Genomic DNA, 144,179 nt, shown 5'->3' with positions numbered 1-144,179 from the left:
ATATGGAGACTAGAGCTGAAACAACGAATCGATAAAATCGATAATAATCGATAACGGAAATCGTCGACAACGATTTCCGTTATCGATTAATCGAGTGATCGATTCGTCGTTGGAGCACTAGGCTCCTTTTACTTACCTTTTACTTATTGCTTTTTTTTTAATCGGATTAATCGATTAATCGACAAAATAATCGGCCGATTAATCGATTATTAATATAATCGTTAGTTGCAGCCCTAATGGAGACCTTGTTAGTGGGACGAGAATCAGCCAACCCTGGTCCTCTGGATAGTCCACCCCAGAGACCCAAAATACACAGAATAAAGGAATTAAGGATATAAAATACCATACTATACTCTCCCTGGGATGTATGTATATGTGTTTGTATATATGTATGTATGTGAGCATGGATGTGTAATTGTGTGTGAGCATGGATATATAATTGTGTGTGAGCATAGATGTGTAATTGTGTGTGAGCATGGATGTATAATTGTGTGTTTGCGTTTGAACATGGATGCGTAATTGTGTGTTTGTGTGAGCATGAATGTGTAAGTGGGGTGAGATGCAGTGTGTGTTAGAATGAATGTGTACATGTGTGTTAGTGAGTATGAGTGTGAGTAATTGTGTTTACATATGTGGGCCAGAGTATATTCTGGAAGGGGACAAGGGGCAAGGAAAACACACACAAATTCTGTTTCTTGTTGTTAACTAAGCATAGTACTCTAATTATAGGGCCAGTCCTAGACCTAATAACACCCTAAGGAAGAAGTCTTTTTAACCCTACCCCAACCTGGGAGCAGGATGGGGAAAGGGAATAGCCCAAAGCAAAGTAAAATTTATCATGTGTTAAAATGACCAAAAAAACATACTGAACCTCTGCAGGCAACAAACTAATTAAATATGTGCTAAAACTATTCAACCAGCTATGTAAGGGTATGAAAGCGGAGCTCAATATCAAAGTAATTATGTATTTAAATAAAAATAAACAGTGTTATTAATAGGTTAACATAAAATCCACTTGTCAAAAAGCATAATGGCCAGGCTATCACTAGCCAAATCCTCCAGTCCTCCATTAATTAAAAAACACACAAATGTCCCTTGATGACCTGAAGGTGTAATACATGCCTCGTTGATCACCTGTCTATTGGTCCTTTGTTTCCTGGGAATCATTATTATTATTATTGTTATTATTATTATTATTAAAACTTTATTGAGAAGGGGTACAAATTAAGTCTGGATAGATAGCAACCTTAGGCTTGGTGCCCCCTGGCTCATTAACACTGGTCCTGCCAAGTTTTGCTTGGACTGCACTTTTAGTGATAACATATTTTATAATATTCTCAAACAGTGCCTGGAGTTGGATAAAAGCTGTATCGCTGCAATTTAATGGGGTCATTTACTAAAGGGAGAGTTTGCAGGAGAGTTATGTCTTATTAGTCATTATGAAGGACCAGCCCTAAGAAGTTCCTCCAGCTTGAAGGGCTGAATGGTCCTGTATAATGTATTATTCAGTGGATGAGAAGATGAGAAAAAAGATCATACTGCATTAAATATGGCCAGCCAAGCTCCTCATGTACCTTTATTGGACCTTTATAATGACATCAAGGAGGTAAAACAACTCTCCCATTAGAGAATAAACCTGAACATCTAATTCATTTCTGCTGGTCTATAGTAAAGCATAGACTATATGTGGCATACCAATGGAAATTGACATGTTTTTCTTATCGGGAAATTACTACCCCTATGATGTTCAGTAAGCATATGGCTGGCAAAGCATCATGGAACTGTTCAAAACAACAAAACAAATTGTAAGGTATCTGTGTTACAGCTTTATATGAACCTTTAATGCCCCCTTGACTAATGTGAGTAATTGTTCTAAATTGCATAATATTTCAATCTAGCCACAAGAGATTAAGCATCTTGTACAAGTAAAACGTGTTGTTGTAGCTGGAACTCAGTCAACAGGTATTTCCTGTAAATGTTTTCATACTTTGTTTTTCCAAAATGAAAATTGATCACTATTATATTTTTTTTCCCCAGCAAAAGGGTCCTATGATCTTTTTGCTTTGAACAAGGCAGCCTGGCAGAGCTCCCAGAGTCAGCTGGTTCCATGTGATATTTGTGGGCGTACCTTCTTGCCAGACAGACTGCTTGTGCACCAAAGGTCCTGTAAACCGAAAATACCAAAGTAACCAGTCCTCTATAACAATGTTGTAAAAGCGCCCAGGGAATCATAAAGTTCTTGCACAGTAAGTGTGGCTCCAGGATAATGCATTGTGAGATTAGAAACGCAGCTTCTTACACTGGCCATTGTTCAGACCGTCCAAATATGTATATGGTGAACTTGTATGTGTGTTAAAATCATTATTCATATAATAAAGTTATAAGTTATAATACATTTCCATGTCTGATGTCTGTTTGTGATAATGTGCAGCCTATGAGCACCTCAATTGAATATTGCAATGCAATGTACTATTTATTCATCAATGACAAGGAGCTTTAACCTAAGACATCCAACTCACAACTGCTCACAAAAGCTGCATTCTTACGGAGATAAGTTAATGCTTCATACACATTGTGACAGAGACCCGTTCTCAGGATGAGTAGCTCCGCCATGTAGGTCTTCCTTGCCGAGAATTCACTAAGCAGCCAAGTCACAGTGTAGGGTGAGAAACAGACTTAGGTTTATTGAACAGGACATGGGTATTATTTATACACATTGAACAAGGTGAAATACCATATTCTCCCCCCGTCCCACTCAGGGTAAACATTCCAGCTGTCTGCCTGGAGCCCTTCGCACCCTGCTGTGAAATGCCCAGTTGTACAAAAAACTGGGTCCCCTAAATGGGGCAACCTCAAACCCTGTATATCCCTGGACACCTCCCACAATTGCCTCCCTCATCCCGAAACAGAACTCTGATGAGAGGCTTTACGGGGAGCAACAGCGGCTTGAAGTTTTAGCAGACCACAGTGGAGTTGTAGTCTGCTTGAGAGTTCCAGGGGGATCATGCTGTCCTCTGGTCGGTTATAAGTTGTGGCATCTTGCGATTCCTGATGCCCCCAGCAGAGGGAGGGAGAGTTACAGGGAACGAGGAATAAGGATAATTTAGATACAATTAACAAGTTTTCTTAAGTGTCCTGTGGTAAGAAGCTATTGACATGTTTTATTGTCAAGCTGTTTCTGTATGGTGTTTGGCATGCCCCATGCATAGTGCTTGGTTAAAAGTGTCATCTAAGTACCTGGGGTGTATTCACTAAAGTTTATGCTGGTTTATAATCCCATTAATTCACTATGCATTTTAAAGTGCCAGTCCCAGCATCATTATCTGCCAGAAGAATTGATCTGGCCCTGCATAATGCATAGTATAGTCAGTGAGGTGATACCGAAAAACACTCACTGATTTAAATATGCTTCATATAGGGCCACGCAATCGCACGTGGGGCTGGCTCTTTATAATGTAAATTAATGTAAAGATGTAACTGCAACTCTCACAAAAATCTCCTGCCAACATCTGCTTTACTAAATAAACCACGAGTTGAGCCCACAGGCCAGAATGTGTATATATATATATACACTACTGTTCAAAAGTTTGTTTTTGAGAAAAGAGCAAATCTTGTTTATTAAAAAAAACCATAAAATTTATCAAAAACACAATGCAGACATTGTTATTGTTGTAAATTATTATTATTTTACAACAATATCAGCAACCATCACTCCTGTGTTCCAATGACACATTCTGTTTTGATCATTAGGAATCCCTTTTGCAATTATGTTAGAACAAATTTCCTTGTTTGCCATGAAAACACCTAAGCGACTCCAAACCTTTGAATGGTAGTATATATATTATAGTATAATGTATATAGTTATGTACTATTTAGACATTCAATTTATGTTAAAATAGGATTTGAGGAAGAAAACTAAGACATGTTTAATTGCCTATAACTGAACATCTGTGGACGTCCTTTATTCCGGCAAATCAATATAAATGTTTTTCTAGATGAGACCAGCAGAGGGCAGTATAGAAACACATTTGTTAGGATTTTAAACATTATTTTAAAAATCTATTAATTTAACCAATTTCAGTTAGTATTGTTTCCAATTTTAATAAAAGGATTACTTTATTCATTTTATAACATAGCATTAAAATAACCTGTATATAATCTTAAATTCACAGTCTTGAAATGATAAATGTTGGAATAATGTAATACATTTTAAAAAAATTAACTGAAATACTCAAATGACATTTATATAATAAAAATATTTTATTACTGTCATAAACAGTGTGGTGCTGAATAAACATTCTACATTTACTTATATATCAGTACTGAATCATTTTTTTGCCATGTTTTGCCAACCTGCCGGTATTTTACCGGCCCAGCCAGAAACCAGCACATTGAAGGTGGTGCTGGCATAAGTAAAATATAGGGCAAAGCAAATGCAAAGCAAGTATATATTTTTTTCGAAAGGGTACGACGCTTCCTCTTCAGCTGCCAACACCAATAGAGACACAGGTGAGCGACTATATAGCTGTTTACTACCTCTCTTGCGTGACCAACCCGCCCCCGAGTGTCTTTCACATGCCCCTTCCTTTCCATTCCTGTAACCTGCTTTTGCATCTTAGCTCTGTATAAGGTAAGAGAGATAAGGGAGTGTTTGTGCGTGATAGCTGGATGTGATGGGTGCGGAATGTGAGTTAGGATGGCTGAATTTGATGGGAGTGAGGTGTAATGTGTGATATAAAAAGAAATGATAATGGGACATGGAAGTTATGCTTTACCACCATCAATGTCTGGCTCCATATATAGTGATGGGAATTATGGTGTAGCACCATCAGTTCCTGGATCAGTATATAATGATGGGAATAATGCTGTACCACTGGATCACTATATAATAATATGAGTCATGCTTTACCACTGTCTGTGTCTGGATCAGTGTATAATAATTGGAGTTATAGTGTATTCCCTTTTGTATCTAGATCATTATATAATGATAGGAGTTATATTGTACCACCCATGGTATCTGGATTACTATATACCGTATTGGCTCGGATATAGGCCGCACCCGAATATAGGCCGCACCCTTAAAGTTAGGTGCTTTTTTAAGGAAAACATTTTCTTAGTTAAAAAAAAAACGTAGAATAGATATGCTGCCACTCTGCCCCCCTGAGATATGCTGCCACTCTGCCCTCCACCCGATATATACAGCCACTCTGCCCTCCACCCGATATATACTGCCACTCTGCCCTCCACCCGATATATACTGCCACTCTGCCCCTCCCGAGATACGCTGCCACTCTCCCCCCAAGATGTGCCCCCCTCCCCCACACGACTTACCAAAGCAGACTCCCATGTGTCTTGCGGGGCTGGCAGGGGACACCTACGCAATACGCGTAGACAACTTCCGGTGCCGGCACTTCCGCCGGCATTGGGGGATTGTCTAAGCGCATCGTGCAGACGTTCACCGGCTGCGGCGATGCGCGTAAACGACCTCCGCTGCCGGCATGTCTGCACTATGTGCGTTAACAATCTACCTTGCCGGGACTCCCCTTGTGGGAATTCCCGGCAAGGGAGATTGTTAAAGCACATCGAGCAGACGTGCCGGCAGCGGAGGTCGTTCACGCTTATCGCTGCTGCCGGTGAACGTCTGCACGATGCGCTTAGACAACCTCCCGTACCGGCACTCCCCCCCCCGTGGAAAGTGCCGACAGGGGAGGCTGTCAGAGCGCATCGGAGAGTAGAATGCAGGTCCCCTGCACCGCTTCGGGGGATCTGTATCCTAACCCTTATCGCTGCTGCCGGTGAACGTCTGCACGATGCGCTTAGACAACCTCCCGTACCGGCACTCCCCCCCCGTGGAAAGTGCCGACAGGGGAGGCTGTCAGAGCGCATCGGAGAGTAGAATGCAGGTCCCCTGCACCGCTTCGGGGGATCTGTATCCTAACCCTGCTGCCTGCCCGGCAACATTAAGTGACCCCACCCCTTTTGTGGCTCCACCCTCTTGGCATGTCCTCTTTAGCATAGTGAGACATTTTGGACAATGCTATGCTTCAAATTTTGCGGAAACAGTTTGGTCAAGGCCCTTTTCTATTCCACCATGACTGTCCCCTAGTGCACAAAGCAAGGTCCAGACAAGGTTGGAAGAGTTTGGTGTGGAAGAACTTGACTGGCTCACACAGAGCCCTGCCCTTAACCCCATCAAACTCCTTTGGGATAAACTGGAACGGAGATTGCAAGCAAGACCTTCTCTTCCAACATCAGTGCCTGACCTCACAAATACTGTATGAATGGGTAAAAATTCCGACAGAAACACTGCAAAATCTTGTGGAAGGCCTTCCCAGATGAGTGAGAGCTATTATAGCTGCAAACTATTGCAACTATATTAATATCTATGTATGTATAAAAGTCCCTGTAGGTAATGGTCAGGTGTCCCAATACCTTTGTCCATATAGTGTGTATAAATAGATATATATACACACAGACATTGGCTGTGATGAGCTTCTGCAGTAGCAATAACATGCTCTCTCTTCAATACCTGTTTTTCTTTAGTCATACCCAGTGGTTAGGACAACTGAGGATGAATGAGTGACATATATTGGTGGAATGTAAATTGTTAAGCAGATATAACAGTAATGGTTTCATTTGGAGCTGCTGCCGCTTGAGATTCACAAAATGTAAACTGCAAATTTAAAGTCATTTATGCAAACAGCTCTGTTCTATTCACATCATATTTAGATTTGAGGTTTTTAATTTTGGTGAGAGTGAACATTGAAATATAAAGTGATGATGAAAAATAAGTTGCTTTCTTTTGGTTACATTACAGTATTTGGTTTTATGAGTAATTTCTGGGCATTGTCTTCTTAGGACTGCTTGGCTTCATAATACAATATTTGCTGTGTTTTATGTGTTCATTTGAATATTAGCTGTTAAGAAACATATGAGTTTGTTTTTGCCATTTTGGGTAGACCTTTGACTACACAGGATGTAACAATCGTCTAATATTTCAAATATATCCCTAGATTACCCGGGATAGTGTAATAGGAACCTGCCTGGACCAAATGATACATTGATCCAGGAACATGATTTGTGTATATTATCATAGTACTTCCCCTGGTAGGTATTCAATATCGTTTTTGTCATTTTGCTATATAAATAACATTGACTTGGCACATTTTCTGGATCCACCAAAATCTAGTTAAAGGATGTATAGCTGAGATATGCTGTTATGTATGCAGGGCCGGTCCGACAATGGAGCCGAGTGGGGCAACCGCTCCAGGCGGCACTTTTGAAGGGGCGGCACTTTGCCGCCCCAAGCCCTTTTTTTTTTTTTTAAAGCGAAAGAAAGAGAAAGGGGCGCCCCTCTCTCTCTCTCTCCTCTGCGGCGAGTCTCCCTGTTCGGTCTCGGTGCCGGCTTGTAATGCTGACTGCCGGAAGATTTCCGGCGCTCAGCATTACAAGCCGGCACTGAGACCGAACAGGGAAACTCGCCGCAGGACTGCTGAAAGGTAAGTACAGGGGGGGGTAGATAATAGGGGGGGCGGAGGGAGAGGAAGGGTAGATAACGGGGGGCGGCATTTTAAAATTCAACAAGCAAAATGGACAAATGCTGTTGGTTTTTATGATAATACTGTTTTGAATAACTTTTATATGTCTTACTAAATACCATTATAGTGATTAATTTATTGCAATACATATGTCAATCTCTTATCTGTTCTAACATAGATACTTTAAGCCTGTCTTTGAGAACTTGTCTCAGTCAGGATTCTATTTAAGAATCTGCAAATTAACATAGCTTTAATCTAGACTAGCTAATACGCTAAATCCCTATACGTGGAATATGATTTTTATTCTCAGAATATGTATTATACAAAGTAAAAACTCCCAATGAAAAATATTTGTTCAATATTTTTATGTTCTTTGTTCTTAAGGGTGATGGGTTTCCTCGACCTACTCAGTATTGACCTTTTAATTCCTGAAGGACTGTATGGTTGTATAAGTCTTTTGTGCAGAGTTTAGGTCTTTGGCATTTAGATTAATAATTTTATGTTGATATTAGCTGCCATGGTGCAGAAGTCAATGTTTTGGTGCCAGAAACGATATATCATTTTTTTCAATGATCTGTTTAGAGAGCAATCCATCATAACTTCAAAAAGAAACACAGGACACTAGAAAAGTTTAAAATACATAAACATAACCTGAATTAAATAATGCACCATTCTTTCAAGTCATTTAGGCTAAAGTGGGGAGGTATATATATATATATATATATATATATATATATATATATATATATATGATAACTAAGTACGAATTGTGAATATTTAGCCTTAATTTTTCTGCATAAAATTATCAGAATTGATTTATCCAGAAAAGGCACAATTGCTATCATACTATCATTAATTCTCATTGAATAATTATATATACACACACACAAATATAGATATTAATCTATATATACTATATGGGCAAAAATATTAGGACACATGTCTTAATTATTGAATTCAATCAGACCCATTGCCACAGGTGTATAAAATCAAGCACCTAGCCATGCAGTCTGCATTAACAAACATTTATGAAAAAAATGGGTCGCTCTGAAGAGTTCATTGAAGTCAAGGACCTTTTTTATTCCAGCACAACTGTGCCCCAGTGCACAAAGCAAGGTCCATAAAGACATGGTTGACACTTCAAAATCTTGTGGAAAGCCTTCCCAGTTGGAGTTGAAGCTATTATAGCTGCAAAGGGGGGGACCAACTACATATAAATGTCTATGTATTTAGAATGCAATGTCATAATAGTCCCTGTTGGTGTAATGGTCAGGTGCCCCAAAATGTTTGTCCATATAGTATATATAGAAAAAAATTAGGTACTGCAATATATATATATTTTTTTTTGTTTAAACATTTTATTGTGTTTTCCAAACAAGAGTCACAAAGTCCTGTTCTCACCACCAACTGAAGCTAGGAGCAATTTTCTATGGACCAGTTTTTGTTTTAGGTTGGGTGGTTATCTGAAAGCCAGGATAGGTGGCTCAGGCAATGCTTCTTTTAACACTGTATGCTCTGTTAGTAGTGGTTGCAGCATGGCACTCTTCTGGACAGAGTGTTCGGATGTTCCTGGAATTTGTTGGAGCTACTCTCCTAGCTTAGGAGTCACAGACCTGGGTGCTCTTATTATCACTGGGACCACCGTGGCCTTCACTCTTCGCATCTTCTCTAGTTCTTCTTTGGGGCCCTGGTAATTCTCCAGCTTCTCATACTCCTTATTCCTAATGTTGCTGTCACTTGGCACCGCTGTCTTCTGGTTTTTGTCTACCACACTACCATGTCGGGTTGATTGGCTGGTACCTGCTTGTCCGTCTGGATTTGGAAGTCCCACAAGATCTTAGCCCGTCTCTTCTCCACCCATTATTAGTGCTAAAATCTCTTATTGAGCAGTTTAGTGCAGTACCTAATTCTATATATATATTTTATAGACTAGAAAACCTGCTATTAATCCTATAATGGCTCGCTCTCAATATGCTTCACTTAAAATACCTTAGAGCCTGGCGATAAAGCATGTGTGAAATGTGGTAACGCTGAAAATCATCAATACTTTATCTGGCTGCATATTTTATGTTGCTCAATAGCAATCTTCTGGCTTCTTGTGATTTTGGCAGCCAAGACCTGAGAGAGAATAGAGACAAATGCATGTTTGTACCTTGTAACATTCTATAGCTAAGCAGTGGTAAAAGCTTATTCACTATAGCAAACATTGTCCATATACTTCGTTAGATAATTTAAAATGTTTTAATTCAACTTCAATTTCTGTTTACATATTATGTTACCTTGTTTAGGACAACAATTATTTGGTCGATGTAGTGGGCATCTTTATGTTAATTACCGTATTTGCTCGATTATAAGACGGCCCTGATTATAAGACGACCCCCCAAAATCAAAATATTAATTTAGGAAAAAAACAAAAAGCCTGAATATAAGACTACCCTATAGGAAAAAAGTTTTACTAGTAAATATTAATTCATGTAAACTAATTTTCATATTTAATAAAAGCTATGATTGAGAAAAATATATTTTTTATTTCCTTTTATTTGCCAACCTGCCCCCCCCAGTTATGCACATCTGCCCCCAGGCTTGCCACTCTGCCCCCAGAAATGCCTTATACCCCACTATTTGCCACTCTGCCCCATGATGTGCCTTTTAACCCTCTATATGCCACTCTGCCTCCAGAAATGTCTTATACCCTCCTATATGCCACTGTGCCCCATGATATGCCTTTTAACCCCCTATATGCCCCTCTGCCCCATGATATGCCTTATACCTCTATATGCCACTCTGGCATATAGGGGGTTAAAAGGCATATCATGGGGCTGAGTGGCATATAGGGGGTTAAAATGCATTTCTGGATATATATATATATATATATATATATATATATATATATATACATACTGCTAACAGCAATCACACTCCTATCAAGCCAAGGCAGCCAGTACATGCTGGAACTTGGGGATGTTAGAAGTGTGATTACAGCCTCCCTATGCCATGCTACCACCCCCACCCCCCTTACACATCCATGCTATCACACACACACACTCATTCACAAACATTTAAATACTCATTCATTCCATTAATCATACATACACACACACACGCTCAAACCCCCCACCCCTCCACCCCCTTACCTGAACTGCAGATCTCCCACTCGGAGACTTCTGCAGGGGCCTGGCTGTGTGAGCAACTTCTCTGGCCCCGCCCCCAGAGGAAGGAGGGGGGAGGTAGAGTTATGTGAGGACTGTGCTAGCTTCCTGTTCTCCGGCTGTTCTCCCGCTGCTCGCGATCAAAGCCCGGTAAGCAGCACGGCCGAAGCAGAATGAGGTCTGATTAGAAGATGACCTCGATTATAAGACGAGGGGTATTTTTCAGAGCATTTGCTCTGGAAAAAAACCTCGTCTTATAATCGAGCAAATACGGTATTCCTAATTAAAATATAAATGGTTGTAAAAGAATGTTTGTTTTTATTTGAAATAAAAAATAAATTCTATATAAAATGACAAAGAAAAATTGTGGAATACCATTCCCCCTCTAGATTGTAAGCTCGTTTGAGCAGGGCCCTCCTTACCTATTGTTTCTGTAAGTCAAATTGTTATGTTATATACTGCTTGTTATGTCCTGTCTACCCAATGTACGGCACTACGGGATATGATGACGCTATACTGTATAAAACAATAATGATAGTAATGCTAATAGGTTTTAGTGAGTGCTAGAAATCTTCATTTATTTATTTATGAGATTTCTGTATAGCTCATTTATGTAGCTACTTTGTAAGAATAAAAATGTCTATTGTGAATTTTGCATTATATAGCATTTGGAATAGATTCCACAACAAGAACTTAATGATTAAATGGTTTGGAAGTGCTTCCGAAAAAGATGGTAAATATCTTGACAGAGGGTACAAAATGTGAAAACCAAGGAAAGGGCCATTAATGAAGCTGAGACCTAAAAAGGGAACATGGGGTTCCTTGTATTCTACAGTACAATAATTCTAATTACAACAGTAGCCAGTAACCAAAATAGAATGGAAATAAAAGATGGTGTTGGATGCCACTCTTCCAAAGACCAGAAAGAGGAGACCCTGGTTTGCACAAGAAGGTGCAGTTTCAAAGGCAGGTTGCTTTAATTAACAATAGGACAGATATAAATTAATTGAGGGAAATAACATTAATCCTGAGAAATTATATTAATATACCTTTTCTCACAGTATCCTATTAGATAGGATTTAATAGGTATATTTTGTTTATTTTAATAGTCATTCATCATTACGGAGGTTTATTTAGAAATACAGAGCTGTAAACTATAGGATTTTAAAATATATTTGGTGATACTTGTGCAATAATACTGTGCAAAATGTTTGTGGGCTCTCTTAATGCCAGAAAATATTCCGTATTTCTCTTTGTTTTCAGTAAGATATGCTAGGATTTCTAAGATGTTTTGTTGAACTTATACCACTTGCAAAATGTTAATGTTAAATGACACTAAGACAAGTAAGACAGAGATAGAGATAAGAGTGGACTCACTACAAATTTTCTATTTATGCAAGACTTTGAAGTTAACCAGCAAGTCTTCCAAGACTGCATACCAATTCATCCCCATGATAGCAGCTGAAACATGGGATATGATAAACTCACGTTAAGTTGATGGTGTTGACATTGGCCTTCATGCTAACAGATAAAAGGAATAGAATTCCTAGATCAAAAGTGTGGAGCTAAAATTAAAAACCTAAGAATGAGCAATTAATCTAGCATGTGGATGGTATGTGGATGGCATGATCTGATAATGTTTTTAGAACCTCAGGAACATCCATGGAACTTCAGTTGATGCACAGAATGGACTTTTAAACACAATTTGTTTAGTCTGAAGAAAAGTAATAGGCAAATATGGCCCATAACTACTAATTAACTTTCTGGACCCGGGACAATAAGTTGAGTGTCTTACACACTATAACACACTCTTTCTAACACACACACATACCTTGTCTTCTACCATGAGTCAGGTAACATCACGTTGCGCAATGAAAAGATTTCAATGTGGTTGGTTTACATGATACCTGTATAACACATTGCTGTTAAACATACAGAATTAAATTAAGGGGAAAAAAATAAAGAAAAGGTTCTAAAAGGGTTCTAGAAATGTTAAAATTTAGCTTTATCATAGAACTACTGAGGCGAGTTTATTTTCATTGCCCTCTAAGTAGCCTTTTTTAATGCTCCTGCTTCTCAATTTAAGTGCTAACTTGAATTTAGACGGATCATTTTTCTTTTTTTTAACTGTTTATTGTTGAAAACCAGTTAACATATAGGGTTCACTGCCCATTTTTACTTGAAGAATAGTGCATTTATTTTCTTTTGTTTTAAAATCCACACGTAACTTGACTTCAGCTTGTCTCTTCTATCCATAGCGCAACATCTTCAGTACAACATACGAGTGGTTTTAGTAATGTTCTCGGATCTGAGTGAAGTCTCAGTATCTCCATTCTTTGCAGGCAATGTAAAGAAAGAAACACCGCCACAAGTAATGCTTTTTTTTTAATGCTGAGCTGTCACGCATCTATTTCTTTCCTCACACTGTGTCCTAAAAGAAAGCTTTGATGTGGAGATGTATGACTTGTTGGATACATAGCAGGGTTCTGGCTCATACAAAAAGCGGTCTCGGTGGAATCAGATGCTGGTCTTATTCCAGTATATGGTGAAGTTTCTATTTCCTTTACATTTCTAAATTGAAGTATTTATGAATGTAACATCTTCCTGCTAATTTCAATGTGATCCCTATCTATATAAGTAATGTTGAAAAACTACGCTAAACCGTTGTATCTGTGACAAACTCTTTGATGACGTTACTGCATTTTGAGCACTTTGCAAAAAGATACTACTGTACTTTCCAAAAAGTGACAAGGACAGCTTTATTGCTGTATGGTATCGAGAAACAAAAAAAAATATAAAACAGGACAAAATAAAAAGGTTCAATAACATACCTTGGGCACAAGAATACATTTTGGGTTTAACCTTAGAAGTTAATTTCTTAAGCAGTAACTGCTAGGATGCAGTCAGGTAATGCCACCTTATCCTGTAATAAAGTGCCAAAAACATCTGGATAACTCATTTGGAGTCCAAGTCAATGTCTACCCTCTAGTAAATAAAGTAAAGATCTGAAAAAAAGAGGTCTATAATTTGCCCAACAAGAATAGCCCTTAAAATGGAACTTCATCATACAAACATAGGAGCAGCACTAGCGAGCATTACATAAACAAGCCTAGCCTACCATGTTTTCATCTTTCGTCTATTAGGTTACCCAAAGCCACCAGAGACTTGTAAAAAGAAAAGTGTTTATACCTTCGTAGAAAGGAAAAGTATACAATATACTTTACAAAATAAATACAGTGTCATACAGATCTTATAGAACTATATATTTTATAAAAGTCTAAATGTTTGTCTCTCATACAAAACTAAGTGTTCAAAATGTGACTACTCCTGGCTGTTTTTGCTTTGTATAACATTGTATTTGCTTCATATTGCTCCTCATACAACTTTAAGGGTTTCCTGATAAGCAAAAAAAAGAAGTTTAGCTTTCCTATTGGCCTTGTGCTAAAATCCACATAATCCATTCTATTTGACATTAGTATTATTCTTTCATTATCTTAGAAACACATAAACCTTTGAATGTCTAACTGCTGGGCAAAACAGCAAGAAAAGTCAATAGAAAAACCAAATCATCATGGGTATAGATTCACACCATTTCGTTAGATAGATCAAATTACCAGAATTCGGGTACTGCTGTTCTCCAACTGTGTACGAAACCTCAAAAACAATGGATGAAATATGAGATCAGAAAAGTATTACATTTTTGACCTTGGTTCTATTTTGTTATGACCTAATGGGACACAACCACATCAAATCTCCTTGTACTTACTAGGAAACCTTTTAAGATGTAGCCCTATTTAATTTCAATAAAAATAAGGTACAATTTAAGTAAAAATGTACCAGCATAGCATAAGAGCATGAAGGAAATGCTTGAATCAAACGGTCATGTAAACTTAAAGAATAATAAATATTCTAAGTACAAATGTATGGATTTCTTTTTCAAGTTGCGTTTCACTTTTTTTTACAGAATAGATAGAAGCCTTAATTCAACCTCAACCATTTTTCAAGATGTTTATTCTGAAAGATCTTAAAAGAGTACTCTCTGTATACTTCTCTTTGTAACTTGAAATCTATGTTTATGAGTCACAAAATTCTAAATAAAGGATTGCCACAGAATCCACAAAGATATACAAAAATAACATTAGTGCTTTTAAAAGATGTGTGCAGACAGAACGGGGGGGAAAATCCCTTTTTTTAAATAAAAAAATCTATCCTAGAGGAAATAAGGAAGGAAGAGATGTATTATTATAAAAAATCCACAATATGGGACTGCTTGTATAAAATAAGGTTACTGGATGCAATAAAAAGATAAAAGGCTTTTACAGGGAAGCTGGCATATAAAATGCCATATTGAAAGAATTCTCTGCGGTGTGATGTGATATGCATGTGACTGTATGCTTATTTTACCATGCACAATTTTACTCATTCAAATATAGCTAAAACTAGTTTGCTGAAAAATAGTACTATATTGAAGTTATTATATTACAGTACATTTATCTCTATAGCGTCAGCAGAGTTCTAGGGGGTTATGATAGGGAGTAGTGAAAATAAATGACAATTTAAAATGACATAACACACATTAACATACTGATGCAGAAAGAGGGCCCTGCTCTTGAGAGCTTACAATTTATTTTTGATACTTTATATGCATAGTACCATATTGCAAAATCAGCTGGTCCAATGGCATTTTAACAACTTGAGTACTAGTTCAAGGATAGGCAACTGCAGACAGGGCCGAGAGTAGGCATCTTCTTCCACAATTCTCCTTAATTGTTGTCCTGAAGCTGGAATAAAGCAGTAGAGAAACATCCAAATGCAGATTGAGTATTCCGGGGTTAAATAAAAACAGTTAGGTTTTATAAATATGGAGTACTGGCATGATTGCATGAGTAACTCAAGTCTTGTCATACCACTTGAATATATGTATTGTAAGAAGTGCTGCGTAAATTGTTGGCGCTATATAAATAAGATAAGATAATAATAATAATAATAATAATAATGAAATCATAGTGGTAATAACGAAAACTAATAATGAGAGGAAAGATTTATTGCTTTTATTTTTGCTTTGTCCTCCTGAAAAAAATAAATTGTGTGGGTGCCCAAAGCCCACCAATAAACAGGACTGACATTAATCAGTGAAAAAAATGTATTCCTACTTTTCACGTTTGCATAGTTTTCTGATGTTTACAGCCTTTCTCTGGAAATGGGTCAAAATATCCAGCCACTCTAGTAAAAGATGGAATTGCCTTATGCTAGAACAGGTTAAGGTTCAAACAACAGAATTTGGGTCCGCAAGGCCAAAGAAAATAATATTCAGACAAAGTAATATATCTATGACTAAGCGCCATCTTTGGGCGGGAAATGCATAAGGCGTCCACATATGTGGGGCTGACCCCTCACCGAGAAGCCAAATGAGGGAAATAAACTTACATATTCACAAACATTACTTTGTCTGAATTGGAATTGTGTACCAAAATTCTGTTGTTTGATTCTGAAGTGTGTTATGAGGTTGAATTGCCGAGTGTTCGAGCATCGATGAGGCTGTGGATTACATGTGTTATGAGCCGTGGAGCAACGGTTTGCGGTTTTGAATTTTTCAGGTTACCACAAAGTTTTCTCAAATAAATGGGTGTTATAACGTCCCACCAGCACATTCATACTAATCTAATTTCAAGCCCGGCAAAATGGAGGGTGATAGCAGCTGTGTCTGTACTAAATAGATGTGGTATATTTTATAGTATGTAAACCATCTTTAGTGTGATCAGTGAAAATGTCATGCCTGCAATCTATGTCACCAGTGTGAACCCGTATGATACGATCTGCATGCCTTAAAACAAAGAAAGAACCATGCACACACCAATAAAAACAAATGTAACAATAATTTATCACGCCATATGCCAACATCTCTCCCATGTATGGTCTTCGTCAAAGGTAGAAAGATAATTACAGGACTGTAATTATTTTTCTCTGCCCTGATGAAGACCATATGTGGTAGAAACATTGGTATGTGGCATGCCAAAATTATGTAACATTTGTTTTTATCAGGGTACTCATGGTTCTTTATTTGACTATATGTTTTCTTTGGGATCAATCCCTATATCTGATGCATCTGTGTGAATAAGTTCCGCTTTGACTAATTTTTTGGCATTGTTGTCCATGCAAAATAAGACTCTAATATGTGTTTAAAACATTGATGAGAGGTACTAGAGAGTTGTAAAGTTGTGATTTTACTTAAACATTACTTAATAGTCATTGGATTTTAATATTAACCATGTTAGGACAGGCAATCTCCCCTTTTCACTAGGCGGCTTTAACACCAGACGTTCTACCAAGATAAATTCCCTTTGACTTCAGAAACCCAGACCTCCAAAGGTTTATTGTTCTTTAGTTCATTAATATCAACAGTGTCATTTGTGTGAAGGGCCCTGGCTAAGTTTAGATCTTAAACTGGCCTCATGTTTGTCACAACACTTTTTCATAGTATCCAAAGGTTTATTTTTATTTGTGCATTTATATGTAAAATTATATTTGTAATAAAGAATTCTCGACTGCACTGGGAATCACAAAGGGGTTTGCAGTTAGGGATAATTTGCAACGGTTGAAATCATGGATATAAAAAGTGCTCAGGAATCATTTGTCCAAACAATTATATTGAAGAAAGTTAGATCTGATGTAATGCAATCTAATTGTGCAGTATATGGAACGAGGAAGGAGGCCTTATATCGGAAACTTCATCAACATATCATAATATGAAAGTTATTTGAAAGCTTTTGCGCTCTTTCGTGGATTTTGACCAGAGATCAAAAGGAAGATTGACACCGTATATACCATTAGCTCATAGCAGTGCATGTGAAATCATGTCTTACCATAGAAACCAAATAAACACTCTTTAATACAAATCAGATAAAAAAATAAACAAACTAGATTAGGAAAAAATCAGTCTAATGAAAAATAGAACACTCAGCTGCCACATGAAAATGGTACGCAACAACCAATAGAGATGATACAGTCAAAGGTATAACTAGATAGTATCTAACAGGAATAGCAGGGTACTCGACGATACTAATCATGTTTAAACATATTTAGCTTCAGTACATACCTGTAAGCCAAATCTTTATTTTTTAAATGCCAAAAATGTTGTGTTTTCAAGTTTCCATTTTATATGGACCAATCAGATCCTTCATGCTAGATAAATTCATATTTTTGAAAGGAATAAACTATGCAACCAAATGCTTTATGTCCAAGGATGGCATGGCGCTACCATGTATTTGAAGGTATAAAATCATTGTTGTTTTTGTTTCTTATATTGTGTCCCACTTCAAAGAAACTTCAAGAACAGAGTTCACTTTGAGCTGAATTACATCTCATTTACCTACACCTGGTTTGCATCATTAGCTTTTGGTCACCAGAAGCTGATTTACTAGCCCTCGGGGCACTAGTGAAAGTCATCATGATAATTTATCACATGTATCCCCCTTGTCTTCTCTTAATAAACATGAAAACAATCTACATTACTCAAGAAATCATATAGAATGCATAATAAAAATTTTCTCACACTCCCTCATCCACATGGAAAGTAGAAAGATATTATTTATTTAAAAAGCTTCTACACAAATGTGCATAGAGGATGTGATGATGTAATAAAAATAATCATTGAAGTCATTCCTTTAAACAAAATAAAAGTTTCCTGTTCTTTATTGCACCACAATAATGAACCTAAACATCTTAAAATAAATAAAGGATCAACCATAAATTAAAAACCTGCATCAGTTTTACGCATGAACACTCATGCTATCAGAGCAATGTATAATTCATTACTATGCCCTCTATATCGCTCTACAGAAAATAGGTTTTAATAAACAAAAAAATATATAAAACAACACAGTAATGGATTCTTGAATCAAAATTTTTAGCCAAAGGATTAACTTGAGACGAAACTTGCCTTTTTCACATTTGAGGAGAAGTTCTACAAACACTGCTCTTTACCCCTATCAAGTATTCTGATGTATGAGCTCCTCACAGGCATTTGTGATTAAAGGGGAACTGTCACATTCCAGAGTATCCCTTTTCCTTATTCCAACACTCATATAAAACACTACATCAGTTTTTCTTTTCACATATAATTAAGTGCTGCGTAAATTATTGGCGCTATATAAATAAAAGTTAATAATAACAATAATAATAATATAAAATAAAAATTATGTATACACTCACGCACATACACACAAACTGTAACACATGTTGACACATACATATGCTAACACACACTTACACATACTGAAACACTAACACACACATTCATGCTAATGCATACACTCATGCTAATACACCTACTTACACATTCATGCTAACACTTACACATAGACATTCCTGCTGATATGTACACTCTTATACATATATATTCATCCACAAACACTTACACATACACAGTTATGCTAACAGACACTTACACAATCATGCTCACATTTACACACTTACACATTCATGCTAACGCACATATTTACACAAATGATCCCCTGTCTTCCAAGAAGATCAAGCCCTCCTGCAGGCCTTCAGGCTGAGGAAGAAGAAAGGGGTTCCATATCCCCTTTGTGAAGTGCAACCCCTTTCTTCTTCCTCAGCCTGGAGGCCTGCAGGAGGGCTGCAGTCATCTGAGGGGGCATCCACAAAGGCCCCTTCCCCCTCAGCAAAAATGCTGAATCTTTGGGATTCTGGCTCCAACGTGGACATTTCTTGCCATAAAATAAATAAATACAATTTTAAAAAAGAAACATGCACAGTGCAAAAAAAGAGCAGGTGCAGCATCAGGACATATAAAACCACAAAGGTACACTATTACGACCCCAGTCTACATCAGAACCAGTTACCTAACTGCAGCCAGGGACTGACTAAAGATTATAGAAATCAGAGTCCCCAATTGACTAAAAGGTGACAAAACTACCCTGTGGCTTTAGACCTATGCACCATTTCTTGGCTGTTTATCACTGTCCTGGATTTAACCAGCATTCATTTTAACACCATTTAATCACATACAGCTGACCAGCATTCCTCTACAAACTATATTTCGCATACCAGCAACAGACCTTTAATCCCCATTCATGTGTGAGTGTGAAATTGTAATGTCAAAATCTACCACTAATTCTTCAGGCAGGCGTATAAAACAAAACAGTTCTTGAAGTTATGCCTTAAAATCTATTTCCCTGGGTAATAAACAAACACATTTCCAGACTTAGCAGACAAATACACATACACTTATGCAAGCGCTTTCTTCTGGTGTCCAAAATTCTATAGACTGACGGTTTTTCATATATTTTTAACACTTCTATATTCCAAAATGGATTTAATTATAATTTTACAATAAACTTTAGGCACATGTGCAATTATTGCCATTCTAACTATATGTTTGTCCGCCAGAAATTCCAAGGAATTCATTTGCAATGCTTTTCTGTTCTGGCACACCCATAACCTTTTTAACGGTACAATAAATATAACAGCCTGGATATTTTAACACTCTTTTACCCTTTTTTGTTATAAAAACAAAAATGGCTCACATAGGATAAATAAGCAATAGAAATCTTGCTATATTACTTCCTTTACTTTCCTATAAAGTAGTGATATGTAGATAGAAACAACTGCTTTTTGTTTAAATCCCCGCCTAGTACACCATTTGCAAACAATACCAGCATTAGACCTGTGCAAATGGACTTGTGCACCATTTGGAGCTTCTTGGTGTCACCGTTGACTCCAACCTCTCGTTCACTCTGAACATTCAGTCTGTCTCCTAAATGCCGTCTCCATCTCAAAAACATTGCCCGCATTCATCCCTTCCTAACACAAGATGCCACCAAGGCTCTTGTCCGTACCCTCATTATCTCCCACCTTGACTATTATAACCCTGTCTTAGCTAGTCATTACTTGTCAGTCTCTTCACTGGCAGCCTGTGAGCTTCAGGAATAATTTCAAAATCCTGACTCATACTTTTAAAGCCCTTCATAGTGACTCCCATATTTACATCTCCTCACTCACCTCAACAATTTGACAAAAAGAGGTTCCTCATTAAAAATTTTGGGTTAACACATAGTAATTGAATGATGAGATGAAATGTGCATGGTGGATTAGATTGAGTTAAGACTATATCGATTTCAATATTATTTCAACTCACAAGACAAAAATATTGGAATCTGGCAGAATAGATATTGCACACACTTTGGTCAATATCATACCAATATCTTTTATCTTGGGTGAAATATGCCCTTGTAAATATTCCCCTTTGTCCGTTTATATTCTAGTCATCTAGGTATGCTGGATGTGCCCTGGGTTCCTATGTTGGCAAATCTGGTCACTGTAAAAGCTTACCATCTCACACTCACCTTCTTCTCACCCTACTCACTTCCTCTCCCCTTGTCCCCGCCCTTGCAACATTTTATGCTGCATTCATACAGTATGTCCCCCCTCCTCCATCTTTCTCTACTCTTTCCTTTCACATGCTTCTGATTTTACTATATTTCTATTTAACTGTATTACATCAGGTTGAATTGGATTTGGTTGTCCAACATAATATGTATGTACAAGTATAAGTGTAAGAAAGATCAAAAGGCAGAACAACTGGCCAATCTACCTTTTCTACACGAGGTCCTATTGCTTGGGCCTAAAATGCTGAACTTAGTCCCAGTAAGTTACACCAGCTCCTCAGCTATTCCTTCCACAGAATATAATGAGCATTGGCATCATAATCTTGCTCACTGCAAATCGTTGCCCCTTTCTTCTCCGGGGCCACTACATTTAATCTGTGGTCACATACATTCTTCAGCAACATTGTTTAAAATAGAACCCTTGTCTTTGTGACACAATATAATGAACACTGGCATCCTATTCTTGCTTACTGCAAATTGTTGCCCCTTTTCTCCTCCGGGGCCACTACATTTAATCTGTGGTCACATACATTCCTTAGCAATATTGTTTAAAATAGAACCCTTGTCTTTGTGAAGAGACACAGCATCTGTGAAATGTCTCTTTCATCATAACTAATGAAGCAAAATGTAAAAGCTTTTATCACTGTGTTGACTTAATGATTCCAAGCACAAGAGTCTATCACCACTGGCTTACTTTAGCCCTGCAATGTCTCTTCAGGAACAGCTAAGGGGTAAGAATCTAAGCACAAAAATATACAATGGAATCTCACTTTGTTCTCTTGCTTGTACTGTAGTTGTAAGATAACTTTACAGGAATGGAATGGAAATTTACCAAGTTATTTTGGAATTTACCATTCCAAAGCTATTTTATACCATATTTCAAACCTCTGTTAAATCAGAAAACGAAGATTTTATCTATTATTATCTTTTATTTATACAGCGCCTACAATTAACACGGTGCTTGTTTTAATACATACATACATACAAGAGGTACGACAATACTAGAATTGACGGACTAAGACAAACCAATACATTAGGTGGAGAGAGCCCTTTTTGCAAGCTTACAATCTTGAGCAAATGGGGCAAGGACAAACATAAGGAACAGAGAAAGGTTGGTAATGTGGTGGTTGTATCAGTGACACGGAAGTTCTAGCAACTAAGATGGTCTGCCCTAGACTGGGAAAAGTAATGAAAACCCCCCTTTTATACCACCCACTCTTTATTATAATGATATAACTAATATCATAATGCTGCCACCACCAAGACAATTTAGAAATGGGGTGCCTTGATCCCCCAAGAAAATCAGACTAAAAACCTACAAAATAGGACGAAGGCAGAATTTAATAAAGGAATATTTATTATGAACAAAAGAAAGTCACAGTACATACAAAAAATAAATGATAAACAGATTATTTACATCAAACAGATAAAAATAAAAAGGAGAAATTAACAGAAAACCAGAAAAGTCTGTAGGGCTCCGGAAAGGAAAGATGGTGACTTACTCAATATTAGATCTTGGTCCCTAGTTAGCACACTGACCAATTTCCTATCATGAATTTTATACTTTTTCAGTTCATCTCGAGTTTCCAAGCCGGCCCAGAGATGGTATAAGCAGAGGGAAGGTGTACCTCTAGGGACCATAAGTGACCTCCCCCCTTGGTTTGAATATGACCATGACCATTCCCACTATCTATAAAGGGAATCCAGGCTGGACTTAGAGGCCACTCATCTGTAACATTTTACACCTTGGAGAGAGCCCTGGTTAAACTCTTCAAAAGATAAATTCCTACCACATACCTATACAATCAAATTAAGCGTCATGCTGACTTTGGCCATACCATCTCTACCAGGTACTACACAAAATGGAGTGACAGTGATAAGTGAGGAGGTAATCCTTAGCCCATAGGAAGAACGTAAAGATCGAGTAAGGAAGTTTTCTATGATGGTAGAAATGTATGGGGAAGAGTTATTATGGATGGCCTTATATGTTAGAACAAGGATTTTAAATTTCTTTTTAAGGTACTAGAGAGCCAGTGGAGGATTTACCAGAGTGGGGCAGCAGAAGAAGTGCGGTGTGCCTAGCAATAGCATTTAGGACAGACTGCAGAGAAGAGAGCCGACACAGTAGAATGCCAACCAGAAGAGTGATGCAATAGTCAAGATGGGAAATGATAAGGGAATGAACCAGAGTTTTTGTGGACTCTTGGCTGAGGAATGGGTGGAATGCGAGAGATGATTTTTAGATGCAACCGGCAGGGTCTGGTAAGGGACTGAATGTGAGGGATGAAGGAGAGGTTTGAGTCAAGGAAGACCTCAAGTTGTTAATGGTAATAGAGAATTCAGGTAGCGATGGGATCAAAGAAGTTAGGCAACACATTTAAGTGCTTTATTTATATGATTCCAACAAGTTACAGTCCAAGGAGAAGGAAATATACACTGCTTTTGGTGGAATTAAAAATGTATTTGTAATAAAGTAAATGTAACAGATATAAACCTGATTTGTTTTAAACTTAAATATTTTTTTACCTCATTCAATATTACTATATTTCCATAGTATTATGGAATAGTATTCCATAAAATATATACTCAGTCTTTATAATGCTAAAGACTACGGAAAATATCTTTATTGACATTTTAAATAAAAAAAGTAAGTTGTAATGTAAGGTTTTTTTCATTTACTATGCTTATAAACAAACATTTCTGGTCATTTCAAAGCTGATTACAGCTAAAATCTTTTTGTATATTGTACAAAAGCCAAATTGCTGACTTTATTCAATATTGTGGGTAGAATGTAATCCATCACATAGATAAATACAATTATTTAGAAATTAAGACTGTGACTTGTAATTAAAACATGATGACAGATGATATTTCTCTAACGTAATTCAAGTGAACATATCTGTTTTTTGTCCCTTAACTGAATATGAACAGACTACAGAGATTATTTATGAATTCTACTGTTAAAATGCGGGTCTTTATTATTGACCACCAGCATTCTTATGAATATTTCTTTACCCAATACCAATTATAGACTGTTTTCTGAGGTTCTGTCAAACTGACAAATTGTCTTTCTTGCTGAGCTGTGAAATTATTAACACCTGACTTACCGATTAGCAGTCAGCTTTTGACGGATCCATTTGCAGAATATGATGTAGCTGAACTGAAAGAGTATCACATAATAGTAATGGATTATAAGATCTGAAGAACAGGGCCTTGTTCTCTTTCTATACCAGCATATTTTATACTGTTTTGTATATGGTCACTTTTAATGTCACTTCTAATTTTCACTTTCCCTCCTTATAACCTTCTAGACCATTGGAACCCTAAAAAATCCAACCGATGCATAGCAGTAAACCCAGCTCATGCAGTAGTAGGGCCAGCTGTCCGTTTAAGCTTTTGGTTGACATTTATCACTGCTACAGAAACTGTGGTTGTTTTGTACAAACAGTATTTAGCATTATTTTTTATTATTGTTTGTTACTAATGGATTTGTCATCCTTGATCTGCTTTTTATGGAATATATTTTTATGACTCTTCTTGGAACATTTATGTTCTTGGATAGTAAGGTGTATTACCCAAGGTAATATTGGTAATACGTTCTAGTGCAATAGAACAGCTAAGTATACACCCTCTGACTGCAGTTTTTTGTTAGATAACAATACAAGATTGCAAAAATGTGGTGATGTTGTCCAATCAATATGCCAGCATTTCATATGATTATAACACAGCAAAGAGAAGCCAGCGGTCAGACGTTTCCATGTTATCAATGCAGAGCCAGCGATACATATTTTTTTCCTTTGGCTTGTTTTAACGGAATGCAGATTGCTTACAAAAGCAAACAACATAATTGAAAACTTTTTTAACATAGAAAATGTATTTCGTCATTGTACTGATTATTGCAGATGCTGATGTCTATATCCATCAGTTATTAATCAAACTTGCTGTTTGGCCTTTAATGGTTTGAAAATAAACCCTTACAAATACTAACACAGTTAAGAGGGAAATTCTTCTATGAATGCATATTACGATTCACAATGAATAAATTCAAACACTACTCAGCATTAATGGAAGTCTGTGATCCTCATGGATACTCACGGTGTAAAGAATGTTCATTCAACATTATACAGCAAACATTTAATAGTACACTTTCCCTCTATCCTGAATAAAATTTAAGTTAATCTTAAATAGTATATGGTATGAGAGTAATCCATGATAAATGTCACTAGTTCCTTAACATTGCCCATGTGCAAATAGTCTGGAAGAACTGATGAGAGGTAAAGCTGTAGAAACGTCAAGACATATACTATGTTCAAAGGTCTGTGATCACTTAGCTGTTTTCATGGAAAACAAGGAAATTTGTAGCTGTGCTAAAATTATTGCAAAAGGGGTTTTCTAATTATCAATTAGTCTTTTAAATGTAAACTTGGATTAGCGAACACAACGTGCCACTGGAACACAGGAGTGATGGTTGCTAAAAAGGACCTTTGTACATCTAAGAAGACATTCCATTAAAGTCAGCTGTTTCCCGCTACAATAGTCAATTACAACACTAACAACACCTGCGCTGTATTTCTGATGTTATTTTGCTTTTTCTTTGAAAAACAAGGGCATTTCTAAATAACCCCAAACTGAAATAGGAGATTAGTCCATAATTAATCCATCCAAGGAGACGTGAAAGCTGCTGCTGAATGAAGAGGGATATTTAATGATTCCTTAATGGAACATGCCACCTGTGACGACAGGACCTTCATTGAGAGAACACATCCTTAAGGAAGTACTAAATCACTTTTCCATAATTGACCATCATGTACAGGGATCACTCAGAATAGTGTTGACCTAGCTCTGTCTTTTTCAGGATCCTTGTTCAACCCTGGATGTTTATACGTTTTAAAACAGTGTTTTGTTTTTTTATTTATTTCTTCAAGATTTATTGGGTGAATAGTGTATGTTCCTCTAAAACTGGGACTGCAACTACAGTTGGAACCTATTCTGGACTTCAATCTTCATTTGAGTCATTTCAATATGTTATCCTTGTACTCTTCCTACCCTTTTGTTCTCCAGTAGTTTCATGGTTTGTTCTGATAATTATAAAATCAAATTTAAGTTAACATCCAAAAGTAATTTACTTAGGTCACGGTTGAGGATGATTTATTAGAGATATAAAATACAGCCTGGGGTTCCATATAATTTTGAAAGATGCTTCATGCTCCAAAACATAATGAGTCATTTTCTTTAGGTAATAAACATGCCATTTTTTAAAATAATTGTTTGCTTGGCAGGTAATTCACTTTGTTTCCACTTCATGCTAAAGCATTTTGGCTGACACTGGTATATGATTTGCTTGTTCTTTTTTTAGTATTCATGACATTCTTTAGATTTTTTACCTAACACTAATGTGCATAGGTCATTATTAGTTATGTTTTCTATTACAGAATATGTAAATGCACTTTTCTTTAGCCGAAAACATAAGAGGCAGACTATATGTATGTAGTAGGTTAAGTTTTAATTTATCAAGATTAATGACGTTTTGGTCAAGGTTAACATTTAACCATTTATTATTTTGGATGCTTAGTTGTATTCTTCGATTAAAGGGACATTGCAGTGTTCCAGGTAGCCTTTTCAGCAAAGAATGCACATTAAAGTATGCTGAAAGTACTTTAATAGGTATTCTACAGACTTGCCAAAAAAGTTATAGGAAAGAGCTTCCATGGAATGGCGGTAAGGATATCACATGGCAGGAGATGTGTTTGGTCCCCCATTGGATCCTCCATTCATCAGACTTCCATCCCATGCATTTCCAAGAGGGACCCCGAGAAAACTTAAAGGGACCACTCGGTTATCATATGCATTAAAGCTCTTATGATGTCTGAAGTGTTCTTTGAAATCAATCATAAAATTCAATCCAAGTGTCAATATAGAAAGGCATTATTTGAACTACTAACTGAACTATAAGTCTGGTGGTTGCTCTGTAACCATGGTTCAAGGTGAAAAAGAAAATCCCTGAGCCAAGTATGACGTTTCCTGCCTAGACCTGTGAGTTTTGTCTGGGGAAGTTTGCCAGAGCTTGGCTTAGCTAGTTATGGCAGGGTGATTTAAGTTAGTAGTTTAGGCTGATAAGCCTGGGCCTGCAAGAATTTAGGCTTTTATAGCTGCAAAAGGTGGACCAACTCCCTATTAATGCCCATGGTTTTGAAATGGGGCATCCAACAAGCTCATATAAGTGTGAATTAGGTATGCTGTCAAAAATAGACATGTGAATAGCTTATTTTTTATAATTTAACAAAACACAAATCAATATTTGATGTGACCACCCTTTTCCTGTTCTGGAGACAAATTGTGATCACACCAAATATTGATTTGAGCTAAATCTATGAAAAAAATACAAAAAATAAATAAAGACTATAATTAAGGCCAGTCATAGACTAAACAAACCTACAAAAAAGCATCTATGCGAGGTTATCTCTCTAGTGGGACCTCAGTATGGTTACATGATATCTTCTTGGCTCAATTTAGCCATTCGCTCACATTAAGGATTTCATTCACTTGGGATACCTGATGCAAAAAACAGACCTGAATACAATGGCCATATAGATTCAGGTTATTGTCTGAGTTCTCCATATGGGCGAGAGAACATATTATCCTTGCTCAAATTATCTAAATGTGCTATTTCATTGTGCACTGTCACCCACTATGTTCATGGTCCTAATAGCTGTACAAAAAGCATTATTGTCTTGTTCAGGGGTGAATTATCTCCTAAATGACAGCACATCTGGAAAAGCAGGGTCAAGGCTTCATTGAAGTGGAACAGAAAGCCATATATCATCAAGTACCATGTACTAAGAGGTACCATTTAACATGCTGAATAAACTCTGACTTACTCCCACAGAGACGTTTGGTGTTAATGGCCCTTCAATTTCCAGCTTGATTTCAACACTTCTATGGTTCTCTTAGCTTGGCCATGTTTACAGAGGTTAGTGTGGAGCAGACCCTTCCTGGACACTCATCGCTAGGAAATAACACTAGCCCGCTGCGTACATGCTACTAAATATGCATGTTACAAATGTTTGTGTTGCGTGCAGTGTTCCAGCCATACCTCGATGCTGAATTCTATTTTTATTCTCTGCCTCTGCTTTCCTCAACTTTCATTTAGTTCAGTTAAAAGAGGAAAATGGCAAATTCACTTTGTTTTAACAGATGTTTCTCGTTCATAATAACTTGATCCAGATATGGTCTCTCTTCTAATGTTCATTTCTTGAGCTTCAGCTAAAATACTTTTGTATTCTAAAGTACTTATGTCTCTTTCCTGAATATATATATATATATATATATATATATATATATATATATATATTTATACATACTGTATACTGTTCAAAAGTTTGGGGTCCCTTAGAAATGTCCTTGTTGTTCTTTTTCTACCATTAAAATAACATCCAAAGGATCAGCTATACAGCATAGACATTGTTGATGTTGTAAATGACTATTGTAGCTGGAAACTGCTGATTTTTAATGGTATATCTTCATAGGTGTACAGCAGCCCCTAATCACTCCCATCACTTCTGTGTTCCAATGGCACGTTGTGTTTGCTAATCCACGTTTCAGTCTAAAAGGCTTACTAATGATTAGAAAACCAATTTCAGCTAGAAATGTCCTTGTTTCTAATGGAAACAGCTTAATGACCCAAAACTTTTGAACGGTAGTGTATATATATATATATGCCATATTATTTTTATTCTTATTATTGTTTTATATAGCATATACATATAGCCTATATACAGATATATATTTGTATATATCTACTTGCCTTAGAATGCAACATACAATTAAGGGCTTTATAGATTTCAATTCTGGTGCAAAAATGCCCTTATTACCACAGTAACCAATGCATGGTGCAGGGATCAGGAATATTCTACTGGTTGCTATGGTGATGCCACTTTGCTCCAGAATTAGTGCGGGAAATCAAGTTAGTTGATAGGTCCTTTTTATTTCACCCAGCTCAGTTATACATTTTATTCTGCATTAAAACATTTTGCTTTATTTTTCCACCACAACCAGCAATGCATATCTCTGGTATTGCTTGGTGAACCAACACCGTTTAAAACATTTCTATCCATTGTAAACCAAATCATATTTTTAGTGGGATACTGCCTGTTATGTCCTGCCTCCACATTGCGCAGCGCTAAGGAATACTATGGTATTATATATATGTCAGTAGAAAGTAAAATAAACTGAAATTCCTATTCAATTTTTAATTTGGAATAATTAAAATATTTCCCCACAAGTCTGTCACTGTGCAATGTTTGAAACACTTGACTCAATGGATTTATCACCCAATAAAGGAATGAGAGCCATTGTGGCAGGATGCCATCTTGAACCCTGTTGCCATGGAAAATGCGCCACCACCTGAATTTGAGGGGGGCAACGGAACAGAAGTACAGTATATCTGCTGGTGCTGCCTGCCAGGAAGGGGTACAGTGAACTAGCCGTGTCTTTAAATGTAAACCCTCTAGATTGTAAGCTCCTTTGAGCAGGGCCCTCTTCACCTGTTGTTTCTGTATGTCATCTTGTTATGTTATATACTAATTATTACATTCTGTCTACCCTTTGTACAGCGCTTCAGAGTATGATAGTGCTATATAAACCAATAAATAATTATAATTATAATAATAATGTCTTGAAAGTATTTCATTGGCGAAGCCAGAACTGAAAAAAATATTACTGTTTCTTAATTAATAAATGACAATTTATGTTGGAACACAATGCATTTTAAATAGTCTTTGAGGGCTTCTATTATTGGTGGTTTCTCCTTTACCGAGGTTGTCTCCAGAGCTTATGTTACCATATGAACTATGTCTAATGTGACCTTTCTGGTTTTCTAAAACCATGGCAAATTCGTTGATGAGGTACTATGGTCTCATAGAACCGTTTTTCTTCTCATATTGGCTGGTCTAGTAACGGAGCATGATTATGCTGTAACGGTTATCATTATGACAACCAGCATTTATGGTACTGAAATCAAACACACGATGCGTATGAATGTATACATTATTAAATATAGGGTTTGGCATACATTCTACTGAGGGGAAAAGTAACAGAAACAAAAGAAATGCTTTGAAAATTGCTACCATATGAGAAAAAAAAAAAGAAACACAATTATTGTGAAAAAGAGGTTGTAATAATCTATAAAATATCAGATGTATGCAAAGGCTTTACAGTCAAAGCAAGGGAAAGTGTTTGTTGGGAATGAAAAGAATTGTGATACCAAAAAAATCTTCTACTTTCTCCCCAGTTTGTCTCCAGTCCATTCATTTCTTTACAGGATTTTATAATAAAGGTCTCAATGAATAAATTGTAAATGCTTATTGAATGATACACAGCATTTCAATGTATCCAGGGATGATTTCCATCATACGCAATCTCCTCTCCTATCCTTAATGCATGATCTTAAACCCCCTGCATTACATGTCGTTACATGTATATTATTATTTATTGTTTTATATAGCGCCATCAAATTCCATAGCGATGTACAAATGTAACTAAGTTACACAGGCCAGAGCAACACAACAGGTGCTAACAAAAAAAGCTCATTACATTAATAGATTCACATCTTCCAGAAAATGTAATATTGGGAAAAAATGTATTCATACCTTTTTTCATACACATACGAAACTGCACTTATTCCAGAAGGAACTAGTAAAATAAACTGAAATGTCATGGTTCGTATGAGCATTGTCTATTCTGTTGAAATATTCCAGTTATTCAGTCATTGCTTCCCATTATTAAGTGGCATTTAATATAATACATTTCAGGAACTCGCAATGAGTATCTGTTTCAGACAGCAGGGGGCTAATAGAAATAGAAGAGATCTGCCTAATCCCTAAAGTTAGACACTAACTTACATCTTCCCTTCTCTCTGCTCATTTTTCAGATGCAGTCAAAGGTTAAGTAGTGACAGCTATCTACCCCGAGTTCAATCTACTTCAATGGGAACAGGAATAGTTGATGGTTCATCAAGCGACACCCTGTCCACTTTTATTGGTTCGACATGCTTTACTCATTCATTTTGATACATGTGAAGATCAAGCTCTAGGCACTGTTTATCTCTCATGTGCCATATGATATCTGCTACGACATTTTACAAAGATAAATCCTATATTTGATGATTGTAAGATAAAAAATGCTCCCATGGATTGCATTAGTAAATTGTCTTAATTTAAGTAATGGCAGTATATCCTGGCTTCCTGGTGGTTGTTCATTTATGTGAGTGTGATGTTTACCTGTGTTCGCCTTAGGAGATCATGGTTAGCCAACCACCAGGTAGAACTTCATCCCATGAGGTTTATTACATTTGCACACATTTCTGTTTTAAATAATAACATTATGTAGCAGGGTCACCACATTATGTAGCAGGGTCACCTGGGATGTTCGAGGCATGGACCCTTAAATTCTGGCTAGAGATTGCCCTGCCAGTAATATATTTTAGGAGACCAAATAGGCTCAGCTAGGGATCCAATAATTTCCCAGGTATGGTCATCAGCTATGATGTCCACAGCCTATGGGGCAGATGCAAGGAGTTCCCGATATCACAGCAGGTGAAAGCTCTCAAGTATGGTTATAAAAGAAGATCCCATGAAATCCATCCCATCTCTTTCGCACCGTACAAATCCTGCGTATGCACTAAGATCCCACCAAAATATGAGGATATAAAGTGGTGTTGAAAGTTTGTTGTTAGATTGCATTGGTCTCTCTTATAAAACAAAGTCACAATGTTCTACTATTGACTTCTTTCCCTTAAAATGTCCTAGAAAAATAATAACATTTTAACACTCAAGTATGTTTAACACACTGAGCTGTATAAAAGGGTCTTACACTTGGTATTGCATTCAGGATAATGAAAGCTTCAGTTTACATTAAAAGCTTAAAATACTCTAAAGCTTATATAGGCACATGGCCCTTGATTTAAAGCTGTGCATAGAAGAGCAAAGATTTATAACACCTCTCCAGAGGTGGATCAAGATAACTGTTTCACTTTAACAACTAATACATATTTCACTCCACTGTTACTGGCCCAATAGGAAATAACCGAGCAATCAGAACCTTCACCCTTCCGTAACCAACAAGATTTGGATATCCCCCTTGGGTTACTTATACCCTAATATTCACTAGGATGTTCCGACATAGTTCAGAAACACGCCTGGTTAAAAGTGAAAGTGAGAGACGTTTCATCCACTACACTGCTTGCTATACCATATATATTATACTACATATATTTATACTATATATTACTATGCTGGCCACACCAGACAGGGCGTATTGGTTAAATATACCAGCAAAGTTTGCCATCTGTTGGACCCCGGCTCGGTCTGGCCATTGGGTACACTGGGAAAAACTGCCTCCCACCTACCCTTAACTAAGTGTAAAAGTGCAGCATTGAGCCACAAGTTTATGGTTTATCAGCCACCGGCCTTAAAGTGCCAGATCCGATATAACTCGGTCCGGGATTATTAGGACCATTTGTTCCGGGACGCATGACACATTTCACATGCTGACTGGCATATGTAAAGTGCTGCCCTGCCGTATGTGAAATGTTCTAGGAAATTTCTCTGCGCGTATATAAATGTTCTGATCAGCAACGTGTGAAAAGCGCATGTGTCCTGGAAAAAAAGACTGATGTGGTCATACAGTTAGCATATAGGCAGATCCTGCAATGGAGCGACTCTGTCCAGTTTAATCAGGGATACAGCATAGAATGAACAATTATGTCTTTACTAAGGTTTGCATTTGTAATTAGCTTTGAGTATTATTGTTTATTGATTTGTATAGCGCCATCATACGCTGCAGCGCTGCAAAATGGGATGCAGGAGAATCCTAGACTCCCAGCGACACAAATATCCTCATATAGAAGCTGCTGGCTTTGAAGTCGGCTTTCTTTGTACTATTTTCAGAGGCAAGAGCACCTGTGAGCGGCGAAATACATTAAAAATATTTTGGTGCAAGGATTAGGAGCATCCACTCATCTTTACCCACAAAGTACTGCGCCAAAGGACCTTTAAAATCTTGAATATTCTATTCCTTTGTGCAGCGCTGTGGTATATAATGGCGCTACATAAAACAATAATAATAACAACAGATTTGTACCTTAATTTGAAAATTAATTCCTAAAACATTTCGGTCCTCGCACCCACCATCCTCGCACATCTGTATACTGGCTGCGGATGATGGGAGTTGTAGTACACTATTATCATGATTTCACAGTCACAGCTGTGCTCTTCAGCCCCTGGATTGTTAAGATGGTGAGCACTTCTGTATCGCTCATTTCTTTAATATTCACATTTTTGGTACATTTGCTTAACAATATGTTTTGTTTTGTAAAAAATAAATTGGATTGTTTGCCATATTTAACGTGAGACCGAATGGAAAGTGCTTAAAAAAACGGCATACAAAGGAAATCAGTCTCACATAAACAGAGTGAAAAAGGATAGAGAGCCGTTCTCTGCTCTGTCCCGGTCCCTCCCTCGGTCACCCCGAGCCGCGGTAGCAGAAGACTCTCCGCCGAGCGAGGGCAGCAGGGCTGCTGTTCTAGGAAGGCGTTCCTTGGGAGCTCTCCGGTTTCTTCCACACAGCTGGGACCAATCAGATTCCGGGGGTGTGTCTTGCTGCCAAATTAACCCTATGTGCCGGTGAGGCAGGCCTTATGTGTGTGCAGGGCAGCTGCTGGCTGGGAGGCCCTTTCATTGCTTCTTTCTTGCTCTGGCAGTGCGCTGGGTCTGACTCCTGAGCAGCATCTCTTGTGTTTCAAAGCAGAGGGAAGGAAGCCAGGAGGATACAGAGGACTAAGGTGAGATGCAGAGCTTCTTCATTCTGTGCTGCTGGGAATATAAGTGCTGTGTTCTCCATTCTGTGCTGCTGGGAATATAAGTGCTGTGTTCTCCATTCTGTGCTGCTGGGAATATAAGTGCTGTGTTCTCCATTCTGTGCTGCTGGGAATATAAGTGCTGTGTTCTTCATTCTGTGCTGCTGGGAATATAAATGCTGTGTTCTCCATCCTTTACTGGAGTGTGCAGGGCTCAGGAGGGGATGCTGATTGTATCTATAGTAACACTGCCTCTAATAGCCTTTGTGCCTCTTGGAGTAGGCTGCTGAATGAACCTTGTTGTATGAGATCACTGTAAGCATCCCCTGCTTTATAATAGGTGGTGCTGTGGGAGCTCTGTACTATATAGAAAGGGGGCCATTTAAAACTGAGCTGCCATACAGACCCTACCCTCCAGCACCCTTTATCTGCTGTTAAGTGAATTGATATAGTAAGATGTCTTTGTAGATGCAAGTACTTGCTCCATGTGACTACTGCGCTATATTCACTGCTGATGCTTATGGTACCTGTATAATTGTAATATGTATTCATAATAAAAGTGGGTTTGTTCATCGTGAGTTTTGTGCTGTCCATAATGCTCGATTTGTACATTACTGTATGGACATATAATGGTTTTTGTTCATTTGGGTTTATGCAATAGCAGGTGATAACTGAAAGCTTGCCCAATGTATGGGTTTGCCTTTTGTCTTTTAGTTCTAGCTTTGGCATACCCTTTGAATATATGTTTTGTAAGAAGCACTGTGTAAATGTGCTATATAAATAATAATAATAATACCTGCTTACCCCTGTGATGCCTTCTACAATGAATGGCTTACACAAACAAAACCATTGCTAATGCGTCGGTGTCACACTATGATCTATGATGGTGATGCTTATATTGTGGTTATGGGTTGATTGATAACCAGTAATAGCCTAAAATGCCAAACTGGTTAAAAAAGGTCATGCATGTCTTTAAATCTTAGGATTGGCAAAAGCTGGTCTGTTCCCAAATGGTGGGCCTGCCCTTTATTCTGTTTTTTGTCTCAGCCCTCATGCCCCATACTGCTCCTGACTTGAGTTGGCATGGCTGCCCCGTGCCGTTAGTCATGCTATTGTGAGATAGTGGCTTGCAGGTATGCAGTTTCCACAGGATATCCATGAATTTCTATACTCGGTTTCCCATTCACATCTCCTCGCAGAGACCTGATACAGCTTCTAAACAATATTGGTCCCAAGTCACAGTTCAGAAATGCTGAGCTGCTTTTTCCCCTTGCATGTTTTTCATCAAAGGATTCTGTGGTTTGCAGCCTCCCCCGTAATGTATAGGGAATGCAGAATTTCCATTTTCTAGACTAAATCTGGGGTTATTTGCCCTGTAGTGCTTGCCACTATAATTAGGCAATAAGGCATTCATTAAGTTTAATCCTCCCAGGTATTGCCAGGACCCTGAGGGTAAAAATAACTTTCTCTCAACAATAAACTCATATTAAAGTCATTTTGGGAGAACTATATAGAGTTCCTTCTCATGTTGCGGCAGCTAAGAACCAAACATTTCATGCTAGCTTTCTGGGAACAAATGGGTTAACCCTAAGCTTCTCATTTGAGAATTTCAGTCCTATGGCTTTGTTGAATGCTTGCTGAGCTAAAGGAAATCTAGAGTAAGAGGGGGTTTAAAATAAGCTATTTATATGGCCATTTTTCATTTGTTGTCTGACTGTCCAAAGATTAGCATTACAGAGAGAGATGTCTAAGAGCGACCTTAGAACAACCTCTTGGTGAGAGGGTCTGAAGGATGGGTGTGCTTTTTATGACTAGTATTCAATAACGTGTAATGAAACGTTGAATAAGGATTTATCAACACTTGTTTGGAAACATATATGAGGTGGTGCTGGAGACCATTCTTTCATTTGGCTTTATGCCTGACATAGAAGATACAAAGGAATTATAAGGAGACATTTGGAAAACTTAAACTTAAAGGTCTACTTTGTAGACCACTGAGCCAAAACGAGTGAGAAAATTGATCATTAGTAATCTTAAGTAAAGGTAAGTGGAGTCATTAAGATGTATCCTTATTTGCTGGATATGAAAGTACCCCTGTAATAGTGTGGAAAAACATAGTTAATGAGGACTTTCCACCTTCATAGCTTTAAGCCAAACGGTATTACGTTATCGAAGCTAGTTATGTTGTTTACTTTTTAATTTTCAGTCAATGTAATTGTTTTGGAGATATTTTATTGTAAAGTTGACCTCAATAAAACTGACATCATGACGTTAGGTTTTTTTATCAGCCTACATAGTAACATAGTTCATAAGGTTGAAAAAAGACCAAAGTCCATCAAGTTCAACCTATATACATATTGTGTCCCTACCGTGTTGATCCAGAGGAAGGCAAAAAACCCTTTTGAAGCAGATGCCAATTGCCCCATACCAGGGGGAAAATTCCTTCCCGACTCCAAATATGGCAATCAGAATAAATCCCTGGATCAACATTCTGTCCCTAATATCCATAACTTGTAATATTATTGCTTTCAAGAAACACGTCCAGGCTCCTTTTAAACTCTTTTATTGAGTTTACCATTACCACTTCCTCTGGCAGAGAGTTCCATAATCTCACCGCTCTTACTGTAAAGAACCCCCGTCTGTGCTGGTGTAGAAACCTTCTTTCCTCCAGCCGTAGAGGATGTCCCCTTGTTATAGATACAGTCCTGGGTATAAATAGGTCCTGGGAGTGATCTCTGTACTGCCCCCTGATATATTTATACATAGTTATTAAGTCCCCCCTAAGCCGTCTTTTTTCCAAACTAAATAACCCTAATTCTGATAATCTTTCTGGGTACTGTAGTCCTTCCATTCCCCTTATTACTCTGGTTGCCCGTCTTTGAACCCTCTCCAGTTCCACTATATCTTTCTTGTACACTGGTGCCCAGTACTGTACACAGTATTCCATGTGAGGTCTGACTAGTGACTTGTACAATGGTAGAATTATTTCCTTTTCGTGGGCATCTATGCCCCTTTTGATGCACCCCATGATTTTATTTGCCTTAGCAGCAGCTGCCTGACACTGGTCGCGACAGGTAAATTTACTGTCTAGTGCCTAGTGTCATCAGTTTCTGCTCTGATGTTATCTCCCACCTCCTCTCCCCACCCTTAGTAGGGTGCCTACAGCAATCACCAATAATAAGCAACTTAACAATAGGGGAAACATAACTCCAGTCTAATACATAGAAGAATGTATATTAAAGTACTCTATGACTACTTTAGTTATAAGAAAATTTTAAATAAAACACTTACCTGATACAAAATTTGTAGTCATACTGAAAAATATTCTTTCTTGCTCTATGATCTGAAATTTCATGTCACCGATTGAGTGCTTGACCTATCAATCAGAGACAGTAAAGTACTTCCAATGAAATCATTCTACCCTGGCCCACCAGTGTATGTCCTAATAGGTTGTGTACTCTTATGCTCTACATTGCCCCCTAAGTGTATTCTTGTTATTCTTCTGCATCTCTAAGCTTTTCTTATAACTTCCTTCAGTGCTATGCGCAAAGCTATGAATAAAACCTACATATCAGTGGGTGAAGGAATCAAAAACGATGTACATTGTGTCTTCATGTTTCCGCCTACAATTTAGTAGTCAGTTTTATTTGAGATAATGGCTCTTTTCTAATTCCTCCAATACGCTTTCACTGTACAAACAATCTACATTTTAATAAAGGATGTCTGAGGGGGTGAAAATCTGTGGGCTTCATATATTTGAATGTTTAGACTGAGCATACATGGTTGTAAACAGTGGAATATTAGGAGCAGGGTTAATTGTTTTTCTTCCAAGAGCTTACAAGAAGAAGAGCTTGTAAGAATTCACAATGAGTTGGCATCGGACCAGTGACATAACCATCAAGGCGGTGCGTTTTCTTTCTTTGTTTCTGTTATCTGCCTTCCATACTGACCGAACATGTAAGATTGTAGTTCACTCCAATGAACTAGGGTGACCAGGTGTCCCTGTTTTCAGGAGACAGGTCCTTTGTTTATAAATCCCTGGCATTGTCCCACGAAAAACCCCTAAATCTAATTAAAAGCAACTTTTTTAGCATTAAAGTTCATTAATGGCGGTATGTAGCATTAGTCATTGATGTTCTAAGCTGAAGTTCCCAGTACCTCATTCCTTCGCTGTTATTTGTAACTAAATAATGATTATTTGTTATTTCTCTCTGAAAAGTTTCTTTGCTAGGTTTCTGCTGACCATATTTGGTAGCAAACAGCTTTTCAGTTCTCAGATTCCCCATGTTTAGATGACTGTATTTATAATGTAAAGCTTCCAAATTTTTCATGAAATAATAAAGAATATGCTGGTATTTTTTAAATATCATATAACTGTACTAATATTGGTGGAGAGAAAGATGTGGGACTTACAGAATGCCTCATGGATACCCAATATATACCACAATAAGTTTTCACTCCAGCCTTTAGATTTGACCCCTTATGCTGTTTCTGAGCATGAAGGATTAGGGGCAACTTTTTGAATACATTTTCTACTGATCTCTGTATATATATATATATACATATATATATATAATGTCCTGATGAAAATCAGCAATGACGTTGACTTGACTAACTTAAAGACCTGGAGTGCTGACCATCCTTTGAGAGTGCTATATATATATATATATATATATATATATATATATAAATACACAGTTTGCCACTTGTTTTAACCTTATGGTCTCAAAACAATATCCTTCATTAGGTCACCTGTGTTCAAGCAGATGTTTCCTCTGTAGCCTCTAAATAGGAAAACACCAGCTGAGAGACTCTGGAAACATCAAATCTGTGCAGAATGTATATGAAGTAACGTTAACGACTGCCCTCTAAAATCAGTACACCAAGAGGGTGTCTACTGTGTCTCAAAAGCAAGGGCTTCTTTTGAACACCATTACAATATGTAACAAAGTAATTATTAATTGTTAAATAGTATCTAGTATTAGCTCCGTTTAATTACCTAGGTAACCATTTATTAGTGAGCTGTTCATCATGCAGATTATGTAAGGGAACACCCTTCATCCCATGAGCCACTTTAGAGAAAAAAATCATTTTGAATTTGTTTGGCAATCATATGTCTGTAAACGACACACGTACACATCTGCACACCAAAATAAAAGAGTAACCGCAACGTCGCTTGAAACAAGATGTGGGACTAAGGTGTAGGTAAATGGCCCCACTGCTTTAGGGCATACACATGTAAAATATGTGAGACCTGACTCAAACTTTATTTCACAAGCTTGAGTTTTAGGTAGTTTGCTCACAATCGAATCAAACGATATCAAACCGTATCAAACTTGGTGAAAAGCCAAATGTTTCAAAATGATTGATTTGGTAAAAAAAAATGTAGCTGCCCTTTAGCTGATTGTATGTGAGAAAAACATTAATGTAACGCTGTCTACAGAGGAGAAAAAATGGCCAATTGTTGTTCTGATATCACTGGGAACAAATTTGATATGTGTATTCCAGCGAAAAAGAATTATATGAATCATCTAAATGTATTATTACATCTAAACACCATTACTTGTGTCTACATGTCTACAGGTGATACTGCCTGTATAAAAATAAGAAGGTTCCGTGTGCAAAGTTAAGTCTATGTGGTAGACACACAATGTGCAGGGCACCATATTATTCCTAGTAAATAATTATCAGCATTTATGGGTTCTATGAAGTCAGGGAATCCTCATCAAAATCTTTCCTTGTAGACCATTCTACAGGTTTTTTTTATAGAACCATGTGAATGGACTGACCTTGAACTATTGCAGGTAATGTTAAAAGGCGCAAAAGCATTGTCTTTTATTTATTTGCATGAGGTCAATCTATTTCTTTCTAAAGGCCGTCCATATTCAGTTCTCCAGTGTCACACAGTAGTCCTCTTGTATTGCTTTCAAATGTAGAGTGAATGATGGTGCGCACACGCACATACACAAATACACATATACACCAGACATCAGTGCATGCTGCTGATAATGCAAATCTGTGGTTATCTAGTGTTAGAAAGTATGGACTCATATATGACACACATGGCAGTTAGGCAAAATACATCTGGTAACCGATGATAATACTGTCTAAGATACATCACCAAAAAAGTTTTCTGATATATGCTGCTGATATATGTATATATGTGTGTGAAAATATTACGCAATTGATAATGGAAGTTGTACCCTTAGCGCTGTCCTTCTGCTTACCTCCGCCATCCTTATATAAAGCCCAAGAACATTATTCTTGGTCTTATTGTTACTTGATATTGGAATATCTTTTGGTGGTTAGAACAGTTTAATAGCCCATTGGTCTGACAGTTGCTTCTGCCAAAATAATAGAAAACTCTTCATTGTGATTTATGCATGGAAATCCACCTAAAGCTTTTTGACCCGAAGCAAAAAGTTCACGGTTTATAAAAAGTTTTTCTTATAGCAAAAAAATGTGGATGCTTTTCAATTTGTAGAACTAATTTAAGGTATGTGCCTTATTTATAGTTCATGGAAAAATGCTTAATAACACACATGCTAAGGATAATAGAGTCTGTGGGTTGTGTATTAAAGTACCCGTTGACCTTGCTTTGCAGGTGCTCATCTAAAAATACTGAAAATGCATAATGAAAATGATATGATCCTGCATCTTATACAGTTTATAACATAGTTACATTCATTTACGTTGAAAAAGGACACACATTCATCAAGTTCGACCTTGCTGTTATCATCAAGTAAAAGAAAATGAATATGTATAGAGTCCATCTTCCATTTAGATATGATTTCTATCAACAGCTTTTAAGTAGACTTAAAAAGTCAACCATAATAAGGCCATTTTGAAACTCCTTGGTTTGTCTTTGGACAGTGTGTCATATAACTAGACTAAATTCTTATTCCCACCAAACCAAGCTGAATTTACCTTTGGGTTCATGTCCATTAAATACTATTTGGGGTTTATTAAGCAAGAAGTCTATTAAATTCCAGTGTTGCCCATTTGTTGAGTATGTGCTTTTCTGGAAACACTAAGGTATTTAATTACTACCTCTATAGTTTATACTTTTATTGCTGGAATCCTATCGGGATTAAGAGGAAGTAGATCTGGTTCCTCTTGAGACATGGCTAAAAGCTTTTCGGCTCAGTACTCTATCAGATACAGCTTAGCCACAAACACCCCTGTGCCTGCTGGAGACAGGCATTCACTGCTGTTGAGATTTGGGATTAGCATAACCCTTTTGATCCCAATGAGCCAGTGGTCTGTTAAATTCCTTCTTGCTGGCAACATGAGCTCACAGAAAATGATGTTCAAATTAGATATCTGCATTTACTGTATAGCTACTTTAGACATCTGGTTTGTCATACCTACTACCATTTATAAAAGGCCACTGTAAAGCAGGTAGTGCCATCAGTATGTAGACCCTTGTATTCTATTGAATTGTAGAAAATACCATCTACACTTATTGCAGTCATGGAAGGCTTATGAAAAATATGGAGTATTGAATATACAGTATATTAGTATGTTTTAAGAAATTTGATGGTGTAGGACAAGAGGAAACTGATGGAAGCAGAATTCTACTGTCCTGAGGAGTATAGAAATGGTGAACCAGGCGTAAACAAAGAAGGAGAACAAAGATAGATTACTCCAGACTCCACAGTGATGACTTCAGCTGAAGATACTGAAACAAATTATGTAAAATAAATATATGCCGGTATATAGAGTTGTGTAAAAGTTATAGGCAGGTCTGTAAAATGCTGTAAAATGTAAGAATACTTTAAAAAATATACATGTTAATAGTTTATTTTTATCATTTAACAAAAATAATTGAGTGAACGGAAGAAAAACCTAGAAAATCAAATCAATATTTGGTGTGACCACTCTGCCTTGAAAACAGCATATGTTTACACTTGCACAAACTCAGGGATTTTGTAGGTGTATAGTTAGGTGTATGATTAAACAATTATACCAAACAGGTGCCAATGATCATCAATTTAATATGTAGATTGAAACTCAATCATTACCTGAAACAGAAACAGCTGTGTATGAGGAATAAAACTTGGTAAAAAAAACTATTGCTGAATACAGTTTAATGTCAGTGGTCACACACCATGGCAAGATTGAGCATAACAACAAGACACAAGGTAGTAATATTGGCAGAAAAGAGTGGGACCCTGGTGCACCCAGGTAGATCCATCAGGCAATACCCTCATGGAGGCTTCTAAGTGGCCCCAAAATTGATATGCACCATGACAATGACCTCATACATAAAGCCAAAGTCATTAAGAACTATCTTCAGAGCCCTGATCTCAACATCATCGAGTCTGTCTGGGATTAGCAACTGAGGCTGCCTAAATCCACAGAAGAACTGTGGTTAGTTATCCAAGATGTTTGGAACAACCCACCTGCCAAGTTTTTTCAAAGCTGTGTATTACTGTACATATATTTATTTATTGGCTGACTGCTTAAGAGTGGATGAATATGAGCCCGAGCCAAGACGACACAAACTCTTCCTCTCATTTTTTATTTGGACACTGAAACTTGCGATGACTGTTTATGCCAGCCCTAATATGTTACTTATTAGCATATATACAGGTAACATAATGTATCAACCTTTTAAAATTGTAACAAACATGTAAACATATTTAGAGAAATACCCAATTTTTATTAAGTATCATCCCAGTAGGTTTTCTTTATTTGTCAAATATGCTTGGCTAAATTTTTATCCCAGAATATAAAATCTATTTTACAGTTGTCCTATGAGAGGGTGATCTGTAGGGCAGTAACGGCATCATTCCTAGTTAATCCTTATTTTCTAATCTCTGCTTCTTCTGGAGGAGTGTTAAGCAAATTGAACACGGAGCTGCCACTTGGTTATGTGTATCACTGACAAGGAGGTTAAATTACTTTCTTGTGGGCATTATTTAAAGTTTGCGGGGGAAGGGTACGGACATGTGAAACTCATTTTTAGAATTAATGATCAAGCATCCTTTTCAAGACCCACTAGAGGAATTTGTTTAGAATTTTCCTCCACCATGATCAGGTTCTTTTTGTGTAGGGGTCAAAGCTAAATGCTCTTTTATTATGGGCTACATTTCACTGTGATCAAGCTTCAGACAACCAGGCGATAGTTTGTTTGTTATTTTGTGTCAATTAATATTGTAGTCTTTTGTATGTGGTTTAATCATCAACATTGTATTTGCATCATCTATTCATTAAATATTATATGTTGGGGTGCCTGTTTTGATTGATGGTGGTGTTAGTATTTTTGGGGGTCAGCAAGCAGGAAATAATGTGATATGCAGTTAATACATAAGCCTTAATATTTTATCCTAAAACTTTTCTCTGATAACTTTTTATTTTATTAGTGCATTAGCAGCAATTTTCTGATCCGTGCTATCATGCAGGGATCAGATATAGTGATGTCTTTGGTAACCTCATAAATCAAAATTAAAAGATAAGCCCACGTACATTAAAATAAAAGCATTTAATTTTAAAATAAAAAGGTCAGATGGATTCTAGTAGTCTTCACTTTCCATCACCTTCTATTGTATGTCTACCCTACAATAGGTTGTATACTGTCATTTTATGCAGTCTAAATTGTATATACTACTATATACATAGAAATAAATATGTGTTTACTGTTTTCTTTCACAGTTTGCCTTAACCTTAACCCCTTAATGACAAAGCCCGTACATGTACAGGCTCAAAAGGCATTGTTTTCAATGGGTTTAGGGACCGCCCATTGTCCTTAAGGGGTTAAACATGTCCTGAACAAAAATATAAAAGATTCTGTAGGTAAATTGTAATCTAATTACGTGATTGTAACCTAAATATATATAAATATAAAAATCTGAAAATTGGTTTAGTAAATAATCCGAAAATGGAAACGAACAATCCGTGTCTATCCATGATGAGTGGGTCTGGACCTGTTTAGATGTCTGCTTAATTTATTTATCTAATGTTGTAAATGTGGATGCTGTGGTTTCAGTAAAGGAAGTTTCTGTTTCTGTTAATATTCCAGAGTCCTTTGTGTTATAGCCATAATAATGAACACATGATTGTTTCCTATTTATTTGCGAACGCGCATTCGCTAAACACAGGACTGACCAGGTGCCTGTCAAAGTGAATCCTAACCAGACCATTATCTGCTTCCGTTACTCCGTCATGTGTTTTCTTTTATTTATTCTGGAATGAATCAGACGCCGAATGGGGTGATTCATTAAATGGGTAAGGAGGCAGTAGTGGGAAATAGCATTCTTTTCTTGATTGCATTGTTAAGGAGAAATAACAGGCAGGTAAATCAACAATAATGGGAAAAGAGGCAAAAATATTTAAAAATATGATTTTGTCTTATAAACCTTAGAATTTTGTCTAAATTTGTTGTTTTGTTTTTTCTTACTGTGTAAATTTACAGTTTATGTTCACCCTCCATGTTTAGATCTTGGGAATATGGAATGAATGTAGGAGACACAGATCTATACCTTGTTACCTATTTGTCAACTAGGGATATAGATGTCTTCAGAATCAATTTTCCTCTCAGTGTATTCACTAAAGTATGTGAAGGGCCGGTTCTGTCTCTCTTGAGTCCCTCTATGGCCCAGGTTCTGATGAGTCCCAAGTATTAGTGTTTATATGATTTTCACAGTATGAGGTATGCTTTTTGCAGGTCGGTACTAAATGTTGTGTTTGTAAGTTCATTTTTCAATTTACATCAGTGTGGCCAGAACATGCTGCTAATCAAAAAAGCCTCCACGTTTTGGGGAAATATTGTTTGGTTATGATAAATGCGCCTACCCTACTTCTCTGCCGCCTCACTATTTTGAGACGACATAAGATTTTGTGAAACTAAATGAATTCAGCCCAATGCCTGGCCACAACCAGTAGGAATCCCCTTGTTTCACTGAGAGAATATAAAAATAAATAAATACATTAAGGGCGAACAGAAGGGCGACTTGACATGTTTCTCCTTGTGGAACTTTGTCTACATGTTGTGAATACATATTTTTTTATTCCGTTTTTTAGATCAGCATTACACATATCTACTATTTTGCAATGTATGTGTTATTTCTTCATGCTCGGCCAGAAGTGGTTCTCTTGTTGTGGCTGATATTAAGTAGTAAAGTAGCTTTCCGGGGAAGTGTGCCCCCTTTAATTCCCCAGATATATCTCACTAAGTAGAGATAATGGAAAGCACACAGCTTGTATTATGTCTAGCGAGCTGCTCGCAGACATAGCACAGTTGGTCATTGTAACGAAGCTGATATCGTCCACATAGATATGCTGTATTGGAAACTAAACTCTAAAATTCCTAAAAAGTCTAAAGCACATCTAAAGTTGAATTATGTGAAAAACTAGCCAAAATAAAAAAAAAAATATTTTACATAATGTGTATGTTTTCGTGTGTCTGTGTATGCGCATTGCAGTGAATATATATGGAATGGAGTCCTATCTTTCACCAAGAACACGCCACATAAAAAGCCCTAACTGTAAAGACACCTCAACCCCCCAACACATTTACCCTCTGGGGTCAAACACTGATACTGTTAACTTTTGTTTTGAACCTCCTTGCAATTTCCTTTAGGGGTAGTCTACCTCTGGCACTAATCTCTATGACTTGCTCACCCTTGTGGTTGCTTTGTGTGGAGCAAACCATGGATCTCCGACACAAGGCAATCATGGGCAGCACCTTGTGGATGACCTGGCCCTCTTGTTATATGGCTGCCTAGCACTCCACTTATATCTGAGATTATATGTGTCCGTGTGTTTGTTTATATACATTTGCTCTGGTTAGAAACAATTATATGTATGTTCCTATTTTAAAAAAGAAATTCATATCAGACTCTAATCTTAATTATCAGACTTTAGTAATAATCTTATTACAATATGCAATAGGATAACATTCTCTCATTTTAAGTTCTGTACATATTTTAGGCTTAGTATGTAAATTTAATTGTCTCAGCTGTTTTCCATTTTAAGTTTGGTCTCAAATTTGTCTTTAGTGACTAAACATCTCTGATCTAAACAATATAATGCTGTTGGAAGAACAATAACACAAAAGCTTGTTGAATGTCCCCGAAGACTCTTCTGTGTTTCCTACACATCTGATATATGAAGACTTAAGTCAGTGACATATGAACAGTAGAGCGCACTCTAAGAGCAAAGCTTTTTGGTTGCTGTCACCTGAACCAGTTTGTCTAAACCTACACTCCATCACCCCCTTATGCTGAGGTTCCCATGACCTTCCTATAGTATTGTGAAGATAACTCAATTATTTGGCAACAAATGGTTCTTGCTATCAGGTTCTGTGTGTCTCTGCGAGTCATTTTCAAAACAAACATATTTTCATCAAAGCTACTTAAATCGAATGAATACCGCGAACAACAGACAGATACGTGTCCTCAAAACAAGTACAACTAAATGAAGATGGAATTGGACTTTGAAATACATTGATGTGCCAAGAGAACCTGCAATTCATTATCTGGAACTGGATGTTTCATGCTCCTTCATGCAGGAAACATACAAGATGAAATTAAAAAACAGTCCTGCTCATGTGGTTTCACTTGAAAAGTACATTCTGTCATTTTAATAAGACAAGCAGCGTGTTGAAGAAGAGCACGGCTAATACATTAGTAGCACCAATGTCCAAAGGGGGCAAAGTATTATTCCTCCCTTGACTGATCTGTGGCATATATCTGGTAGAAGATATGGTTTCAAAGGGTTAATATGTGTAGATCGTATTGATCATGTTGTAAAAAGAGAAACAGACCAAGGAAAATAGCCAGAAAAAGTAAATCTTTAATAGTGCACTTTGCCTTAAAAGACTACTTAAACAACGAACATTTCTTATAATTAATAAATGATTAAATCACGGAATCTAAATCATTTAATTTATTGTTGTATAACAGTTTGTGGATGTTCAACAATTCAGTGTCAGGGCTGGATTAATATAGAGGTTGATAGAGTGGACTCTCCAAGTATTTTTAATAGCCCCATCGGCCCAACAGCAGCCACGCAAACGTTTTTGTGCTAAGCTGTCACCTTATAGTGTTCCTCCTGGCAATTGTGTTTTGTGTACAAGCATGTCTGCCTCTTGCCAAGTGTTGAATAAGTTATTCGACAGAAATAAACAATAGATTTCCCTTACGGTGATCATCTAATTATATTTATTTTACCCTAATTAGGGTTTAGAGGGTAAGCTGTAGAATAGACGTATATGACCTTAAGGTGAAAACTATAGACCAGATATTCTACTGTTTTGACACTCTTTAAACTTTTTGTAAGGAAAGGTAGCCAGGTGTTTCTGGCCCCATAAAAAAAACTTTGTTAAACTTCTCTAAACACCCTCAAGGGATTTTTTGAGAGCAGCCAACAACGCCACGTTTAGGTGTTAAAGCAAGATGTACTGAATCTCCAATTGCAATGCCTTCTGTTGCCAAGTCTCGTGACATCATACCCCCTTCTTCTTTCACATTCTAAAAAAAAACCCATAGCTAAATATGTTTATTCTTTGTGTGTGTGTTAAGCATACTTGTATGAACCAGAGGAAACTAATGGCCCTTTTTTTTCTTCATTTGGTTTTGGCCTGAAATTATTTAAACTAAATTAAGCTGGACATTTCTAAACAGTGCTAAGTGAAAAATTATCTCCTCCAAGCCACAAGATGCAGGTAGGGTGATTAGTTAAACATGTCAAGCGGTTTGAGTGCAAATGAAGCATTTTGTTATTTGTACGCTGATTGCACCAGCTGAAATCGAATATGATAATGATTTCATTAAACTCCATTTTGCCAATGAGCTGCTTATACAAAACACATCCCCTACCAAATTAAAATCCCATGTTATAACAAACACACATTCTGGAAATAAGTATATAAGACACAGCCATATACTATTTTGAATTGAAAGCAAAACATTAGTTAGTCACTATACTTACGGCACTGTGGCTATAGACCACATCTGCACATGTATTAGCTTCATCATTGCATTGTTTTAAATTCCGTTTTATTGTGTTGGAGATACTTTGTTGAAAAATAAGAAAGATGCCAAGGAAGTTGAGCTCAGTGGCACAAAGTGGGAAAACATTTTAAGTTTTGCCAACCTCTAGATTGTAAACTGGTTTGAGCAGGGCCCTAATTACCTGTTCTTTCTATAAGTCAAGTTAAGTTATATACTACATATGTCCTGTTTACTCATTGTACAGCTCTGTGGAATATGATGCCGCTAAATAAAACAATAACTAATAATAATATTAATAATCTTGTACTGTCTTTGTAGACTTATAGGTTGGTACCCCTTGTTGCACTTTACAGCAATGAGCAGTTAATCTATGTTTGTTATCTTGGGAAATATAGTTCTATTACTGGAATAAGTACATATATATTTACATTTATTTCCTACTAGCTGATGTGCCAAGTAATTAAACCGTGAGATCCAGGTCTCAAATCCATCACTGCACTACCACTCTGTCAGTAAAGATGTCACTGTAAAGATATGTATTTGCTATATTGGAATGCTGGCACCTTCTGCCCACTGTTACATACACATTCACTCTCTCCAATCCTAATTATATGTACTCATTCATTCATTCATTCATTCCCCGAAAACCAGAAACACACGCTCAGCTGCTTGCTTGCAGTGCCAACTGCCTTGCTACTACTGCAGGGTCATGCAATGTCATGTGACCCCACTGAGCTTGCTTGCTTCCCAGAGAATGCTGACCCAATTCACGCCAATAATGTTGGAGGAATTAGAACAGGCAAAATTGCCCCTCTGAGCCACCCAGCCTGTCCCTCATGGTTGTTCACTCACAGACGAGGCATTTGATCTTCTTCTTCTTCTTTCTTCCCTAAATTAATGTCATAATGAGCATTGTCCCTTAGAAAATGAAATATAGGCATTCCCTGACTAAATGATTAACTAGAAAAAAAAATCAACTCAAGATTATTACCAGTGGACATTACATGCAGCCAATATATTATGTGCGCTTTTCATATTTAAATGTTAATTATGAAAAAGATTAACGTGCCTCCCCTCAGTGACATTACATGCAGTATAATTTATGTTCTGTTGTTAGGAGACTATTATCCTTGAAAGACTTTTATTATAAGCTTTTCAGTGCTACAGAATAACTAGCGCTTTCCCAGGGTAATTTACAATAAATCCTTTTGTGTCTGAGCTTTAAAAAGTGAAACTTGTTCAAGGTCATAGATATCGTTGATCATTTATCATAGTCTAAGACTTGTTCAGTAAAGCCCAAAAAATTATATATATATATATATATATATATATATATATATACATTCTGTGCTTTTCTGCATCAAACAAAAAAAGTGATTTAAACAGTTGTTAATTTGTTAAATGCTCAGCCAATCAGGAAGGAGGAGTCCATTATATGTAGGGATACATCATCTCACCATAAAGGTGCAAACAAATCACATGTTTCATTAAAAATAATGAAATAATATATATTTTTTCCATTGTATTGATTACTTTAAAGTTTTTTTTAGGTTTAAGGTAAATATTTACAGTCCAAAAAATTGTAATCCATATCTAGAATGAAAGGTGTAATCCATAAATAAATCCATAATTTCCAGTCTAGTGTTTAACAATGTGTAACACCTCATAAAAAAATGAATTCCAGCGCACATTTACTGTATCTGAAGTAGGTTATCCTGCTTTTACCCTTGCAGTTTGACAACTCATTTTCCAAGATGCCAAAAAATAATAATTGCAGTTTCCACCAAAACAATAGAATGTATATTAACCGATAATGGGTACTGTTATTAAAGGTTTTATTTTACCAATGTAAACACAAGAAAGCTAATGAAATATCCAATAAGCTCCTTTTGAAGAATAATATTTTGGCTGCAAACTGAATTTTGGAATCTCGCTTGTTACCATGGATGTTCTTTTGTAGGCTAAACAAATGGACATTTTAATTAAAAGGGGATTTATGCTAAGGGTTTCACTCTGTATCTTTGCATCGGCTGATTTCTGAGGTCAGCGTTAAATGTAGATATGGAATTCATAGTATAAGTATGCTGTCCTGTTTAAAGTTTGCGAAATTGGCCTTTTCCATTGAAGCTTTGTATCAGTTTTGTAGATAGGCCATGGGTGGGAGTAGGCCTTACACAGCCCCAGAACCGATATTTTATTACTCAAAAGTTTGAAGACAATTTTCACATTTTAATTATAAATACTGAAAGAAGCAACGGTTGAAAATGTTTGTGGCACCAGATTCACTTGGCATGATGAGCCAACGCAAGGATGTGTTTTTGTCCTTTGAGTTTTTAGTTTGGACACTTTATGGCATTTTAATGTAAATAGGATAACCAGAAGTAACTAGTTACTAATTGCTTTACAAATGTCTTCAGTAGAACATAAAACTTAAGGACTCATATTGTGAGGACGGGAAGAGGAGTGAAATATACATAGCCCCATTACAAGTATCATATTTTTAGCTTAATTGAAAAATATATCCTTCAACTGTTATCAGTAGATTGGATGCTTTCTCTTAGACCTTGACCTGCCCTGTGTTTTCCATTCATTATAACCATTACTTCCTTATTTCTTTCAGACAACATTTTTTAGACTTTCTTTTTTTTTATCATTAAAATGCCTCCGCCTGTCTTAAACACAATGGCTTTCTGTTTCCCATTTGAAATCATAAAATATATTTCTGGTTTAGGTTAATTATCTTTATAACACTGAGTGAACTTGTGGCTTCCATCACTTCCCGCATATCTGTAACGCAAGGATATTTTCCATGACATATATTTTTATACCAGGCTTAAACAACCTTCAACATTCCAAAGGGTTTTATACTTTAATCCCCATCAAATGTAGGCCGATTATGATGAAGAGAGGTTTAGTTGACCAGTGCTGTGTCGTGGTGTAAAAACTCACTACAGAAAAGGAGCCCACTTACCCTGCCAAGACACGGTGCATTTAACAATCTACTGGTGTTGGGGGCAACTCTATTGTTATTCTACACGTCCAGGTGTGTATATACAAGTTATTTCATTTCTCAATTTAGAGTCCCATCGGTTAAATACTGTGTCTATGTACTCAAGGGGTTAAAAGGAACTATTTTGTTATTCAGTATCCTTTTTTAAAATATTGTATATATAAGATATAGTATGAGCCATGCACTGTATGGTTTCTCAGCACTAAGCTGGTATATATGTTTCTGTATAGGACTTTCAGTATAGATTCTTAATAACAAATGTAATTAGTTTTCATCACATTATTTCAATCCCACCTAAGAGCATGTGGTATTGATTGATTTATACCTTTCAGCTTCTATTTAAATAGATTGTCTCCGAAATACTCTTAGCATGTGTTTAATTTAATCAATTCCTGTCTCTTTGGCCTGAGAGATCCTTCATGAATCGTGTATTCCTTCCAATCCCAATGCCAGAACCTGATTTCATTGAATTACGCTTCCAGATACATCGTACTCTTTCAGATTTGTAACACGAATATCTAACATTTCATTACAATGATGATTTGTACTTGTAAGCAATGGTGATAATGGCACTATAACATGAGCTTCATGAGATTGATTGCTTTAACTGTGTACACATTTTAAGGGGCATCCCTGTTTGAGCACAGGTCTATTAACCCCTTAAGAACAATGGACAGTCTGTAAGCCCATTAAAAACAATGCTTTTGAGCCCGTACATGTATGGCTTTGTCATTAAGGGTTAATGACGTGACGTTCTGAATTCTTTTGTGCTCATTCAAGGGTATCATCCAAACTGGATATTCAATTGTAAATCGTTATAAGACATTGCATGCTGAATTAATGGTTCTTAGAATAACAGTAACTAAGCAGGTCTCACAAGCCTCTGTTCAAGTCACTCTCTTGCTTCATCAGCTAAGATACAGGAAGTCGATGTGGTGTTTCCAAAAGAATATTTTTTTGCATGAAAAATATGGTCACCAATCACCATACCACCCATCTTGGTGGTAAAAAGTACGCAAAGAGAGGAGCTTTTGTTGGGTATAGCTATAAGCGTCTCTAGGTGTCAGTGCTTTATCAAGGCATGTCATCCAATAACTGTGATTATTTGAATAACAACATACTGCTTTTACAATAAGAATAATATATTTTATTTATGGTAACACATTTCTGCTGTTCTTATTCACATTATTGTGACTTTTAGGGTCGTGGGGCACTGTGATCTACTCAGACCCAGCAGACATTCTGAACTCCCAGAAAAGAGTTAAAGAGGACAAGTGGATTTGGGGTCCAAAGAGGAACTGTCCCTCCCAAAGAAAGACCCTTGTGAGGTACGTAGTCACATCTTAACCTGAGTTCTGCAAAACACAAGAATTTATTATTTAAGTACATCCAGTAGAATATTTAAGACAGTCTTGTTATTTGTTCTTAGTATATAATACACAATTTAGAACATTGCTCCCTTATCTTTTAGCTCACAGTGTGTTTATTGGAAGTCTGTTGGATCAGATAAGTTAGTATGAGGAAGGTGATCTGGTGATAGATATCGAGCGATTTCCCTTTTCTACATAAAAGGAGGATAGAATTAATGAGGAATGTTCCATAAATAAGGCCCTTAAAAAGTTTCTTTAAAAAGCCAAGCTAAGAATATCCTTGGCAGGCAGTGTCCTTATTCTTATCAGATGTTCTGTCAGGAATCTCTGGTCCTATTGTTGCCAGTGTAAAACGTTACTGGTAACATGTTAAAACCATTTGCTTTAGCGGCATAACCCATAGAATGTATTTTCCTCTTGTGCTTGGCAAACTTTTCTCGCTTGCCCAGAGGACAATAAAGTGTTAATAGTTAATGGCTCATCAGATGAGGCCATTAGATTGTTGATACACAAAAAACTGAAATATAATGTGTAATAATAACACTGTATATATCCACATCCTTGTGAACGCCACTATGCCTTACTAATGCAATATTTTCTATAAATTAATAGTACATATTTCAACAGATTCCTATAAAATTATACATTGTACATTTTTAACAACTTTGGTTGTAAGACCTAATTTCTATACACAGAAGAAGTTAGTGCTCTGTTACTGTTTAATGAAATGGGAATAGTTTATTTGATAAGCAAAGATAGACTTTCATTCTTCAAAGGCCTAAAGAGTATAATTTTGCTGTATTATAACATTAACAATATATATATAAATATGTATGTATGATAACAATCTGAGTATTATCGGTAAGAGCTATCACACATTAATGACAATTTCTTTGTTGCGGACATACATGCAGAACAAAATCTTTTGTGAACTTCAATCCGTCCTTCCTTTGGTCAGGAAAAGCCCATTAGATCCAAAGCTGGTAATTGTGGAATAGCATGTCTTACTGCTACATCGTTTCTTAACCCCTTAATGACAAAGCCCGTACATGTACGGGCTCAAAATGCATTGTTTTCAATGGGTTTAGGGACCGCCCATTGTCCTTAAGGGGTTAAGATACTAAGAGATCATTATGCACTATTTGTCAGCAATATACGTATTTATTAAGAGTTTTAACTATGAAAGAAAAACAAATACCTTACTTCTGACCCCGTCTTTCCCTCCCCCCTCTTGCTTTCCGTGGCACATACACATACATTGTTTTCCTTATCTTTCTGTTTTGAAGCATATTGAGAGACTTGTGTGACATATCAGTGACTTTGATGGAAACCAGCATAATGTGTCAGGATTGAACAACTCACTGACCGCACTGATCTTTTTGTAGATGGAAACACTTTGGAAATGTAGTTATCTGGGTACAAGACCAGTACTGGCCCTCATGACATGGACAAACTAGGTAGCGTTCTTGTGTGCCAAGCTTCCATGAAGTGCCTTTCTGTATTTAATATGCAAGATCCTACAAGGTGTGAAGGGGATGGAAGTGCCCTAAGGTGCTGGAAAACAGCTCGAAATGCTTTGAATATATGCAAGGGAACTATAATGTCTATGATTGGAATTTTTTTTAACTTGTTTCTATGACACAGAATGCTCCTACTCCCAAGTACTAAAAGGAGCAGCATTGGAAGAAAACATAATTCTCTATCATTCAAAGCCTAAGTATTTCTAAAAGCAGTAAACAACCAAGGAGTCCAGTCCATCTAGATCGGACAACACATTTTGTTCCCTTCCCGTTCAGTTGGGATGAAATTTGGAGGGTTTTTTCCATTCTAAAACAACATTAGTTGTTGCTCACTCACGCTTTCTCACACTCTAGCAAATCGTTTGAATGCGAATGCACAGGTCTAATAGATAATTTTATATAATGATCAATTTCTTAGCAAATTTGTACCTTTCAATCTAATTTTTGTCCTCCCTTCCTGGAAGCTGGTATAAGTAATGTATTATGGGCTTGTGGATGGCATGTTGGCCTATCTCTAGCACACATTGTACCCGATACTGCATTCATGCCCAGGTTATTGGTTAACCTAACTGCACATCCATGTCACATTAACAATTACGTCTATGACAGCCAGGATAGCAAATTGGAAAGTGGTCCAGAAAGCCAGAACACTTGGATGGAACAAAGTAATCAATTAGAGGCCACAGTCTAGACACAACTGTCTAAAAAAAAAAAGACAATGTAAACTTGTGTAACTTGATTTAAAATGTTTTTTTAATCTCTTAATGATTTCAAGGAAACATGATTTATTTGTAAAAAAAAATCTTATTGTCATTTGAATTGGAAAAATGTCTGCAAATGAGTCACATCTTTGTGGTATGCATTTTTTGGTGAAAAACTGTGTAATTGCCCTTTAGGATTTTACATTTTTAGTTGTGATTGCAATGTCTGTGATAAATTATATGGAGCAGAAGTATGGGAAGAAAAGGAAATAGAGGATCATAGAAGCCTCTAACCCCTGTTGGACTACAATGCCCAGCATGCTTTTCCATAAATGTGCCATAGAAAAATCAAACTGATGGACAGAAAGTCTGAATAATTGCAAGCTTACCAACATTAGTGTTCTTGTCTCAGGGACACGCAACTACGCATGTCAGGTGTGGATCCCATACATTATGTGGTTGGTGGCATGATGTCCCAACACGTCCTATCTGCTGTGTGACCGTGTGAACCCCAGGGAGATGATTAGCATGGCATCTGGGTACAGCTGCTATGCAGAGTATACGTATGGGTCCCTGGGGTGGAGCAATTGGAGAGCAGGGTGGGCCAATGCTCCATTTCCCCATTTTGTGGAAACTCCATGCCGGGTTTTCCATGAGGCAAGAAGTCCACAGGATCTGGTCCGGGATTTCTATGAGGCTGACATCAGGCACAGGTGCTGGGCATTAAAAACCACTGTATGTGACAAACCCTATAGCATGAGGGCCATGCATGTCACTTTTAGGGGTCCTAAGCACAGTCCTCTAGGGCAATCAGAGTCAGGAACAATAGTTTGAAGCAAAACAGTGCTTTATTTTTAACTGCTCAAACCCCAAAAACCAAATCATAAAAAGAAAACCTAGCTCCCAATTGGAGCCCTCTCTAACTTAACTATGCTGGTCTAAACTGACCAGCCTAATCACTCACTACTTCAACCTCCCAGCCAGACCCAGCTACGCCAGGCTCTGGAAAACCTCCCCCAGACAGCACACAAAATGTCCAGGCAGGTATTGCCTCACTTGGCTCAGGGATGGTCTTCTTCAGGGCCTCTCCTTGCCCTGGGAGCACAGGGAACTTCCTCTTCCCCCAACAGTCTCCCTGAGTATCAGGCTCCAGTGGTTTTTAATGCCCAGCACCTGTGCCTGATGTCAGCCTCATAGAAATCCCGGACCAGATCCTGTGGACTTCTTGCCTCATGGAAAACCCGGCATGGAGTTTCCACAAAATGGGGAAATGGAGCATTGGCCCACCCTGCTCTCCAATTGCTCCACCCCAGGGACCCATACGTATACTCTGCATAGCAGCTGTACCCAGATGCCATGCTAATCATCTCCCTGGGGTTCACACGGTCACAGCTGGTATATGGAGTTGAAGGAACTGTAGTAATTGTTGTAGTTTAATAAAGGGGGGGGGGGTATTGTCGCTGTATAAATCATGCTCCATTCAGTAACATCCGTCATTCTTGATTATGATGCACTTAGTTGAAAGCTAAAGCCGGTCTATCAAAAGTCTATTTATTTAGTCTCTGTATTTTACAAATAACAGGAAAAAAATCTGAAACCGTATTTTAGTTATTTTTTTTAATAATAAATATTGAGTGTTGAGATTTGATGAGACTCTGTGATTCGTATTCTCCCAGGTGATATTTTTGGGAAGGAGCAAATTATTTTACGGTACTTCCAAGTCCAGATTTTATTCTTTTGTATGAAGCAGGACTGTTTCATCAGCAAAAGGTTTTTTTTTTTGTTTTATTTGATTGTGCTGCCTAATTGAAAAAGGATTAGACATGACGATGTTAAAATATTACTGTTTGCTTTTGAAATGTATCATCAGATTATTTTAAAAACCTTTTTGACAAGAAGATATAAAGTGTACTAGCAACTGAAGCTTTAGGATATTCATAGCAGACCCATCACGGCCTCCAACCCACTTGGCTCAGATTAATCAGACTGGATAAATTAACCTAATTCAGTCTAAACTACTTGAGAATTACAGGCTGTGCAATAATGTACAGCTGAGTAACTATACATTTTAATAGCATTTTTTCTTATTTCTAAGGGACATGTTACACGTTCAAAAAGCATGACATACCATGGCATATGGGGTGTTTCCAAAATCAGAATAAATAAAAAAAAAATATATATATATATATAGCCCTGCAGATGCCTTCCTCCTTAGTATACAAAAAACAAAAACTGTCTGCGCTTCTTACCCTAATAAAGTTGGCAACAAATATGTAAACATAATATAAATGAGAGGTTTTGGTTATATGAATTGGCCAAAGCATAATTAAGCTCACCCGCCACGTCAAGGCACACTCTCAATAGGGTGAGAACCTACTCTCACCTCCTACATAGTGGGCACACAAAGCAGTTTATACTGCTACCAAAACCTTATTAATGTGTTGGGGGAGGTGCAATTAAACCTCCTCCCCATTAACCCCTGGACAGCAAGCTGAAACCAGACTGATGAGGAGCCAACAACCTCAAATATGTGCAAACAGGGAAAAGAAAAAATTTTGGTGCGCTAAGCTAGTCTCAGGCTCAAATAATACAAATGTGTAATATGAGGCCTACCAAACAGGTGTAAGCATGCTGCAAGAAACAGTGTATTGGCTGTACAATGTATACAATGTATACAAAAAAACAAAAACTGTCTGCGCTTCCTCCTTAGTGGTCCAACGATTGTTGCCACTGATTGGCTGCTTGCAGAACTCCACCCGCAGCATTTGTAGAGCAAGCACTGGAGCTAACTAGAGGTAGGTATACCACATGCATGATGATGTGTTCAATTGAGCCTCTCAGGAGATTTTGGCTGCTTTCTGGTGTTCTGTGACATCATTCTGGCAAGTGTGATCGCAGGTGTACTCCGTGCTCTACATGGCCTCAGTCCTTGAAGGATGTGAAAGTAACACATAGCACAGCTGAGCTCCTACTTCTAAAGCAGCTCCATAATAAAATATATTATGACGCTTCCAAAGACCAGCATGCATGGCCATAGGGCTATTATTTATTTGTTATAATGCTACATTTAAAATAAATATTTTTTAGCGCTGATATCACATTTGCCAAAACAAGTCATAGACTGGCCATTTAATGCCTCTACATTTCCCATGATCCCTCAGTGTAGCGACAATGTGCTCTCTGTGCATAGTTTTAGGAGACTACCCCGTGTCTCCCAAGTGCTAGAGACAGGCATTCTTATAATGATGTCAGAAGTCAGAACAGCAAATTTATAATACAGTGACACAAGAGCAGCATAACAGCCCCACACGGTACAATATTTACTATTTCAAAGTAAAGGAAAGAGAAACATGATATATTTTTGTACACAGATCTAAATTTGGGGTATAAACTACAATTTGACAGTTCTACTTTAAAGTGAAAAAAAATGTATTTAGTCCGCCAACCCATCATGAATCTCTGATTATGATCCTCAAACAACCTCCAAAATTGTTTGAAGCTTAGTTACAAATCCCACAGCTTTTTTTGTAATTATTGTTTTTTTTTTCCCCTAAGCATGGTTGGCTGAGGTTAGAAAGACTATTTTTCTCCCGTCTCTCGTGATGACCACAGTTAAATTATACTTTTTTGTGATGGACTTAAAATAATTTCTGTTCCACCAAATAAAGTATGTAATGCAGCTACAGCATGGAAAATTCTACAAAACCTTCGGCTACAATTCAATAACTCCGTTCTCTGCTAGCAATATATATAGTACTGTCATTGCTAAGAAGAAAATAAGAAATACAGTAGATGCCCGGACAGAGTCTCTTTTTTTTATAGTCATTTTCTTCACTTAATTTCAAGGAATGGATGTAAAAAACACACTGACGTCACTTTGGGTTTACATAAACAAACCAATACAAACATTTCTTCACCATAAACAGCAACGAAACATTTACATAGAAACATAGAATTTGATGGGATGTACAAGCCATTCGGCCCATATAGTCTGCCCATTTTTCCTGATGTAAGGGATTCAAACCCCTATCAGTCTTTGGTCTAGTGCCATAGTGATGATACATGTCTATCCTGTGCATGTTTAAATTGTCTCACTGTATTACATTACATCTAAGCCTCTGGCCCTCTCGTTTTAGTTTAAATGTTCGTGTTGCATTTCACCTTTCTCTTCTTTCCTCTAAGCTAAACATATTAAGACCCCTTAGTCTTTCCTGATAATTTTCACCCTGCAAACCACTTACCATTTTTGTAGCCCTTCTCTGAACTCTCTCCTATGTGTTATTATCCGTCTGGAGATGGAGTCTCCAGAACTGTACACAATGCAACAATAGGTGAGGCCTGACCAGAGATCTGGTGGCAAATGTGGCAAATCCACCTCTCTCTTGCTGCTACTAACGCCTCTCACTATACAACCCAGCACCCTGCCTGCTTTATTGCATTGTTTGCTTGCCTATAAATCATCAGAAATAATTACTCCTAAGTCCATCTCTTCTGTTGTTACTGACAAGTGTCCCCAATGCTATATTCTGCCTTGAGATTTTTACTTCCCAAATGCATTATTTTAGATTTAACAACGTTAAACTGCAGCCGTCACACCATTCATATTATTATATTAGTGACTATTACTATTTTATTAATAAAAATATTAAAATGTACAGGCCCCAATACTGATCCCTGGGGTACCTCATTAGTAACACCACTAACTATAACCTTCTGCCTCTTGTTACTCTACCATTGCATTACCCACTAAACTATTTTGGCATCCAAACTCAAAGACTACAATTTGTGTAGTAATGGGGGACAGTGTTGAATGCCTTACTGAAATCTAGGAAGGCTATATCAACAGGTCCTCCAGTGCGTATTATTTTAGTTACCCAGACAGGATCTCCCTGTAGTAAACCTGCGGTGTTTCTGATGTTGTAAACCATTTACAGATATTTAACAATACTTTGCATGGTTTTAATTATTTTGCCAACTACTGATGTGTAAAACTTACTCGTCTGTAGTTGCCTTTGTCTTCCCTGCTACCTTTTATGTGAAGTGGTACTATGATTGACAAATTCTAGTCTTCTGAAACTACCCCTGCCAATAGTGACTGGTTAAACAAGTCCTCCAACGGTTTTGCCAGGACACTTCAAAGGTATTTTATACTGAAATTCCCATTCAAGAGTGAGCGTTACATGCCAGACCATATTTGAAAGATTTTTTGGCGTGCCTTCTACTTCTGTGAGCCCACATGGAATGGATTTGATTTCCTAAGTAACAGAGTGTTAGAGAGGGTAACAGAGTGAAAATACTTTTTTCTCAACTTTGGGTCAAAAGGGGCTTCCTGGGGGCCGGTGATTCCTGGGGGCCTATAGCAGCAGCCCCTTGAGCACGCAACAACCACAGTAGCTGGGGTCGCAACTGCGACTGGGCAGGCAACAACTGAGGCCCACAGCTTACCTCTGTGTTGTTCACACACTGTGCAAGCAACCTCTCTTTTACTGCCCAGGGGAAGCAGAGCAGCAGTGGGCTCATGTTACATTAAGTGAACCTGTTGCACTCCTTCTTCACCTTTGCTGTAAAGGATAAGCTACTCGCACATTATGCAACCAACACAAAGGAGATGCTTGTAGTCTGCCCTTTTTAAAAATACTTTTCACTTATTAATTATTTAAGTTTAATACACGTGCCAACTTTGTTTCTTTGTTTTTCTTGGTATTCCTTGATCTATGTCATTTAATATGATGTTTTCGTCTTTTGACTTGCCTAGAAGTCAATTCCATAATGCAAGATAAAACAATGTGGACCTTACCCATAGTTCTACAGTTACTCATTTGCATCCTAAAGCTAGTTAGGCAATTTTTAGACATCGTAAATTTGATTTTCCATAAACTTACTCTAGCCCTAGCATATAGGTCTACTAGATTGCTGCCTATGTTGGCATGTGTGGTGGGCACTATCATGCGTTTTTCTCTTTTGTCAGGAAACAGGTACCTAAAGAAGGTGTCTATGTAATAAACTATCACCCCAGCCATATTTTAATGTTAAAAGAAAAGTATGCTTCCTGCTTTCAGTAGAGGCAGCTGGTAGCAGGAAACAAATGAGAAGTCTCAAACTTAAGTAACTATAGAATACCAAACCATGAAATATGGAACTCCATAAGCTGTTTCAAGTCCTGTTCTCAGAAACAGTAAGATTATTCCTCACAATTAACCCTGTTTTGAAGTAGTTGAATATTCTTGATGTGCTTAGCCAGTCTTCAGAACTGATGTGATTTTTTTATGAGAATAGGAGAAGATAAATCATGTATATGATCCCATGTCTATAACCATGTCAATAACTTTAAGGAAAAATCAACAAAAGTTTCCATTTTGTTTAAGTATATTATTAGAACAGCTTGTTCTAGTAGATGTTCTGTAGATTAATTGAAGATAAATATTTCTAGAGGCCTTTTTGGATAGGCTAACTTGTTTTTATAGTATGAAAAAGTAGTAAGTTGATTCTTGCCCAATTAAAACACCGGCCATTTTCCACTGTGGTATCGTGTTTCCTTGGGCTTTTAATTTCTGTGATTGTTTCCCTCTGTTTTGTACTTTGGAACGCTCAAAGCTTGAGACCTATCACAAAATCAACAAGCACAACATTGTGACACATTCATCCCTTTTATTGGTTGCTCTTGTTTTCACCTGGTAACATTTATGTTGATTTTGAGCCTTTTTGTTGCTTGGGAAATTTAGTTTAGTGTTTTGTATGGAGAACAAAGAACATATAACGTTTCTAACAATGTTTAAAAAAACCCTTGTTTTAATGGAGATTTTTACAGAAATCTCCATTGTAACCGGCCAATTTATAATCAGAGGTCTTAGCAGACCTCCTTAGCATCTCAATGCGCTGCCTAAGGCTAAGCATCCCTCGGCATGGTGGGGCTGGGGATGTGGCCATTTGTAAGGGATTAGGGCAGTGACCACCATGAATTAATATATTAAAAGCAGTGCAATATCTGTTCACAGGCATTGGGTTCAGTCCTTTTTACTTACAGCTATAACTGCTTTACCCATGCTAAGCCTTTCTTTTTAAGATCCGTTTACATACTTGAAAGTGTGATGTCATATCTTTTGCTGTTTTCAATTGTACTGAGCTATGGCAGGGCATATTTTCCATGGATTAATGGTTACACTTTAAATATACATACAGTTGTAGCAATTACACAACTTGTTCTGCATTTATTAATAGTTCACATGCCAGAGAAGTTTGCATAGGTTTCCACAAATGTTTCGCTTACATCATGTCGTGGCTATGTGAAATCCTGCCATCTTCATAGTTTACTAGCTGTCTCTGCCTACACCTCCTATGTTAAAGTCATCCACGCCTGCCTCTCTGCATGTACATTTATGTAATAATCTTCTAATTTTAACCATTTAGAAAAAACCCTCGTAGTTTTCCCTGCTACTATTTTGAACCGATAATTGGTAAAATATTAAAGGAACATTTAACCAAATTTTAATGACGGCATTTGATTTAACGTTTATATATCATTTTCAGCATACTATAGTGTTTTTTTGTGGGAAAAGCTACATAGTTTCTGGCTGCATCCATGGATCAGGCCAAAACTCTGCAAAGTGGGTAAACTTGGTATCCTTCAACCTATGACATCAGAAAGTAAGTACAAAGCTGTGTTCCAAAATGTCCTGTGTGTGTGTGGCAACCCTCTCTTGTTCCAGCTAGACTTGGCTTGCTTCCAGATAGATTTACCAACCAATAAATTATATTGAGTTCCTTTTGCTTTGTAGAAGCTTCCATTTTTTTTGGTCAAGAACCAGAACAACAAACCAACGAAAACAGAGACTTTCTACATGAGTGCAAATTTGCTGTGCCAAGTAGAACTAAGAAAAATATCAGCTTTGTTGCTGTTGGTTTCCGACTTGAAGAGATCAGCTTTTAAGAGTTTCACACCTTGCAGTAATTTAAATAGATTTGAAAGGCATCCAGTTTCCCATGGTTTTGATAAGATTTCCTGATTCTTCTGTTGACAGAACGTTAAAATATGTCATTATCCTAATGTTATTGAATTACCTAGAGTCTGTGAGTTTTGATGATATACGGAGCAGCTTGTGGCAATCCCAGCATTATCTTCTGTCCCAAAGTTCTCTCCCTTCTTTTCTCACAAAACAAGCCAATTGCCGTTTAGTATAAAACCATTCCATTAACCAATCTAATACACGTTATATATTTTGAGGAACATTTACACGTGTCACCTCTTTGTGTTTAAAATGGAGCTTCTTCTTTTATTCATTTATAGAACATGCTCATTTAAGCCTCCTCACCTGTTTTTGTCATCTTGTTATGTTATATACTACTTGTCATGTCCTGTCTATCCATTGTAGAGAGCTACAGAATCTGATGGTGCTATATAAAACAATAAATAATAATAATACTTCCAGATATACAGGGCCAACATGGCGTCACATGAGATTTAATGTATACTGAAGACCGTATGCATTTCTTTTAATACTTGGTGCCATGAATACTTGCTCAAGAAATGGCAATAATGAATGTGTGCTTTGTGCAGAAATCAAGCTCACTGTCTTGTAAACTTTAATAACATTTTACTTAAAAAATGTAGCACCTTTTTAAAACCATTTCTGTTTATTCTACTTGAGTAGTTTATTGCCCAGAAACCGCTAATTAAGAGTTGGACATTTTGAGGAAAACATGCCAGCTTAACCTAAATATGGAACATAAAGACAAATAAGAGTGCCAGATGTATCAGAAATGACATTATATGTCTGAAATGTGTTAAAAAATATTTATTTTGTATAACACGCAAAGTATTAAGGGGCAAAGTAAACAGTCTTAACTCCATAATTTTATCTTGTAAAGTTATTTATGGTTGTGCCTGGTCCTTTTATATGCAATTACCCAGCAGTGATCTGAAGTCTCCATTTGTTTGCATTGCAGGGAAATGTTCCTTTGAAGATTATGCTTTTCAATTTCCATTTGTTTTCATATTTTGAACTCATAAGCTGCTGTCATTTCAAAATGTGTTTTTTTATGCTCATGCATACAACTAACCTCTCCCACTGCAACCTCCTAGCTATAAGGGTTAAATAAATAAGGAATGTATTATTCGCCATCTAATTATGCATGAACTCACTTTTTTCCTCTTTGCTGTTTTCAGATGTGTTTGTTGTTAGAGGATCAAAGTAAAATTTTGGATTTGAGTGGCCCTCACAGTAACATTTCAGGTCCCACAACATGGTGTGAAATATAGGTATTACTGTACATCTATTAGGGTGACCACATTTCCTAATTGCCATTCAAGGACACTTACTTTGAGGAGTGCATGGCATCAAAGTTTGCTTGGGACTGGCGAAAACATATTTGCCAGTGCATTTTCAGTATTTACGCAATCACTGGCTACATAAAAAAGGTCATACTTCTATACATGTTAGACATTTCTTGTTTCTCAATGAGCAGGAACTTTTAAAACATGTATAAATCACTAACCATATATGATAAACTGCAGAAAAAATGTACGCATTTATTAATGTATAAATAAAAGATATATTGGTGTAAGTATATTCTTGAAAATAAAATTCTAACCATGCAGTAAATTATAAATATAATCTCTCATCATATTGCCAACCTTGTTTCAAAATACAGCATCCCATTGTCAACATATCCCAAAAAACACCTTCCCAGTGCCAACTTACTCCAAAAAAACAGCTTCCCATTGCCAACCTTGTCCTAAAATAGCTTCCTAGTGCCAACTTTGTCCTCTAACAGCTTCTCAGTGCAAACCTTGTCTCCACCCCAGTTTGCCAGCTTACTTGGCTGAGCCTTGCTCGATCTCTCCACACAACCTTGGTTTTCACTTCTCCTCTGCCATGTCTGTGCCGCCCACGAAGATTGCCAATAATCTTTGTGGGCGAGCTCAATTCTTTACGTTCGTCTGAAGACGAAACTGAGCTCAATCATTTTCAATGTAAAGTGCCACCCGAAAGCTCTCATTCCGGGACAATGTATTGTCTGAGACGTGGGACGTGAAGGAACTAGGTTGTCAAACAGAGATGGTCCTGATGTAAAGCAGCCCTGTCTACATGGTTATTGGCTATAAAATGTTTTATAGAATCCTTCAGTGATGGATAGTGTTCCCGATGAAGCTGATAAGGCCCCCAAACCTAAGGCTTGTATGCTTCCTGTACCTACTTTCAGAAGTACTAGAAATAAGCATATGTTTCAGCTACCAGGATACTATTGTTTGTTGTTACGATTTATAATTTATTTACAGTTTATAATTCTAACAAAATCATTATCATATTTTACTCATTCGGAGAAGAAAATATAGCATCAGCTGGTAGAGTGCAGATCTTAGTTGCTCTCCTGGGATGACAATCAATACCCTCAGATTAATTGATGATGGAAGAGAATAGTGGGGGGTTGAAGGAGAAAACCAGCTCTCAAACAGATAAATATCACCTCTTTTAGTGATACATGATGATGAAAATGGCCATTGAGGGTGGGTTGTAAAGTTGGTAGGTCATGAGGTTGACTTTGTTTATGATTTATAGCATGTTTAGAGATCATCAGGAATACTGAAAGGAATCTAATGTGCCTTTAAACTGCATTACTTCTGACTCCTTTAACAAGTGAGTAGCTATGAAGACAAAGAGACATTTAAAATCCAGGGGGTGGAGCCATTTCCTTCCTGGATCTTGGGGAAAGGGGTGGAGCCTAAAGAAGGTGGGGCCACGCACTCTGCGTGATCCTGCAGCATTGAGCTCTAGGCTGCCCAGTAGAGATACTAGGTCGTTTGGAGCTTATTAACAAGCATTTAGGCTATGTATGTGTCTTAGATATACACAGTTAAAACACAATATTTTTATGCCAGGACAGACCCAAATTTGACGGGACAGGACCTCCAAAAAACTGGACTGTCATGGGAAATGCGGGACTGTTGGTGGGGATGGGCTACAATACGTATACTTTTTATCTCAAAAACTAAATAGCTATTATGAAATCTTAAAGCTAACGTCAGTTTTAAATTATATTTGTGAAACGGTATATTCTCTTTTTCAATTGTTTTATAATATAAAAAAAAAATGTACACATTTTTTTTTTCTATAGACATACATTTTCACAATACTTATATCAACCTAAGGACCATTCATAGTCTACAGACCGTAACGTCAGTAAATTACAGTCAAGTCAGTATCTATAGCTACATATGGATAAGCCATGTTGAAAAAAAGAACTACATTTAACCCTTTTGGCCACTTATATTTTTGTTGCGTGAGATGGAATGAGTAAAGTAAAGGTGTGCAGCTGCTTTTTAACTAAGCCCCGGAGAGTTTGGGCTGTATTTAGTAATTCATATAGTATTTTAGGAGTAAAACCTTAGCACTATTTATCCTTAACATCTGTTTGAACTTTAGAGGGAAAAAGACATCTGTGCTGTAAACTAGGCTTCATTTCAGAGGTCAGAAAAACAAACACCGTAAGATTATCATTATTATTTCAAAAAATTTCCTCCTAAAATCGTGTAGAGTTGAGGTACCAATGAAAAAAAAATCTAGCAGCTGTTTAACCTGGCTTTTGAGAATGTTGTCTTGGGATTGTGCCTGGAGTTAATAGTGCTGGTGTTAGGAACAATACAAAGGTTCTTGGTATACTAAGGAAACTTTGACTCCTGACCACCTCCCACCATGGGTGCACCTAGCAATTCTAATTTGACTTTCTTTTTAAAAGTTGCATTTGGCAGGCCTGTGAACTCTTGGGTCATATTGTATGTTCCATATGTAAGAGCCATATTCTTTGCTCAGTTTGCTGCCAAGATGTGTTACGCTAGCTGCAGCCTATTGGACTGCAAGGAACGGTCTCTTTTGTAACTGGTAAATCTTGTAATATTCATGATCTCCTGTATAATTAATTATAATGTAGTTTTATATTGCAGCCGTTTGGAAATTCAATCAAAATAACCTTTTCACAGCTATTGAATTTCCAAGCTTGCGTCAGCAGCTCGTTCTGCTTCTGGAAGTGGAGTGAGGTTGTTTCAGGGCTGCTTCATGAGACAGTTTATGTCTGTGATGTCTCCTAAGTCAAAGACTTCTTGCTACTGCTCTTGTCTGAATATGTAAATGCTGAAAATATTTAATCTTTGACACTTGTCTTAATGTCAAAATATTAACCCCTTCACGTACGGGCTCAAAATGCATTGTTTTCAATGGGTTTAGGGACTGCCCATTATCCTTAAGGGGTTAATGGGTTTAAAGACAACCCATTGTCCTTTAAGGGTTAAAGGAGACAAATCTCAAAGTCCTAGTGAAGTGAACTTGCTTTCTTTATTGCATTATATTTTGCAAATAATTTGCTTATTTCAATAACACAAGTCATGTGTCTTTGGCAAGTGATTTATAAATCAAATAAACCATTTGGTGGCTATAAAACTACAATAGGTATAAAAAGATAGGTCCCTGGGTACACAGCTGTCTGCTTAACTTGCTTAGGCCCAAATCCATTGCCCATATATTATTCAATAATAGATGAGTGAAAAGTTAAAAGCACTTTCCACCTACAAATAAACCTTTCTCCTTGATAATGTAACTTTTAAGTCTCATCTAAAAGTGGTTCTAATGCTTAGCAGGAATTCACATATATATACCGTATTTGCTCGATTATAAGACGACCCTGATTATAAGACGACCCCCCAAAATCTAAATATTAATTTAGGAAAAAAACAAAAAGCCTGAATATAAGACTACCCTATAGGAAAAAAAGTTTTACTAGTAAATATTAATTCATGTAAACAATATTTTCATATTTAATAAAAGCTATGATTGAGAAAAATATATATTTTTTTATTTCCTTTTATTTGCCAACCTGCCCCCCCCAGTTATGCACATCTGCCCCCAGGGTTGCCACTCTGCCCCCAGAAATGCCTTATACCCCCTATTTGCCACTCTGCCCCATGATATGCCTTTTAATCCCCTATATGCCAGAGTGGCATATAGGGGGTTAAAAGGCATATCATGGGGCAGAGTGGCATATAGGGGGTTAAAAGGCATTTCTGGAGATATATATATAACTGCTAACAGCAATCACACCCCCTATCAAGCCAAGGCAGCCAGTACATGCTGGAACCTAGGATGATAGGAGTGTGAGTACAGCCTCCCTATGCCATGCTACCACCACCACCCTTACACATCCATACTAACACACACTCATTCACAAACATTTAAATACTCATTCATTCCATTAATCACATATACACACACACGCTCAAACCCCCCAGCCCCCCACCCCCTTACCTGAACTGCTGATCTCTCACTCAAGACTTCTGCAGGGGCCCGCTGTGCGTGCAACTTCTCTGGCCCCGCCCCCAGAGGAAGGAGGGGGGAGGCAGAGTTATGTGACACGCTGCTAGCTTCTTGTTCTCCTGCTGCTCGCGACCAAAGCCCGGTAAGTAGCATGGCCCCACCGGACATTTTGAGGTCTGATTAGTAGACGACCTCGATTATAAGACGAGGGGTATTTTTCAGAGCATTTGCTCTGAAAAAAACCTCGTCTTATAATCGAGCAAATACGGTATATATATATATATATATATATATATATATATAGGTGTCCAATCAGTGATGTATCCTGGCCTTGCTGACAAACCAGGCAACATGTTGCCCGATCTCCCCCCCGATCTCCTGCTGCTCAATGGGCCTGTTACAGGGGAGATCTTTGATCTCCCCAAACAGCCCATTTACACTATGGAGGCTGCGCTACTTTAAGATACGGCGGTGCAGACATCACTCGAGGACAGGGAGGTGCCCTAGGCCCAATTTAAAGGTAAATATGTTGCTGTGTCCATTTGCTTAGTGTCTCTAAGTTTCCATTCTGATTAGATCACGCTAGCCACAGCACAGCTGAGTAGAATAAGGATTTGTTAAATATTGGATTAGCTCCAGGCAGAAATGAATCAAGTATGATCTTGTTTTTGGGGCCTGTTATGAATTTGCCATAAATTTGATAGCAGCTCTATCTGTGCTTTTGGCTACATACTTTGTATATATTGATGTGTCTACCAGTATAGGGATACAACCCAGTTCTATGCTGTGTCTACTCATTACTTCAGTTCATCTGTTGTCAATCAAGACTTTATTTTTTATGCAATGCAAGTAGATGAGAGAATCATATGGCTTGCTTGTATTTGGAAGGCTTGTTTTTTTCTGGCATACAAAAGGTTAAAAACCATACTTAGTCATTCCTTTTTCAGCTAGTCCACACATACCACTTTGTCTCATAAGCATTTGCATGTTTTATACTGTTTATTAGACTTGTGAAATGGACCAAAAACAATTAGAACACATTTTTCATTTCTTTTTTGGTGTATTCTTTTTTTGATTTACATATTTCATTTTCTGTCCCTTAGGATTCGATGAAATTCAGACTGCTTTTTCCATTCAGAAAAGAAATTTGTCGTCACCCACATTCACATTCACTCTCTCATTCTCTCACTCCCTACCTTCTCCGCTGACCACTTCCGTGACCCCATCTCCTTTCCGCAGCTCTGCTTCATGTCTTGCCTCTTGTTCTTCTCACTTTTTTCCTCTGCTTCTCCACTTGTCTTTTTTCTTTGTGTACTTCTCTGTGAACCTGGTCTCCCAGTAAACTTCTGCAAAGGGGAAGAGCCTCTGGACCCGCTCTCTCCCCTAAATCGGGGGAAGGTGTGCATGGAGGGTCCCGACTTTTGCGCAAGTGCGGCGGGAGGCCAGAATAATGAAGACAAATTTGCCTCTTGGTGTACTTCTGCATAAGGGTTCTTCCCCCGTTCCGCCAATCGGGGAGAGGGTGTGCCCAGAGGCTCAGCTCTTTTGCGGAAGGCCAGGTTTACAGGGACTAAGAAAGAAGACAGGGTGAGAAGCAGACAAAGGAGACAGAAGAAGGAGCACTGAAGAACAAGAAGAGCCAAGAGAAGAGTGCAGTGTGAAAGTAGACAGGGGTGTGGAAGCAGTTAGTGGAGAAGGTTGGAAGACATTGAGAGAGAGTGTGAGTAAGAGTGGAAAAAAAACAACAAAATGTAAATGAAAATTCGGAACTCATTTTGCTTCATTTTCGTTTGTTTCGCTGGGGGTCCCATCCTTGTTTTCGGACATTTATACAAATTGACAAAAATTACAAATCTGAATTCACAAGTCTACTGCTTATCAAGAGGCTCGTCCATCCACATCTTTCTTTTTCTTCACCTTTTTTTTGAGAGAAACAGTTTTAAGGGATTAGGTTCTGTTGATTAATATTTCTTAAAAAATAATGATTATTCTTTTTCTCGAGCTTAAAAACACTGCAAGCACTTAAACCTTCTCTTCTGCCGCAAAACTCATCAAATTGCAGTGCCCCTATGAACTGTTGAACTTTAAAACAAGGAAAAACTCTGAGTAAACCTTAGATGGGATGATATGATACTCTGCATGGAACTTACTCATTTCAGTAACATAAATCACGTGTCTTCGGCTGCAGACCCAATAAAAAAAAAGAAGAAAGAAACCATTGCTATTTTTTTTCCTTTTGTTACTTTCCTTTGTGAGTAATTGTAATTATAATTTTCAGGAAAACCTCACTTGACGTGAAAACCAGAAGCAAGAACTTCTGCTTGCAAATCAACTTGTCTGCCGATGTTCTCAGGCTTCCATTATACCCATAGAATTAAGCCGTGGGAGATAGTGTCTGTGTAATGCTTTCTTTTTTAAGCTTTGTTTGATGTAGAAAACACTTAACTGCAATATTTTATGCTACATCAGTCTGTCTATAGATCCGAACATTTTGCTGCATTATATCACAATTCATGGATAACTTTTGCCTGTAAATTAAAGAAATGTTGCTTGCAAGGTTCTGAGATATGGAATAATTTATTGACAGATGATAATGTCTCTAAAATTCTTTATAATGTAGAAGTTAATGTTATTTGTATGTTACAAAAAAACTACAGAAATATTTAAAGAATATATAGCTTGTAGTTATTATGTCAACCTAGCAATTAGCGCACACCCAACAATTACTGTTTAAAAAGCACCTATCTAAAGCATAAATACAGAGGATTCACTACACTATATAGCCTTATATTGCTTAGCCCACCACTGCGTCAAAGTACCTCAGGTTTTGCGAGGCCTATCTAATACTAACATGGCTATATTGCTTACCATGGAGAGGATTGGCCATATAAGAATCCCTTATATTTATGTCTCGGATAGGTTCTTTTAAATAGTATTTGTTGGGTGTGCACCGATTTTTTTACTTTGTTGTAGATACCAGATGAATCCCTGTGTCTGAATGAAGAATTAGAATGACTAAAACATACGTTCTTGAAAACCAAAAAGAATAAAGCATACTTGGATGTGCCAATATGGATGATGATGGGAACAGTATTCATGTATCGCATGCCATGAAACAAACTATACGTTAATCTTAAATAGGGGGAAATAGAAAGTTCCTTAGCTGAAAAAAGGGGACTTTTCTTCAGAAAAAGGCGTAATTATATGTTGAGTTTTGGGGGGAAAAAATCTCCTAGAAATAAGGGAAAGGTTCTTACATTTAAAGCCTGTTCTGTGGTATCCTGTGGTATACTTACAGGGTAAAGGAAAACTTGCAGCCTTTTTACAATTCTGAAGTGCATATTTGAGGGAAAAAGACCTACAAATCGAGATTTAAATCAAAGAATGGCTCCTTAGAGTGTATATTACATAGTAGCGTCGTTACAGAATGTTCAATGTCTGGAGTCTGGGATATTTAATCTACTATGTATGATCTGATGTCTGGTATTCTTTTTTTCTTCTTAATTTTAAATTTATCATAATTTAAATGTTGGCATTAGAGAGGGAATGGTAAAATGGAAAAAGGGTACGTTCTTCATTTCACAACTGTCTGAATGTCAGTAACCAGCCCAATAATTCTCTTTAAAATCCCGGCTCTTTTTATTCAGTCCAAAGTAGCTTTTAAACGTTTGCTTCCCCAGGTGCAGACTTTGTAACATTGAAAGGAATTTGGCACATTGACCATGCGTGGCCAACGTACAACCGCATTCATCGAACATAGGTGCCCAAATAGCTAGAATTTCTACGCATATACTTTGGGGCTTTACTGAAAGCGTGTTGTCCTGCATGTTTTTTTAAGACATATTTGCTGAACTTATTATATAGAGCAGGACTGAGACAGACTTTGGATTAAAACTGTCCCTTGCACGTTAAGGCCAGACGGACAGTAAGGTTCAAGCCCAACTCTTAGATTGGCCCATCTTGTTAGACACTTTCAAGCTAGAGCCAAGCATTCTAAAATACTTGCTTTCTGTGCGTAATGAGGGTCTGAGCTCAGCTGCCTTGTGTATCAACATAAAGGTAATAGAGAAATGCATAAACATTACTATAAAGCAACTTATTCTTCTTAAAACACGCCTCATAAAGGCTCACGTATGTGTGCAATGGGCCGCTCTCTGTTTGTTTGGTTTGTATGTCATCTCTTAGAGTGATTTGAACAATTTATGAAATGGCTTTTTCCTCCCCTCTTCATTATCTATTAATCTCCACATGGCCATATGGAACACCCTGGAAAAAAAATGCAGCATTTTAAACTTGGTTTATAGTTTCTTTTTTTGTGCACATTATGGACTATATATATATATATATATATATATATATATATATATATATATACATACACGGTATATATAAATATATATATATATATTATTATTATCTTTTATTTATATATCGCAAACAGTTTACACAGCGCTTAATACAATACATAAATTCAAGGGATATGACAAGATAAGAATTGACAGACTAAGACGCAGGGCTCGCAAGTTTACAATCTTGAGTATATATATATATATATATATATATATCAGGTTGATATTCTCCTGTTCAAGAGAATATTCTTCAATGCAACATGAAACAAAGTTATTTCTAGAATGATTTGTAGTTGTTTGTAAGCATATAGTAGCATCATATTGTAAAAGCTTACAAATGTACTTATGTGAAAGTAAATGGAAAGCCTTACCATATTAATACTTATTAAAAGCACATCAACACTGGTTAATAAAAACATTTCAAGTGTCATTTTATTCATTTTGCATATTGTAGTAATTCACTTCCACAACCTGCCTAAACTCATTACCATTCCCTTTCAAAACATGTATGGTTAATTATAGCTTTTTAAAAGGGGTAGCCATATCCTTTTATTCATCAATTTCAACTTTGACCAGCACCAAGGGAAATGCTTTAAGATATATTTATATTTATTTTTTATTTATATTTATATTTTATTATTTACAAAACCCGAAAATCTGAAATATATATACAGTAATAAAATATAATATTATTTTATAAATATAAAAAACATAAAATGTTTATCCAAAACATTTTAATATTTCAGGACCATTCCAATCTGATATAATTTTAAGAACTACAAGACCATGCAATCTCTGCCAGTAACTTACTCGGGTCACATTCGTTTCATATCATGAAAATCCCATGCTTTCAGATACCCTAATTCACATTTTAAAACATTTAGTTATCACTTTGCAGTTAGTTGTATATTTACAGTCTAGGTAATGTATTGCAGTAGAATTCGCAAGGGGAATTATTATTACATGTTGCTGTACCGTTACCATGTCTAGGAGATTTAATTACCAGGTATACATGTGTTTTTCTTTCCATCTTCTCGTCCCATGATAATAACACTTTACCCCCATCATCACAGTCCATTGTGCTGCTTCACAGCACGCAGCATATTCCATATTTTTCTGGCTCTGAAGGTTCATATGTCTGTCTCCACTTTCTGTACTGCTTTTTAACATGCTGGCAAGTAGAGGTTCCGTTAAATGCCACTTAGCTGCGGAGAAGTGACAGAGTACATTTGGAAGCTGTGGGGAAGATCAAAATGAAGCTTTCGGCAAGCATCATTGAAATAATTGCCTGTTGTATCTTAATCTTTGTGAGCATAGTTGGAAATGCCATATTGATTCATTGCACCTGGAGATGCATTAGGAGACGTCTGCCAACATCCTTCACACTTATTTTTAGCCTTGCAATAGTGCATCTGCTCAAGAACTTGGTAGTCAATACTATAAATATTATTTCCAGTGCGGGGATTTCTACTAATGCCACCTACTGCAAAATAGGACTATTTACTTCTTCACTGACCACCACTTTGGAGATCTGGTTTACACTTTACATGGCTGTGTTCTATTGCGTTAAACTCAATAGAGTTGTCCACCCTCGACGGACTCCTCCAAACGGCAAATGGCGTAAACATCACGTAATAGGTGTAATCGCTCTATGGATTACTGGAATTGCAGTTTCTTGCCCATATCTAATATTTGGGGAGAGTTTGGAAAACCAAAGCCTGTTAAATTCTTCTTTATGCATTCAACACGGTTTCCTTTACGACCAATGCAGCTTTGCATTTGGAGACCCCCAGGTGGAACTGTATTATCATAAAATATTTATGGTTATTATAGACCTCTTTCCCCTGCTGATACTAGTGATGGTCAGTTGTCGCACACTTCTCCTTTTTAGAGAGCAGAAGAAGGCTACTTATGGGAATATCTGGATTGGGCACGATGCTTCAGAGACGGAAGTTTTGCGGGCATCCAAAATAATAATATTCTTAACGCTTCTAATCACATCTCTTTGGGTCTCCCATTTTGTGTTGGTCTCTTTCTTGAAAATTGCCATGTCCTGGTATTTAACTCCTACCATCCTCATTCTGCTGTGTTCTGTATATTCTAGTTTAAGTCCCTACTTACTTATGCTAATTAATTACAAAATCAGTTTAAAGATTAGGGCTCTGAGTTCATTTTGCTGTGCAAATGCAAAGAAACCCACGTTGTCTGATGGTGAAAAGTCATCAGTACCGGTGGAGTCCGTTGCTGAAGACTGAATAGCGGCATATATATTTTTGTATGACATTGATGGGTAAAATGGTATTGACTGTTTTTACAAAAGACAATTTTACAGAAAGTTTTGTGGTGAGCAGGAATGGAAAGGTACAAAACCATTACGACTAAATGTGTTCTATAGCACACAGAAAATACATTGCTCCTTATCTAGTCTTTTTTTGACAAATAAATTGTATATTTGACTTCACTTATTATATACGATACTTAAAAAGCTTTCACTCTAATCCCTGTGTGCGTGCCTTATTCAGCCTCAGTAAGTAAGTAAAGCCTTTGAACCAGCCAGATGTATAGTGTTAACATGTAAGCCAAATGTCAAAAAGCATATACTAAAAGCACAAGATTTTAATGTATTTATGAAAATGTTTTTAAAATAGTTGGAAGGCTGGTTTATTTAGTGTAACTTGTAGAGGAAACTTATAGACCAGAGGCCCCTCAACAGTCAGTCTATATGCTCACAAAATGCTCTAGTTCTACTCTTGTTTTTATATTGCCAATTTGTAAAATATCAGTGTTGTGTATGCTCATTACCAAGGCACGAAAGCCATATAATACTTTATAAAAATGTTATTTTATTATTTGGCAAGATCTCGTACTTTTCTTGCTTCTGTCGGACTTTGCTTGTTAGCCTTAATCATCCCATTGAAAACTGAATATTTATAGCCTGTGATACCTTTTATTTGACTCATATTAAAGTCTCTTGTGTAAGGAAGTTTGCAACCACATAGTCTGATTTTTGCAAAACTGCATGTGGTCTTTCCAAAACTGGGAACATTGTTCCAGTGGCTGGAAAGCCCGTGCGTGACATTGTAATTCATGGCATGTGCTAGGGAGTATAATCCTTTCAACAATTGAAACGTAATGGTTAGCAACACTGAGAAAAGTCTGTACTAGAGAGAGAACCTAAGAATGTTGGCATATTGGAAAACATCACACTAACAAAGCTCAGTGTTAAATGCATTTTTCATAAAACATGCTTTCTAACTTTTCCTGCTTTGGAGGTGACAGCCCGTCTAAGAGAACTAAATTCTTCTTTTTCCTTTCTGATGTCCCTTTTATCTAGAAGCACTTGGTGTTTGCTGGGCATTACAGTGTTCAAAAGGAATAAAAGTCTAAATAATGTGTATGCAAGCAGTCTAAAATTGCATTAATAGAATTTTTGTTTTGAATCCCTTGCTCAGATAAATAAATACATAACAGTTGGTTAGAGAGTCACATGAAAAGTCTCAGTAGAGCGATAGCCTCACAGCTAGCCAACCCCCATTGGTCATTAGAAATGCTTAAAACAGAAAAAAAACACTTCAACATGGTTTACTTTAAAGACACTGTTTAGCCTTTGTTTTTGTATATTTAATTACTGAAGTCATTAGAAACAGGTATCATTTGTGGCAGCTTATAAGTTTTGTGTCATAGGTTCTAGGGAGTAGTGTAACTACAAGGGTCAGAGCAGTCGCAACTGTGATGAGGCCCATGCCTCTAGAGGGCCCGGGACTACCCCTGCGACCACTTGTTCCTGTCTTCTCGTACGAGTTCACAATTGCCCAGAAAGGGCCCTTCTGAGCTAGATTGGTCTGGTCTAGGTCAGAAGGGCCCTTCTAAACTATTTTGAACCAGCACAGAGAGACAAAAACCCAGCAGGGGCATGTTACATCATGTGATCCTGCTGTAAAACCGAGATACAATGTGCAAGCAGCCAAACAAAAACAGACTGAATGTCTGTGTATAAATGTATGTGAGCATGAATTTCTGTATATAAGTGTATGTGAGCATGAATGTCTTTGTATAAGTGTGTGAGCATGGATGTGTAAGTGGTGTGAGATTGAGTGTGTATTAGCATGAGTTGTGTGAAAGGGAGTGTGTGTTAGCATGTGTAATTTGTGTAAATGTGTTTACATATGTGTGCCATAGTGTATGTTGGAGGGGGTGGGCAAGGGGCAATGATGACACAGACAAGCTGTTTGGGGGCAATGATGGCACAGGCCAGCTGTTTCGGGGCAAAGATGGCACATTTAAGCTTTTTGGGCGGCACTGACAAGATGGGGCAAAGATGACAGAGGCAGGCTATTTTGTGGTTAGGATGGCACTGATAAGCTGCTTGGAGGCAAAGGCATTCGCACGCTGTTGGAGGCAAAGGTGGCACTCACAAGCTGCTTGGTTTAGTTGGGAGGGGCTCCAGGGCAGTTTTCGCTCCAGTGCCCTGCGGTTTCTAGTTACGCCCCTGGTTCTAGGTCTGTCCTTGGTGGTTACCCAGGGATCTCAAACCCCAAACTTCGAGTGGACCTTACAAAGGTTTTCTAAATAACTCTTAGTGTTGCATGGTTGTAGTTAAACATTGTATTAATTATTCAGTTTTATCTTAATAAATTAGAAAAATTGAGAAAAGAAACTGAAGGACTCAGTTTAATATCTTTGACATATTAACTTGCAGAGATTTGTAACTTGGTTAGTTGTGGAAAGTTATCTTGGTTCTTGGTTGAGCATGTAAAATGATAACATAGCAACATTTCTTTATTTTTGATTAGCAGTAAAATTTGGGACCCAGAGCAAGCCCTCAAATATCAAATTATATTGTATTTTAATATATTTGTAATGGAAAATGCATTCTTTTCAGAGCAAGCTATTTTTGGAATCCGGCAGCAGTTTCTAAACTGGAATCCGTCTTTGAAAGTCAACTTTCTTCACAGCCAAAGACATAAAATATTTTTTTGGATTCTCCAATTTTCTAGCACAACAAACAAAAATAGCCAAGTGCAGATCCTGATCCAAACCAAAGCGGAAACAAAATGTAAAAAATATAATGGGATTGAATTGCTTCGTGTTACCAATACTTTTCAGAAGTCTTCAGCAAGTAGAAGTTACCACATTGCATAGCTATTTATTGTGGCAAAGAAATTAATATTGCTGCTTGTATTACGGTACTCAAGGAACTATTGTAAATTTCTTTGAATTATGCTGTTATCCTTTATTAATAATTTCAAAATATTACTATAATTACTTTTTATTTATGTAGCGCCAACAATTTATGGAGCTAGAACTGACAGACTAAGACAAGCCGATACATTAGGTCAAGGGTACCCTGCTCAGGAGCTTACAACATAGAGGTGTCACACCAAAAAAGAGATTTATAATATACATTTGCTTTGACTTAGTATGGAAAATTCATTTTGTAGTATTTCTGTATAGTTATTGTTTCAGTTTTTGTACCTTTTTTAGTGATATTTCTTTGTAAGCTGCTTGTATTTTAATCTCTTTTATTGATCTTGACGTTTAAAGGTAATATGACTGTCTTAAACAGCTTGATTCTAGTTGCTAACACTTGTATGGTACTACTCAGTATGCTATTACCACAAGACTCATTGACCCTTGTGTAAAAACTCAAGCTAGGTTAGAAAATGAAATCAAGTATAAATAGGGATAGAAATAGGATAACATTAATATTTTCCATTTATATAACTCCATTTCCATTTATTTAATTTATTATTATTTACTGATTTAAATAGCACCACCATATTCCGCAGTGCTGTACAATGGGTAATCAGGACATAACAAATAGCGCGTAACATAATAATTTTCAGTTACAGAAAGCGAGGTTACTGGTCAAACAAGCTTACAATGTTATTTCCTATTAAATTTTGTAAGGTTCAGCTCTCGTTATAACAGCATACAGGCTACTTGTGAGTAAAACATTAAAATGCATTATTCTCTTTTGCAAATCTGCATGTGATCTGTGCCTGGGGCACGTCTGACCTCTGCACCGTTTATCATCTGTCTTTCTTCTCCAACATGTCTATGGTGCCACAGGGAATTCCCTGGATCTTTGCGTGAGGGAAATTAATACTCTGAAATATCATTCCCCTGCTTCTGAAACGAATGTTTGTGATTTTCTCCCGGTGATGTCATGTCATTTTGCTAGTTTTATGCCTTCGTTCAGTAGTTATATTGGATTATGTGGGTATAATCATTCTAATCTAGAAGTGTTGCGTCTCTGATTGCTTAAAGCTATCAAACCATTATGTAATGTTTTGTACCTTATCCAAAACATACAGTAAGAGATCTGAGCCACTGAGACTTGCGTGTGAATGCCATACATTACAGACTCTGGAAATCACTGGTAATTACTGGGTCCCAAGGACATATGCCTATATTGTGGCCATAATCGAGTGATTTTCAGACTGGCTTTAGGCACAATATGCAAGGAAATACATAACTTTTATAATATATTACTGATATGCCAACAAACTCATTCCTGAACACATTTTTGAAAACTAAAGGTCTTCAAATGTTTTATGACTTTATGGTAAACCACCCTCTTAATGAGAGCAAGGACACCTTCACATGTGTAACCCCCATATTGAGCATTCATGTGATACAAGATGTTGGCACACAGGCCTTCCTGCTGTATGAGGAATTATTAGGGGTGACTAATGGGGCTGAAACCCCAAGCTTGTTGGTGATTGAAGTATGAGAGAACCTACTAGGTAGAAAGGAAAGTGGCTTTTTACTCAAGGAATATGTCATATGGTCATGGCACCCAGGGACGCCTCTCACCTCGGTTCAGACGTGGTGTCCTGCTGTGGTCAGCATGTGGACTCCATGCCATGGCCCACACTGCTCAACGTGAGCGAGCCGGCAGGCGCATTTGGGTTGGTGGGGTTTGTGTACACATCAGGTGGGGACCAGGAGGCCATGCCTACCAATCCAGATCACACTGCTAGGGCTGGGAAGACTCTTCCTTCCTTACCCCAGCAACAGGGGCATTCCTGCTCACCTGGAGCTATAAAGCCCCTTTGAACTGGAGCAACAGACTTGTTTTTATAAACATAGAGGCTAAGATCGGCATCTAATTAATCCTGAAACACATAGACATCAAGTATTAGACTGTAGAAGTCATCATTAAGCATGGAACTCATATTAAGTATATTAATATTGGTTTGGCCAAACTTGACTTCCGATTAATAGATGAAATGCTCTATGAAAAAAACAACATGCAAGCATTTAAATCCATTTATTGTTAGGTATTGATGTTTAAAGGTCTACTGTTACAACCATGGGTCAGGTCACCACAAATTAATAGCGATTCATTATTGTAGAGAAGAGATTGCACAAACACGTCACTGATTGCAAAGCATTGCAATGACACAAATCAATGTAAGTGGAGGGGGCTGAGTAGACGCTGATTTCCCAGGAAGAGTTCACTGTGTACTCTATACCTTTATAGCTTCATCAGTACTTATTGTGGGTAATCAAAAACATGCAACACTATGTATTTATATGATGCATGTAGTACATGTTCCATGAGCTACGCTGATTAAACCTAAGAGAATGTATTTATGGTTTCATTGGATATAACCTAAACAGAAAGGACCTATATCTGTCAAATGATCCCAAAGAGTAAGAAGTGATTGACATATTTTTCATTTTGCCTTAAATCAGAAATAGTTTTTTTCTATAATTCTGGATGTATTTATGTATCTATCTACGTTTTCCAAACGTTCTTCCTGAACTTTGTTGGCAACCATAAATATATTTTTTAGGGGACCATTTTTTTCAATTCAGGAGGTTAATGACCACGACTCTATCCTTGTTTGATGGTGTGAAACCTTGTCAAATGTTTTTTTGCTGTTACGTTTTTTATAAATTTACCCCTACAAGCTTTAATATACAATGTATTCAGTTCCTTATATCTATTACACGTGTACAAGGTTGACTGTCCTAGAGAAAAATGTAAAGCTATGAAAACTTTTAACCAACTTGATCAAATTCTTTCAATATGTATGCTTGTGATATCTAGATCACAGCTGTGTGAATGTTGTTTCCCTTATTAATTTACATTTTCTAGGCTGGAATAGACAGATTTCCTCACCCTGGCTCCCCTCTTTAATTATGTATGTGATCATCTCTGCAGGGAGCTTCTAATTATTGCTGTTTACAAACAAGGCCCGAGGGTCTGCTTACTCAGGGGTTGAATTAGTTTCAAATATTAAAACAAGTTAATGAATCAATTGATTTGTTCGCATTTACCAATATTTCCTTCGATGGATCCTCTAGATTGTAAGCTTGATTGTTTATATTACTTAGTTTGTCTTAGTCTGTCGATTCTAGTTTTGTCATAACTAATCTACTGTATGTGTTGCAAGAAGTGCTGCGTAAACTTAAAATGTGGTGTCCCCCTTGCACGTGAATGAGAGGATTCTCCAGAATCCCTCCCTATGGATTTGACTCTTTTACCACCCATTCAGCTATTTTCTGAGTAGGAGATGTGTTTTGGTCTCATTTGGGGACAAAAATGTAATTTTACCACTGTAATTTCAATTTTATTTACTTTATATAGTATTGATTGATATAGCAAGATTTAGCATCTTATTTACAACTCTTTGTAGATAAACCTAAAATAAACCTAAATTGTATGCCTTTGCAAGTGGAACTTGCCATACCTGGGAACTGCCCAGGGTTGGGTGGCTGCCTGAAGCTCCACTCTCATGGGAGTGTGGCTGTGATCAGGGGTAGTGCTGGTTAGTGCTGGTTAGACAGGAGTGGGCAAAGAGTGGGAGAGCCTCAGTAATGAGTGGGCATGACCAAACACTACTCCCCTGCTATATGATATGAAAATATTAATCTGCAGCGCCGAGGAAGCAGAGCTTCACTTGGAGACACCTGGTGAAACATGGCAAATTCCCAGATTTAGAGTGGCCTATTCTGAAGCATCCTTGAAAATGTCAGGTAAATCACCTTTTGTGACTGGATCTATAGCTTGTAGTCCATCTAGATTGGAGGTGACCTCACGTGTTTTTGTACACCACATCTTACTAGAAAGATTCATATGTTCTGTTTTGATGCTCATTGTTTTTAGCATTGACTGTCCTCTCATCCCAGGCTTCTGTATGTGGCTCTCTACATTAAAGAGAAATAGATGTAAAATACACTATTTGCATCCCCTTTTATAGTACCTAATTCCAGTAGTTATGCATGTATGAATCTTTCCCCCCATTCTTCTCCCGTTCCCTTCTGTATTCCTGCCAGATACTTTTATTGCTTTCTGAGCACTGCAATGAGAATTACTTCATGTCATCAGCGATTGAATTACAGCTCCTGAAGCTTCCGTACTACTGATCTATGGAAGCCACTCGATACTTCCTGACAAGCACCAGAACTAATCCATTCACTTCTACACAGCCAATAACAAAGAGCTGGACACATCATATATGTACATAGGATTTGTTTTTGAATTTGTATTTTTTATGTAAATTCTGTATAGACCACAATGGGAAACAGTTGCAAGTAACTAAAGCTATGATTCATTTTATACCAGATACAGTGTCCACATTAGTAGATTATAAACTGGTTTGAGCAGGACTTTTTTTATCTTTGGTTTCGTTAAGTCAGAATTTCGATGCTCTACTTGTTATGTCCCGTTTTACCTAACGTACAGCACTGCAGGATATGATGGTACTATATACATCAAGAATAATGATTTGATATTTTGTGGGCTGATTCATAAAATAAACTAAATATCAAACATGGCACAAATTTACAGCTGATCATTGGAAAATTAGAAAAATAGTCCACCAAGTATATGCCATATCAATTTCCATGATGTTAAATGTGGGTTAAAATGCCATTCTATATCTTTCTAAGCATGCTGAGCATTGTAGTCCACAGATGGGATTAACTGGATGGAAAAAGTGGTGTCTCTAGGTTTAAAATGCTCTTGGCAATGGGTTTAGTTTCTTCAATCCTTGTCCTTACAGTTGATGACTGTTTCTGCTGTTTCCTGACCAATTTAAATCTTACTATATTTGCTTAATCTGAGGTGGAATTAATGATCCAAAGCACATTCCTCATATGGGGTTAGACTTCTCCATTTCAGCCACAAACAGTCCGCCTTCCTTCCTTTCAGAAACTTGACCTGTACTTTTTGCTTTCATTACTTTGCAGCTGGCTTTTGGATGTTTCACCTGTACGACTCAATAGGGAAAACGCTGTTACCCAAGTTCTAGTGATCCAACACTACATTCTAGGCTGAAAAATGCTTCTCCTGTGAGCAGCCTTTTTTGACTGTATTGTTACATTATATAATTTATTCCTACCACCATCATTAATGCAGCTAACTACCAAACTGCTACACGTACCTATTGTTTTAAACCTTTCTGCCACAGAGAAGAAAGTAAGATTTTTTTTCTATATCACACAATTCAGGCTTCTCTATGCTTGAAGTTCTTCCAAGGAACTGTGAGGTCTACTTGGGATGCAGCCATAATGCTATCAAGGTATAAAACTCAGGAGAGTGTGGCCGATTCCTGAACTCTGCTTTATACATGTTAAGAGGAATCAAGAAAGAGGTTTCCATTCCTGAATTAAAAGCCAGGCTTTGTGATTGCTAACGTGAACCTGTCATCCAAAAAGTACTCGGATTCCACATTTTGTTTTAGGGTTTTCTTTCTTTTTTCATAAACATTTTGTTGTTACTAAATAGATGTAAGGACCCACTGTAACATTAAGTACATAGCTATAGCTTCGCACAAAGACTTCACATCACGTTCCCAGGTATGTGTATACATTTGCTATCAATTCTCTATTAGACCAAAAACTATTCAGACAAATTATTTGTTTAATTTTGGGGAATTTACCGACAATGATTTTGTTTCCTGCCCTTTCCGCTGCTTCTTCTCTTGGCTGTTCTTGTTCTTCTATATTTTTTTTTCTTCTTTCTTCTTTCCTCGTCCACTTTTTCCCTGTATCAATTCTGTTAACCAGGCCTCATGAAGCACTTCCACAAAGAGGTGGAGCAGGTTTGCGTGGAGGCTCTGTCCTTTTGGCCTGGTTAATAGTCCTGATACTGGGGAGAAGCGGACGAAGACAGAAGAACAAAAAGATGCAAGAGAAGAGGCTAAGCTGCGGAAAAGGAGGCAGCCTGTGGAGAAGGTAGGGAAACATTGAAAGAGTAAATGAGAGTGTGAAAAAATAACGAAATCCAAACAAAAATTCGAAGCTCTCTGCTTCGTTTCATCGGGGACTCCTCCTTCTTTTCGGATATTCATACAAATTGAACAAATCTGCAAATTTAATTAAAATTACAATTTGTACAAATCGGAATGCACAGGTCTAGCTCCTATTACTTCTTATTACCCAGAATGTAGCAGAGCTGATTATACAAGTATCACAAGCAACAATGTTAAATAGGAAGATAAGATTATATATTTATTTTAGAATAAAATGAATATAGAATAAAGAAAATTCAGCACTTAAATAATAAAAAAAATTAAATCCTACTTAAAAACAGAGTGATATAATGATTGCATAAAAAAGAACATAACTCACCCTTCTGTGTCCCTCAATCTGACAGTCATTGAAATGTCCTCTCTGTATGTCCGCCTCTATGTCTAATTGCTTATAAACCCGTGTATTTATACTTTTGATTCTATTGTTTACTTTATAATGTACACTCATTTGTGTCATTCTACTTTAATTGTTTTTTTACTCCATTTTGTCTTTTGCTAACAATTGTCAATTCGCGTGATTTGTCATTTCATAAGACTTTTCAAATCACTTGATTTTACTACATCCAAAGAAAACAAAAACAAAAAAAGATGGTCTCTCTTAGAGATAGAAGACCGTGTTCTTCTCTGATGCAAAAGAAATATTTTTTCCACCTTTGGTATGTGTAGACCAAGGGATGCCTTTGGCAGGCTCAGTACTTATCAGACCCATCTTAAGTTGGCATTATAGGACATATCCTAATAGTACAGATGTTGGTATATTCATCCCAGGTTATTGAACAAGCAAAATAATATGTTTAACATGTAGTTTCTATAGACTAAAGGTGTATGTAAACTATTTTTTTATTTTTCTTTAAAAAAATCTTGCAGTTAAAACGAACAAAAACATAGATAATAAGGTGTCATTAAGTAAGCACTTGGGTGGAGTAAATAGCCTTGAAAATAATTCACATATGTAGCATAGGTGCAGAAATGCTAATTATGAGAAATATGAGCTGCGTCCCCTCAGGGTAATGTCATTTGGTATAATCAAAAGGTTGTGCACATGCTTTACAGGGCATAAGTCATCTGTAGTTAAGAATCCATAAATTACAATGTTACACATCCAGTCCGTGGTCTTGAACGATTAATTGTTTTCCAAATGTTAAACATAAAATTCTATATACCATTGATTGCTATTAAATCAGGGAGCCAGGAGCATGGGGGGGGGGAAGGCTGGGATGCATTATTAAGTCTCAGGGGGCAGAGTGGCATATAGGGGGTATAAGGCATATCTGGGGGGCAGAGTGGCAAATAGGAGGGTATAAGGCATATCTGGGGGGCAGAGTGGCAAGACAGGGGGCAGATGTGCATAACTGGGGGCAGGTTGTCAAAAGGAAATCAAAACAAGAAATGCATTTTTCTCAATTATTTTATTAAATGTGAAAAAATAGTTTACATGTGAATTAATATTTACTGGTAAAACTTTTTTCTATAGGGTCGTCTTATATTCAGGCATTTTCTTTTTTTGTAATTACCGTAATATTCAAATTTGGGGTCATCTTATAATCGAGCAAATGCGGTACATTACCGTCCTATTGTGTTACATATACAACCAACATATATTGTAATATATATATATATACACACACATATACATATCAGATGACTGGCCAGACACATTACATTATCTGAGCTGTCATTATTTAACACTGCAACACTTCATTCATCTGTGTTACTAGCACAAGAACCAAATCGCTGCCAACATTTTTGTTTGTATTCTAAGGGAAAAAAATGTCAGCAAACCTTCCAAAACCACTTTAACTTTGGATAATATAAAATGCCAAGCAGCAGTTTATTAACATTTAATGCTTTTTTTTTTTTTTTTTTAATACAAGAGCCTATTTGGAGTAAAATATATAGTATGTGTTTTCACTTAGTTACCAGTCTGGTATATCCATTAATCAGCCCCACTGAGAATTCTTCATGACTACACTTGTGCCGAGAACACAAATCAATCTGTTTTTGAATCACTAAATCTGAAGCAGTTTGCAAATGAAGTGTTTTTGTATATTGCCTGTGTCGTATTGACGGTGGATATAGGAATTGCTTCCATAAGGTTTGGCCTGTTATATCCCGATGGATGGTAGCGAAAGAAAAATAGTATCAATTTGCCAACAAATCTACATCCCAATGTCTTCTGTTCGTAGCTTGGGCTTGGGTCCTAATAGGTGTTTCTGGAATTTTTGCTATGGTATAACTACAGCCAGTGGTGTATTTACCTTTGGGGCTGCCCTAGGCCCGACCTTCCTCCCCGGTTAGCATCCATTAAAGGGCTCACAACGCCTTTAAGACACAAAAATGGCACTGTGTTTTAAAGGACACAGCGTAAAAAGGTTAGTTGGGGAGATCAAAAATCCCCCATTCATTGTGCAGTGGGACACTGGGGTTTTTTATCATCCAAGGGGGCTATCTGCTCCCTTGATTTTATAGAAGGGACTACCGCCCCTCGTTTTAGGCCTAGGTCAGGAGACATCACTTACTACAGCACAACACTAGGTATTGTTTATTACTCACACTTCCTTTGTTGTTGAAATGTTGTTTCTTGCCAGTCCCCGGGATTCTGTAAACATATATAAGGAGTCTCACCGAGATTTAATCACAATTCTTCTTATTATTTATATTATATATTTGCTAAACTATGATTCTACTCATATCAGGCACAGTCTCTGTAGCCTAGGCCTCAGAACCAGCATTGGGGCGAGAATCGGGATATGATGTCATATGCTAACACTCAGCACAGAAAAAGATGGCTGGTACATCTAAATAAACCTGAATACACCACTGGACCTGATCACAATTTACAAATATATCGACCTTCAAGGGAAAGTCTTTATCACGTGGGCACTGCAGATAACAGGAAGCCACTTATTACGATTAGTGGAAGATCTTAAACAAAGGATGTCCTGACCACAAGTAGTCTGAAGGCTGTTAATAACAAAGTAGTTTTTTTTCTATCCTTAACATAATACATTTAGGGGGCATTGAACTCAATGGACTGTTTCTGTGCTACCTTCCTATAAATATACATAAAGAAATACAAATCCCGGCAAGTTTTTCCTCCAAAAAGGAGCCAGACAGGCATTGAAGTGCAGATGTAAAGGACAATTTTCTCCAATTCCAAAATGTTTCAAATTTAGCAAATAAGTCCCATAGCCGTTGACATTAATGTTTTGAAGGCACATGGGCAAATTCTCAGGAAGATGAGAATACTATTTTTTACATTTTAATTGGATCAATGAGCACAGGCTTGAGAACATTTGATTAAAAAGTGCATATTTTTGTTGTGATTTACTTTTAAAAATTCTCAGACTACCATACGTTAGTCCAGGGAGTGTTCCTCCCCAGAAACAACTTAACAATACCTTTACAATTGCGCTCATTCAGAATATTGCATTTTTAGCCTAAAAAATGTAGCTTGACGAGTGTAAGTATTTTAGGAATCAAACTCCACCTATATGACATTCAGTTGGAGAAAGCTAGCATTGAGCATGTTTTCTATTCTGGTAACGGTTGCTTTTTGCTCAAATTGCCTGTTTATGGCATTGATAAATCATTTTCCTTTTCTCCTCTTGCTCAATTACTTCTGTTTTGGCAAACTTTTTGTATAACTGCACATTCGTCTTCATGAAGAAACCTGTAAGTCATAAAATTCTTACAATTTCCTGTTTATAGTATTTATTTAAGTAAATTCTGTATTACAATCTGAAATGTGACTGTTTCTCATACTTTTAGCAGCATGTTTTGTATCACCTTGACCATTTTTACTTATAAGAGCAATTTGTTTCCATTGTGAAGCAGTTCGTGATTGCCTGCAAATACAACCTCATAGCTGATAAAAAGTTATGTCTACCCCATTGTTAAGTTGCTGATTGATTCAGGGCAGGTTACAAAGATATCTCCCTCTTATAGGGCAGTGGCTTCAGGATGGGTGGGGCTAGCCTTGCGCTAAGGCGTGGTTAGTTTTGCGTGGAGGCAGGGTTAGCTCCAGATAGCCTTAAATGGGCTGGGAGTGGTCATAGCCAAACGCCACTCCCCTGCACAAGTGAAAAGTCAGCATGAGGCTAGGTTTCCACTTGGGTTTTTGTCCTGCGTTTTTTTCTTGATGAAAAACGCCAAGAAAACTGCCACTGCATTCTCCTGCGTTTTGGCGTTTTTTCTGGCGTTTTAGCTTTTCTGTGGAAATTGCTTTTTTTGACCAGCCTTTACAAGTTAGAAGTTTCACAAGTATCTGCCCTCTCCTGATGTCATTTCCTTGGTAGAGTTCTACTTAAACGCCCCGGCTGACCCTTTTGTCTCTTTTCTGTGGTTTGTAAGGCATGCTTTATTCTGGATGTCTGCTCCTCTAGGAAGATTGGCCCTAAATGATGGTGCAAATTGTTTGCTGTTGCTTTTGGCACGCAGGATCCAGTTGGTTTGTTTGTAATGGCATGTTTGTTCCCAATTGTGTAAAATTCAATATGAACTTTGTTTTGTGTGAAACTGTTTGTTTCCAGCCTATTTCTCGTAGGACACACAGATACTGGGTCCATCCTCTGCATTGTAACTGTGGAAAAAAACGCCATAAAAAACACCAAGGCAAAAAACTCACATGGCTTTTTCATGGCGTTTTTTCTCTCCCATAGACTTCTATTGGAGAGAAACGCCAAGATTTCCTTGCAAAAAACGCAAGTGTCAACATGCTGCGATTCTGAAAAACTGCCACAGAGCCCAAAAAAGAAGAAAAACGCCAAAGAGGACTGAAAAAATGCCAAACAGAAAAACGCCAAGTGGATATGGCATTGTGCGATTTCCTATTGAAAAACAGCTAACATCTGGCTGCAGCGTTTTTTCACTAAAAAAACGCCGTGTGGCTGAATTGGCGTTTTTATGGGCGTTTTTAGCAAAAAAAAACCCAAGTGGAAACCTAGCCTGAGACTCAGGGAAGTGGGACTTCACCTGGAGACTCCGGGCCAAACACAGAGGATCCAAGGTTGGCTTATTGGATAAGTCACAGATCTTAAACCAAATATCTCTAAGCACTAATTAACAAACAACAACAAAAAACACAAGTTGTTTTGAATAAATTCATTAAATTATGGTAAATGTCATGAAAGCAATAGTTCCCCATAACAAATTGGTTGTGATTGCAAAAATGAGTGATGGTGGAGGGTTGAATTTGGTTTTTATAATACATAGTTAAAGCGGTCACTTTATTGAATGAACTATACATTATACAGGGCTGCCAGGGATGGCCCTTTATAATGCACAATAAACTCCATGATTTGAAACCACAACCCTCTCGCCAGCTCTTTGATTTCTGAGTAAAACCTAAAGGCTTCCCTTGCTGGTCTTTCATCTAAGTCAAGAACGTCTGGGTCATGTTATGCTCAATTAAGCAACTCGGTAAAATATTTTTTTACAACCATAAAAAGCTATTTTAGCTTGAAAACAAACAATTATCCTTTTATTCTTTCCTTCATGCAACACTAATGCTCAGCATGGGGCAAGGAATACTGCCCCTGTTATAAGCTTAATTATTCTAACACTAGACCTCACAAAGTACAACATCACTGATCAGTTTAATGTCTTTTTACAGGTCTGTAAAAATCTTCAGTGTCCTCCCAGAAAAATGCACATTGAAGAATGATGGAAGCTCCTGAATACCTTGACTTGGATGAAATTGATTTTACTGATGATATATCTGTAAGTATATTGTCACCGAGTGTATTTAAAGGTTATATTTATTTTACTGTAGTGAATTGGTATAATCTGGTCTAAAATGCTAGTATACCGTTATAGTACTTGGCCACTACCATGCTTTCTCAATCAGATGCATGCATTACATACATAATTACCAATTTCCGTTGGTCCCACCTTGGACATTGGACCATGTGCAGTGACACTCCTGCAATCTGTAGGGGGTGGCATAATTTAATCACACTCCACTCACGTTGGCACCAGTTGTAATAAACAGGGCATTTTATGGGACAGCTAAAACATAAGAATATTTTTGTGCCAAATTCGGGACTGTTTGTAGCTATGTACAAGATACCCCAAACAAAGATGCTGATTTTATAGCCAACAGAAACTAACTCGCCCTTTCCTACCTCCATTTGTTATTCAATTCCTATTGATAATAGGGGCCATCTCTGCTGGGAGGTAATCACAGATATTAACAACCTTGAACAACAAAAGTAACCCGAAGAAGCCTGGTAGTCTCATCCCTGGTTATCATGCCTTAATTAGTTTGCGGTACATTTGGTCAAATCTATCACCTAAACAGTGTTTAAGCACACAGGACAGCTGTGTAAAGAATTAAAAAAAGATCAGTTCTTTATAATTACAAATAAGCAATTTGCACGAGGAAGAGGTTTTAAATGCTAACAGCAAATTATTCTTAATTGTGTCAATTAATTAACCTATGTGGAAATGAGCAAACAGTGTTTGGGAATAGGCAAAGCCAGTAGATTAGTTCTTCTTTTGATCTATATTTATACTTCCACAATGTTTATCTCTATTTTTTGACCGTCTCCTAAATTATATTACACGGTATTTAGGTAATTGGATCTCTCCGGTTCTAAATAAAATTATAATTCTAATTTAGGTTGTTACTATTGGCAAAAACTACAAGACAGCCTGTAAGACATTACAGAGCAGGGCAAGGCAACCTTAGACTAACAGCTGGAAGATTGTCGGTTGCCATGAGAGTCCACAGAACGTTTTCCAGAGGAGGCCAAAGCCAAGAGGTTATTTATAATGATACATTTTGGTTGAAAATGTAAAGGCTGGTCTTATCACCATAGTGATTAAAGCACCATGCAGCCCCACCAGAGAAGAATGCATATTAAATTGCTTTTTAAGTACGACCCTCACCGTTATCCAGTTGTCACGCCAGTTTTAGGCTGCTTGTAGCAGCCAATTGCTTGCAGCAAAGCTGCCCTATTAAAATCAGCGTAAGCGCTTTCTGTGCACGAATTCTCGTTACAAGAGCTGGTTGGCAGGGAGTATATCATTACAAGCCAAGGATTGGCGGGTGGGATAGAGGAAATAAATAGTGGGGATTCCGTTGAGGGGTTATATGTTAATTATCATCTCCCTTCTTCAGAATCCCCACTAAGAATGTGTGCGCACAGCCCATCTGGCAGCCATGTTTGCAGCTTTCATTTGTACGCTGGCTTACTAGTGCGTATGGCGGCTGGAGTGTCACCTTTAGCTGCTATGGTGATAAGCCCGCTTTAAAAATGCACACCAAAATTGGTCTTTTAAAACAACTTCCAACTTTCACTCCTCCTTGGTTTTTTTTAGTCTCAGAACTTTCAAAATAATATGAAAGAATGACTGCATATACCGGTACTTATATGATGCTATCCCAGTCAGTATATACACACGTGCTAGAATGTCTGCGTAGGTGTCTGAATGTGCTTTTGATACTTTCATACATAATTCAAGCTCTATGTCCAGTAGGTTGACCAGATGGTTCCCTTTTTATGAGAAAAAGCATCGTAAAGGGCAGCAATATTATGGAGTAAACCTATTTTCTACAAGCCTGAATTGAGCCATATGGCTACCATACTATAGAGGTCCTGTTATATTCACCTTATGTGTGCTGTTAAAATGAATTTAAATGAGGCATGGGCAAAGCTGAGCTTCCTTTTTTTTTGAGTCTTTCCCCAACTCTACTTAATTTTTCCCACGAATGCGTAAGCAGGAAAAGCCTTTTTTATGTGTTAAAAGGTGGTTTCTGTTTTCCTCCAATTGACACGTCACCTTCTATGACTTCCTGTATAAAGTGCCCATTGTTTTCAGACAGAGGCTTAGTCTGTTCATGAAATATTATAACAGCAAATACCTCTTTGCAGCACTGGAACATTATGCAGAACGAACAGCAAATTTGTAAAAGAGAGTTATTGCCTCTTTACTAGTCTCTCATAATTCCTCTTTTACTCCTTGTATTAGCTTGGACCCATTAAAGAACAGATTGTTGAAAGAGAGGAAAAAGCTGTTGCTACATTTCCACACAGCGCACATGTTTACCCTTTGACTCCTGCAAAGAAGGACCATAATACTGTTTCCGAAACAGTAATTCTTTATAATTTCTATAATATTGTAAAGGTGCTGTTCTACCTACTCCTAGACAAAGAATCAACAGATAGGAACCATTCAGCACATCTAGTTTATGATGCAAAGATTCAAACCTTAATCAGTCCTCGTCTTAGATTCTTATATTACTGTGTTAAACTCTACCACTTCTGCTGGGAGGATGGTACACTTATCTACCACCTTCACAATAAGCAAACAGTGTATTGAAAAGACAATTGCTAGTTCTGTTGCTTCCCAAAATAAATAATCCTTCCCTCTTTCATATTTTTTTTGCTAGGAACATTTAATTGTAATGTGACATGAAAGCAGGCTCTGATATGCTGTTACATAAAAACATTAACTATGAAGCTGTTAGGTGTTCATTATGGATGGGGTCTGGCCAGGTTTCTAGATAATTCTTATGCCAGAATCTCCCATAAAAAGAGAGATTATCTAATATACATATATATATTTACATGGCATATTCTATGCATGGGGGTCATGAAATAAGCACAAGGTGCTTGGGCAGAAGAGACGCAGCAATAAGAAGAGCACGAGTGCGAATAAGCAAGAGTGAATTAACTTCACTGCCTCTTGGCTCCAGAGCATAGTGCCCAGTTATATGTATAGGGAGTCTAATCCTATTCTTTAAGAGCAACCTGGTTATAGAAATCAGCCATGGTTTTTAAACACCCCAAGCAGTTGCTTGTGGCTGCTGTCCACTTGCTAGTATCTCATGGGCAATACAGTTGTTGAATAGGCTATAAAGAATGTCTCTTATGTGGCATTCCTCTACCTTACTGTTACTGCTCTTGCCACATTGCACACTGACATGGAGGGGGTCTGGGGGTTCATCCCACCCAGTTTGTTAAAACATGGGCACTGGAAGCAACTATCTTGTTTTTCTAATACAAGTGGCCATTCTAAATACATAGGAATTAATATGGAGTTGGTCCCCCTTGCAGCTATAGCAACTTCCATTCTACTATGAAAGCTTTCCACGAGATTTTGGAGTGTTCTGTGGGAATGTTTGCCAATTCATCCAGTAGAGCATTTATGAGGTCAGACACTGATGTTGGACGGGAAGCCCTGGCTCGCAATCTCTGTTCCAGTTCATCCCAAAGATGTTCGATGGGGTTGAGGTCAGGGCTCTGTAGGGGCCAGTCATGTGCTCCCACACCAAACTCATCCAACCATGACTTTATAGACCCTGCTTTGTGCACTGGGGCACAGCCATGCTGAAGTTGGACATTCACTTATTATTATGCCTATTTACTATTGCCAGTTATGTAAGTAGGTAATTTTGTTGCAGGTTACTTTCATATGTCCTTCTTTTTTCATCGTATTTACTTACTATGTGTTGAATAGCAATGGCATTTCTAGCAGTTACGCCTTTATGAGAAAGTATGCTGTGATTTAAAATTATCCACAGCAAGTGGGCACAAAACCTATTTTTGTTTCCGCCATTTAGAAATAATTAGCCAGCTGATCATGCAAAAGAAAACAGAGGTTACAGAAACGAAAATACTGTCAATAATCGCAGTTACATAGTTACACACTTTTAGAAACATTACCAGCTAACAGTGATATAATTTGATCATAAACTCTTGGCAGATGTTCTAGTAATAGCCGTAGTTCCACAGCAACAATCCTGATGCTCCTTAGCTGAACCTGAAATTTAAATAAGGTTATGGTTTTGCTAAAAAAATGACTCCCTTTTGTATTATTGCATTTTTATTCTTGACTTTGGAATGATGAAGATGGAATCCTGGGTCATGAGAACTTTATGTAAAATGTTCTTAAATTTTATAGCCAAAAAAGACACAACAAAAATAATATACAGATGTAACCTGTGGGCTGTACTGTTGTGTCCGCCAACATATTCCAATGTTCCTATTAGGGTTGAATAATTTTCTAAAAGGTACATTCTCTAGGGCCATATTTTCAATAAGGTAGACCAACTATGTGTTTACTAAGAACTAATTCTTCACCGCCTACAATTTTTTTGTTTTATTCACTTTTTTTATTCAATTTTGGTTGCTTGAAATGCATGTTTTTTGTTTTATAGTTTTATCACTCGCAATTCCAATCAAAAAGTATGCTAATCCCAAATGAGGGGGAGGGTTGTAAGAAATTTTTGTATTGAATTGATTTTTAAAACAGGTTTGGCATTTTCCCCAACTTTAAAAGATCCAATTCATGTACACTGTGATATCACCTACAACTCTGGTCACAAATTGGCAGCAGTATGACATCATACAAAGCACTGCTCACATTAAGTGACTTAAATTGTCATATCCTGGGACATTCTTCCCACTGGGCATCTGATCTCCTTCCCATTTTGTCTTCCCCCACCATGGACGCTTAGCTTTTTGGAAGTCACAGGACATTTTCTGGGGCTACCAACCACCACGTTAAAAGGAGGATCTGAAACAACCCATTGTTTAAACATACTGTAAAGTAATCTAAACAGGATTTGCTGAACTTTTCTGTTAAAAATATATTGTGGTTTTCTATTCCTTTAAGATATTTAAAACTGTGCTCGGAAAATTGCCGTCTTTGTTCTGTATTTTAGCTATAGTTTCCCTTTAATCTTACCCAAAAGACAATTTAATATCCAATAAAAGGACAAAGAACAAAGAGATACGGCTCTATGCTGGAACAAGACACCAAGACATTACCAGTGACTTCTTTATTGTGGTTGAATTATTCATTTTTACAGTCCCATTTTCTATTTTCACAATGTGCTGGAAATAGCTCTTCACTTGTAAGGTTTCTGCATGTTTTTGGAGAGGCTTTGTTTTTATTTTCCACATTTGTTGTTGACTTGCATGTTTTAGATGACATTTAAAAAATGTTTTCGGTCTTTGCCTTACACAACATTGTGGTTGTTAAGGAATTTGAAATAACGCCCTTCGCGGACCGTGTTAATATTACTTAATGTTTTTGTAATGATGTGAGTGGAAATCTAGAGACACATGACACATAGATTATTAAACCACAGTTATTTAAACCAACATTTCAGATTCATTTAGGAAGCTATATAAATGGGAGTGCCTATATTTATGTAGCCAACCAATTATTTATACATTGTTATCTTTAAATGTTAAGTACATTTAAATTAGATAGATAGATAGTGATCCCTGCCGCCGCCGCCGCTTCTTGCTCTTTCACACACTATATCAATTTAAGAATGCAGGGTGTTCAACCACCAAAAATAACAAATCCAAAAAATGTGTGAATGCAACACACCCTTCGAAATATGTGCAAAATGCTAAATGTATACCAGGAAAATGTCTTATTTATATGCACAATCCAAGCACAAATGGGAATAAAAGAATACATGAAATAAGTTATGACCATGATGATTTTGATACGGTACAGGGGTTTATAAGGAGGTGCGCTCTGGATATTTTTATTATGCAATTGGTAAACAGGACATTATATATATATATATATATATATATATATATATATATATATATATATATATACATATATATATATATATATTTATATATATATATAAAACATAACAATTTGGACTTGCAGAAACAAAAGGATTGGATGGTTCTGCACAAAGGAGTTTTTAATCTTTAAAAACTATTAACCTATTATTGTCAGATTGTCCGTTTAAAACAATACATGGTATGTATGGTTAACCCTCTTTAGAAAGCTATGACTAGTGCCTCCTGTAAGACAGCAATTGACAGGTCCATGTGGACAAAGCATAAATATTATCCATGCAAAAGGATCACTAAACCCAGCAAACAGAAAAATACTTTGATAATTGTTATATGTATTTTTAACTTTTCTTTTCATATCTGGTGTATAACATTGTAATGTAATTTATTGTTAATAATATATATAAAACAGAAACTATAACCTATTCCTTTTAAAACTGTTTCTTGTTAAAGTAAAAATAGACCGAGTCTAAATTTGGGCTGTACAAAAATATATCTTGCTGTTCGTTGGAGCCCAGGGGCATAAGGTTTTGATGATACAGATTTGTTAGTCTAACGTCATTCCCTGATATTATAGTATTTTATATACACAGTGTCATATATCTGAATGTAAACTCACAGAGTAAATGGAACCAGACACTGAATTATGTTTAATGAATACGTTTACATTTGCTTCCTGAATTTCAATTTTAGGGATTTCTTTCCTAATTATTACAACATACACAATGTTTAATTTTATAGTATTAGTGGATACTATATCCCCCTCACATCTGAAAAAGATTGAAATAAACTAAATGTCCCCCATGTGGACTGTTTAACTCTTTAAATGCTTTGGGATTTCCATGGATGACATAATAGGGCATCTACGATGTTGGGAGAAGCAGCAGATATCCCTCAGAGGTCATTCTCCACATGAGATGGAGTTGGCGGCAACGGTTTAACGTTTTGGATCTTGCTACTTTTTTCATACACTAATATAATATAATACTTAATTTGACTAATATATTTGGAAATATATTAAACGTAATAATCTTTTTTTTTTCATTTTGTGTCTTCTAGTATTCGATAACATCCCTTAAAACAATCCCAGAGCTATGCAGAAGATGTGATGCAACAAATGAAGACAGATCTGGTATGAATGTTTCCATATGGGCTCACTTCTGACATTACCTGAAGAGCTTAACATGTTTTTCACAAACCTGTATATCTTGTGATATGTTGCATAACTTGAACTTGAATACAGCCGTTTCTTGAGAACAAGGGCAGGAAATTATTTTCTAATTGTCTGATATGGCCAGCTGTAGTAACGCGTAATTTACTAATGGAATGGGTGCCTTTTAAACAATCCCACACGATATAGGGATAGACACATTGGAGAGTGGAATTAAGTATGATAGTTTTTTAAATTATTCTCTGGAGTCTCACTCACAGCAAGAACATTGGGTTATTTGTGCATATATAACAATCCTAGTTTGAAATTAAGAAACTCTGTATCTTGATGAGTCAATCTCTTGTTTCTCAAACTATTATTAAACCATTGGCCCCATGCATGTCTGCTCAGCATAAGTGGTTTTGTTGTTTCTCTGCTCATCATAAGTGGATTTGTTGTTTAACAACACGTTGAGCATTCCTACTCTCTGATCCGACTACCTGGACCCCAGTTTTTATTATACTTATATGTGGCTGGATTTCTGGCAGATATTACTAGGTTGCTGTACCTAACAATGCCCAATCAAACAACAGTAAAGGAAGACCCAGTAAAATATAATAAAAGAATCGCTGTAATCTTATCCAGGCAAATGATTGGTAAAGTAAGATGGTCTTCCACAAATTTACCCACAACTATCAACGTTTAGATTATAGATCCTTTAACTAACTTTTTGTTGTACAGTATACTAATATCCTCCTGAACATGATTTGACCACGTCTGCAATACACTTCTGTCACGGTCAGGACTACTTGCCAAGCCGTGACTGTGTGGAGAGCATGGGCATGAAGGGGTTAATAGCACCAGGCCTCTGGATTTACTAACTAGACCCCTTAACAAGGTATAAGTTACACCAAATTAACCCCCAAATCCTGCCTGTATCCCCCCAGGTAGTCTGCCACCACTCACGATTTTGATACCGGATTCGTGAGAAATCCGAATTAGAACATCAATCACTATATATCTATCTATATATATCAACCCACCCCGGGAAAACAACATATATATATATCCTGTAGAACTCAATAACAATACGGTAACGTGTTATCCTCTCTTAGGGTTTGTGGATATCGATACTAGAGCCCAAAGACAGACTTAGATTTTGAATATTTTAATAACAAAAAGACAAAGATTACACAGTGCCAGAATTACAAAAAACAAGACATACAAAATAAAAGTAAAACAGCAAACAGTTCTTAAAAGCAATAGGACTTAAACACAGGACCCGCACTCACGAGTTTCTCCAATAAGCAGGCCTGTGGGAACTCCTTAAGTCCAGATGGTTTCTTACGATGTTGTTCCGATCAGAGTATATCCTGGAGTTCTGCTTTGAGGTCACTACATTGTCCCTAAATCAGATTTTTGCAAGCAAACGCCCCTCTGACCACATGACTGATTATATGACACCATCCCCAAGAATCGGGTCCCATCTTTGATGTGCCAATAAGTTATGGTGGGGTAAAGGTGATGGAAACCCCCCCACTTAAGATAGGAATGGAATTCCTATAACTAAGGATCCTTATCAGTTAGGCCATGAATCACCACAGGGGTCCTTTGGGAAGATGACACCTCTAGCCAGAACAGACACAGAGGGCATTCACAAAGAAACACATTAAATCAACCTCAGATTAACTCATTGAATGCTTAAACAAAGAAACTAACCACCTCTGCTGGGTTACCCTTCCATGCATCCACTACATTATATGAGTTAATCATGACACCTCCCCCTTTAAGATGGTGGACAGAGGAGGTCAGCACACGCTGATCTACTATGTCTGCCTAAATTCTAGTCTCCCCCTGACAAGACAAACAGTCAGCGTTCCCATAGAAGCTGACTTGTCACACCAGCCAGTAGAACAATACTGCTGTAGCATCGGACTCCATCTGAGCAACTTGCTAAACTTCCCATCTACTCTATCCGCCTGAAGAGAAGGGTTGTGATAGATTATAAAAGTGAAGTCACAACCATACAAGCATGGCTGTAACTCCTGCAAAGCACACACCATAGCTAAGCACTCTTTGCCAACCCTTGAATAAACCTCTTCCTTTGGCGATAAGTTACTCCGATGTTTCAAGGCCTCATCCATTTGTTTTTCTGCCCTGCTTAGGATAGCTAAACGCTGCCCATTCCCAAGCAAGACAGCAAACGGGTGTCCATTGTCCTGGGCATCCGGTGTGTATCCTTGGCTCTTGGCTTCACTTACACTCACAGGGCGAGGGGTTTCTTGCTGACTGGTCAATGTAGCTGTCTTTTCATCAACCCGTACTATATTATCCTCTGTAGCTGTTGCCCCAGCATCTTGCTGGTATGCCACTACAGCTACAGGGGAAATATTCTGCCCCTCACACTGCCCACTCAGTGAACACACAAAAGGGATAACAGGGTGTGAATCTTCCTCCCCCTCCTCCTTATCTCCAGACTTTAAAGCTTTAGGGGTCTTCTTAACCTCCAGCATTTTAAGAGTTAAAGGAAGCCTTTCCTCTGGAGCATTAAAGCTGAGTTTTGGCTGTTGACACACAGAAACATCACATTCCATATATCCCTTGTTTTCCCTTTGAGAAAATTGATTAACAGGAATATCCTCAGACACCCCTACATCATGCATTCTTTCTCCTGCACCCAAATCTAAGTACTCAGGTGCTGTAGGCACAGTTGGCCACACATCCCCAGTCCCCTTTAGTTTTCCAGGAATAATAGCTTCAGGGCATACAACTTCTGAAGGCACGTTGACAGAAGTATCCCCAGCATGCCCAAATCCTTTGGCTACCTGATCACCCATAGTAACACTATGCTTTTCAGTATCAGGGGGCATTGAACCAGAAGAGCCACTACAGATTCCCTGTTCCTGAAACTCTGCCCCTCCAAAGGTCAAACCATACTTTTCCCCTAGAGCTTGCTCGCTAGGTCTGGTCTCTTGGTGCACATCCCCCTTCATCTCTTCAGGAGACATGATCCTGGGTGCTGGTTCAGACAGGCATACCTCTGCCTTCTGGGCTCCCTCCCAGCTACCCACTACTCCCAAAGTTTCAGACAGTACCTTAGGTTGGACAGGGCCCTCTACCAGCCCTCCAGGTTTGCAGGTTTCCTCAACTGGTGCATACTGGCAAACAAGTCGACCCAGATCCTTGCCCAGCAAAACATTAACAGGAATATCCTCGGATATCCCCACCTCCCGCAAACCCTTGCCCACACCCCAATCAAGGTACACACGTGCCACTGGCACTGCAGGGCGCACCCCGCCAATTCCATGGATGGACATGGTCTTCCCAGGGATATGATCCTCCAATTTTACCATCTCAGGCCGCACCAGAGTGCAAGCAGCCCCCGTATCCCTGAGTCCCATAGTCACACGGTCACCTACAGTCACTCTTTGTAGGTTCTCATCTTCATTCCCCTGAACCCTGGAAACAAACAAGACAGCTGGGTGTTCCTCAACTGCTACACATTGCAAATTGTCTCCTGGTGCCTCCTTTGGTCTAGCCACAAATAAAACAGGTGCAGCTCCCCCAGCTGTACCTCCATTTCCATTTGTCTGTGGAGATGGTCTCTTAAAAGGGCAGGTGGCACTCAAGTGCCCAATCTGGTTACACCGATAACACCGGCGGGTATCCCCCTGGCCCGATGTGGCCCCTGCTCTGTTGGCTAGAAAAACTGTTGGTGATAATCTCCCGGCTGGCTTAGGAGTTGGTGGCTGGTAGGCTGCTCTTTTCCAAGTAGATGGTCCTTGTGATGCTTGTACCCGCTTGGTTGTTGGAGTACGGTTGTTGGCATAATCGTTAGCAAGATCTGCCGCCTCTGCCGTGGTCTTAGGTTTTCTGTCCAGAATCCACTCTCGGGCCTCCGGACTTCGTGTGCTCAGGAACTGCTCCAAAATCATCAGATCCTCCAGGGCCTCATATGTAGTAACTTGTAGGCCTCCAGCCCATTGCCGGAAAACAGTCCGAAGCTGTCCCGCATATTCAGTGCAACTGCCCGATGTAGCTTGCTGCATCTCTCGAAACTTTTTCCTGTAGAATTCAGGGGTGAGGTTAAAACTTTTTAACAAGGCAGATTTTATGGCCTCATAGTCCTGATCCACTTCCATTGGTAGGGAAGCAAACACATCCAGGGCTTTCCCCTTCAGACGTGGGGTTAAATACTTTCCCCACTCTTCCTTGGGCAGCTGGTACTGCCGGCACACTTTCTCAAACCCCCTCAAAAACACATCCAAGTCAGTGTCCTTTTCCAGCATTGGAAAGTGTTCCAGACGAGGTCGGTTAGCATATCCATCCCCGTTAACAATGCTTTGGGAAGACGGACTATATTGCTTTAACCGTAGAAGTTCCAGCTGATACCTCCGCTCAGCTTCTCGTTCAGCAGCTGCCCGCTCCGCAGCTCTCTCAGCAGCCTCCCTTTCTCTCTCTCTCTCTCTTTCCGCAGCCTCCCTCTCTCTCTCCTTGTACTGCAGAATCAGGTTGAACTTTAGCTGAGGATCCACACTCCCCAGATCCTTTAGTAACACTTGTAACTCAGAGTCCATTACACTCAAGGCGTTAACTTTATCAGGAAAACATCCTTGATCCACAGGCTCTTCCAAAATCACATTTGCTCCGATGGCCTGCTCTGCACAGAGTTTATCATATTCCAGGAGATCCAAAATCAGCTGCTCTTTACTTTTGCCAAAAATTTGTATATTCCTTTCTTGACAAACCAGCTCCAGAGATTCTTTTGGCTGTCGTCGATATGCCTCCATAATGCAGTATGGTAGAGAAAACAAAAAAGGAGAGGAACGAACTGTTTTGCACTGTATGTCTGTAATTAGGCACTGAGTAATGTCTTTGGGAAATTACACAAAACCCATGTAATTTCTTCTAGTACTAAAATCACCAAACCGGGCAATACAAATAGCACTAAAAAACTCTAGATATCCCACCGCTGCCGCCAAGTTTGTCACGGTCAGGACTACTTGCCAAGCCGTGACTGTGTGGAGAGCATGGGCATGAAGGGGTTAATAGCACCAGGCCTCTGGATTTACTAACTAGACCCCTTAACAAGGTATAAGTTACACCAAATTAACCCCCAAATCCTGCCTGTATCCCCCCAGGTAGTCTGCCACCACTCACGATTTTGATACCGGATTCGTGAGAAATCCGAATTAGAACATCAATCACTATATATCTATCTATATATATCAACCCACCCCGGGAAAACAACATATATATATATCCTGTAGAACTCAATAACAATACGGTAACGTGTTATCCTCTCTTAGGGTTTGTGGATATCGATACTAGAGCCCAAAGACAGACTTAGATTTTGAATATTTTAATAACAAAAAGACAAAGATTACACAGTGCCAGAATTACAAAAAACAAGACATACAAAATAAAAGTAAAACAGCAAACAGTTCTTAAAAGCAATAGGACTTAAACACAGGACCCGCACTCACGAGTTTCTCCAATAAGCAGGCCTGTGGGAACTCCTTAAGTCCAGATGGTTTCTTACGATGTTGTTCCGATCAGAGTATATCCTGGAGTTCTGCTTTGAGGTCACTACATTGTCCCTAAATCAGATTTTTGCAAGCAAACGCCCCTCTGACCACATGACTGATTATATGACACCATCCCCAAGAATCGGGTCCCATCTTTGATGTGCCAATAAGTTATGGTGGGGTAAAGGTGATGGAAACCCCCCCACTTAAGATAGGAATGGAATTCCTATAACTAAGGATCCTTATCAGTTAGGCCATGAATCACCACAGGGGTCCTTTGGGAAGATGACACCTCTAGCCAGAACAGACACAGAGGGCATTCACAAAGAAACACATTAAATCAACCTCAGATTAACTCATTGAATGCTTAAACAAAGAAACTAACCACCTCTGCTGGGTTACCCTTCCATGCATCCACTACATTATATGAGTTAATCATGACAACTTCATTTTGCTTAATCGTGTGTACCTATAGCCTATAGAATTTACCATCACAGTTATAGGGCATAGTGGGAAATGATGTCTCCCAGAATGGGGAGCCTGTAATTAGAATTGCATTTTTTTTGTATTAGAAAATGTTGAAATAGTAAAGTAATCCAGAACCAGGAATTTATGTTAAGCATCTTGGACTTTTTTTGGAGACTTAACATTTATCTGTAGTGGACCGTTACCTCTCATTATCTTGTGCATCTTTTCAGGTACTTTGTTAAGTACCAGACAATTTAGGTAACATAGTTTTACAGAATACAGAATAAGTATTTATGGCTTAAACTAAATAGAGTTCTTTAATTTCCAAACAGACGCAATGGTGTTTCCGTTTAGGTGGCTTGTCTTCTGTTTGCGCATTGAACAGTTGATATACAAGCACTTGTGCCAAGCAAAACAACCATTACATTGTAAGATATTGTTTTTGTAAGACTAAGAAATGTTGTTTTTATGACAACAATCTGTGTTGAAATTAAGTTAATAGTAGTAGTCATGAAATTAAGTATTAATGTATAGTTTAACGGGGCCACCGCAGCTAAGGTCGTTGCATTTATTACATTTTAGTATATACTCAGCAGGCGCTCTGCAGAATTAGAGGAAGTATATTATAGCTGTAGTTGAAGGGTCAGTTGAAGATACAGTTTCACGCACACAGGTATTTGGCTAATGTAGAAATGTCATGGGTTAAGCAAGCAATAGGTTTTTGCAGGAAACGTATGAATGAAAGTCCCTGGGATTTGAACACGTTATATATATATATTTGTTTTTTCTTTCACTGATGTGTTGTGTGGATTAATGATTTATTGAAAGATTTATGAACATTGTACTGAGCCGATGCTTACCAGCAGGTAACGTTAGGACTGCAGTGGCCACATCATTTTCTAAGAGTTGGCTAACAGGGAGCCATCAATCCGTTGGTGCTCAAGGTGCTTAAAAACACAATACAAATTTGGGTTACTAAAGCTTTATTTAGAGTAACTGACTTTTTTTATGTAAAACTTTTGTTTTTCAGGTTTCATGTTCATCAGAGCTTTGTTTAGGCTAGTCCAGTATTTTGTTAGTAATGTTCTTGGTACAGAATACATGTGGTCACAAACTATCCAAGCACAGATACATAGAATAATATGTCTTTATATGTTTAATTTGTCTTTTTCCTCTCCCCATAAGACATCAAAACTTGATTGTTTATTGGTACTTATTTATTATATGTATATTTTATTGTCTATCCATGCATACTTAAAGCTTCCACAACTTCTGCTCGGTAACCTAAACAATGCCTCCTGAGATTCAAAATCACTTAAGTCAGGAAGAAAACAAAACATAAGCCCAAACTTTATTTATCTTTTATACATTTTTTGAGCTTTAGCATAATCTTCAACCATATTATTGAGGTTTAACACCTACAGTTTTTAAGGTTCTCATACCTGATGCTAGATATTGTCACAAAGGTTCATAAACAGCGTCTGCCTGCGTCTTGTTTACTTTGTTCCCTGTACTGTATGTTTTGCAGAAAACACCCATTAAAGATTAGATTAAAGTCATGTTATTCGTTCAAAAATGCGATAATCTAGATTGCCCTTTCTAATTTTCTGGATATTTTCCAAAGAATAATAATGTTGCAGTTGGCTTTCTAAAGAAAATGTGCTCTCTAGAACATGAAAAAGTAGTTTTTCTTTTAAGACTAAAAGACTGGAAAGATTAGAATGTCATGAAAAAAATAGAGGATTTATAAACACTATAAGAGCAAGCGATGTATCATTTTGTAGTAAATATGCAGACAAAATCTTTACTACAAACAAACAGCCCATTATGTATCGCAAATGTTTGGACTGAGAAGGACACTAATTATTCTTATCCAAATCTGTCAGCCATGCTATTATAAGAACGTAATCCCATTGTCCAGTCATTGGAGGATCGTGCGAGGGAACGGCGCCACCTACAGTAGAAACTAACTGGTAAAATATTATCTTGTGTTAATGTTATTTAAGGTGGTGGCCACAAACCATAAATCATCCTTAAGCTAAATGAATTCTTCCCGCAGTCCTGGGACTACAGTTGTCAAGTGAGTTTGGCCAATGATGGTAGGAGTTTTAAACTTAAGATTTTTATGTCACTTGGCTTCCCTTGAAACACACTTTTAGTATAAAACCTAAAACCTTTTTTAACTGAAAGCGTGTGCCAGTCTATTGCAGAAAAGAAATATATAATAATTTTCTGGGAGACAGTAGCAGTAGTGGATAGCAACAGAGTTAGTGCTGATTCTGGTAGATTAGCCTAACTGGTGAAAAACACACAACTATATGCAGCGTTTGAAAACATTATATATAAAGTTTTATATAATGCATTTTATATAATGCTGCTTTAAAAAAGATGGTAGCCCCAAGTATGTCTAGCCCGCTGCTTTAATGTTTATTAAAATATGGGGCCCATATCATATATATATAATTCACATGACGCTAATGGAGATGGCTCTCCGGTACAAAACTTTTCATGTTGAGCATGTTTTACTGTACTGATTCCTGTTTTTGTACGAGGTTGGATCCAGTATTCTTTAGCCTACCTTGGTAGTTTTTAGTCATGTCTACACTCATCATACACTCCTCAAAAGTGGTTTGGTTTGGAGACATTTAACAGGTCCAATATGTTGAATTAAGGCCATGCACATTGGAACCCACTATATGAACTTCTAAATGTACTCCACGTGCCAGGGAAATTGAGTGTTTCCTCCAAGTGTCCTTGCCATCATGCATGATATCACCGGCAGGCTGATGCCAAAGTGAACACAGCTCATGAATCTGCACTGTATCTTCGTACTGTCAACATTACGGAACTGTATTCAAGACTAAGGACCAAGTGGGGTGGTAGTTACTATCCTAAAAGCCCTTTCAGAAACCTGAAGGAAAAAGTGTAAGCAGCTCGTACGATGCATACATATGAGTCAAAAAATCAGCATATGCTGATGTCAACGCCACCAAAAAGAGTAAGAGGTGCATTAACTAATTAAATTAGGAGCTGTGTCACTTTCCATGTGAGTCAAACATTTCAACGGCTTGGCTTCTGCTACTAACATTTGAGTTAATACCATTAACGGTATATTATGCAGTGCCAACTCTGCCCTTCTTGCAGACACTTCATGGGGTTGGTGCTTCAAAGCACATAGCGCAAACTCCCTGGTTGGAGAATCCTTTTTTAAGTTTTGAATCTATTAAATATTCTGTTTTAAATATTAAGACGGGTTCCAAACAGCAGAATGAGATGGAATGCTTTCATTTAACTGCAGTTCCAGTGTGTCACTCACTCCTAATTAAAACAATCCATTATCTGTAAACTGCCTGATGCTTTTCAGGACCCAACAAGATTAAAGGTTAAATTAACTGCAACTGTTCAACAAACATGACACCATCTGCTTCATACAGTCAGAAGACGCATTACCCCACGTAAAGAACAACAACTCCCAGCTGAAACAGGCAAAATAAGATCACAGTTTGAAAGCCACATTGTAGAGAAGATCATGTACAGAAGGTTCGTTGACTCAGCTGCCTTGGACCTCTTATACTAGGTCCTGTGTCATTGTTCTAATCAAGGAAGTAAATACATGGTAGCTCGTGAAATAGCAGCGCCTTAAGTTCATGTTCAGGTTAGAAGCCAGAACAGCAGATCTGTGGCTGCGAGATTGACAAGAAGCTGAAAGTGTAGCCGTCTCTTCCCTGCTGGCCAGACCATTGTGCAGAAAGAAGTGTTTTCATAAGGCTTAGACAGAATTCATTTCCATGCACTGCCTTTAATGGATCCTGTCAGAGAAAAACAGCTGGAAAGCATATGGTATCCATTTCCCTGTATCACTTGGAAAAAATTTCACATGTAAATAAAACCAACATAAAAGTGTAGCCCTTGAACCCGAAATCTTACACAAGACATAAATAATTCGGCACAATGCCGTCTTTGTACCGGACAGATGACTTACCATGATCTCCTTTGTCCAGAGATAAGGCTTATATATGTTATCTTTTTAGGCCCTAACATCATTTGAGTTAACTCTTTGAGAGCCACATAGGCTCACGTTATAATGCGAGGCAATGCAAAATGGCACACTACCTTGATAACCAGTTAATCCAGTAATAGCCTTAAATAATACAATAACAAGGATTATATTACACTGTAGTTTATACAGTATGTTCCATATTATTTACATAACGTGGCACTTTATTTTTAATAGAGATAACTGCTTACTCAGCATTAAGAAAATTCATCCACCGTACAAGAGACACAAAGACGTTTCCTCAGTGGTGTTTAGGTTAAATTTAGACGCAGTAATGGCAACCAGCTCTTGCATATCGGCTCTTTTCCTTGTTGCAACTGGAAAAATAAGCTTCTCAGGCGCGACGTAATTTCATTATCAAATTATTTATCAGAATAGTATTACTGTAGGTGTCCAACAACAACGTTCACTTTGCTTACAGGTACAGTATATCGTTGCTATGGCAACCTCAAAAGCATTGATCATCAGTCTGCAAAATGAATGGATATTTAAATCATTATCTTTTGCCTTTAGCCAGACCACATGTCAGTAGTCAGTATATCACCTGCATAGACTTTTTAGCAAACTACAGTTACTCTATGGCTTCCCCCCCCCCTTGGTCAATGCGGCAGAATACCGCAGTGATTTCTTATTGATCGCTCGCTCCGCTAGCCAAACACACGAAGGGCTGACGGGAGCCGCGTACAGTACAAATTTGGATTAAACCATGTCCAGCAAGAACATGTGGACACCTGATGTGTGTCACGCTTCATGCATTTAGTTATAGTTAACACGCATATATCTGAGTAAGATCAGGTGCTGACTAATTCGATTTTATGCACGGTAAAGTGTAAATCTGTAAGTAATTAGCAAAAGAAGAAATAAAGGGATGAAGTGCCTTTAAAATGGCAATAAAATAGATTCCTCAGGGCACTCTATTAAATACACTAGTAAATAAATTCTTTCCAAGTATCCCTATTTCAGAATGATAGTCCCTTTATAGTACAAAGCCTCTTTCCTTAGAATCGAAGTGTACAGTGTCGAAAAAAGCTTAAAAACGTGTTTGTAAATCCATTTGTGTAAATAAGATACGTTATTGCCTTTTGTAGTAATAATAACTGTAAAGACCCATCCCCAGCCACATCCCCTGGTATAACAGCACTCCCCTTTGTGTATTTCAGATGTTGGGCTGTATGGCAAATATAGAAGTATTGTTATATACTGCAATGCAACGTTACTCTGTAATTACCCCAGGCTACCCCACAATTAATATTAATTGTGAAATAAAGATTTTTTTTAAGAAGTTGAATGGAATGAACTAGTGTACCAAAAGAAACCTATGGTGTCTCTATTTAGTTTAATTAGCTTTTGGTTCCTGATCTTCAGTGTCAGTTCCTTACTTTGCCTGTGTGTTAGACCAACATATTATGTGTTTCTGTGACTGCATAAATGATACCAGATGAGTAACGTGTTTCTTGACAACTTAGCAGCAAATGTTTGGAAAAAAAAAACTGGCTAATCACTGGTCCCAAAGTGAAACCCCAGTTCTCCATGTGTACCAAGGAGTTGTAATGTAGACTATGTCTAGTTCGCCACAGAATCTTACTTAGGGGTGTGCGACCTGTTAATTATATAAAAGTTATTGTTTTAATTTTGTTTATGAGTGAGTCACTAAGAGGAACTTTAAAAATAGTATGGTGATGATACACGTACCTCGCTTGTGTAATACCAAATGTAAACAACTGATTGTCTTACTGCTTTATGTAGTCATTTTTGCTTCTATTATTCAGAGACTTCTTCTGAAGAAATCTTGTAGATGTATCCAACCACATATGGAATGTATACATTATATTTGATTTTATGTCGTGCCAAATAAAAATCATTCAAACTAAAAAAATGGAAGCCTAGATCATTATTGGAGCCCTTTCTGGCTACATGATGCTGGTCAGCCCAACTATTTATTAACTTTTCCTGCCAGACCCTGCTAAGCCAGGCTTTGGAAACGTCCTCCAGACAGCACGTAGGTCCAGGCAGGTAATGCCATAGTTGGTTCAGGGATGTACTACAGGCCCTCTCCTTGCCCTGGGAGCACATAAAAAGATTGTGAGGCTACATGGAGTTTAAATGTCCAGAACTTATCTGTGCCGGATTCATTGGAATCCCTGGTTGACTAAAAATTAACTTGTATGGTATGGAACTTAGAATGTGATTAGTACTTAACTTACATGTCATCTTCTTTCTATTCTTTTATAATTTCTATACAATCTCCTCTTTGTACATCTCAATATTTTATTTTTAAATATTTATAAAAAAAATTTCCAAAACCATTTTAAAAAATGTTTAGAATGGGGTTGGAAATTTTAGGAATATTTTGTTCTAGTAAGAAATATTATCTTCTTGTTTTTATTAAGGTAAAAAATATTTTTGGTGGGCAGGTTCTTGCCAAGCATGTCACATTGAGCTACTAATGACCTTTAACCGATCACAATAAATCAAAATGTTGCTTTTATTCAGGATTCCCAAGTGGAAGATTTTCCCCTGGATATTTCTTACATTCAAGGCTAAGAAATGTATGGATGTATTATAGTTGTACTTGTCCAAGTAGGCAAAGGAAGTGTATTTAAAAACATAATATTATTTGGAGCATTAATATATCTCATCCAACCACCCAGCATTGTCTGACTTTAATATTTTATGCTTCTGGTTTCTAAACTCTTGAGGGTTAGTAAGTTAATGTACTGTTGCAAAATAACATTTCAGGAACACATGGGTTTAATAAACACTTTCAAATAGTTTTTAAACTTTTTTTGTATGAAGTGCCAGTTTATTCCTAAGTGTTAGACGTTGATGAATAATACAGACATATAGTGGATGAATTATAAGCCCAAAACAGGTTTGGACCTTCATCTGCAAATGTACCGTTTCTCCAGTTGGCATGTTTACCCAGTTCACTGTGTGTATGTCTAAGCAAGCCATAAAAAGCCATATTTGACAGCATTTAAGAAGCCTCTTACCCATTTGGTTTGTACTTCAATGAAGACACTGAAGTGTCTGACCCCTTAGTTTTAAAACTCAACTTCTTGCATTCCAACCATCTTGTTTTGCACAAACAGTCCCAATTTTTCAGGCACAGTCCTATCGACCCCCCCTTTGTCCTTTTTCTAGGGCTGGTGAGATGGTTAGGGAGATCTTCTGAACTCCCTTGAACTGCCCAGGAGCAGTAAAAATTGAGCTCTCATGTAGCCTCCTTGGAAGGCAGACTCTTAAGGAAAGATAGTCCTGCATTGCCCTGCTTCCAAACTTACTTACTTGTTTTGAAATGTTGGGGAGTGATGGTGTTTTAGAGTATATCTCCTCTTCTGACATATAATTCCCTTGTTTAGCCCCTTTATGTATGTAGAATAACCATGTTAGATCTCTTTTGTCTTTCTTCCGAGCTGTACATTTTAAGATCCGGTATTTCTTTTACATACTATATGTGTGTATATTATATTTACATTATATTTACATAATTTACATTACCAGTCTAACGTAGCTGTGCCCTATACTATATAAATATTGCAACAAGTATGCTATTTATTGTGATTTTGCTGAAGGTTATGGGTACAGGGAAGAAAGCCTTCTTCTAACTAGCAGTGAAATATAGAACTTTAAGTTTCTAATATCTTAATTTGCGTTTCTACCTCATACATTTTTTACCTTCCTCAGCTGTCAAGAAAGAAAAATAGCAGGTGGTTGCAGTTTGCAAAGGGGATAAATAATGTGGAAGAGAAAGTCGTTAATGACCTATAAGTGATCATTTCCTGATTTATGAACTTTTAACCCTAAAATGAAATAATGATGCTAGTTTAGTGACATTTGTTTTCTCGATTTCTTTTCCTTCTATGATTTAAGCTCTGTAGACCCTTGAGTAGCTCTGCTATCATCCTTCATTAAGCAAAGTGAAGAAAATGCTTGGTTCAAGAAAAAGTCCTCTTGAAAGGGAAATTTTCACTTTCATTTCATTGACGGCCATTTATTTGGCCTTCTTTTGAACTGATTACAAAACCTTAACTCAGCTCAGTACAGAAAGGTGACAAATACAATTAAAAAGGTGCATCCCTGCAAATTTGTGATGTACGTTTTCCACGAGTGTCCCTATTAAATTGAAAATTAGATTACCTTGATACTGAATTCTTGCTGTGAATGGAAACCCTAGCAAGGCAAAGGGCAATTTTTCATTTTTTTTATGTTTTATTCATAGTTGTGAATGATTAATACTACGTTTTGGTTCTAACAAAAGTTACATGACTTGGAAATCTCCATAACTAATTGAGTGTTTTGTTGGCTTTGCAGTTTCCGGAGCACCGTGGAATTGTGGAGTATCAAGTCTTATTGGCAATACACAAAAGCCAACAGGGATTGCAGATGTATACAGTAAATTCAGACCCGTGAAGAGAGTTTCTCCATTAAAACATCAACCAGAAAGCCCTCAAATCAATGAAAGTGATGACCAGAAAGAGAAGAAAGATGAAAATGAAAAATATGTTGACCTTGAAAAGATCCCAGAGAGCTCCTCTGGAGACGATGTGGACTTTAAAAGTAAGAATATTGAATCAAATGGTTTGCCTGGGGAGCTTGAGCATTATGACCTAGATATGGATGAGATCTTGGATGTGCCTTATATCAAATCTAGCCAACCTATGACTCTGTTTACAAGAGTTGCATCTGAAAAACGGACTTCTAGCATCTACCCAGGAAAGGCTGGTTCTATGGGAAACTTGGAGAACCAGCCAACCAATGCCACACAGTTTTGTGTATTGTCCCCTGTTAAGAACTCTTCACAGGCTTCTGTTCTTGATCAGAGCAGGCATTCATCAGGAGGATTAGAGCTATCCCAGGCTAGCATTCAGTGTGGTTCACTCCTTGATTCTGAATACCATAATAAGGGCTTCCTAAATAGGACACTTTCTGATTCCCATGCACAGAAAAGTGAAAAAAGCACACCGAACTGCCAGCATAGAGCTTTCCATCTGCAGACAACCACTGCTGACACACAACTGGATGGGTTAAACGGTAATCTCAACTGGACATTATCTGAAGGTGAAGATATGAAGAAAATTAAGAGCATAATCAATATTGTGAAAGAAGGGCAAATATCTTTACTGGTAAGTATATTAACTAGACTTGATAGAATGATCTCATTTTATTTATCGTCTACAATATTTTTTTTGCAAATGGTTAACGGTTGACAAAGCATGCATTGGACACTACTGTTTACAAGATCACAATGTACTTCCAGAAAATAATTATATCTAATAATGGGGAAATAAGACATATTACAAAAGAAAACTATGTAGTTTGTTGAACTATTATATATATTTGTTGAACTATATATACATATATATATATTAATAACCATCATAATCTGTTAGTTCTTAAAGTTATTTGCAAGTTGTCTGTAGCTTAGTCTGAATGCTACTTGTCATTGGCTCACCGTGGGAACACTGCGCTGTCTGTTGTCTGATGATTAGTATTCAGAAGGTTTTTTTCCAGCTTTTTGTACGAACCATTCACCGTCAGATGCTTGAAATTTCTGTCGACCCATGCTAAGCATTATGCTTGCTGGAGCTCTGTTGATTAGATGCCATGAATATGGGTTACCAAAGAAACAATCAACATCTTTTATAACATGGCACACATCGGGATGCAAGCTTAGCTCACTGATCACAAAACAGCGTCAGCACAGATGTCCGAACTAGCTTCTAGTCTCAGCGTATGTATGTATATATTACTGTCTGACGATAATGTCCACAATCATCTAAAGTATGTTAAAAACAAAATTATGTTTCTCTTGATGGAGAAAGTTAATCACAGATTGTTTAATGTTTTTCAGGGCAGATTTTTCATTATTTTCCTAGCATGACAGCTATTACAAGAGCTGGGAACAATTGGAAAGTCAGCAGGAAATTCATTACTGCAATTAATCTCAATTTAGGCATGACTGTTCATACAAACAGCAGATCTAAACGTACTGCCTGTTTTGTTACTGGATGGAGTTTTAATAAACGTCCAATAACATGATTAAGAACTTGCATTAACCACAGTAATATGACCCAAGTATTCAGGAAGCTGTTAGGATGATATATTTTATCATACAACAAGAATGGGAAATGCACTGCTTTTTTGTTACATATGTTCCTATAGCAGTGAAAATATTTTTTTTGTTTTTTTTTTCTCTATACGTGACAGGCTGTGGAGAGAATTGCATTCGAATGTTTAACGCGATTACTTAAAAAATACTAAGAATGGATCTAAGACGCATTACTGCTTTTCTATGCTCGAGGGATTTATTAGAACAGTTACTAGAATAGAATTTCCAGTCTAGAACAACAAAGTAATGTGGAACAGCAATTCTTATACATTATGATGTCTTATAAGTTCTGTAGATCATTATTAAGAGCCATGATCTCTGTTTATTGAGCAGATCCCGGTGAAAGTGGAAAAAAATGCTCCTGCATGAGTTACTGCAGAAATGTTGCGTTTTCACATACTTTTAGGGTAACTTTTGCCAAAGCAAAGAAGCGTGGATAAGGAAGGGGGCAACTTCTAGTCACAATCCATGTGACATTTCTTGGAAGATCACATATGTTGTGACATCAATGACTGCGGAAACATCGTTGTTTCCACTGGGTGAATTTTCACCATTTATGGGGGTCAATGGCCTTATTTAGCTTACTTTTTAGATACTAAAGACTGATCGGAAAGTGTTATTCTGCAAGACAAGGCGTCGGAACGAGCTTCAGGTTTTTCTGTCTTAACCCAAGTAATAAAATGAATAATTGTGCAATAATAATAATAATTCATTTGAAATAATAGTGCCCATGGCATGTTTCACAAAAAGTACAGACATTTAACATAAAGCCAGAAGGCACAGTTTAAGAATACATATTTCTAGAAAAATATCCGAGCATTGAGGGATAGTCAAATAGATCTTTGTTGGTGCATTAAAAGGAGAAAGTCTATGGAATGGAATGCCATTATGTTGATAATAATTTAAGAGCTATGCCATCAAAAATATTTTTTTCTCTCTCCGTGTGCATTTTATTTCCCACAAGGTGATTTTCAAAAGCATAAATCAATTGTATATGTTTGCCAGCTTTTTTAGGGAGCTGCAGTAAAATAGCTGTAAAGAAATATTTTACATTTAGCTTTACATTATTCTTGAATAACCCCATTGGTGTTTTTTCTCCAGAAAACAGTTACAAGAAGTTAAAGAAAACATAGCTTAGCATTATGAGATCAATACTCATACTCAATACTGTACCGCAATTATGGCAGGGGTGAACGCTGAATAATAAAACCATTTCCCTGGGCACTGGGTTTAGGGGTACATTTTGTCAGCTGTGTTATTGAATTGGAAATCATGTCTAGAATAACATGGTGTACCTCATTAACTTGCAAAAAATGGACGTGGAAATGCTCTTGTTTATATGTGGTTGGAGGGGAATGTTTTTTAGAATATCTAAATATCTGCATTACTAAAGATAAGACAAAAGTGCAACTTGCATGTTTTTTAGCTTTATTTCCCCTTTTATAAAAATCCATTGATGAAATGACATTAAACATAGAATGAAGTCATCAGGGTTCCGGGCCAAACATGAAGGAGACTGACTTATATGGTAAACCTGACGTTATTCACTAAAGTCTATCCAATGCTAAACTGCCTTCCCTTGAATATGATGTAGTTTATATATTCCCTTATGTCCACCACAGCTCATACAAAAATGTCCAACAACTTCCAAATGTCTATGAACATTAAACGTGTTTTGCTTGTTTCTTTAACTGACAATTTTTTTCTCCTTTCCCCCAGCCTCATATCGCCGTAGATAATTTAGATCAAATCCATGATGAATGCGGGAACAATCTTTTGCACCTCGCAGCAGCCTATGGACATGCTGAATGCTTGCAGCATCTGACGTCCTTGATGGGGGAAGACTGTTTAAGTGAGAGGAACGAAGAGAAGCTGACACCGGCTGGTTTAGCAATAAAGGTAATAATCCAGTTTACGGGGGTCATTAACTCTTAACAGTCTAAGCATTTGAATATGATGCAGTTTATATATTCCCTTATACACACCCTAGCTAAGACAAAAACGTCCAACAACTTCCAAATGTCTGCAACATAAGTGCTTGCCGTCTTCCTTGTATAAAAGAAAATGTGCTTCACAAGGATGGTTGTGTAGCATTATTTTGCACAAAGAACAGTAGACAATACAGATATACTGACTCAAAAAAGGAAAAGCCGTTCAGAGGAAATCCAGATACCAAAGTACCGCAAAAGTGGGACAGGGGACAGCTCAGCGAGACTCTGCTTCTCTAAAAATTATGGCACCAAATAATTACAAATAATTAGGGGGGGAGCAGAAATGTATGATTATTATATAAAAACAAAGTTCTACTTAAAAGTGTAGAATGTAAGGTAAATACTGTAAGCCCCAAAAATATTAGTTCAAACATTTAACATATTTCAATTTTCTCAGTACCATTATGTAACTTATTATGCATGTTTTTTATGATGCTTATTTTTAAATGTTTGTGACATTCTTGCATTACCTGCTATTTAAATGTTTTATATAATTAATATAGGGCCCATTGTTATGCTCTTGTAGCTCTTGAAATCAAATACTTATTAATTTAGTCAATTAAAAAATATATATATTTATATACCTACTGTAAGTGTTGGCATTCTGTTTTCCAAATTACTTAAGTTATTGGAGTCTGGCCACTTCCCATTAAAAGACATATAAACCGAAGCACTTATGAAAACCTAACACCATCCAACATAACAAAACATAACTCTGGTAAGCTGGTAAGTTCTCAGTTCTGTTGATGGCCTTGTACATTTTCTCCATTGGTGAAAATACCAGCACCAAACCTAAAGCTGTACCTGTTTTAGCCATACTATAGTCTGTTTCACTTCCGTGTCAAGAATAAGTTAGGTTTTGTCCAACACGTTCATCACTTCAATGTCAAGAATATGTTTTTTCCAACATGTGATCACCATACCTGGGATTTGTCCATAAGTCACCTTTTAACCAAATATGGGTCAAAGAATTTGGAGTTGGCTCCTTTATATTCTATTTGAATTTAATAATATCCAAGCATCCAAGCAGGTGGTTTGCTTGATGATATATCCTAAATAAAATATCTTTACATATTGACATGCTATGGTTTTCACAAGGGTAGTTAAACCATTTAGCACTACCATTCAATCTTTTGATGGATTATAAAAAGGTTAAAAATATTAGTTAATATTATTAAAAGAGTTTAATGGTCGACCTCTTTTTAACATTCCCAGCTGACCACCTGCGTTCGTCACTAGGCATTGGACAAATGCAGTTACAAGAAGCACCCGGGAACATGGTTTAGCAATGTTCACAATATTCGCTCCTTTTAAGATGGCCTCTAGATGAGAAAGTCTTACTCAGAGCATGCGTGAATTGAATGTTTCTGTTCTATCAAGTCTGCTGCTAGTCCTTTATAGACTTTATAGTATTTTTTAACTGTACCCGGTCACTAAAATAATAATCATAAGATTTGTGCGCCAAGAAATCCCCTGTAGTTTTAAGTAAAGGTTCCAAAATACTACTTTATTACATGAACAAAGGCATTTTGATTAAAAATGGCGCTTGAAAGCAAATTTTATAGAGTAGTGTCTGCTTTAGTAGCTTGATTCATAATCCCCAGTGAATTTACACTGACTTTTCAATGCGTTTGCCATCAGAAACGGTTGCTGTTGACTTTTTTTTTTTTACCCTTTTGGACATTTTCCAAAGTGGAGTCTGTCTGGTTCAGCAGAGATTACGATATATTTGGAAAAAGAGGAACAAGGGAATTCTGCAAGACACCTTATAGTCATAAATAATATGTAATCATTTGGAAAAATATAAAATATATGGTTAGAGGTACATGCAGACAGCGCAATAAACATTTTATACTTAGTACTAGCATTCATGACCTTTTCCCCGTATTCACAAATTATTACCGTTGGTTTATTATGGATTGTGGAAACATTATCATGACAAATGAATCATTTAAAAACAGCTTCCAGGGAGGGGTGCTGCATTCAATTACAAAAATACACATTTAAAGCTGCTGTTCCACTCATAATCCCCAGGGTGCTGCATTCAATTACAAAGAATACACATTTAAAGGTGCTGTTCCACTCACTAGACTGAATATGCCTCTTTTGTATAAAAATATAGCAATAAAATGCTACCGTTCTAACGCCTTAATGTCAAAATAATTATTTGATAAATACAAATTGGGTCATTTCTGCCTCGTCTGAAAAGGTTTTTTTTGTACATCTTTTTGTATTATATTTTTACAGCAAAATAATGGGGCAAACATTGAAGGAATAGTAAAAAAACAGAAACTGACATATTTGCTTAAAGTTCCTATGACCTTTATGTTAATTCATTGACACAGTTTTTTTTTGTTTTCAACTACCGTAAAACATAGACATGAATATATGCACTACCGTTCAAAAATGTGGGGTCACTTATCTGTTTTCATAGAAAAACAAGGAAATTCCTAGCTGCAAAAGGGTTTTCTAATGATAAATTGGAGTGATGGGAGTGCCTCTGCACGCATATGAGTATATTCCCTTAAAAATCAGCCCTTTCCAGCTACAACAGTCATTTACAACATTAACAACGTCTGTACCGGATTTCTGATCCACTATTGTTTTAATGGACAAAATTAATTAGATTTTTCTTAAAAAACAAGGATATTTCTAAGCGACCCCAAATGTTTGAATGGTATAATATATATATATATATATATATATATATATATATATATATATATACTGTACATATAAAATATTTTTTTTAATGAAGATTTCATTGGCAAACGGTAACATAATTAGCGTAATAATTTCCAGCCCTAAGGCAAGTATCACAGAAAGGATATATGCCAAGAGCATGTGTGCTTGCTACCCGAGTTCAAGCAGAGCAGCATGATGCTCACGACAGCATGGTGTTAGGACACGGCTCCAAACAACCCAGCAGTGCAAAATAACAGTGCCTAGAAACAGAATGAGATCATCCATCAATTTTATGAGAAGCACCAAACAAAGCGGTTACAATGATCCAAACCCAGCAGGAACAGAGCTCAGTCATACAAGTAGCATAGAATGAAAGTGACCAATAAATTAGGTGAGCGTTACCATTTCTCAATGCATAACAGCTAACCGCAGGCAAAATATAGAATAGCCAGACTGACTATGTATTTGTCATAAGCAGCCAAGAGATAGAAAACTGGAACACGATACATCAAGGGACTGATCAAGGTTGATTAATACTGGCATCCAAGGAACCCTAAGAACTCACCTGGGTGTTTTAACATTAAAAAATGTGAAGTTTAATAAAGCCAAATATGAAGTAATAAGCCTGGTGAAATGCAATCATCCCTTTAATTAGTTCAGTACATGAAAAAAAGCAAAAAAAACCCTTACTAAATTTAGAGCATACTATATATATATATGATGTATCCACGACTGTCTAATTCATTGATCTTGGTCATGGGTAAATACGAATAATGTATAGTTAAAAGGGCTGAGTTGGGCCACCGGTGTGTCGTAGCCACTTGCCAGGTTGCCCCTTTCAGAGTCACCCGTTAGCATGAGCAATGTATGTGCCTGTGAATTTATTGATGATGTGTACGGTATTCTGTGCGCAGTGACTTATTGTATGTTTCTTTGAAACTGAACCAGAGGAACAGAGCATTAAATCAGCGGCCTTTGCAGGGGTATTTTGATAACTCCGGTAACAGTGGATTCCCAAAGCAAGATAACTGCTTAGATACACATTCTGTCTGGGAGGATTTGCCAGAAACTATTAAAGCAAAGAAGCTATAAAAATGATGCATTAGCAGACGGACTTGTGACAGTTATTCATGTTAAGTTAATGTTTATTGGGTGGGTGATGATGTTTGAAGTTTATTAACAGCGTTACCCCATTCTCTTAAATGCAGAAAGGTCAGCTGGAGTGTGTACGGTGGATGGTGAGTGAAACAGAAGCCATTGCAGAGTTAAGCTGTACGAAGGATCACCCGAGCCTTATTCACTATGCAGCCAGCTATGGCCAGGTATACAATTTATCTGAAGTATCATAGCTGTTTAATATATGTTTGTCCTTAAATGTTCTGATACTTAACATCACAGAGTCAGTGTTTATCTAAGTAAGAACAAACTCCACATGTTTGTGGCATTTATTGTTAAATCACCATTTCGGTCTCATTAAGCCGCCATTGTTATGCACGCAAAGTTTCGTGCCGAGTCCTAACCAAATCTGAGATCCTAAGTTAACATAGCAAATGATCCAACCAAGGCTTTTACAAAAAAAAAAATATTTGTTGATGGCAAAAAGAAGATGGGCTTCATTTGGTGGGATCTAGGCAGCTGATATCCAAATGGAAGTCCAAGGGATTTGACGCCAGCTTTTGTATATCCCTTGTGCTGCTTAAAATCCTGTAAACTATTCTAGATTTTTACGGAGAGGGTAGTAGATAAATGGAATAGCCTCGTATCACAAACAGTAGATGCATGGGATAGGCATAAAGCTATACTGAATCTAAGACAAGACCAAGGACTGTTTAAGGTCTGAGTCTCTAGATCAGGAAAAAAGTGGTTCTTATCTGACATCAAATTGTATGGCTTTATGTTTCTGTGTAGTTGATTTGATATTCTTACTAGATGGACTGTAGGGGCCAAGTGAACACTTTTTCTTAATGTTATTTATCTGTGATGAAGAACCCTGCTGCAGGTTTCCTCATTTCAGATGAATAACACCAAGAAAAGCTTATTCTGTTCTGAGCGCACACAAGTGTACAATAGTGTCTGCAAATCTCATTCCAAGTCTATTCCAGCCTGATGCATCCACCAGAGGGAAAATGAACCTCGAAATATATAACGAAAAACAGTTGTTAAGTGTCTTCATAAAACATCGCCTCGTCCTACTGCCAATACACCTAGGCTGTAGTAATCTCTGTTTAACAGCACTTGGGTGTGTGTTCGAAACACTGAGCATTATCCTGCATTTATTCTTACTTAGGAAAAAATACTACTGTGGCTTCTACAGTTTATGCAAGAACAGGGAATTTCTTTGGATGAAATTGACAAATGTGGGAACAGTGCTGTTCACATTGCATCTCAACATGGATACTTGGGTTGTATACAGGTAAAAACAAGTTGGTTTTTTTAATTAAATGTTTGTTAAACACCACAGGTTGTCCGAAATAGTTGCCAAAATGTTTTCTTTGACTGACTTAAGAAAATGAAAATGGAATTGTTTTTAAGCTATATTTTTAAACTCTTTCTTTTTTTATAAACTTTTTTTCCTTAAGGGTAGTCTTATATTCAGGCTTTTTCTTTTTTTTCCTAAATTAATTCAAATTTTGGGGGGTCTTCTTATAATCAGGGTCATGTTATAATCAAGCAAAATCCGGTATTACTGAACATGGCTTGTTTTATGTCAGATGTTGCTTTAGAATTCCACGGCTCCCTCTAGTGGAAGTCCAGTTAAATGTCTGGGACCAATTAACATTGCTCTTGGTATGGTATTTGGTCAGGTTAGTTAAGGATACTTTACCCCCTGCCTGATTATATAATACAAAAACTAGGCCTGTTCATTACTGTACATGATTAGATTTGGGGAATTTAATAGGATTAGCTGTAAAATAGTATTCATATTAAATTGGTATTTCTCCCTATATATGCAACTACTAGTACACCAGGTTCTGTGCAAGGACAGCCAAATAGTAACTGGTGTTCCTTTACTTTAGTCTTTCAACGTCTGTGTTTTGGGAAGACTGGACACAACTTAATGTTTTAAGCAAGTTCTTATGTTGGCGTTACAGAAGGGACATGCCAACTACATTGCATCAGGCCCGGACAGGCCATCTGGCACACTGGAAGTGCGTGCTGCAATGTGGGGTCATCCGCTGGATATGAGAATAAAAACATAGCATATGGCTGCGCATATCCATTCGTCAGCCACACTTACATCATCAGATGACCTCTGGCCTTAAAGTGCCAGGGCCGCCTGGTCATCACCTGAACCATAACTCCTAGGTTGCTCAGCCGGGCACAAATCTGACTGACATCACTTGGATCATATTCCATAGTAGCAGTTCTGCTATAAGTCACCTAAACCTAAAAATGTCTAACGTATCAAAGCTATGTGTGTTTCTCAATAGTTAAGATACCTTTTTTTTTTTCTTTTGTCTCTGTTCTATAATTGAAAACATCAGAAGAACTCTATTCCTTGATAGTGCACCAAAGCAAATGCCAAAAGGTTGTCTGAATTTAATGAGTCAAGTTTTTGGCAATGACTAGCACATTAGCTGTCCTTTAAAATATACATTAATATAGAATGGAAGGGCCAAAATTCCTAATGCTTTATGTTTACTGCCAGATATCATAAACTGACAGAGGATTTTTTTTTATCACAAGAGCTCGGATAGCAAATGTGCACTTTGGCCATGTAAATATTAATTTGTTTTTTTTAGACTAAAACAATTTGTTGAATTATATTTAATGTTTACCATACTCATACATATACTGAAAGAAGTTCTTTCTTAGGAGAAGTAGATTTAATAATTAATTTGTGGCCAAACATCCAACCCAATGACAATTAAAAGAGACCTTTTTGCCTTTTGCAGACTTTGGTAGAATATGGAGCAAATGTGACCATGCAGAACCATGCCGGGGAGAAGCCATCTCAAAGTGCCGAACATCACGGTCATACTGTGTGTGCCAGATACCTGGTGGTGGTGGAAACCTGCATGTCGCTGGCATCGCAAGTCGTCAAACTCACTAAACAGCTAAAAGAGTAAGAGGCTTTAATAAATACACACACACACATTCATACCAAGGCTCCAATTTATACAACTTACATGACATGATTAATTTGCTCAGATTAATTTGCCTGTAATAAATTACAATGCTGGTTTGGAAATAAGGAGGCCTGGGAACCCCTGGAGGTAAAGTGTGGCATTTGGACCCATGTTCTGTCCACTCTTTCAATTTTATATACATCTAGCTCCACCCCTTTAATGTAGCCACACCTCCTCTAGCCTCCTATAGGGAGCAATAGAAGAAAATATCGAGGGGGCATCCCAGGGGTCTCCCTGGCATATTCTGAGATATGGAAATAGGTAAACAAGTAGGTAAACAGAGCATCTGGTATTCACTGACCATAGACATTAAACAAAAATAGGCAGTAACTGAAAAGCTGCTTTTGTGTGCAGTTACCATAAGTTCCAGAGTGTTTCTCTGGTTAGGATCAGATCACACTTCATATGCTTCCATTTACAAGTTGCTTAAATTGTTAAAGGTGAGAACCATGACCATAAAAGCAAAAAAGGCACTTTAGAAGCATGTGGATTTGAGCTACAAAGAACCTAGTGTCATGGAAGGTTGGTGACACATAAAACATGCAGTTTCAACTCCCTATTCTTTACAGGCAGACGGCAGAGCGTATCACTTTACAGACGCACCTTCAACAGCTACTGGAAGCACAGAGGACTGAGAGCAGATCCCTGCCAACTTCCCCTAGGTAATATAATGGATCCCGTTCATGCGTTGCCAGATGATGAAGAAAAAGAAGAAACTGCATAATGTCACATAGGAAGAGAAGCAGATAATAAACACAGAGAGAGGGCAATGTTAAAGTCTGGTTTGCTTTTGCAGGAAGCCTGCATTTCCCGACTTACAAAATGCTCTTTTACACGCCAGACAATTATATCATACATTTTGATGAACACAGTTCTTTCCAGGGATGAGCAAGATCTTGGTATCCACGCCAATGTGAACTATACTCCACTTAGTGTTTAGATAGATGCTCCCCTTGTTATGCTCCATGGAGGTGAAGTCCACCTCAACTGAACCACTAGAAGTATATCTCTTCCAGTGACAAACAGAGATGAATCAGTACAGCTGTCAGTGTTGGCCATAGTGGTCACAGCAAGTCGTGCACATTCCCTATGCAAACCTTTGCTACTCGTTACTGAGTACGTAGGTGTGCATGAAAACATACATGTGTATGTTCATAGGTTTATATTCCATCTGTGGTCACTCGTATTTAACATGGTTAATTATTTGTATGTATCCAATGATGAAACTACACAACCTTCATGTATCTTTTGGTTGTGTCAGTATTGTTATTTTGTTAACCCTTCTACAATAATGCAATATCTCATAATAGTTGGTTTTAAGAAGAACTTTCTGGGAATATCTACATCCTTGCCATATTCTATCTAGTTTTGTTTTTACTCTACTCTCAAATGCACATGGATTAGGTGTACATTTTTACAATCTCGAGTTTCATATCTTTTACATTCATGTATCTATAATAAGAGTAAAGTTAGAAAACCTATTATATTTATGACTACCTGACCAACTACAGTGTGATAGGTCAGATATACAGAAAACGTATACTCTTTGTATGATTTTTCATATAATATGTGCTTTTAGGATATGTATACACCCCTCATTCCCTGACCTGATTCTTCAATTTAAAAAGATGGAAAATAAGCGTTTAGGACAGTTTCTAAACTCTAGAGCCCTTAATTTAAGCGCAGTGGCTTCTCACATATATCATGAAGAGTTCTGGATATAAGAATTTTGATTCAACATTAGGGATGAGTATAACACAGATTGAATTTCAAAACAATACTGATTTGTTTTCAGCTGCAAGATATATCCCAGGTGCATTTTCAGATTGTGCACATACTATATGTTATGAATGATGTGCTATACAGATTATTACTGTGTGTGTTAAGTATATGTGTTCCAGCTGCCTTGTATGGTGTGTACATGGTGCTTAGCCAAAGGGCTTTTGGGCTTCCTTCATCTGCTCTTGTCTTTTTAACAGTTCACCTTCCTCCCCTGCTTCGAGCAGCGGCCAATGGAAAACAACAGAATCTGATGATGTGACACAAAAGAACAAACTCAACAGTATTCACGAAAGTTATCAAAGCCTAGGGTCTACAATTCCTAGCAGACTACGGTGTAGAACACTGGATGATGAATCTGATAAAATCTTGCGCCAGCTACTGGGGAAGGAGATTGTAGAGAATGCCTCCACACTGCCTGTTTCTGAAAAATGTACACTAGAACTTCAAGATCAAAGTCAAACAAGTCGAATCGGGAAAAAGATACCACCTGAAAAGAGAGAGTTTAAGCTAGCACGTCTACGACAACTTATGCAAAGGTCTCTCAGCGAGTCTGATACAGACTCAAATAATTCAGAAGATCAAAAGAATACTCCAGTCCGAAAAATTGATAAGCCAAGACCACAACCAATAGTGGAAAATGTGGAAAATGCTGAGAATCTTCAGCTAATGATAAAAAGACATACTCAATCAAGCAATGCAAATCGACGATTTCCATTTGCAATGAAAGCTTCCAAATCAGTGGATGGTCATAGTCCATCCCCAACATCTGAAAGCAGTGATCCAGACTATGAGACTCATTACCAAATGGGGAGCCTATCACAATCTTTAGGACCAACAGAGTCTTCTAGTCCCACAAGCGGCAGCTCCTCTGCCCAAAAAACAACTAGCCCTAAAAGTGCTTTAAAGTCTCCCTCTTCGAAACGCAGGACTTCACAAAATCTGAAACTTCGAGTGACTTTTGAGGAACCCGTGGTTCAGGTGGAACAGATTGAGGGAGAACCACATTCAGAAAAAGATAAAGACAGTGGCAAAACTGTTCAAAAGTCTTCTTCTACTAATGAAACTGGTGAACATCAAAAAAGACCATTTGGTGCATTTCGTTCAATCATGGAATCTTTTAGTAGCAACCAAAACAACAACAATAATTACCAAACAGTCAATGTTGCCAAAACATCGTCATCACTACCCTTTACCTCAATAGGAAAGAAGTCAGCTGACACAAAGTCATCTTCTACAAATGGCACCAAAGGAAAGAATAAAACGGTAAGTGTACACTTTAGAAAAGGTTATATGTGGGAACATTTCTGTTTAGAAAGAAAGTTGTACAGGTTAAGACCTGCAAACCTGCTCAGCTTGAACTTGTGAGACATTTGGTGGGGTTGCAAAAAAAGGGCCCTAGTTCATCCCAGAATAGCCTTAAAATGTATATACCGTATTGGCTCAGATATAGGCCGCCCCCGTATATAGGCCGCACCCTAAAAGTTTGGTGCTTTTTTAAAGAAAAAGTTTTTTTCTTTAAAAAAAGCACCAGAAAAACATGCTGCCACTCTGTCCCCCCCCGAGATATGCTGCCACTCTGTCTCCCTTCCGAGATATGCTGCCACTGTCCTCCCCCCCCGAGATATGCTGCCACTGTCCTCCCCCCCGAGATATGCTGCCACTCTGTCTTCCCCCCGAGATATGCTGCCGCTGTCCTCCCCCCGAGATATGCTGCCACTGTCCCCCCCGAGATATGCTGCCACTCTGTCTCCCCCCGAGATATGCTGCCACTGTCTCCCCCCCGAGATATGCTGCCACTGTCCTCCCCCCGAGATATGCTGCCACTGTCCTCCCCCCCGAGATATGCTGCCACTGTCCTCCCCCCGAGATATGCTGCTACTGTCCTCCTCCTCCCCCCTCGAGATATGCTGCCACTGTCCTCCCCCCCCCGAGATATGCTGCCACTCTGCCCCCCCCGACTTACCAGAGCAGACTCCTGGGTGTCTTGCGGGGCCGGCGGGGGACATCTACGCAATACACGTATACAACTTCCGGTGCCGGCACTCAGCGGATGTGCCGGCACCGGAAGTTGTATACGCGTATTGCGTAGATGTCCCCCGCCGGCCCCGCAAGACACCCGGGAGTCTGCTCTGGTAAGTCTTGGGGGCAGAGGTAAAACGCATCGTGCGGACGGTAACCGGCTGCGGCGATGCGGGTAAACAACCTCCGCTGCCGGGACATCTGCACGATGTGCTTTAACAATCTCCCGTGCCGGCATCCCCCCCCCCGTGGAAAGTGCTGGCAGGGGAGGCTGTCTGAGCGTATCAGAGAGTAGGATGCATGTCCCCTGCACCGCTGCGGGGGATCGGTATCCTAAACCTGCTGCCTGCCCGGCGCCCAGGACTGCATGACCCGGGCGTCGGGCGCTAGGCCCCGTATATAGGCCGCACCCCCACTTTAAAGACTTAAAGTGGGGGGGGAAAGTGCGGCCTATATTCGAGCCAATACGGTATTATAGATTTTAACACTGTCAGCTCTTTTATTTGGAAAATGAAAATTAACACCACGTTGAGTTAATGTTTTTGCTAAATAAATACAGTTTTGTTTTCTCACACTTAGCCATTGCACAGTAGATCTAAAGCATTCTGTTGGTTTTGATGTGGACTGCATTCTGCATGTTGCATGCACTGATATCTGTATTGCAATCCCTAGGAGCCTTTCACCTGCTATGCCAATCATTGCTCTAGGGTACTGCTTGAGGACCTCCTTCCTAATCATGCATGGTATGTGGTGGGGTTGATTGAAGGGTCTTTCTTTTCTCCTCTGTGTCTGCACCGTACGTTCGATTGCTTTTCTTCACATGATGATAAATAAAGGGAAACCAAATGCTTCTGCCTGCTCCAATTGAAACCATATATCCACTTTTCCTGCTGACAGTTCTAGCGATGCAGATTTGGCTGTATTGGTTATTCTCGTATAAAAAGGGAAGTCCCACTCGTAAATCCAGATTGCTGCGTACTACATCTTGGCATAACACGTAGTCTCTGCTGAGCAAAAGTCATTTTGCAGATGATATGAATGGAAATTAAATTTCCTGTCATGTGTGGGAAAGTCACCTCCAAATTATGAAAGCTGTGGTGTCCGACCAGGAGATGAATTTCGTTTTTTCAGTCATTTTCAACATGCTTAACATAGTCAGAGAGCGTTATATACATGCATCATATATGTATACATGGAAAAGAATATAAAGAACCTGTTTGGCCGTTGGTAAATATTCAAGATAACCTTATAAACATCTGTTTAAATTCCCTTGCTGTATTAATATCTGAATCATAGGGCAAGGAAGAACAGTGATGCGGGAGTCTGTGCTTACCCAGTGAATTAAAAAAACAGCCTAATTAATTTTATTAAGGTAAACAAGTTGCTAGGAGTCAAGTACAGAAAAATATTGAAAAATCTTTAAGAACCCATATCTTAAGTTTTTGTTTTTTGGATAATTATAATTAAAGATTTTTACCTACCTAACGTGAAACTCTTTGGACATGTTGAGCCACCTCTTACTTTGCGTGTTATATTTACTAGTTATAGGATAGAATAGGGTTTCTTCCCCATCTGTTTTTTTGTGTATGTTGTCCACTGCAGTTACATTATTGGAGAATTTTATTCTCTTTCACGGATACCCCGGCGAATGTTTTGTTCCGAGTACATACCAGAAATGTTCTTTTTTACTTTTGTTTTCTGAAATAGTTAGTCATATGTTTTTTGAATTAAGGGGCTTGCATTCATCACTAGCAGACCACATTCCCAATGTTTTAGGACAAATTAAGCATAGCAAAACAAGGCATGGTGTGAAAAGTCTGGTATTTGTTACAAGAGCATGTTTGAAATACTTCACTGTCCATTGGATATATTATAAGCAGCCATCTCTAAATGGAAAAAAAATGCTCCAAGAAGGAAAATTGGTACCCTTCTCCTATTTTTCTGATTAAGGAAATTATTTTGTGCAAACATGATATAATGAGTAACAGTTCCGTTTATTGACACTAAAGACTTTTCACGTTAGCACATTGACACTGGAGGTCTGGAATGTCCAGATGCCTCTCCCAGCTAATTTATGTCATCATTCACAGATACACCACCATATTAGAGAAGTAAACATCAATTTTGAAACTGTGTGGGTGCTAGCCACAAATCCATTTTTCAACTAGATGCTTTCAATTAGTTTTTCTAAACATCCATAGTACATCTGTCTTTTATGACATTGCATTCTAAATACATAGACATTAATATGTAGTTGGCTAAGGGGGGACATACCAAGACATTTTGGACAATGCTATGCTTCCAACTTTGTGGAAACAGTTTGGGGAAGATCCTTTCCTATTCCAGCATGACTGTGCCCAGGGCACAAAGCAAGATCCATACAGACATGGTTGGATGAGTTTGGTGTGGAAGAACTTGACCGGCCCACACAGAGCCCTGACCTCAACCCCATCAAACACCTTTGGGATGAACTGGAACAGAGACTGCAGGCCAGACCTTCTCGTCAAACCATCAGTGCCTATGTATTTTGAATGCGATGTCATAAAATTCCCTGTTGGTGTAATGGTCCGGTGTCCCAATACTTCTGTAGTATATATATATATATATGAACAGATTTAAAGATAAAGATTAATAAGATCCCTGTAGCACCACTGCTTAGTAGGCCGACTAAAACTTAGATAATTGATTTCTGTAACCAGCGCAATAATTCTATGGAGGACTGTCCTGGGTCAGCAAAGCCTCCATATTTCACTTCAGCTCGGCACTGCGTATTCCCAAATGGCGGAGTGTGGGATATGACATCATACGCCGATGCTCAAATGGAGGCCAAGGCACATGTGTCCCCTTATTCATTGTTCCAAGTGATCCTAAAAAGCCAAGATCAGGGCAATATAACTCTATAGTGATGGCTACAATCAAACAGCTCTTTTTGGACTTAATGTCTCACTGTCAGCTCAAAATATTTAAGTGGGAACTATCTCCCCAAAAATCTAAATGTTATGTTGAGTAGTTGTGTGCAATATGCATTGTGTTCCAGTTTTTTCTGCTCCAGTGGTGTTGGGTTAATCCACCCCTCTTACACTTCACTTTCTTTTACATTGTTTGTGTCACTCTTTTGTAGGTAGATTTTTTCTCATGCTTTTCTCCCAAAGAGAGAGCTCACTTCTTTCCCAGTCACACTGCATTAACGTAAAAAATCCCAACCTACTGAGAGTTCCTCTTGTCAAGGGTAGTTGTACCATTGAAGTATGTCTATGAAATGTATTTTATTGAGCTGCTAAAACTATAGAGGGGAATCTAACTTAACGTAATATGTGAGAATTGAAGAATTGAAATTGAGAGAAGCTTGCTCCCAGTTTTTGGGTCATGGGGCTTAGGAAAATCCATATTCATATTCAGCCCCAAAATAACCCTGCACACCTCCTGCAAGCAAAATAGCTAGTGACAGGCAGGGAAACGGGCAAATGCTCATGGGAGTTTGCGAGCAGGGCCATCTCCACCTAATCTATCGGTCTGTCAATTCTCGTCTTGTCATACCCCTTGAATATATGTATTGTATTAAGCGCTGCGTAAATTGTTGGCGCTTTATAAATAAAATATAATAATAATAATAATGTTTATAGGCTATTTATAAATGTAAAACACTTAATCTATAGATTGTGTAATGCATCATGTAAGCCACTAGGACATCAAACTTTTCACAGTTACACTCAGTTTCTATCTCAACACGCACTATTTTATTCTGGTAATTGTTAAGTTATTTTATGCTGCCCACTTTTTTATTTACTTGTGATTGATAATTCCCATACTTTTGCTGTATTTATTGTACTTTTAGGAAAATGGCAAGAGAAGAGCTGTAAAGACGATGAGTATATCCACTCAAACCGGGGAAAACTGAACGTAGTCATCAGGGAAAGAAACCACTTAACACTACAACGTAACACACGGAGGGGAAAAAACACTACACGTGACATTTAGCTCATGTTTCACTGCATTTTTAATAAAATAACAAAATCATTGATTAAAAAAAGACTGATTTCTTATTAGTAATCCATATTATACATATTAAGCTTCCATACCCCACCAGACAGATGCTTAAATTAATGGAAAAGCTACATTTTATAATTTTTGTCTGATTATATATAATTAGAAAGTCTTTCTATAGTCACTCTCCCAAATATACATGTTTATTGTGATTCAGTTTCTGCTTCACTTATAATGTATTTTCTTACAAACAACATCTGCTGTCTAAAGATTTTTGGTAAATTACAGAAAAAAAAGTAAATTTGACATTTTAATGCTCTTGGTGTACTTTCAATGGATGATCCATCATTCTTAATGAAAAATAAAAATCGATCTAAATGAACATCTGCATGTATAAGTTTGATAGCCTGCCAAATAATAGTGCATGTCATTTCATAACTGCATTAACAGGTTAAAAAAAAAAAACTTAATATGAAACCCTAGATTTATTATTATTGAAAGAACTATTCAATATTTTGTAATTGGATAACGAAAATATATTTTTGTAAATTATCTTCTAAATCTTGGTGTATTGGTCTATGTTCTACAAGCTGACATCATTCAAAAGAAGAACGGGGTTTGTTGAATGAGTTAACTTCCCCACAGCTGTATCATCCACACAACACGCCAAAAACATATCACAGATGTGCTTTGCACACTAAGCACTTTTGCAGTTGTGTCGTACAACATCTGACAGCTGCTTGAGTTCTAAGTTCAAAAATGATGCATGTTCAGTATTAATCCACAGAGCACACACCAGCATTATGTATGTGAAATGCAAGGTTTCCATACAGCCAAGCCAGGCCCTTAAAGGGGAACTTCCACTTCATTTTGTTACTACTAGTATTTACGTGTTCTAGTTGTGTTTATCTTAGTCTAGTCTACCAGTCAAGCACCCTGACATCGTATCATATTGCCTTGTGGTAGACGATAGAATGCCTCAGTCTCAATCACCCAGCCTGACACTCTGACTAATGAAAGTATATGGAGGAAAGGATATTATTCTACAAGCAGGACATTAGTGTTTCCTTAAATGATCAGCTCAGTCATGTTTGAGCAGAAATTATCATGTGACAGATAAAGGACATTTATTTGAGCAAAATGAAATAAAAATATGTTTTGATAAATATTAACCTATATTACCGTATATACAGTAGGTTTATTTTATGCGCATAGAAAAGATATTTTCTTCTCCTTCAAAAACTAAGCTGAAAACCACTACATGTTGTTTGTTTGACAGCTAAGCATAAATAAAGTTTTAAGTCGTAAACGGAATTATTAAACAAAGGCAATTAGTGCGTTCGGTAAGTAAAAGCATAGAGAGATTATTAGGAAAATAATCTTTTCTCATTAGGCATGTTCACCCTTTAACATCTTGTCTAGTAACAGTCTGAGTAACTTCTTTGCAAATCTAGTGCCGTTACCGTGGACATATTTTACATCAAATTTGTTGCTTCGCTATTTGTATTTGGAAAAGTCAAAGCTGTAGCTAATCCCATTTGTAATCTGGTATCACTAACGTAGGGTGATTGCTAGATTGCGCTTCTAATCAGTGGTGCTTAAAACCCCATGCAGTGGGTCATAATTGTACTACAGATTTGCAGTATACATTTTTCATAAGCTTCCTAGGTAAAAACGAGAGATCTAACCACACCTTAATTGGTCAAATTCATGGAGTGCTCCTAGGGAGTACTTCCTGTGTGAGTTGGCACAAAATTGGACAAAATGCGAATAAGGTTTTAAGTTGAGTGTGGTTAGGGACAGAAGAAAAAGGAGGAGAATCAGACATTATTATGGAAGATACAAACACCAATAACCACTCAGCTGGAGAAGAAGACAATGGTGTAACACCTAAGTCCAAAAGCATCATTGGTTTCGATGACTTCTACTCATTATTGTATTAAGGGAGGCAATACAACTGTTCAACTAATTTCTTGTTTAGATTACCCCCAGGTTAGCTCCCTATTGTTTGATGACCTAGCTCGATCGGATTTAGATTATGTCGATATTTAGCGGCATCTGTAAAACAATAGTAAGGTTTCTGGACATTACTGAAATTGTTAATAATGAACTGGTTTAGGTTTGACTTCTTTTTTAGAAAATAAAAGGCTTAAAGACGCTTTCAATAAAGGTTTTGTTTGCCTAGAAATGTTCATCAATGCGAACACCAAAATGTCAAGCTAATATGTTGACACCTTGAAGGACAGCACGGTGTTGTGGGGCAAGTACAGAAAAACTCACAATAATAATCAACACTTCTTATAATTACAATTTCATTTCTGCTTTCAGGCGTGATGCAGTTGATGGGACTTTAAAGATTTTATACAATGGAAATACTGCAGAAGACGAAGAGATGCAAGAATTATTTCTCTAATTATTTGAAACTCTTCAAATTGAACAATCACCAGCAATATTGTGTTTTTACAGATGCCTTACATTTATAATGTCATTGTGTTTCCAAGGTTGTAAACATATAAGTTGTTTTTAGGCGTGGGGCAACTTTCTCATTCCCTACTAAATGTTAGGTAAACATTATTTGGTTTTATCTTGTTCTTATCACATGTCCACAAAAGATCTGCATCTTCTGACTCAGATTCGCTCATCTACGTGCCTCATATTGCAATGAATTTTGAATAATGGTAAATGGTATTTATTGTTGACAACAAAGTGTGTTCTGTTGCTCGTAACGATACCAGAATATGTGACCTTTATAATATTATTCTGTTCTGTATGTACTCTTCGTAACTCATTTGTTATTAGACCAACGTTTAAAAAAAAAATCAGTATTTATTTTTGAAGATAATTCTTCAAATTGCTGGAATAATTCCAGGATCTCAAACATTAAATTTCCCTCAAGATAGAAGTAGAACACAGAAAAAATCTACAATTCACAGATTGATTAACCCATTGTCACCAAAAAGTGGCGTGTGACTAAAGTACTAAAACCAGTTAGTGTTTATGTATAAACTAATTTTATTAGTGTGATGTTTTTGAGGACGATTTAAAAAACCAACAAACAAAAACATTAACCTGAAAAATGAAAGATAACATTTCAGTAGAAACTTTCTAGGGAGTATTTCTTTAAGAGAAATTTCGAAGGTAAAGTCTGGCTAAATGTTGGATCATGTTCGGATCTGTTTGTGTTTTCTCCTAAGGCATTTTGAGCCCACAGCCTGTTACTGGGTTTTCATGAACTTAATTAACCCTTGATATGCCTAGGGGTAGAATTTATGAAACACAAGTGAGGTTATTTAGTTGTTTGTTGCTGATGGTCAACAATACAGGTGCCAAGAACAGACTTCTTTTATAATCCGACCAAATCTACAAGTTTATTTCATGCTGAACGGAGAGAAATACATTCAGGGCAGTAAAAACCTACCACCGTGATGGCAATTGGTGATTAATTTACATCTTACACAATTATACCCTGAAGTTTAAGGTTCCGTTATGTAAAAGTAGAGTTTGATTATTGATGCCATATAAGATAATGGGACCTTTGTCTCTCGCACTAAGAATCTAGAGAGGTAATAGCTTATGCTCTGTTGTTTTGCTTGGTGGTAGAACAAAAACATTAAAATTACACACTAAGAAAAGGCATAACATTGCCGTTATAAAAAAAACATTGTACACTTCCTTTTCCCACAGTTAGATTTCTATGGAACATTTAAATGGTGCATTAATCAAATAGCTTAAACAACCATATCATCTGAAAAACAAAATATCTTTGGCTTTTATCTTTGGGTATAAATTTAATGCAGCTAGTAACAAAAAAAAATTGTCAGGGGACAACATGCACTAAATAAAACTAGTTCATAAAAAAGTGACATTTGGACTTCACAGAAAAATGGAACTTTCGCACAAACTTCTTATTGAAGTTTATAATGGTCTAAAGTTTGAAACAACATTAGACTGTCTGTAACAGCGGGTCTCAGACTGAGGTCACTGGCAGAAACAAGAGGTCACAGGGAATTCAACTGTGTTCAGGCACTCAACCCCACAGTGCCCCGATGCTATGCACCAACCGAACAGGTTTCTCTTGTGATATAATAATATGATATAAAATGAGGCGAGATCTGTGCACCCAATGACATAATGCAGTACACCTAGTCACTCTGCGCCTGCAGTGACGTACTCAGTTCCACTAGGCAAGCTGATTAATAACCATGTATTGCGGAACTGTATGTATGCATGTATGTGGTTCAGGTCCCATTCAAACTTACATGGAATCCCCCATTGTACCCCTAGGACCTCCTCAGTACTTTTCTAGTGGCCCCGGGGTTTATGCAAAGTGGTGTACATGGTATGAGTTTATGTGAAAAATCCAAAATAAGAGCACGGAGGGAGAATGCCTAAATCTGGTTTATAAATCTATTTGTGACTGTCCACGTCCTTCAGCTTTTCCGTGTTGTTTTGTGGAAGTTTGTTAGGGGTTAAGATAACCCTTGGGTAGGGGTGTGATCCCCAAATCTAAACTGCTTGAGAAGCACTGGTCTATGAAAAGAAATCATCGAAACAGTGGTGTATTATCTCTTAGGTGCAGTACATTGGGCATGTACCTAGAAGCCCAGAGGGACTTAATCTGGGACTGTGCACTCAATGCATTATGGTGGACTATAAGACTATTTTGTGAAATTACAGTGTGATTCGTTTGTGTGAAAATAAGTATATTTATAAAGTTGCATGGGGTGAGTTTAGAAGAGGTTTTGTATTACAAATGTAGTGTTTTGATTGAACGTTGTCTTCACAAAACAATTTTCTAATCAAGGAATTTTCTATTATCGATAATAGTATTTCTGAGCCTTTTACACTTTAGTACTAATAGAAAGAAATCATCGAAACGAGTAGGTTTTTAGTCTGTAAGCCTGTAGTTGCTTTGTAATTAATAATAGCTTTTTCACATTAAAGAAGTGATCACTTGATTTTACTGTAAAATACTTTATAAAAGAAAGCACCTTTTCCTTACATGGTTAGAAGTGTTGGCATTGCCATTGTTTTTCGTGTTTTAAATGACTGTGTCTTTTGGATGCAAATAAAAAGAATTTGTAAATAAACAAAACTGTGGTTTTGCCTCCTTTTATGGTATACCAATTACTAAATGTTTTCTTTTTTATTGATTTATACCATCATATCCTGCAGTAATGTACAATGGGTAAACAGGACATAACTACTAGTGCCATATAATACTTATAGAAAAGGATGAGACGGGCCCTGTTCAAGTGATTTCCTAATCCACACCACAGCAGTAATAAAGTCTATGGTAACATAGAGGAAAATGGAGCAAACAAGGAAACATCCCAATATTTGTTAATAATAATAATAATAATAATAATGCACACTTAATGCTTTATTTTTGAGATTCTCTTCTTAGCCTTAAAGGCTCTTGAAGATCAGAACACTGTAAAAAGTGCGGCACAAACAACGTAACAGGCAACATAATCACGTTTAAGGATGCTGTTCGACATCCCACATAGAAACTGTTTATTGCTAAAAATCTGGAATTGTTTTCATCAATAGATTTATATATAAAGTGTCTGGCATCAGTGGAGGACAGCAAATAGAATTTGACGTTGACCCATTCGGCCCATCTTATCTTCCCATTGCTCCTGTTGTAAAGATTTAGACCTTAACTAGTCATTGATCTCATCTAATCCCATGCATAATCCTTCTAGTTTTAGCTTTTGTTCCAACAGTTCGCCTCCATTGAAATAAACTTTCTTCCTGTACTTAATTTTCAGTTTACAAAAATGAACAGCATACAATCTGTTTTAACTAATAACACACAAATTATTGTATTGTTCTTGTCCATATAAAATACATCACTCAAGCATTCACAGTGTGGAGTGTAAAAATGTATGTGAACCCCTAGGCTAATCACTTCGAAAAATGTTCATTGGAGTCAGGAGTTAGCAAAGTGGAGTCCATTCAAAGAAACAGTATTGGAGGTGTGTTGTAGAGACACTTTGACATATAAAAACACTCATACATTTTGAGTTAGCTATTCTTAAGAACCATGCCTCACAAAAAAAAATCTCAGAAGACCTACAATCAAGATTTGTTGATTTGCATGAAGCTAAAAAGGGTTACAAAGTAATCTCAAAGAATTTACATATTAATTAGTCCACAGTTCGACTAATGGTTTAGAAATGGAGACATAGTACTGTGGCTACTCTCCCTAGAAATAGGTGCTCAGTCAAGATGACTCCAAGGGCACAATACAGAATGCTCAATTAGGTAAAAAATAAAAAAAATAAATCCGGCTTTTGCAGAGGCGCAGTCAGAGCCCAGATCTTAGCCCATCACAGATGCTGTGGAATGGCCTCAAAAGAGCTGTTCACACCAGACATTTCAAGTATATGGCTGAGCTGTAGCAATTCTGTAAGGAAGAATGGTCTAAAATTCCTCCTGAATGTTGTGCAGGTCTGATCTCCAGCTACTGGAAGTGCTTTTTTGAGGTGATTGCTGCCAAATGACGTTTGACCAGTTATTAAGGGTTCACTTGCTTCTTCCACCTACACTGTGAATGTCTAGTGGGCGTGTTCAATAAAAACATGAAAGATTATCAGTGTTTGTGTCATATTATGCTTTCCTTAAATGTGGATCGGATAACATTTTATGAACAATTAATGAAGAAAACTAGGTAACTCCAAAGGGTTCATTTACTTTTTCTTGCCCCTGTAAGTATTTAAATGTTCCTATCTCATCTCCTCTAAGATCCTTTAGTCTTTCCTGATAATTACTTTTCCTGCCAACTATTTACCATTTTAGTTACCTCCCCTAAACTCTCTCTAACATTAATATTACTCTGGAAGTGGGATCTCCAAAACTATACATATTACCGTATTTGCTCGATTATAAGACAAGGCTTTTTTTCAGAGCAAATGCTCTGAAAAATACCCCTCGTCTTATAATCGGGGTCGTCTTACTATGAGACTAAGATCCATATCCCCACGCAGCGCTGCAAGGGACCTGGATCCTCCTGTCTTATGCCCCCCATTTAACACTCCCCCCCCAAAAAAAACTTACCGGTGCTTCTGACTCCCTGGTGTGTAGTCGGGGCAGTGGGTAGACGTCTACACGATTCGCATAGGCAACTTCTGCTGCAGCCGGAAAGAGGCGCGATTAGCAGCGAGGGTTGTCTGCGTCCATCTCGCATGTCAATGGATGAAAAATTCAAATATGCTTTGCATAGAAATAGTACAGACATATTAAATACAGTTTGTTATGAGCACCTGTATTCTCTAATTACCCTATACTTAGAATGAATATAAATGAATTATAGTTGTGTTCTATGGGAAGACACGGTATCCCTCTGGGATTTCTGCTGTCACTGACTTGCCTGCAGTTCTTTTGTAGTGGCCAGCAGATGGCAATTGTCAAAGCACATGGCTGGATATTTTCAGGAATGCATTTAGTTTGATGTGGAGTTCAGTGCTGGATGTGAAGGTGAAGGAGAAGGACCTCTGGTAAGCAGCGATTGATCAAGTGTGCAGAGGAGTGATGGAGCATCCATGTACCCCAACTTTCATGTAGCAGAGGCTAGTCTATGATTAAGTCCAGTGCGGACGAAACGCGTGAGAGATCCTTGTGAATGAAAGTTTGATATGTTTGGATGGACGCATACGCGCCCTATATCTGCTCATTTATTTAATGCAACTGACAGGTGGAGAGGAAATCCATTTGGTGCTGCACCAGGACTGCCGACTCTGCTAACTTATAACAAGTGGGTAAGAAGCCCTTACCGTTTGGTTGCCTTTTTGTATCTAGAGGCTCAGGATTGGCCTGCAGAGCGTAAGGAGGTAACTGGGGTAACGGGCCGTAGTTTTTCTGGGCATACGTAAAACCCCATTAGTTATATGTAATACTGTTAAATCTCCCAATATTCTATTGTCAGATTTTTTCCCAGTTGTTTTGCCGACAGTGGGATTATTTAATTGAATTTGATTCTTTGCCATTTTGAAATGGTAGACATAAAACATATGGCTTTGTTGATGTCCAATTATTAATTGACTCTTATTATATCATAACATTGAGATAATAGGTACGTCCGTATGGCAGGTTGTAGCATTCTTTTTTTCAAAAATAACCTCTCAGCTGTGCAACTTGTGCCAGAAGAAAGCAAAACAACCAAAAGTAATGTGTTTTGATAACATTTGGATTACTTTGAAGCTTTTATTAGTTTCAACTTTAAAGGGAAATGTTTCTTTCTGTCAGTTTTTAGTTACCGATTTCTTTTAATGACATACTGATTTCAAAAAGAGTTGCCTGTTTTAATGCTTTATTTTATACAAATCCAATAACTTGTTGCTTGGTAGAAGACAAGGACGGGAAGCAATGCCTACTAGCTCATATCCATACCTGGGAACTCTTCGACTCCAGCCATCATATACACTTTAATGCATACGATTGCTTATATGTGTGGAAAGTGGTGCCATGCATTTCAATGGAAACAATTTACCTGTTATTGATTAACTGCTTCAAGCAGCCAACCAGTGGCAAGAAATCTTGGACCATAGAGGTGGAGGGCAGCTACTGCAGCAGGACTGCAACATCTAGGTTAGTTAAGTGCTAGTTAATTAGTTAATTTCTATTATGATTTCCTTTTGGAAGAATGCATATCAAAGTACTCTTATCTGCAGTCAACCCTGATTATGAGATTACCCCTAAACTTTGGTTCTTAAGACAACCCTATTGGGGGGTGGGTCAAAACCACTGTTTTTGCCACTCACTGAAATGCACACTTACACTTGCTATTATGTACACTTACACTCTGCTACGCACTCGTACTGTATGTACACTTGCACTCTGCTACTCACTCATGCACACATTTTTGCAGGTAAAGGATGTGCAGGAGTGGGGTATTAAAGTGAGTCAGACAGATAGGGCTTTCTTCTGAGACAATTTTGTAGAGGCTTAACCCATTGTTCACAGTTTAAAATGCAACAAAGGATGTTAAAATGAAAAAAAATTATAATGTTATTACTTTACTTTCTTTTATGTGCAGGGACACAGTATCTCACAGTGTGTCAGTAAGAGAGAGGGAGGATTTTAACAACAGAATTCAGAACACTGAATTGTAATTTATTGCATGTGATCACTGTGATTGTTTTTTTGGGGGGTCTTCATTTTTAACCGCTGGGACTAACTGTCAACCTGTAAGTTATTTATAGCAGAGTAAATGAGACTTATAAGTTCATACATTGTTTATGTATACATGCATTTTTTAGAACCAGTGTATATTCTACCTGAGTACATGTAATATACATGTAATATACTCTGTGTTTGTTTGTGGATAATAATGACGCAGTTGGCACATACATCAGCATTTGTGCTGCATAAGTGTCTGCAGCATCTATTTATCTATTTAAAGGTTATTTGGGCGCTTCTTTCACTTTTTTATTCTCCACTGTTGTAACTAGTATCTCCAGCTGACAATCCAAAAAAAACAAAAACTGTGAGACAAAATGATAAAAATGTCAGGAACAAAGAAGCCGGCCATTGAAGATGCAGAAGACCTTATGAATGAAAGAGCCAGATAATTTGAGGGTAATAGAACAGCCAGAATCCATCAAAATTATGGAACGTCCTCAGTACAGATCTTCCAAAATCTACTCTTCCAAGAAAACCAATTTCCTTCCTTGATAATTTGCTTCCAGATGGGGGATATGCATTTCTAGATGCCAGTGCTGGAATAAAGCTTATTATTAGTAATTACTAAACTATACCGATAAAACAAGCATACCAGCTACATGGAGAAAATTACAAAAACCTATGTTTAAAAACTGCTTATTTTACACAATTCTTGGCAACAGTTTTAGCCATGGAGAGATAATTCTCTAGAGTCAACGAAAAGAATCTCTTGTTAACAAACTGGCCTGAAATCGTCTCTGGTGCGTAGAGCCAAAATGTAGACATTTGCGAGGAACTAATATGGCAGTTCAAGTCAGGAAACAGACAAAAACATTTACTGCTTGTAAACACCTTACATGCAGAACATGTTTGTAAAAGTGTAAAAGAAACAATTCGAGAAGCATCTGTAATAGAGGAAACATTTTGTAATGAACGATGATAATGTTCAACTTAATGTCACCACATAAAAAGGTTGTATTGTTGTTTTTGCCATAGAATTAATAGGAAGATTCCATAGTTGCTCCTCTAACATGCTCAGCTGCAATTAATGGTGTCATCAAAAATATACATTTTTGTAGAAATACTGTGTGTATATTGTATCAGCGGTCATAGTGTAGAGCACTGCATTGGGAGGCGGGTCCCGCGGGTCCCGCAGTACCCGCCAAGAAAGTTGCAGTCACGGGCGGTCTTACTGGGGTTGCGGGCGGTCAGGCACTGTACCTGCGGGTCCCAGTAATCCTGCACAGTGGGCTTAATTGGCCACAAATGTGACGGGAGCGGGCGGGATTGGCCACAAATGTGGCGGGAGCGGACGGGAGTGAGACACCCACATTGCGGGAGCGGGCGGGATTGGTCAAAAAATCAGCGGGAACGGGTGGGAGCGGGATTAAAAAAGCAGTTCCGCACAGAGCTCTACCATAGTGTTTTGTAATCACTAACACATTGTATAGTAGTGTATATGGCTCAGATAAAACATATAATTTGATGTCAGATAAGAACCATTCAGCACATCTAGTCTACTTGTTTTTTTGGCGCTATTCCAAGCTGATTTGGTGCTCATTGACGAGGTAAAGTGGGAGGGGCTGTGTATATTAACCCCTTAAGGACCAGGCTGTTTTAACACTTGCGGGGCTTGTGTTTAGCTGTAGTTTTATTCTCTCCCATTTAGTGTACCCAAGAACAAGAAGGGCTTTCTTCAGATATATATATATATATATATTTTTTTTTTATCAGATCGTTTAATTTCCTATAAAAAATATATAAGGTGAAAAATTGGAAAAAACACTTTTTCTCCCTTTTATTTGAAAAATCTTTTATATAATAAAAAGGTAAATCTTTTTTTTTATTATTTTAGATTAAAATGGGCATAAGAACAGAAAAGTAATCAGATATCCAGAATTCTTGAGGTCTATGCTTATTTAATGTACCAAATCTCAATGAGCAGAATCCCGTACAAGAACAAGTAAAAACAAATGGACAACTTATAAGCAGGACCATCTTCTCCTTTTACTGAGTCAGCGCTTATTTTAATAACAACGCTACGGAATCTGCTGTCGCTATATAAATAATTGCAGTGTAACGGTGTTTAACTAGTAATGACTGACTGTATATCATGGGAGCTACTATTAATGTGTAGTGTAGGCTACCACAACCCCAGTTTATAACTACAATTCGTATGAGGTTCAGCCAGTAATATGGCTGCTGAATATTATTGTAGATGCAACAAAAGTTAGTGCTTGTACTAAAGACTTATTGAAGCCTAATCTACAGTTACCAGCTACTATTGCTACTATTTCTGGCTCAACATCATGGGAGTTGCAGTCAATAAAAGTTAATGTTGTGTTGTTTTGTGTAGTGTACCATTTTAAAGTGTTACAAAAAAAGAAGATGGAGGGATGTTAAAAAGGGACATAAAGGCTTGACATTTGTCATGATGTTCAGCCAATTGAATGGATGACTGAGAACCATGATATCTGCATTCAACAGCAGCTACAGTGTCAATCCATTATGGTATAAAAACTAACATTTGACACTCCAATTATACTCAATTTCCCATGATGCTTAACATACCAAAGTCATGGGAGCTGAAGTATTAACTAACCCTAGCTGCAATACAAGTTTGAAATACTACTACCTTGTGTCTGCAACCCGCAAACTGTCTCTGCACAGGCAGAGACTTTCTGCTATTATTGTGGAAAAGTCTAGGAGTAACACCAGCTCAGCCACAAAGCGATAGAGCACACATACTCACAGAGCAGTGCTGCTAAGTGCTGAAGCATGGTGTATACAAAAATTATTTCCTCTGTAGCATCACTCAGTACATAGTTCCAAACTGCCTCTGGAAGCAACATCAGCACAAGCACTGTGTGTCAGGAGATGCATGAAAAAAGTTTCCTTGACAGAACACAATGTAATGCAAATTCCACTGTGTAAATCTGTGCCTACCTTGCCTATAGGTAGCCCCAGCCCTGTAGCCTTTATTCCCTCTCAATTTACTCTCTGATGCTTAAGGGCTGCATCTTTAACTACCCAGTGGAGCAGCACAAGCAATAAGCCTATTATAGGATCTGGGGGCTCAGGGTTCTCATTAGTAGCCTCGGGCACTTTCACATACTGCTGGCATGCAAGCATGATGGCATTGGAATGACTGGGAGCACGCCAGTAGCAGCCAGACTCATGACCAACAAAGTGGAAGTCTTAACACCTGAACCACTACACCAAGTCAGAGACATGGTAAGCCCCCTCAAGAAAAGACTATTGTTTGAATAGGCAAACAAGCTGCTTCTGCTCTGCCTATTACCACTACATCACTTAAAGAGAACTTAAAGCAACTTAAAGGAAGTGGTTGAATGGAAGGGGAGTGGGCTGAAAGGTGTTGCTCATGTTATTGGGAGGGGGCACCAACAATGTAAAGGGGGGGTAATGGCTGCATCCTTACAAGATTATTTCCTTAATACCTTTGTGTGCTCAGCTCACAAGATAAAGGTACATATGTAAATATTTTAATTGTTTCATCACATAGTGTAATATTTCAGTGACGATTCATTAGCAACACAGTTAAAAGTAATGAGCTCAATTTGGCACTTAAAGGGTCACTTTTGTTTGGGTTTTTTGGCCTTTAATGCATTTTGTTGCTGCCAATTTCTATATTAAACTCTCAGTATTTTATTAAGCTTGTTAAATGTTATAAAGTTTTATTTGGTTCTTGCTTGGGCTCAGAAAGCAAATTGCAATTTAATTTCATCTTGACTTTTGTTATATTAAAATGATTTCTTTACTACCTTTGTCCCTGTTTGACTTAAATTTAGAAATGCTTAACGTTCACAGCTCAAATGCAATTACTTTATAAATGTTGCTGTACAACTTGTGGGTTATTGAGAGAAAGAAGTCTGCTGAAGGATGACATATATGGTACAAGCCACAAAAACTTTGTCATTCGGAAGCCTGTCACAATTTATGGAACACAAGGCAAGGCCGGATTATATAAGGAGCACATGTAGCAATTGCTCAAAGGCTCAAAGAATGGTAGGGGGTCTGAGCCCCCATCCTGTAGAAGGCATACTTTATTTATAGCAGCCGAAGCTGCTCCACTGGTGTCATAAACTGTGCTGCCTGTGAACTCCGGATTAATGTGAGGGGCCAGCCCTGGAGCAGGTATGTGTATTACCTAAGCGTGTATGGGTGTATGGGGTAAAAGTGGAAAGGGGTTGAGTTTGTGGTAAATGTGTGGCGTAGCTCAAAATTGGAAATGTGGAAATGGGCATTGGGATTGGAAGCACCGCCCAGGGGAGCAGCTCGGTGCAGCCCAGGTCTTTACCATATATTTCTTATGATTTCCATTTTCCATACTTGATGTAGGGCCCCCTTTTTTAAAAAAAATAGCTAGACATAAAACATAATAATTATTAGTGATATTATGTAAAAAATAAAAACACTAAATACTAAAACAGTAAGAATTTTATGGGTACATCCTAAAAATCATCTTGGCACAACTGTTAAGATGTATTGGCATCTATCCAGTGCAGGGTCAACTCCACTGTCCCATCTGCACCCAGAAAAGAAGAGTAGGGGGTTGCATATTTGTTTAATGTTTGCCTGTATACCTGTCCTTCCCTTTGGTTGGTCCATCTGGATATACCGTTACCTAGACCATAGGGCCAGGCCTGGCTATGGATCCTGTTGGTATGATTTGCACTTATTCTTGTGAGTAATACAAAAACATTTGTCCATTAAGTAATGCGGTAAAAGCAAAACATTATTTTTTTTATCTATTTTATCTCAATAGGTCACAAAATCACATAAAAAACGTATTTTTTTTGTTTCCATTCCAAATTGCAGATTATATCTCATCAGGATTTCTGTGTATTAAAAAATTTATTTTTAAAAAATGCCTTATTCTCAGCCGCACCTTTAACTGCACCCCAATAAACAAAAATGCCATTCCAAATGTTGGTATGTATATTTGTGCCCCTATATCAAGAAATGCAAGCAAGTAATGTGTAAGAGTTTCATGAGCAACGTACCTCAGGAGAGTGCCTGTTTTTGCTTTTAGATCCTACACCGTGATGTTTTATCTCTTATATACACATATATCATTAGCAGGGAAAACACAAAAAGGTGCATTACAGTTTTAAAGGTACTAATCCACTTACATACACAGAACAAAGAATTATACTGTCTATGTATCTACACTATCTGAACTAGTAAGTTAAAAATCAAACCTTCACCTTAGATCTGTCGTTTTATTTTATTCTTAAGTCTAGTGAAGTGGCCCTTTGATATATTGATATAATGTGATGCTATTGTACATCAGTACACAAAAAAAAAAAGTCATCATACACGTGATGCCTGAAGCCACAATTTACTGCCACTAATCATTTTTAATAAAATATGCAGATTGAAATAGAGTAAATAACACAAAACCTTTACTTTTCCTCTCACTGATTTCTGGGCCTAGAAAGTTTTGTCCTCTGAATTGACTGCAAATTCAGGAGGGAGTTTTACCTCTGGATAAGTAAAAAAAAATAAATGGTTCAATTTATTCCTACAGAAAGTAAAGTCCCTGGAAACAGACAACCAAATACACACACAAGGACAAGATCTGCCACACCGACACCCAAACACACACACACCAGGACATGCTATGCTACACTGACCCAAAAGTGTTAAATTCACCAGTACTAGTTGAAGCAACACCCTTAATGCAAACTTAAAATGACATTCCAGCCATCATGAAAACCTTTAATGCATATGATAGCTGAAAGGTCTTTTTAATTTTACATGGTGTCCCTTTTGTAAATGCAAAAATCTGCCTCCGTACATGATATATTTTTGGCTGACTGCAGTGTCCCTTTAAAGTCACCTTATCAAAAACAGAAGAAGCATGTTGACATCCATTTTTTAATCCCATAATGACAACAGGTTGTCCTTAAACCCATTGATGACAATGCATTGTGAGCCTGTACATATACGGGCTTTGTCATGAAAGGGTTAATGAAATATGAAATAACTACATACATGAATCAGTAAAACCTAAAGCTACGTATATTTTAAAGCAGTTTTACTGACATAAACATTAATAACCTCTAAGAGCAAGATTTAACCTGTCATGCACCTGA

General features: G+C 37.6%; 3 protein-coding genes across 5 annotated transcripts in view; all 3 read left to right on the top strand.

The window, feature by feature from the left end:
* The window catches only part of LOC128503847 (zinc finger protein 474-like), a 14,364-nt gene extending 11,969 nt beyond the window's left edge, over positions 1–2,395 (top strand). Inside the window, exon 3 of the mRNA XM_053474045.1 lies at positions 2,038–2,395. Coding sequence (XP_053330020.1) covers positions 2,038–2,189 — 152 coding nt within the window. The 3' untranslated portion in view covers positions 2,190–2,395. The remainder of the gene's footprint in view (positions 1–2,037) is intronic.
* A 33,478-nt stretch (positions 2,396–35,873) lies between these two features.
* On the top strand, positions 35,874–131,699 carry SNCAIP (synuclein alpha interacting protein). 3 transcript variants are annotated; one of them, XM_053474018.1, is made up of 13 exons: positions 35,874–35,992; positions 52,119–52,245; positions 89,043–89,149; positions 96,049–96,121; positions 110,507–111,318; positions 114,024–114,203; positions 118,189–118,302; positions 119,268–119,393; positions 120,877–121,046; positions 121,680–121,772; positions 123,090–124,155; positions 125,584–125,654; positions 131,224–131,699. In XM_053474018.1, exons 3-13 carry the CDS (start codon positions 89,090–89,092, stop codon positions 131,306–131,308), a joined length of 2,850 nt encoding a protein of 949 aa, XP_053329993.1. In that variant the 5' UTR covers positions 35,874–35,992; positions 52,119–52,245; positions 89,043–89,089; the 3' UTR covers positions 131,309–131,699. The 3 variants fall into 3 exon arrangements, with proteins under 3 accessions (XP_053329993.1, XP_053330003.1, XP_053329998.1); XM_053474028.1 differs by lacking the exon at positions 125,584–125,654 and having other exon boundaries at positions 35,876–35,992; XM_053474023.1 differs by lacking the exons at positions 35,874–35,992; positions 52,119–52,245 and adding an exon at positions 87,080–87,103.
* LOC128503838 (olfactory receptor class A-like protein 4) lies at positions 73,298–74,640 on the top strand. The gene has a single exon (XM_053474036.1). The coding sequence runs from the start codon at positions 73,412–73,414 to the stop codon at positions 74,411–74,413; it is 1,002 nt and encodes a 333-aa protein (XP_053330011.1). The 5' UTR covers positions 73,298–73,411; the 3' UTR covers positions 74,414–74,640.
* Positions 131,700–144,179: the final 12,480 nt, after the last annotated feature.

This window comes from Spea bombifrons, chromosome 1 (assembly GCF_027358695.1).
Source record: "Spea bombifrons isolate aSpeBom1 chromosome 1, aSpeBom1.2.pri, whole genome shotgun sequence".
NCBI lineage: Eukaryota > Metazoa > Chordata > Amphibia > Anura > Pelobatidae > Spea > Spea bombifrons.
This window is presented reverse-complemented; position numbering and strand designations above follow the sequence as displayed.

Coding starts and splice junctions, on each gene's coding strand:
- LOC128503838 (XM_053474036.1), top strand. CDS start 73,412: ATGAAGCTTTCGGCAAGCATCATTGAAATAATTGCCTGTTGTATCTTA.
- SNCAIP (XM_053474018.1), top strand. CDS start 89,090: ATGATGGAAGCTCCTGAATACCTTGACTTGGATGAAATTGATTTTACT. Junction 124,156..125,583: donor CCAAAGGAAAGAATAAAACG/GTAAGTGTACAC, acceptor TGCAATCCCTAG/GAGCCTTTCACCTGCTATGC. Junction 125,655..131,223: donor CTCCTTCCTAATCATGCATG/GTATGTGGTGGG, acceptor TTCTGCTTTCAG/GCGTGATGCAGTTGATGGGA.